The following is a 119193-nucleotide window of genomic DNA, read 5'->3' as shown; positions in this document are numbered from 1 at the left end:
ATCAAGCTTACTCCTTCCCTTTCTTTCAGTAACAAGAACCTCTGACTGTGATGAAGAGCCCTGTGATTTTCTTCTCACCTCTTCATTTAAAACACTGCTTTTCACCATGTCCATACTTATTACTTCATTTGGGGCTGAGTTTGATAACGAAGTTCTGAAAGTCTCCCACGAGTCCGGCAATGTACCAAGAAGCCATAACCCTTGTATCTCATCTTCAAACTTAATTTTCATTCCAGCAAGCTGATTAATGATACCATCGAATGTATTCAAGTGATCTGACATAGGTGTTCCATCTTGATACTTCAAAGCCATCATTTGCTTTATCAGAAACAATTTATTATTGCCAGTTTTCGGGGCATATAACGACTCAAGCTTGTTCCACATAGTCCGTGCATGTGTTTCTTCTCCAATATGATTTATAATATTTTCTTCTACTCAATGTCTAATAAAGCCACAAACTTTTCTATGACATATTTCTCATTCTAAATCAGTTTTATCTTCAGGCTTCTCAAGTGAAAAAACAGGAATATAAAAATCCTTCACATATAAAACATCTTCCATCTTTCTTTTCCAAATTTGATAATTTGAGCCATTCAAGGTCACCATTCTACTTGTACTAGTTTCCATTGTTCAACACAAGGCCTAATTAATTTTTAACCTCGCTCTGATACCACTTTGTTGGGATAAACACTTAAATTTATGGACCAATTATCCCCTCTTGTGTGAACCTAATAGGAAATAGCAAGTAAAAATAATAATCCAAACAATCACAGGACACAAGCAATTTTAACGTGGAAAAACCCCCTCAATGTGAGGAGTAAAAAACCACGGACCGAAGTCAAAATCTCCACTATAATCAATAATGGGTACACCAAGTTCTCCCTAGCAACAACTAGAGGTATATAATAATAATATCTCGAGAAAATAAATCTCGGCAAACAAAGGGAATAAACCGGGGAAGAAAATTAAAAAGATCTCACTTAGAAAGTGGCACCAAATACCCACTGTATCTTACTGTAGGCAGCTCCAAAAGAAATCTCTACTGTCCAGATTGAAGACCCTCGTGTTACGAACACGCTGTCAAAATTTCACCTCGATCGGACCACGGATCGACTTTCGATCGTGCAAAAAACATTACTGTACGGAATGAATTTCTTTTCCTTTTTCTTTTCTATTTTCTCTCCTCGATCTGCGTGCATAAACTTTCCCTCTCTCTCCTCAATTGTGGTTGACCGGTTAGGTTAGTAATATATATATATATATAAAACTCTAAAACATTAATGGCCCATATGGGCCTTAAAGTTGGGCTTTTCACACAATGTGAAAAATACCCAACATGAATGAGTGGAGGATGTTAGGATTGTGGAGCCTGGAAGAAGAAGAGAATGAAAATAGATGAAGGTTGTAGAAGCTTGCTGACCCGAGGGCAGAGTGTTGATACTTTCTCAATGCTATCACAGTAAGAAGGTAAAGGTGGAGGCGCGTGCATAAGTCTGGTGAAGCTTCATGGTCGTAGCATTGAGACACTATGGGGTAGCGTCTCAGTGCTGCAGCGTTTTTCCTTTATATACTTCTTATTTTCGTTTAGATTTTCGTGTGGCAAAATTAAAAAGGTGCAGCAGTAGTGTGTTGGCAGCAGTGAGGAGATTGAGACCCCGGGTTGTATTGCATCATCGGCAACCTGTTCTCAAGTTTATTGGCAAGGTTTTTCATTCTTGTATTTCTAGGCTTGTATTGTTGTAATGTATAGAAGCTAGGTGGCCTTTTGTTGAGGCATCTAGAGAAAGTTATGAGATATCGATATTGTATGCCCATTGTAAGTCCATAATCATAGTAGAACCCGTATATCACGGAAGACTTGACGTAATCCATGCTTGGGTGAACCAGCATAAATCTCTGTGTTAGTTGTCTGTTTTCTCATATTTTCTTTATTGCACGTTAATTAAACTGTGACTTGATCATAATTGTGGAAGGGGAAAGGGGATTCTAGTTAAACTCTATATGGGTTTAGGAATATTGGCATATTGGCATTGTTTTGCACGAGTATTTTTTCCAACAAAGGAGTGTCCCCTTTATAAGAAACGTGGGGACAAGGTTGTTGGAACCACCCCGATCGTCAGTTATGAGTTGTCGGGCCCAATTTTAACTATTGGGCCCCAGGTCAGCGGTAAACAATTTGGAAAATTCTCTTGTTGGTTTTTGGTCCTCATCTCGGTCCTAAGGGTAGGTGGGTCTTCTCCGTTGTGTTAATTAGTTGAATAGATCTAACCATACCGATCTGACTTAATTAATCCACGCGTCATGTTGTATTTTTCTTTTCAACAAAAATATTTTATCATATTTGTATCCATGTTTCTATAAAATTTGAGATGGAGTTTTAATTCCAAGGGGGTGTTTAGAGTTGGAATTATTTAAAGAGAGATAGTGATTGCATTGCACACGGGAGGTTTTGTCTTGGTGGGCGCAGAAAAGATTTTGTAAGTACGGTCAACCGGGAAGGGGCAGAGCCGGTGGACGCGGAAACCGTACGTGGGGGCGTACGAGACCAGATGACCGTCCCCTGCCGGTGCATTTATTAATGGTTTTTGACGAAACAAACAAAACTTTCACTTTCTTTCCCATCTGAAGAAAAAACTTTTGAAAAACGAAAACTTAGCTTGCTCCAGCTGTTTCACTCCTCACTCACTCCCATTCTTTTACTTTGACCAAACAACCCCTTTTTCTTTTTTCTTTTTTCTTTTTTTTTTTTTAACTTTGACCCATCTCATTTTAATCATCTTTTATTTACAAAAAACCAAAACAAAATGTGTGGTTCTTGTTATCTTAATTGTAATGCTACGTGTCGATGTTTTTGCGGTTCATGTGTCAATATTTGATTTAGTTTAAATATTATTTTAGTCGGTATACTTTAAAAAGTAATGAATTTGGTCCTAACACAGATTTTATACATTGCAGAAACCCTTTGGCTTTAATACAAATTTATGAATACATTTCAAAAAATTCAGTAAACAATGTATGTCATGATGCAAATAAATGAGATGAAAATAAAAATGAGTGGACCAAAATAGTCTGTTTTTAAAAGTACATGAATCAAAATGGATATTTTGAAACTACAGATATTAAAATGAACAAAACTTTAAAGCACAAACACCAAAATGAATCAAATCGAAAATATTGAGACCAAAATTGTATTTGAACCATTTAATTTTAACCCTTTGTAGTGGTTGCAACTATGTGGTATCAAAAGTCTTAATTTGATCTATTTAGTTTGGTTAAACTTCACCGACTGTTCTTTAGTTTTAACCCGAAATCCACTTGTTTTTCTCTCTTTTTTACTCAAGTATAATCTCTTATACAAGTAGTTAACACAATCCGCCAAATTAGAAAATACAAATATAGTTCAATGAATAAGGCATTAATAATTAACTTACTTTACATATTCAATATGTCAACGATAAAAACACTTCATAATTATCAATGAAATCTTAGCCGTTTAATTTGTAAAAAGACTCCATACTTAATTTAGTGAGTTGAAAACAATGCATAAAATAGAAACTACCTATTTCACATTCATCTCAATGTCCATCTCCAATCAAAAGATTGTAAGTTCGATCCCCACCCTCGTACTAAAAAACACATTTACCCAACATAAACTGAATTTTTTTCTTTTATCTGAGAAAAATAAATTGATTTGCTATTATAAAAAAATAAAAAAAAATATACACTGATATTTGATTTTCTTTTTTTGTACCTAGATCAATATTTGAATTCAGGATCTTTTATCATAGATAGACGTCTTAACCTCTTGAGATATATTCAGATTGGTTATTATAGTGATAAATCAAATGGAGAAGATTCGTCGACCTAAGACGAAGAGAAAGGTAATGACTACTAACCAACTCATTACAAAAATAAATATTATTTTATAAACTCTCACACAGACATTCTTTTAACTTTATTAGTAAGAGGAATAAACTTAATAAATAAAAGATCAAATGCAAACTTTTAATAAAATAATAAGGACAAAATTAAAATTTGACAGAACAGAGATTATATAATTAGATAATTATTGTAAACAAATGAAAGAATCAAAGAGACTAAAAGCAACCAAATTCATTCAAACCAAATGGATAAAAAGAATATAAATATATTTAATTTCCAAATCATAGAAATCAAGTCAAATAGATTCATTGTTCATAACTATTATCCAACTTGCATATTTTAAATTATTTAAACCCAAAAAATATTTTTAGAATGAAAATAAACACGTGGGAACGAAGAATAAGAGAAAAAAAAAAAGGAAAATTCTACGTACAGCTGGAAGTAAGCCTCTCTAAATTTTTTTTTTCTTTTTTCTTTATGTTTTTAAATAACGAAAAGAAAGGTTTTGGGAGGTTTAAGATTGGCGTTTTGCAATTATTGGTTGAGGGAGAAGCTGTCGCTCTGAATTCAATGGGGATATGAAAAGTGGAAAAAAAAATTGGCATTTTCATCGACAGTTTTAATAATATTTTCGTAAATTTAACCTTGGTTGGGAGAATTAATCCACGTTTTTTACAGTATTGAAAAAAAAGTTGAATAAATTATTGTTAATATAGACATAATATTAATATTAATATTTTTTAACTTATTAAAAATAATAAGGTGTGTATTTGTTAATTTATTAATTTGAGTATTTGGTATGAATTTTTTATTTTTATAATTTTTTTTAAATATTTATCCACATCTACATTTAAACTCTATCACGGTGACATATTTTTTTGTCATTTTCTAAAATTATATTTACAAATATGTTATGATGTTTTGAAAATAACAGGTAAATTTTCAACATATTGGAGAAGGATTCGAACTCATAACCTTTTAGTTGGAGGTATATGTCAATTACTATTCAGCAATGTTCGTTTTTAGCAATGAGTGTATAGTTGAGATTTCATATATATGTTTATTTATTTATGAAGTTTGTATAGATACACATTTTTTTTGTTTATTATTATTTTTTACTATTAATGATATTTTTTTATAAAATTAATTAAGTTAAAAATACTTTAACTACGTGGTAGCACACTAGTACAAAGAAATGATAGAAGAGGAGACTACATGGTTCCTTTTTCCAAATTAATTTCTTTTTGTTTACACCACCATTAATTAGTCCATACTTTTATTAATTTGGGAAAGTCGATAGATATTTTTGTCTCATTTTTGCTTTTTCTTTTAATTGGAGTATTAATATTTTTATTATTTTTTCTTTTTATAACTTTTAATATATTGAAGATTCAAATTCACAAACTCTTCGTTGGAAAACCAGTTAAACTATATCCATATTCGCCTTTTAGGATTAATTTATATCGAGGAGTTCAAGAATTAGGATAGTTTTTAGAAGAGTGAAAATGGTTTTAGTCCATTAAAATCACTCTAAACGTTTTTTTTTAATTCATAAAATCTTTGTTGCGCATCTGCTTAATAGCTAGAGGATAGAGTGCAAGTGCACACTACAAGTAATAAATAATATGGAAGTATTCCAAGTTCGTCTCCACATGGACTAGTTTTCTTTTGAAATTGATTTTTGTAAATCCCTTGAATCAGCAATCGGGTTTGGGATAAAAGTTTGGTGAATATGTTGGGAAACACAATTTAAAACACAAGGATTAAAAAGTCAATCCTCATACTACTATTTAGTTCTAAAAAGATGAATTACACCTATCAAATGTGCCCATAATTATATATGCTCGATTTATGCCAACTGGTTCAATTTCTATTTCATACCGCTTTTGGTTTGTTTAGAAGATTTATGCCAACTGGTTCAATTTCTATTTCATACCGCTTTTGGTTTGTTTAGAAGCTTAGGCTAGTATTTACATATGTCTATGCAACTCTAGAATCCTAAATAAATCAAATCTCAACTTACGTTTACAGGTAAGAGAGTCTATGTCTAGGATCTTGTTTTAGTTCTTATTTCTAATTAATTTCCCGTTTTACCTTGATGAAATTCATTTGACTCTAACCTTTTCAGAATTAAATTCAAACTAATGTGATTTAAACAAGTGGCCAACAAGAAAATCAACTGGAATAATTATATCAATCAAGATAAGCAAAAAGAGCGTAAAACGTCGTGCTCACTGATAGATGTAATTTAAAATAGATGAATTAAACCATTCATATGAGGGTTGAATAAATAATTTAGCTACTCATGTAAATGAAAGAAATGAAAACAAAAGAGAGTATAACAAAAGAATGCATTTTAATTAGAATTGGAAAGAAAGTACAAAATGGAACAAGTTGAATTCTAATAAAATAAACAAATAATGATTTCATAAAATAATTGAAAAACAAAACTTAAATAAAAACTACTCAACTAAAATTGATAACAAAGTAGAAGAGAAAACAAAAGCATGGAAAAATGAAATGTCTTGAAGTGATGCTTGGAAACTCCTTTTAGGCTATGAAGGTAACAAGAGGTTGAGAAATACATGGATGTTGGAACCAAATGAGGTTGTAGAGATTTTAGGAACTAATAATAAATCTGGCACCAATTATTTGGTCAAAAGTTGTTATTCCCGTTTTGACAATATAGGCATCGAATGTAACTGAAGCATTGTGAAGTTGGAACTTTCAAAGCAGTTTGGCTGGCTCATTCCTCTAGTAAACACAGAAATTCTGGTCCGATGTGTCTGACGCATTGTGATCATCAGTCTTCACTTTTCCTTACAAAAAAAACATATTTACACAAATTAGTTTTCATTTATCTATAACTGAATTCCAAAGTCACAAATCACAAAATATGCACATTTTCCCTAAATTATATGCATTGACCTATATTTTTCATCCCAAATAACCATCAACTAAGCATACAAACTTATTCTTTTTAGCCTTTAATCAAGACTTATCAATCCAGCGTTCTTTATTTAAAGGTCGTTGATCAAAATTGTGGGAGCAAATGTAACTTTCAAAATTTGATTTCATTATACTTAATATGAAGTTTAAATAAGTTGAGAAATTAATACTTCACTCTGAAAACTAAAATAATGGCCCGAAAACCAACCTATAGATCACTGAATTTTATTGGGGTTGCAAGGAGTACAAACAAAGTCCAATATTTGTTAGAGAAGGGAGTGATCTATGGTATATAGATGAGGGTCATTATCTCCATTGGTATGAGGTCTTTTGGGTTAAACCAAAAATAAAGTCATGAGAGTATGAAAACCTCAAGTCGGACAAAGACGATTTATCATAAACAAGTTTGGAGCTCACTGGAAACAATTCAACCATTGATGATTGGATAAAAGTGAATTTTTAAGGTCAAAATTTGTTGGAGGCGAATTATCACCTACCACAAGTCGACATTAGAGATCCTCAGCTATCATGATGACCAGAGGAACCAAATGAATCTTTTCATTTGGACAAGTCCAGGCAGCTCGACAATAGAAGCCGAGCTGAGCCATATCCCACTTTATGACCAACCTTTATCATGTACAAGTCGATCCTGAAGAGCAACTATAGGCGGAAAGCCAACAAACATGTTCTCCGATAAGGCGCCACAATTCTAGGTGGTCGGAGAGCCATTGAAGTGTTGTTAGAAGCTCCATCAGGAGCTCACATCTATAAATAGAGAACCTTGCCTCTCACGCAAGATACGCAAAACAATATTCTCTCTCCAATATTGATGGAATTGTTTAGTGACTTGAGGATTGGAGTGACTCTATTTTGCAGATCATACGGTAACTAAAGTCTGAACTTCGTGACCAATCTTAATAATTTTTGTGATCAAACAAAATTTGATACAATTTGTGAATTTTTTTAATATAACATATGGGAGTGAGGATTTGGTTGGAAATTTATGCCAATTACCGTTGAGTTGTGTTCGCTTTGGCAACTCACCACCTTCTAATTAGACTTAGGTTAGACATTTGTGAGTTAATGAGTTAATGGGTAAAAATGGATTTTTCTTTTATTCAAATTAATTAAAAAAATGTCTAATCAAACATTTATTATTCCAGCTAACGGAAAAGTAGCAGCAATGACTAAAACTAATTTGTACGACTCAAAAGTCAAAATTATATGTTTTAAAAATTCCAGCTGTTTGGGGAAGGAAATTGTCATGACATGTGGAGGATAATGATACGCCCAAAGGAAATATAACTTATTTGGCAGGTCCATCTCGAACCTTCCGTGGTGGAGCACTTGACCATTCCTTGCCATGATCATTATTTTCCTATTGGTTCGATCTAAACGACTCGATAGGTTTGACCTATAGTCCGACAAGAATAGCCGTCGGTCGTGAGGTCTGTTGGATCCCATAACTATAAATAGAGGGTCTCATTTTTATCCTAAGTATCGATTTTCTCTTTGAACTTACTATTAAGTCCAAACTGTTTACTAACTTGAGCGTTCGGAAATTTTGCCCTTTTGTACAAGTTTTTCCCTTATGCTTAGAATCAGGCAAGTTTTGAATTCGACCTTGACCAAGTTTGACCTCGATCATTTTCTTGCACACACACCAGCACTAAAAAGATTAAAATAAAAATAAATAAATAAAAAGGTAAAAACTCATAAGACTTACAAAAGCGTAATTTTTCTTTGACTGTTTGACCGTGTTTCTTCATGTTCGTCTTCATCTCATGAAACACCCTCTGAATTGAAATGCTTCTAAGAAAAATAGTTTTTTTTTTCTTTTGAATAAACTAAGAAAAATAGTTTAAAATTGGTATTAAATTTTCAGTTATATGGAATCTTTCCAATATTGACATGGCGGAGTTTACTGACCTGATATCATTAATATAGATATATTATTAATATTAATAAATTTTAACTTATTTAAAAAGGTGGAATGTTTATTTGTTATTTAAATATTTATTATAATTTTCTTTATAAATTTTTTTTAGAAATATTCATCTACATCGATATTTTATTGATATTAATTACTATTTGTTGAGACATTCATATATATAAATTAATCTATCCAACTCATCAACTTAAATCTTTGGATATTTTCATAGAATTGAGACATCGACACTTGTATCGATATCGACGTATAAAAGATGTAATTCTAAAATGTGCTAATGAATTGTTTTTGGAATTAAAAGGTTGGTTTTCATATACTTCCCAAAATATAATTTAAAATAAAAACCTTCAACAGACTAAAAACACTTTTCATATTCTTTATGATATTATAATCAATTTCGGAGGAAACACTATTCCTTCTTTTTTTTGGTTATTTAATTGAAAGAAAATTCATTAAAACAATAATTTCCAAGGGATTCCCATGGACATGGTAAATATGATAGTAAAAACAAATAAATTGTATTTTGATAGAATATTATTTCATTTTAATAAATTAAATTGTATTTTGGTCCAATATTATTTCATTTTAATCTTTATACTTGATGTTTTATACAAATTGATACTCCGACTTTTGTCCTTATATTTATTTAATTCGTCACAAAATTTTTGTGATAGTATCACTTTAAGTTGTATTTCTTATTATATTACATAAAAGTGTCACTAAATTGTGTTGTAAAAGTAGTGTATATATGATTTTTACAAATGTAATAATATAAATCTAGTGATGAGGATGAAATCAAATTTGAATTCGAAGTTTAGACACTAAAATAAAATTGATATGTTTAATTCTTATTTCTAGTCAGTGAAGTTTCATACTTATCCTTGAACTTTCAAACATGTTCCAATCCTTAAATTTTGTATAAAAAAAACTGTGTGGACACTCCTTAATTAGCCTGAGGACAATCTCTTTTTACGCATAAACTTGGAATTTTATCAATTTAAACTCCATGAGTAAGTTGAACAATTGATACCCTTAATTGTTTAGATTTTTTGTTTTTGTTTTTGTTTTTTTTTTTTTTTTTTTTGAATTTGTGACTGGCTAATGAATGCATTTATAGTTGATGCTTACTTATTTGGATTTGAGTATATCCGCTCAATTTTGTAGCTAGGTTCGAGTATTTTTCGTGATTTAGTTCATACATTTCTTTAATATGATTTTGAATGTTTTGTTGGTTGAATTTTGTGGGATTTATTAGTTGGTTTATGTGTCATTTTGAATATTACTTGTATTTATAAGAGTATTAATTGCATCTCTATTTGAGTACAAGGTTTAATTGATAAAATTAAAAGTTAGTTAAAGTTACTCACCCACAAGTTCAAAGGTAAAAGTTGAATCTTTTTCAAGTTTATTTTATCCTTCACGTTCACTTTTTCCATAAAAAATAGTCCCTCCCCATTGTTACATTGTTTAAATTGGCTGAATGAATTCACGTGACATAATACTTTGTGTGTGTTTATGCAAAGAAATGTACAAGATCAAACTTTAGTCAAGGTCGAACTCGATCCAATCTTCAAACTTCAAACATGAGGGGAAGACCTGCACAAGAGGACAAAATCTCCGACGCTCAGGTCAGTAACAGTTCGGACTCAATATGAAATTCGATACCTACCCTCTATTTATAGGCATGGGGTCCAATAGACCTCACGACCGATGACAGTTATCTTTGTCGGTTTGCAGATCGAATCTGTCGGGTCACTCAGGTTGAATCCGAGCAGGTCGAACCGTTTAATAAGTATGAAATTGTGCTAAAAATGGCCAAGTCTCTCACCTCGGTCGGTTTGAGGTGGAGCTTCCAATTTGTACAAGCCTACTTTCGACGAATCTCTGCCCTCCCTTCCACGTGGCGTAACAATTTCTTCCACCAAACAGTGTGAATTGGTAAAAATTTGGGGGAGAAAGCTTGAAATTTCTACTAGTTTCTTAAAAATATGGAGAAGGAATTGGAAACTTTTCTCATTTTAAATGACCTCTTTTATTCGTCTAAATATGTTGTAATGTAAATTTATTATGAACTAATTTTAATATTTACCAATAGTGATCAGTGAGAGACTAAATTAAAACATCTTAAAATATAAGACACACAATCCGTTCAAATTCCATGATGGCCACCTACCTAAAAACTAATTTCTTGTATATTTTCTTGACAACCAAATATAGGAGGGATATACAGTTGTCCCACAAAATTAGTCAAGATGCTTGTAAGTTGATTTAGACATTTATGAGTATCGAAAAATAATAATAGAAATTGAGAGACAGAATAACGACTAAATTATAATATATATATATATTCTCCAATTAAAAGTTGAAAACATATATTTAGTGTAGAATTTAAAGCAAGATGTATAGAATGATTGAAAAAGAAATTTGTGAATGTATGGAAAAGGGTTGCATATATCTGCAAAAGTACAATCCAGTTTTGAGTACTGAAAATTTTATCCTTTTTTTGTCTCTCTATCTTTAATGAGATACTTTGTACGTAGTCCTCTTTCATCCACATCCAATAATTGCCCTTTCTGACATCAACAACAGTGCTTTTCTTTTTAATTTTAAAAAAAAAAAAACAAAATAAAACAAAACAAATCAAACAAACAAACACTAACTTAACTAATAATATTTATTTAGGTTTCTTTTAATTTTGAGTTTAGTTTCTATTTGGTCCTGCTTCAAAATCCTAAGATTTAAATTTAGTTTCCATATTTATTATAAAGGTTCACGGTATAAAAGTTTTACCCTAAAATTTTAGTTAATACTCACTTTTGGGTCTATGACTAACATAATCGTTACTAAAATTTTGACCGATCCATTATTTAACATCAATTTATATACTTACGTGATAAGATTATATTTTTATAAATATTCAATAGCTGACGTGGCAGAAAAATAGTAAAATAAATATTTTTAATATTAAATAACTTCGTCTATGTGCGAGTAGGGTTACTAATGATTATTTTATTTAGGCCAGAGATCAAAAGTAAGCATTAGTGAAATTTTGAGGTAAAAACATTAACATTTTGAAACCGAATGATCAAATAGAAACTAAACTCAAAAAACTCATGGATAAATTTAGGAACCTAAATGAAAATTAAACTCAAAATTTAGAGACTAAATGAAAACGAATCTCAAAACTTAGAAGTAAATGTGTAATATTTCAAAATTTATAGACCAAATGAAAATTAAGCTTTGAGGGACCAAAAGGCTATTTTTTTATTTCGTTTAATTTTTCACCTTCTAAAAACATTTTAGAAATCTTGGTTAAATTTTAGAAAGAATAAATCTCTTAAAACTATCTTTGTATTACTAAAAAAATAAAAATAATCTTTGTGTAGCTTCTTGAATTTTGCTACGATTTCAAAAACGGTTATGAAATATCAGTCCAATTTCCATTTAAAGACTAATTTTATGGTTCATAAAACTTAATTATTATTTTTTTTAAGAGATTATAAAACTTAATTATTATTTATAAGAAAACAAAATATTTAAGTTAAAATATTATCTTGGTCTTTTTACTTTAAGCTTAGGTTCATTTAGATCCATGTACTTTCAAAATATTAATTTAAGACCCTATATTTTTAACTCTTGTTAGTTTTAGTCCTTGTACTTTTAAAAAAGCGACCATTTTGGTCCCATTTACAAAACTTTAACATAAATTTTACGCATAATGAAAATTCTTTAATATAAAGTCATTGTTACATTTAAAAAAATATATTGAGTACTATGATATTATGTTAAAATTGTGATTGAAAAAATAAGATTAAAAATAAAATCAAGAGACCAAAATGGTTACCTTTTCAAAGTATATGGACCAAAACGAATATTTTGTAAGTGTAGGGACTAAAATAAATCAAAATCGCAAGTATAGGAACCAAAATAAACATAAACTGGAAGTATGAGGGACAAAATAGTATTTTAACAAAAAAAATCAATAAGAAGACTCATAAATTAAAACATTACCAAACATGAATCTTGACTAATATTAGAGAAAATCTTAATTAAAATCCCTAAAGTTAAGTGAGTGAGTCCAACTTTAAACTTCCAATTTTATCGATTTAAATCTTGAACTTGAAATGAGTATTATTGCAATTTAAATCTTATACTTGAACTACTTGTAAAATTAAAATTAATACTTTAGTTGAGGGATCATTTATGGTAATATAATGTTTTCGTTTCTCGCTATATACATGATTCATGTTTCTTGTTTCTCGTTTTTCTAGAATTATAATTAAGCATTTGATAATTATTACTATTTCTCATTTCTAATTATTTTATCACTTTTACCTATAGAATACACAATACGGATGAAATACGGATGAAAGAGTAATTCATGTTTCTTGTTTCTCGTTTTTGTAGAAATATAATTAAGCATTTGATAACTATTACTATTTCTCATTTCTAATTATTTTATCACTTTTACCCATAGAATGCATAATACGGATGAAAGAGTAAATAAACAATGAGAAACGAGAACCAACGTTGACAATAATAAACCTTAATAAGTTTCAATTTTTTTTATAGCGGTTTATGATGAGATATGAGATCTCTATGGTTGGATAAGGTTATTTTCGTAAGTATTAGTTCTTGGACCTTTCTTTTTTTTAGTACAACATTTTAGGGATATATGGGAGATTGAACCTCCAGAAAAGGAATGTACGTCAATTACCGCTGAACTACACTCATGTTTGGCGTATTGGACGCTTTCTAATTGGTTGGATCTACACTTTTTTTCTCTCTCTAAGTTTGAGTGTCTTTTTCTAATTTATTTACTCGATTTTCTGGCTAGAGAAGTTTTGAGTTTTTTTTTTCCTTCTTTTTAAGGAAATAATGCTTTTATTAAGGTAAAATATAGGTGTCACGCGGATTACATTTTCTAAGTAATTGATAAGCCACGAAGAAAAGGTGAAGTTTGGGTATTTCTTGATATCAACTTTGTTTTGTAAGTTTGAATTTTTGTATGATTTATTGGTTGTTTCGTAGACAGTTTTTAAATTTAATTTTTTAAGAGATATTAATTGCAATGTTTATTAAATTTTAGAGTTTTAAGCGATGAAATTACAAATTTAAGGACAAATTTTTAGAGTTTAAATCAAGCATTTGGAGATTTACAATAAACTCTCCATGTTTCTCGAGTCAAGATTTTAGAGTGCACGCAGGTGCCAGTTATAGGAATTAGTGGCCATAATTAAGCTACATTGCATTGATTCCGAATTATTAAAAAGGTTCATAAAGATTATTTAAAATTGAATTTTAACCCAAATATTTCAAAGATTTGAATTTTATTTTCACCTCTATATTTTTAAAATATAAAATTTAGTCTCTGTAATTTTTAGAAAATGATTGTTGCCGTCCTTTGTTTGCAAAATCATATTACAATTTATTCAATAAACAAATCAATAATTTTCATTAAAAAAATCTTAAAATAAAATAAATTACTAAGAAAGAAAACACTTACATGGCATAATCCTTCGATCAATTATTCTCTTGATGAACTTAAATGGATAGAAATTTCAAGTTTTCTTTCTCTTGATAAACTTTTTTCCTTCTTTAAATTGTTGCCAATTTACTAAAGTATATTATACCGCATACGTGAACTAACGACTTTAAAATCAGTACGATTAGAAGACCTTAAACCTTTGCCAACCAAAACACTAAACATATATTTAACCTTTTAAAAGACATAAAACTAAACAGTAACGAAACATGAAATCTAACAGTGATAAGCAAAGCACCCCGCCACATGCTAAAAGTGGCCATGTCCACATGGTCAAACAACTCCTAGCCGCGTGGAGAGCACAATCTAGGTTCGAGGGGTCCTGAGCAAACACCTTAGCTTGGAACCATCGACTTGGTGAAGGAGTACAAAACCATGGAACCCATAAGTCACATCCTCAAATTCTCTATAAATAACATAATAATTGCCCTTTCGGAAACAAGTATAAGTGACATCATTTTTGTTAATTAGCTCAATACTGTTTTGATCACACACTAATTTAAGCATCAGAATATGTGTCGAGCACAGCACCCACCATAAGAATTTTCTATATGTAGGCCACCACTCCAACGAAGTTATCACCCTCCACCTCAAATCTGACACCAACCAAGTTTACACATGTGCCAAAATTACGCATCAACGAAATTTTGAAAAAAAAAACACAACAAAAAAAGGTTGAAAAGAGAAGGAAAACACGTGGCATGGTTTGACCCATGCAAGCAAAGGGAATAGAAATTACCAAATATAACAAACGTGTGTTTCCATTCCAAATGACAGCATCTTTCCACTTTGAAGCTACGTAGAAACCCCCCTTCTCTCCCTTTCCAAATTTTCTCTCTTTTTATTATCTCTTCACACCCTCCATCCTCTATATAAACCCACCCCCACACTCCCACTCTCCCAACACACACCCACTCTCCATCTCCATCTCCCTCTCGACCTCGATCTCGATCTCCATGGAAGCCACCACCTGCACAGCCGCCTTTAGAGGCGTCCGTAAGCGTAAATGGGGCAAATGGGTTTCCGAGATTCGCGAGCCGGGAAAAAAGACCAGAATCTGGCTCGGCAGCTATGACACCCCAGAGATGGCTGCTGCAGCCTACGACGTTGCTGCCCTCCACCTCCGCGGCCCCGACGCCCGCCTCAACTTCCCTGACCTCGTCGACGCCCTCCCGAGGCCCGCCAGCTCCAATCCCGAAGACATTCAGACCGCTGCCCAGCTCGCCGCATTGTACCTCAAGAGGACCCCCGACGCCGCAGGAGCATGCTCCGCCGTTAGCGTCGGGGCCGCGCCGATTCGGGTGGGGCTGTCGCCGAGCCAAATTCAGGCCATCAATGACTCGCCGTTGGATTCTCCGACCATGTGGATGCAGATGGCTGAGGCGCTTAGTTCGGAGGAAGACTCCATTTTTTTATATGATCATTTTGATGAACAGTGGGAAGACGTGCGCCATCAATCCATTTGGGATTCTTAACTCTTCATTATTTACGCCTTCTTTTTTCGGCTAAATTATTAACCAAATTTATATGATAATTAATACATTCGACTCTTAATTTTTTCTTGAGAATCAGCTCTCTCTAATATATAGTTAAACAACATTCCAAGTTGGAGATTCGAACTTCTTCTTACCTTCTTGGTCGAGAAATATGTCAATTCAACTAATGGACTTAGGCGCTTACCGATATATCTTTGCTAACGGGACAATAGAAATATTTTACTACTCAACCCTCATTTCTCTTACATGTGCACGGAGCTAACAGCTATCCAATTGTCATCTCTATTGATTTCACTCTAAAAATCTACTGAGTACACTCTAATTTAAGATAGGAAATGATCACAAAAATTTGCCAAGTGTTTGAATCAGTGTGTGACAAACGAAACACTGAAACCCCACTGAAGAAATTAAATGAATTACTGCATATTATATATAAAATTGGAGTGTATTTGGATTTTATGAGTGAATAGAGATAACAATTGGGTAGCTGTTAATCCATGTTGTTCTATGAAGTACGCCCTCATTATACATTCTCTCCTCCCGTCGAGAAAATAGGAATTAATAGAGAAATATTGTTCAATTTTTTTCTTTTTTAGGAGTAAGGCGAAAAATGGATAGAGATGTATATTAATACGAAAATTGCAACATGGGAAACTTTTTATTATTAGTATCTGTATTTCCATATTTGTAATGTAGAGTTATATTTGAAGAAAATATAATGGTGTATTTAATGAATATTATATGATAAAGTTTGAAGTTATGATAATTAATTACAGGTGGTTCATTGGTCCAAATATAGTAAGGTAAATTGTCTACTTAGAAACTAATTTTATATAACTTTTCGACATTAAATATCGTAGGATTAGACAGATGTCCCCTAAAATTAGGACGGTGCTCCTTGTAATTTGAAAATTTTGAGGAATATATTTGTGGGGGAATGGTTAGTGCAAGGGTAGGTGGAGGGAAACAGTTCAATTGGTGTAACTGTTTCAGCCGCCCAAACTTGAAGTTGAGGGTGGGCCAAATCAATGTGACTTTTGGGAGAACTTGATAATCCGAAGCTTCCTTCCAAGGTCTTTCCCAAATTAAATAAAATAAATAATAATTGAGAGAACAAGAAGCCAAAAAAATAGTTACCGCATGCTATTCTAATTATTTTTTTAATAAAATGAACAAAATTAAAAATTATTAAAAAAATACTTGACTTGACCTATCACCACGGTTGAAAATTGACAACTCATGAATTTTTATGAAAAAAACACATCTACCCCAATTAAGAAAAATTCTCAAAACTTTATACCACTTATCCAACTAGGGTTTTTTTTTTTTTTTTTTTGAGTACAACATGTTGGGGAGGGAATTCGAACTCACAATTTCTTGTTTGGAGGTATATGTCAATTACCGCTGAGCTATTCTCGCTTTGACACTTACCCAACTAGGGTTAGTATACTAGTCCTTAAAAAGTCGTTTTTAATTTTGATGAATAAAACTCAAAGTTATGAGCCTTTTTGTAACACTTGAAACACAAAACATGAGCTTTCTTTTGTAACATTTGAGCACGTCACTTCATTGTACCGTTTCATATGTGAAATTTTCGCTCTTCTAATATTTTGTCAAAAATCTAATTGTAGAACCATAAATTTTTTGTCAATCATAAACGGCCATGTCATTGTTGACAAAACTATATTTCATTAAATTTGGGACAATTATAAATTATCCCTAAATTAAAACCAAGACAAAAATGGCAATTCCAAATACCAGGTGTCTTTCATTGGCCCTTTTGATTGGATCTAATTGGTGGTGAATTGAGTTATTCAAAATTGGGTATGGAATTAATTTAGTTCACAAATTCATTAGACGGTATTTTGACCCAAAATCCAAATTACCATAAGACCGTTATGGTTGATTGATATTTAAATTTAAATAAATCTAAATCCACTTGAAGAATTGGGTTTTCAGAATTTCATAATTGAGAAAATTCACACATCATCGAATTGAAGACTTGTAATCAAAGTTCACCCCACGAAATATAATTTCTCTCAAAATCTCGTGTGTACGCTAATAATATCACCAAAAATCAATTGTGATTTAAAATTAAGAAAAAAAGAGCCATATATTTTATTTTATCTAAGAAAAAGAGACTGGTTTAGGAGGTCTCGCCATTTGAGGTCCCATTCCATGTGCTAGCATAAGCATGAGTATTCGAAGAGGTCAAACCTTTGACTTTCCATTTACCAATTCTATTGAAAAAGAAAACATTGCATGCAGATTCAAAATTGACTCAGGGATTATTTTATGATTCAAATTAAAGTCTTCCATCCCAAAACAAAAACCCACGTTTTACTTTTGTAAAATATATATGGCCGAACTGTCCGGGACGAGCTAAGTGAGAAAAGACTTGCAAGACGGAAATAGACACACTCCAACACTTTAGTAAGAACCCAATCTAAGGTGGAATCAGATTGAGTACTTGGATTCACAGGGGATGTTCCTATTTATAGGGTGTCACGTGGTGGATCACATATAACCGTTCTGATAAACTGTTTGAGAGTTGGTCACACAGTTACAAACAGTTGGGGTCCTTACCTCGGTAATGACCATCTCTACTGCTACCACTGACATTTTTTTAATAGCAATGAGCTAACATTGCTGATGTTTTGTACTACGATCTAGGTTTGATTTTAAAAACTAAAAGGAAATAGATAGATCTTTTTAGGTAGATAAGTTTTAACAAAATTGTAGGAATCAAATTGAAATCATCGAATCATAAAGAACAAACAAACACTTCTAAAATCAGAGGGACCAACTTGCAACTAAACTTTAAGAACTATATAAATTCCAATACCATAAAACTTCGAGAAATTGCTTGGGCAGCCAAAGAAAACAATGTGACAAATAATTTCATTTTATAATGTTAGATATATGAAAGAGAAATAAAAGAAAAACATAATTGTTTATTTAAGGAGATAGCCACCTTATTAACTAAATATTTAGTTGGATCTAAAACATTATTAATTAATTTATTAACATATATGTTATAAACTTTTTATAATATAATATAATTATAATACAAACGTTTTAATTTTAACAAAAAAAAATATATAATAAAATAATATATTTATAATAAATTTTATCTTTTTTTTTAAATGTAATTCTACATTTTTAAGTTTCTAAATAGTTTTCAAAAAACCAATATACTATATTCACTATCTAAAAATAAAAAATAGAATTCAATGGCATACCAAAACCAAAAAACCCTCATTCTTAGACTTCATAAGCTCAAATTTCTATAACTAATAGTCAAACATAGCTCAATGGTAAATTAGCACGCACTCCTTCCCTCGAGGTTGAAAGTTCAATCCCAAATTCTCAAATTGTTGTACTAAAAAGAAAAATCTATAACTAATATTTTTTCACATAATTCATACCTAAGCTACATAAATTCAGACGTTCTAACTTTGTGTTACACAAATCTAAACTTATTAAAATTGAGTCACTAGCCCACCTAAACAAAATTCAACGATTAAGATATCTATAACTTTCCCGAAAAGTCAAATGTTCAAATCTCCATCCCATGACCTAATGCTACATTCTTTAAAAAGAGGGGAAAAAAACCTCTTCTCTTTGATTAAAATTGAGTCAAATGTCTCCTCAGTGGAGTTGGGTTATCAAAAAAATAATAACAGTTGCACAATTTTCCTTGCTACTTTGCAAGAGTGTCTCAAAATACAATCAATAACCATATTGATCAAATTTCTGACACTTCTTTTGCAAATAGTGATCTTTTGACAATTGTAAACAATGTCCAAAAAAATTTCTAAAGAGAAAAAATAATGAATAACATTCTATTAAAAAAAACATGCTTGTAAGCCCCTTCTTAGTATACTAAACAATAAACATACTACTGAGCTCTTTATTTATTTTCTACTCCAATTTGGCATTCAAAATCAGCACAATGAAATCAAAACAGGCACCAGACTTCCATAAACACTTTAATTCCATAAGTAAAGATTCAAAAAAAGGAAGCTCATCATCCAGTTTGAATGCCACATTGAAAACTTACAATAGAGAATTTGCCCTTCAGATCGTTGGCCAAATCTTCCTTGCCTTGAAGCTGGAGCTTCTTGAAAACTCTCGTATACACTGGAAAGTTTGGTCTAAGACCTGCATCTATCAATTCAGACAGAATTTTTTGAGCATCAACTAAGTTTCCTCTCTTCTCATGAAGAGTTGCAAGCAAGCTATAGGTTGCATTTTGTGCCGTGGCATGTTTGGAGCTAGAATCAACGGCATACCGATATGCCTCCTCGTATCTCTGGGAATTGAAGTAGCTTTTCACAAAGGCAGCGTGCGTCGAAAGGCGAGGCTCGAGACCCCTTGACACCATCATGTCAAGAAAGCTGAGTGCTGATTCAATCTTACCAATTTCACACAAGTGGCAAATAATGACTTCGAATGTCAACGAATTCGGAGGACAATCTTGTTGGAGCATTGCTTCGAACATACTCTGCGCTTCATCAAATCTGTCATTCTTGCACAAACAACTGAGCAGATAGTTGAGAATTCCCACATCAGGGCTACAACCCACTTGCCTCATCTCATTGAGTGTACATCTAGCTCCTTCAAAATCGTTTCGGCGACATTGTTCCCGGACAATGATGTTGTAGAAAGACGCCCTTCTCTCGGTTATCTCGATTACAAACTTCGCCATTCCATAAGAACCAAAAGAACAGAACATCTCAATCAATGACATGACCCCAGAAATTCGACAGGATCCTCCTACTTCATTCAATAACTTGATCACTCTTTCTACAGAAATCTTAATCGAAGCTTCATTTGATAACTGAACATGTAAAAACACAAATGCTTTGTGGTTTAGATCAATTCCTTTCCGCCTGAATTCAGTCAAAACAGGAAGCATCCCCTCATAATCATCTAATCTACCAAAATTATCAATAAGTAGACTATAAACATCAGAGTTACCAGGAAATTTACACGACTGAACCCTAATCCAGTTGAAAAAACGAAAGGCAGAAACCTTATCGTTATTCAGCACCCGAAAAATCTGAGCAACTAAAACATTAGTTAAACTTAAATTCAACGAATTCAACTTGGATTCCAAATCCTCCTCATTTCTCCGAATGATTTTGATAATATCCCAAAATTGATTCTGCCTCGCATTCGGTTTAGACACATCTAAATTACCAGTCCCACATTGGGGCTTCTCCGTGGAAGTCGGCTGATTAAACGAAGAGGACAAGAATGAGCGGCAGGTTGTGTAGGAACGCCGTTGAAGCAATCCAAGATTCAAATCCAATCTTCCGCCATTACATCTCCCAAACAAACATAATGAAGGTGCAGAATGCGAAATTGCATTGCAGATTAATGAACAACCAGCAGCGTTGATTGGAGATTCAGCAGAATCGGATGCTGATATGGAATAAAATGGACTGAAATTGAACAAAATTATAGAGGATGGATCGGTGGGGGTGGCTAGGGTTCTAGGATGGGAAAAGGTCGAGCATGAGGGATATGGAGATTGAGAAGAAAATGAGTAAATACAGTAAGGGTTCGAGAAATTGCGGAGCTTACGGGGAAGGCCTGAGATCTCCATGGAAGCTAGAAGAATCTCAAGAATCACATTTGGCAGCTCCCTGTTCGAGAGGAATGATTCGTTCGTCGATAGGGTTGAGCCTCCGCCTTCTCTGCCGTTCGTCTCTCGCCGGTGGCCACCCTCTTCGCCGCCGCTTCGCCGGTCGCCGCCTCTGCTACGTTTTTGGAAGCGGGAAATGGCGGCACTCGCCCTTTCTCTTCTCTCTGTGGCAAATCTGAAACCTAACTTAAAATTGGGCTCAAATATTTTTTCCTAAATTATACAAAAGACTCTTCACTAGAGTAAGTTTTAATTATGTTTTTTTTTTCCTTTAAAGTTTGATTTCAACCATTAAATTTTAAAATTGTTTTAAAATAATTATTCAGTTAAAACGAGCGTAGATGAATGATAATTGACATATATCTTCAACCAAAAAGATTGTGAGATCTCGCACCACTAAAAACTAATAATATGATGAGGTGACCGAGTTTTCAATTACAACACTAAACTTTTTAGTAAGTTTTCATTATAATTCTAATATTTAGTTTGTTCTTTTAATTTTGAAACTTATCAAAATAATTCTTTTGTTAGCTTCTTTATTAAAATATATAAAACTTATGTATCGAAAAGTTGTGAAAAAATTAAAAGACTAGTTTTCATTCGAAAATGGCAACATTTGAATGGAAGAAAATTAGCGTTAATATATGAATGGAAAGATGAGGAGACAAACAAAGAAATGAAAGATAATGGAATTTAAGAAACACGGTCGCTCCTTTACATTCTTTTTTACCTTTGACGATAGAAACTACCTCCTTCATTAGTCAATCCCTTTTTTCTCTTTGTTATCTTCACTTCCACGAACTCATGCTTTCTATGAATTCTTATCATTCTATAATTTTTATTCCATGAATATATTTTTCTCGCAAAACTTTATGTGTTCATCTCACTTTGCTTCAACTTTACAAATGTGTAGCTTTTACTTTTATTAATCTATGACTTTTTTTTGCATGACTTCCTTCTCTAAACAATGCAATTTTGACTAAAAATATGACCTAATCTCTGCCCATTTTCTAATTGAAGTCATTTCGAATGTGACTAAGACTCGTTTGGCTACCATTTGCACCAACATGTAAGCTCTATTTCTACAACTCATTGTCAATCTTATTTTTGTCTCTGTTTTAATAGAAAAGTTAACGAAATGGTTTTTGAAATAATTTTAAGGGTTGGAAGTTGGGAAATTTGAGGGAATAGACATTCCGTAGAGCCTTTTAAGTTTTCTAATTGCCCTTTCAAAACACAAGTTTTCTAAGCATTTGATGATGTGAAATTATGTATTTACCCTTTTTCCACTTTTCTCTCTCTTATCTCCTTTTCCCCCTCTATTTCTCTCTCTCTTTACTGTATTTTTTTTCTTCTATCATTTTTCATTAACTCATTCTTTCTCTCTTCCGCTGTGGGTTTTTTTCCCTCATCCTCTCTAAAATTTTCTTGGGTTTCTCGTTCCCTTCTTCTTTACTCTAAAAAAACCCTAAATCTCTCGACCTTCTCTCTTTTTTTCTTTTCTTTTTAACGAGCAGCCTCCATGATTCCGGACGGGTGCATCAAAATCGACGAGGGAGGTCGTTTGCCGAAGAAGAAAGCTCAAGGAAGAAGAAAGTTCAGCCTAACCTTTGGGGATGTGGATGAGGAAGGAGATAAAAGAGAAAGAGAGAAAGTTGAGCGAGAGAGAGAGAAAAGTGAGGGAGTGAGAGAAAGTTGAGCGAGAGAGAGCGAGAAAAATGAGGGAGTGAGAGAAAATTGAGATAAAACGTTATCTAAATTGGAATCTCAATCTCCAATAATTTGGTATTCAAATTTAAAATTTAATCTAAATTTGTTTCCTTAAATTTCTTCTCAATCTTTTCTTAGAAAATTTAATTATTAAACGTAATTTTAAGATGTGATCTTAGTTTTGATTTTAAGTTTGCTTTGAGTTTTATTAATTTAGGAGATTAAAGGAGAGATTTTAAGGAGGAAGAAAAAAATATTAAACAAATTTGATTTAAATTTCAAATTTGAATATGAATACACTAAAATGAGATTGAGATTCTATTTTCTTTAATTCTAATTTTCAAATTTTTAATTAAAAAATCTTTAATCTCTTAAATTATTTGATAATAATTTTGAATTTGAATTTTACCCAACATTTTATTTATTTACATTTAATTTTGTTTATGATTTCATTTAAATTAACCAAATTTTATTAATAATTATTTAGATTAATAATTAATTCAATAATTTGTGAAATTTATTCCATAATTATTCGTTCTATAAATAGATTTTTAAGTAATTAAATTAAATTAGAAATTCAATTCTCTTTCTTCCCTCTCTCCCGTTCTTCTCTCTCTCCCTCATCTCTCGCTCTCCCTCGTTCTCGTTCTTCCCTCTCTCCCTCATCTCTCGCTCTCTCCCGTTCTTTCCTCTCCCCCTCCAGGCGTTTTCCGGTGATATTCTTCTTCGACGGTGGGTCTCACGTTTGTGCCAGCAACATCTCCTCCCTCGTCATCGTCTTTTATGAGATTTGCTAAATATTTTGAAAAATCTAAACTTCCCTTAAATCAAGAAAGTGGGAGGGAACAAGAAAGTGGCAGATTGTGTATAACTCTAGAAAAATAAGGGAGATGATGGAGAGAAAAAATGAGAAAGAAAGATAGGGAGAGAAGAAGTTGAAGAATGAGAAAGAGAAATAATAATGAAAGAGAAAAAATGGGAAAGAAAGATAGGGAGAGAAGAAGTTGAAGAACGAGAAAGAGAAATAATAATGATAGGGAGAGAAAATTGAAAAATGAGATAGAGAAATAGTGAAAGAAGGGTAAATATGTAATTTCATATTATTAAATGACTAGAAAACTTTTGTTTTCAGAAGGGCGCTTAAAAAACAAAAAAGGTCCTACAGAACGCCTATTGAGTCAAATTTCCCAAACCCAAATGTCATTTGATAAAGTATGTGATGTCAGCAGTGACTAAAAAACTTATGTTTTGAAGAGGGTGATTAGAAAACTGTAGAACGCTTATTTTGTCAATTTTCCCTATTTTCTTCACCCCATCATAACACAGTTTTAATTTATTTTTAACCAAAAAAAACTAACATAATGGTTGTTTTGAAATAATTTTAAAAGTAGAGGGTAAAAAACACTTTTGGTTTTAAAAAACACTTTTGGTTTTAAAAAACTAACCGTTCATGTTCCAAACCTTTAGAAAATGGTTTTAAAAAAGTCATTGGAGTTAAACTATAATGAAATGCTAACGTGTGAGAGTTTGAGAGATGAAGTGACATTTGTTTATGTAATAATTTTAAATGATGTGACGTTTGAGTTTGTTCATAAAAAAAATTGAGAAGATATTTCGTTGTATTTAAATTTCTATCAAGATGGTGACATTTCTATGTATCGATGAGTGACATAAATGCGAGAAGTAAATCAATATTTCTATAATATTACAAAAAAAAATCGTAAAAATATGAAAAATATTAGTCGTAATATTAATATTAGTTACTTTAAACTTATTTAAGTGTAAAATATTTAATTATTAATTATTAATTTTCATTTTTATAATCTTTCGAAAACATACCATTACTCCAACATTCCCATGGAAATCAAATGACCATCGAAGAGCAAGGGTGAGGCAGGACGCCGATTCCGACTCAAATCAACGGTCGGAAGGCGGATGAAACAGGCCAAACACGGCGGAATCGAGATTGAAGATGAAAATGAAAATGAAATTGAGGAGGCAAAGTTGAAAGAACGGAAATTTCACTTCGTTTGGAATTGGTGTTTCTTCAGCGAGGAGATCTTGGGCATCCACGAGAGAATAAGAATCCCTCTTCCACTCCACTACGAGCTTCAAACAAGATTCCATTTGCTGCTACTTCTACTCGTAAGTCTCTCTCTCATTCTCTGCTGTGTGATAGGAGGCATAATCTCCCAATCAGGCAGATGGGTTTTCTATTTAACAGTGTGTGTAGTTTTCGAATTGTTCGCCTGCTGTTACTTTGGGGTTTTAGGGAAATTGGTTGGATTCTCGGCGATGGACCAGAATTTTTCATGCTGGGTGGGTTCTACTTTTAAACCCTTCAGATTGGGCTGGAATTTCTTGTTGAAACAAGACTGGGAGAGTGGTTTCCATCCAACTGGTTGCTCGATTCCGCCGTTTTAAAAGGTTGGACTGTTAGTTTTTGAAGAAATCTAACCCTTATGAACCAAAAATGTGTTCTATTCTAAGATTGTTTTGAACGATGGAGGATAATTCAAACCTATTTCAAAGTTATAAATTTTGTATAATTTAACTATTTTTTTTTCAAAGAATTAAATGGACTGTGTTGAACCGACGGATTCGGCTCGGTTGAACCAAAATGGGGGAATTTCCCGTTGGCTGACCCTAACGAGAAGCCTGACCGATTCTCCCAGCAAAAATCTCTCTTTTTCTCCCATTTTTCTCCCAGCAAAAATCTCTCTTTTTCGGCCGCCAAATTCTCCTTGTGTCTCCCTTTTCCCGCTCTCTCCATCCATCAACCGCCACCGCCTCACTCTCACTCCAAACAAATTTCTCTCCTTTCCCTCTCAGGTTCCCGCAACTTCATTCCGCACCCAGAATCCGTCTGCAGATGAAGGCCAGAGCCGTGAGGACCTTTATCGAATTGCACAAGGTACTTTTGTTATAAACAATTCTTCATTTATGTTCATGGGTTCTAGTTGTTGCAGCATTTGAGCCTTGTTTGATTTGTTATCCAAAGAGTTTTCTGTTTTATAGAACAATAATGCAGTGGAACATGTTTTCTTAAAAAGGTTGTTTTTGTTCCAGTTTTTCTACTGTTAAGGTATTACAAAAGATTAAATTTACTCATAAACTATCAGCTTAAGTTTTTTTGCTGATCGGTAATTTAACATGGTACCAAAGCATCCAATTCAGTAATGTCATTTTCACTCTATTTAATATTTATTGGTACTTGTTGGATGCAAATTTTCAAGCCCACGAGTGAAGGAAAAATGTTAACTGTTGAGGTATATGTATAAGATTAAATTTAGCAAAGTCCATCAGCTTTAACATCTTCTGTGTGTGTTTTTATTTTATTTTAGAGCAAATGAACTTTTCCTCGAGGAGTGAGGGAGAGCTTCTAAGTGTACCCACCTTCTTTGGACATAGTGAGCAAGAAGAACCAAGCTCTGTATAGCCGCTGATCCCAAAGAGAATCAACATCTTGGAGTATATTGCTTGCTTCAACTTGTCCCGTCTTCTGAGGGTTCGAGATGCGGTTCTTTTGATTTTTTATCAGTTCTCCTTTATTTCTTTCACTTGCAGCCAAATGAGCTTGAGCTCAACGAGTACCCCTTCTGAGGGTTGTCTAATGCTTTAAATATACAGAAATCCCACCAGAACAGTTAGGTGAGATTCAAACTAGTTTATCAGCTCTTTTTAGTGCCTTTTTGGTTTGAGATTAGAAGTTTTGAAGCTATGAAGTATGAAGAAATGCAGACAGCTCGTTCGGTGTTTCGATCCTTTTTTTCTCTATTTACATGTCTGATCTTATAATATTTTATCAATTTCGTCTTCCTTACCTTTTTTAATTTTTAGTATTTCAGTCGTTAAGAATACTAGCTCATTTGTTCTCATCTAGGAATCTGGATTAACAAGCATACGCTATGTGCCAAATCATCTACATCCCGGATAAGCTGCCAATTCCACCTGGCCAACAACCCACTGGTGATCTAAATTTTTATTATGAAATCCTCTTGTTTCCTCTGAAAAATCCTTATACTGTCTCAGCAGTTGTCTTTCTTTGTAATTGTAGTTAATGTCTTTGCTGCTGTGGTCGAGCCCAAATTAATTAACAATCTTGTAAGGTTAGCTGTTACCATACTTATCCGGTTTCCTGATTTAATCTTTTCTACCTGAGGTTTTTTAATTGTTCTTCAATGAAATAAGATGAAGCGTTCTCAATGATGACAAATTTGAACTGGACTCATTATTTTTGCTTGAAATGCAAGTTTTGCAGTAGGGTTAACTGGGTTTATTTTAAGTTTTATTTTCTTAAAATATTTCTTTAAGGAAAGGTGTAAAATGGAAAATATGTTCCATTACATGAAATTTATGGAGAAAGCTATGTATAATTTTATAGTTGACACCTTATTTCTGAAAGACCTAAAATTGTCTTGGTAGGCGTTTAAATCAGATAGCGCCATTGGAAAACCTCCGCCATGTGAAGAGAGTTCAGAAGAAGCACCTTGAAGATGGTATGCATCTAGATTTATTGCAAAAAAATTTTGTACCCTATCTCACTGAATAATTGCGATGAAGTTATCTTTGTCAGTGTTGTGTTAAAATTTTTAGAAAATGTATTTGATCGATTTCTGTTCTCTTAATCTAGCGATAAATCAGAGACTGAAATTTCAGCTTTAAAGTGTATATGAGATAAAAAATGGTAACACAGAGAACCTAGAGAGCCAAGAAATGAGATGTTATAGCATACATTCATGCCCTAACAAGTATCAGTGAAACTAAATCTGTTTCTCACTCTCTCTTTTTCTTTTAAATAGTTGTCACAATAACTTTTTCTTTTCAATATTTTGTTTGTTTGTATAGTTACTGAGTTTCTATTAGCTTGCCACCAATTATTTTATTGTTATTGCAAGTTTGCAATGGCCACTTGCTTGGCTACTTGTATATTTATTAGCTATAGCTACAAGGTTCATGTTTAATTTATATGATTATATCAACTTTTTTTTCTTGAAGATTGAATTGAACCTTCCTTTTCACTAAACCTGGTCAAACCTAGACTCTGTTTAGGATTGCTTTTAAAAATTCTAAATGCTTTTAATAATTTCAACGAACTTAAGTATTTGATGCCTTTTTCTTATGTCTTTTTATCATCTTCTGAGGTTAGAGTATGGATGCCTTCTCTATTTCTCTCTTCTGTAATAATTTTCTTTTATGGTTTTTTTCCCTACCTTTATTTTCAAGTTTTAGTTTCATCACGCAATCATTTCTACATGGGTTTAAAGCTGACTTTATTATGTATTCTAATAAGGTTAGAGGAATAGGTCTTAGTCTCTGCCTCGAAACAGTTGTTGATCATTAGGTTTTTACAGGAAAGACTCAAATAGCATTGATCCTATGTCTTGCACGTGAAAACAACTGCAATTTGGATGACATGCCTTCAGATGTACAAGAGCTTGTGACTTCATACCAGTTGAGTGCCTTTATCACGAAGGTGCATTCTCCTATTGATTGAAATGTTCATTAATTAAATTCTATTTCATAATAATTAAAGTACATCAATCACACGAATTCAGAACATCCAAAAACTAGCATTCAGTGTCTTGATTTATAAATATTTCTTTGTGCGCCTATAACTCCTCTCAAGCTCTTGTGAAAGTTGAAGTGCCTGCTTGATTCAGTACCTTTTATGGTTTGTTGGTGGTTTGATCATTAGTTCAAATGAGCTTTGAAAGAAAATGCCAATCTTTTCTTTTTACCTTAGGATTCATCTTGTGTAAAATTGTGGAGAACTTTGATATTTTCTATTGTATTGCCCTTACACTTCTATATGGGCAAATAATTTCTTTTCTTAGGTTTTGCCTAGATTTGCCCATGTTCTAGAAATGGTTTTAATGGAGATGGGGTTGACTAGATGAGGTTCGAATGGTTAAGCAAGTGTTAGTCTCAGACTCGACTCTATAATTGGTCACGAAACTTCATAGGTTTGAAATGTGGGGAGCAATTAACTTGAGCAGATGTAAGGCTTCAGTACTTGTAATTTTTTATGATAATACAAATATCATTGACGGTGTGTTTTGGTGGTTTGCAATTGATATTTTGTACATTCCTTAATATGACTATAGGAAGCCATTACTTCACCTAAACACGCCAGGGATTAGATTGCTCATACTTTAAAAAATAGGCATTTAATTAATTGAAAGTATTAAATTCACCACCAATTCAAGTTTAGGGTTTAATTTGATTCATTTGAAAGTTTGATGACAAAATTGACTTGTTGAGCAAAGAATATGGGTAAAAAATGACTTTTTCCAGTATCATCATCATCATTTTAAACTTAAATTATTTTTAGTTTGCGTGATTTTGATTCATTGTTTTTATGTATGCGTGAGAATTGTTCAATGCTTCAGGATAAGATTTGGAATGAAATGGTGGTGGTGTCCACAGGATAAGATTTATTCTTGTATGTTATCCAGTTGACTGCTATTTGTTCTATTTGGTATTGAATTCATTCTTGAGGACTTTCCATCTTTTGGAATCTCCTATTTATTTGTCTTGATATTATCAGTAAACAGAGGTATATTTTACCTTTAGATTGTGTGATCCAGGTTTGTAAGGAAGCAGCATCAACAAAAGAAGAATGGGAAGAGCAGTGCAAGCTTTGGCCAACATCATATCATCCACCCACATAGTAAACTCTCTGATATTATTTCCATTTTTTTCAATTAAATGTTAGGTAGTTTTAATGCAGTTTCAACAATTCTGCTATATCGTTACTGTGGTTGATCTAGTCATTCTGACAACTTGTTGGTTTAGAATCTCTTTCTTCTAGAAAAGATATATAATTTTCTTTTATGTACCTTACAGGTAAGTTTCAATTCTTCCAGCTGGAACTTACTTTCTCTATTATCTCTTTCTCAATGTCAGCAACATCGATGGTATCACCGGATTTAACGAAGAGGAGACACAATCAGTTTTTGGCTTGATGCGACTAGCAATAGAATTAGCACAGTCATCTCATAAAACGGTTGGTTAATGTACTTTGGTTTTCCCTCTACTATAGCCAATCCTAGTTCAATCTGGATTTATCCTGTATTGGTTATTAAAATTAGCTTTGATTTTCTAGTTTAGCTTCTCTAATTTTGTTATCAACTACAAATTTTGATCTCTTTTGATTTCCCAGGTTCCTTCAGATGCTTTAGTTTAGCTATGGCCTCTAGAATTTAGAGGCAACATTTTGCATGAAAATTGTGATGTCATGTTTCCACTCTTTTCAACATTTAGACTAGCCTAGTACTGTAACTTTGCTTTACCCTGAGAGTATAAGGTAAGTTAGTGAATTTAGTGTTCTGGAATTCTGGAACTTCTGCTTTTAGTTTGTTTGACCTGCTTTAGATCATCTGTTGAGCGAAAATAGAGCAGTTGTTTCCTTTACCTAGTCTAATTTATCATCTGGAAGACTCTATATTTAAAGAAAAAAGTAGTCATCTCTCTTAAATATATGTAGGTTTAAAGTAAGGGATACCTATGCTATATGGCCGATGAATTCTTGGTGTTGTCTGTCTTTCTGGGAAGGTAATTATTGTTTATATTTTCTATTCAAATTCTGCAGGTGGTAAATGCTGCGGTAATAATAGATCCTTCAGATAAGCAAGTAATTGCAACTGCTTGTGATCATCATATTTTCTCGGAGAATGCCATGAGCAATGCCAGCGGGGAAACAGGCTTCAAAAAGCGGTTAGAATCTATTGGTTCTCATGCTGATTCCAATGGAGCCACTATCCATGAAACTTTGCCCTCGAGTGCCTCTCTGAAAGTACTGAAACAATCATGTTCTAACGTTTCGTGTTTGTATCCATGGCGATGGGTTGAGCAACAGTTGCAACATTCATCAAATTCTTGTTCTTGGCACCCTCTAAGGCATGCAGCTATTGCAGCTATTGAATCTTCTGCAGCCCGGGATAGGCGCCTATTCCCGACTTCTGGAACCGTTGGTGACAAATCTATTGAAATGGAGCCTATGGGGCCTCCTACCAACCTAGCGAAAAGACAGAAGACTGATCTTGATAATGTAAGCTATTCATATTAGTAATTGAAAACTTTTTTGAATTAATCATAAAGAATAAATTAGGATCTAACATTCTTACATGAGACAAAAATGAGAGAACATAGGAGTCAGTACCACGAGAAGTCAGAAGGAAAGAAGAGAAAACTAAGCATTTGGCTTGTTAAGCTCCAGTTTTTAGCAGCCTACCCTTTTTCAGGCAATGCAGCATATATAATTGAGTCTTTATCATTAATTTTTTAGTATATTATTGAATAGAAACTTGCCATAAGCACATCTTTAATTGATTTACTTGACAACTAGATATACTTGCATAAACAAGTCTTTGAAGTTGCATGAAGCTAGGTTAGGTGTACTGGGTTTCCAAATAGATTTAGGGTCTTGTTAAATAACTAATGAAATATTAATGGTAAGGGCTAAAATAGCTTTGTAAGTGAAGTTTGGGGATAAAATAGAATATTTGAAAAGAAAGGTTAAAGGCAAAACCATTAAAAGTTTCAGGACTTTGTTTCTGAAAGTTATTGGATCGAAAAGTGATCAAAATCTGTTTGGGAGGCAAGCAAATGGGTGAGGGAGGGGCGAGATAGATTCATGGCGTATGTTTCGAATTCAACTTGATTTGAACTTCATATATCATTCAGTGTTTAATAATGTTAGAAATGCAATATTGTCAATCTTATCTTGCTGATATTTGGGCTCGCATTCAATCATGAAGTATCTCGAGTATCTCATATAACGTATGAAAGTAACAATTGGTTTTCGATATCATATCAATTTTTGGTTTCAAGTTTCAAATCAAAATGTGTTTCTGTTTGATAAATTCAAGTATATATAAGTGAAGATTATGATGTTGTGGTGTACAGGCCAAAAGTGAGGAGGAGAAACGAGGTACTGATATTGAGGGCATAGATTCAAAATCAGGCAGACCTTACTTGTGCACTGGTTATGACATTTATCTTGTGTGGGAGCCATGTATTATGTAAGTTCTCAAAATGCCTACTTTCCCCTTCCCCCCACCATTGTCTTTGATCCTTGTTTAGTTATTTATTTTAACATCATCTTCCTCACATTTAGCTTCTATGTTTTTTTTATATGCTTAGATTTAATTCAAGGTTGTACATTCTTGGAGGCTAAATTATTATACAAAATGTTCATATGCAGTTGGTTTTATTTGCTTATAATATTTTAGCCAACTCATGGTGGTTTAGAAGAAATTTTTTCTACTGCAAAATCTTAATTGAAATGATTTTATCATAAGCTTCCATGTTGCTTCTCTTGTTCTAATGATCTTGCCTGGCTTTCTTCGTTAAAGGTGTGCCATGGCGCTCATTCACCAGCGAGTTAGGCGCGTGTTTTTTGCATTCCCGAATCCTAGTGATGGGGCATTGGGCAGTGTTCGCAGATTACAAGGTCAAAAGAGCTTGAACCATCACTATGCTGTTTTTAGAGTTTTGTTACCTGAAGATGCACTTTGATTGCTCAATCTTGTTCATTCAACGAGGGATGTTAATTTTTCCCGTGAAATTTCTCAAATTTAATCATAGATGGAATTGGAAAGATGAATATTTCAAACTTGTTTGTATTTTTAATGTTAGTCTAATCTATTTATTTTTCATGCTGTTGTTTAAGACTTGGCCATGATGGTCAATTTCACAGTTCAAATTGATTTGACACTGTATTGTTTTGTTTGTTAAATTCCTTGCTGTCTGTGCAAGTGAGTTGGGTTGGGGAAGTCAAATGCCATATCTGTAGTAGAGATTTTTTTCCTTAAATTATAAAAATTGAATGTTGATTGGGAAAAATTAAAGAATATAAATGGTTTTGCAAAATAGCAGTTTGACAGAAGTCATCTATATATCTTGCATACGTAGCGTATCCTAAATAGGTCAATTGGCAAAGGACTTGCACGAGAAAGGGGACTAACTCGACATCAATTCGAACGTGTCAAGGATGCGAGAGCATCTATAGGGTTCAACAGTGAGGGAGAGGGCGTGACTGGAGAGCGGCGGGAGACTGGAGGGAGGAGGGTGCCACTAAATAGTGAGAGCATTGATAGAGAAAATCTTTCCGATTTGTTCCTTTTCATGAGAGATTAAACAATTAAGGATGGCTAAACTAGTTAAAATATATATTATCAATTAAAAAAGCCAAAATTCAAATCTCCCTCCCACGAAGAAATATATTAATTGACACCATCATTTAATGAAGGAAAATATCTAATCATGCAACTAGTCAAAAAGAAAGGAAACACAAAAACCAAACAGAACTATTTTGTAAATTCAAGTTCAAAAACCAGTATGACTTACTTTTTGAGGTTATAGTATAGATGAAGTATAGTGCATCATATTGATTCTATGATATGTAAACTATTTTTGGGAGATAGAAAAGAAGCTTAAACTCCATTATTAGTATCCATGACTCAAATTTATAGCTATATCAACAGATATGTCGCGGAATATTAAGGGATTATGAATTCATACGAAGTGGTAAGATAAGTTAACCTGGAGAAGAATTCATGAAAAAATGCCTCGGTTGCATTTTCGACAGTAACTAATAGCTGTTATTTTACTTTGATATGATCTCATTTACAGTCCTTTGGGCATAACCAAATCATCTGACCTCGTAAAGAACTATCAATACCATCATTGTTCACACGAGTTGAGAAAAGCAATTCTGATCGCTTCAATCCATATCAGTTCTTACGAGTTGGATGGATGATGCTTTAAGAAATGTCTTTGCAGATTTTGGAATACTGAAGTGACCACCATGTTTGGAATACGTTTATTCATCATCTGGCTCAGTTTCTATGCTGCAGAGTGAAGAAAATCTCTTCAATTTTCGGTAAATCTTACTTGAAAAGAACCTTCTATAAAGAAATTATTCGGAGAAATCAAACCCGGAGGAGAAACTGCAAATGATCTTTTTCTATGCTGAAGTGTCCATCTAGAGGTTGCTACTGCTGTGGTTTGCGAAGCCCCGGTATCTGCAACATAAAGTTCACGTCATGAGGTTGACTCGTGAGATAGTAGAACATAAGAAAACTGTTATGTACAGGACGAAGCCTTCACTTTTCCCTCCATCTTATCCCCCACTAAATTGATGTATAGGATGGAAAAAATTATAATAACCAGGGACTAAAAAGATCTAATGTCTCACAATAAAATTGCTGCTGCATTAAACGTAAGACGAATTTGATACCAACCTCAACCCCATGTGGACCTATCCGGTTGCGAGAAACAAAATTTAGTATCAGATTCGAAAACTCATCGGGGTTATCTTCCTGCGCGGTTCAAACAATAATTATAAGGGAAATTGTAGTGGGTAGCAAAAATCTTTTATATATTTCAAAATATGTCACCTATTTTTAAAATTTTCACTTATATCAATAGCATATTAGATACTCATATTGGTAGTAATATTAGTAGTATATTAGATGTAAATCACATACATATTATACATATTATACATATTGCATAGACGCTCATATCACTAGTATATCAGAGGTATATCACATATATATCGTGAGGATATCATACACTCATATAAGATGTATATCACGTACACATATCAGCAGTTTACTATATTTCAGATGTATATTTGGGTAAAGTTAGTTATATTTTAAAATTGGACCTCCGTTTTTTTTAAATGCTATATTTGAAAAACTAAACGTGGTTGCTCTTTTGCTAATTTCACTAAATGATTTTGCTTATATTTGCAACTTCCCCTAATTATAACTCAAAACATACTAGCAAGATGGAAAAAGAAAATTGTCATGTTGTAGCAAAGACTAAAGAGGAACCTGGATAGCATGCCCAGTATGTCTGACGACCACCATCTGAAACTTCCCTTGCATTTGACCAATTGTGAGTGTTCTGTCATAAAACATGAAACAATTTCTGAGGATAGCTACTTCAAGTTTTCAAAATTTTCTTCTACAGAACACATCTCAAGTGAAAGTAATTAAAACAAAGAAGCACACGTAAAATTGACGTTCACATTGTTTTTAACAATAAACAAACTTTTCATTAAAAATATGAAAAAGAAGAATAATGTTCAAAGACACAAGCTTCCCAAAGAAAGCGTCTAAGCGAAAAGAAAAGAAAAGAAGTAAACACCACGAGGCAGAGAAACAAAGACATAGACCAACAACTACAAGCTATCAAACAGCACCAAAGAGACGAAAACCAAAGAAAGAACAATAACTGAAAAAATAGAGGTCTTTAAATCTTCCAGCTACATAATAATCAAGAACAAAGAAGAATGCCCACCAAGTAACCAAAACAACTGTCAAGCCGCAGCTTGAGAGACTGGAGAGAACAAAACTGAACCAAAACCCAAAGCAACGAGAAAGAATCACTTGATGACAAGGAAAAAACTTGACAAAAGTCTCCACCTTCAAGCCAACAGAACCAATAAACATCAATGGCCAGGACTTTCCAGAACCAAAAACAGCGAAGCACGAAAACCATTGCACCAAATAAACTGCTCTTCAAAACGTGCTTAAAAGACTCAAATCTTCCACTTCTAAGTATCACAGTAGTCTCTCCGAGAAAACCTTACAGCAAGGGTCATGAAAAAGTTATGCAAATTAAAAACTTTTCTGAAAACTAGATCTTGAGAACCAGGAAACCGAACTGCACCTCTACCAGAACATAAGAACTTCAAATAAGACCGAAAACCTTGATCTTCAGAGCACAAAACAGCCTCATTGTTAATCAAGCCAGCTTCTTTGCAAGACACTTTCTTCTCTAGGCTGCAAACGGAAACCTTCGAGGAGGGAGAATGACCATCCTTAAAGAGAGAATTGAATTCCTTCAGGAAGAATATTTCGAAAAATCTTCCTAGATATATTCCTGATTTTCTAAAAAAGATGGTGAATCTTGACTACTTATTTTGAGGTTTCAATCGTCCTCATCATCCGAATTGGTAGAAATCTCGTAACTTTTCTTTGCCACTTCATTGGTTGAGTTAATGATGCTGTGAAAAAGGGGTGTTTGAATTTGATTACCATCCGGAGGAACCGTAAAATGAGAGACTGGTGCCCTTCTCAACCCTTTCTCTTTCTTCATTAATAGCGTTTTCCAAAATTGGATTTAATGGGATGATGAATTTGAATAGGCTCCTTTGCCAAATTCAAAAACTTATCATGCGAAGGAAAAGTTGTAGAAATCTCATATCAAAGCCGCTTGCATCTTTATTCGAATTTGTTAGAGTATATATTAGTATATTTTATATTCTTGTATTAATATTAATTTGTCCTTTACCTTCTCCATAGGATTAGGTCAATCTTGTATATTTGTCTATATATATAGACTTTAATAATGAGAATACATCACATTGGATTCTCTCCAACCTTAGTCTCTACATGATATCAGAGCTCTAGGTTTCTTCCATTAGGGTTTTGTGCCCATCAGGGGTTTTGTGCCCATTAGGGTTTTGATACCCATAAGGGGTTTTGTGCCCATTAGGGTTTTGATGCCCATTAGGGTTTTGTGCCCATTAGGGTTTTGTGACTTAGGGTTTTGTGCCTTAGGGTTTTGTTCATTGCTATTCAACACAACTCACTGCCGACCGCCGTCGACCACCGCCTCCGCCGCCGATCACCGCCGCCGCCGCTGCCGTTTGTTGATTTGCCAGCTGTTTTGCGATTGCTGTTTGTAGGTTTCGTCTCGCCGTCAAACGCCGTCGCCGTGTGCTTTCGTCACCGCCAGTCGCCACCCGTCGCCTTCGCCCCTCTGGTTGTCGTGGGGTAGCACTTGGGATTTCTGGTTTCAGAAAACAACTAATCCGGTTTGGTTCCAACCGTTTGATTCATCTGTTTTGTTTGGTTCGAGTGGTTTGGTCTGGTTCTGTCGTTTTGTTCAAATAAGTTCGTTTGTTTGTTATGGCGGAGAAGAAAATCAATCGTAACTTCTGAGGTGATCCCAATGATATCAAAAATCACAGAACACAAATTGAATGGATCAAACTATTCTTCGTGGAAAATCAATGTTCGTCTTTTTTTGCAATATTGAATGGAGCACGAATAGATTATTTGTCTAACAAGTTGGGCATGATTAACATATATGCACCAACTTTAGGGGGAGTGTTAGAGTATATATTAGTATATTTTATATTCTTGTATTAATATTAATTTGTCCTTTATAGGATTAGGTTAATCTTGTATATTTGTCTATATATATAGACTTTAATAATGAGAATACATCACATTGGATTTTCTCCAACCTTAGTCTCTACAGAATCGAAAACACGAACTTGAAAAGGAACCCAAAGAAGGGGAAGTTATCTCGATCGAGGCAGGTAGAAACCCACAAAAAATTTATTCTACATGAATCCAAGCTTCTGAACAATCTAATAAATTAAGGGTTTTTGATGCGATGCTCTTCAAACCTCCAAGATGAGATCCAATAGCCTTGAAACGTTGCTTATTACATAATTCAAGAGGTAAGTCACAAACTCTCACCCATCCTCCATACCCTAGAATCACCTCCTCCAGTCCTTCTTACTGTGTTTGCTAAAACACCATTCCGTGCTTCTTAGGCCTCCTCCTTTCGATGGTAGAAAATCCTTAACTCATTCATGGGTCTTAAAATTTACCTCACAATGAGTGGTGGCAGGTATCAATTTCAATTTGAGGATACTAGCGCTTCATCTGTGAGGTTGCAAGATATTCCTTCCCTCTGTCTTGTTTAGGATGGCCTCTTGGAGATAACCCTAAGTCTTTTCCTTTTGAACTCCGGTGAATTGGTGATTCAAAAGATTGAAGTAGATTGATAAAGTTAAGAGTTGGGGCCATTGTCCTAAGAGGGTAGAGTTACTCACATTTAAGAAGTTTTATCTAACCTGCCCAAGTATCACCTTTACGCCTAATTTTTTTGATGGCAAGTTAAAGGCCTTATTTCTGCCTCCACGTTCCTTTGTTGTACATCCTTTCCCGTGGAGTGTGTAGCTTTGTTTCGAATCCAACATAAAAAAAGATATAAATTAAAAAATAATATTGATAATTCCTTAAAATTTAATTGGAACCTCCTCAAGCATAAAACTTGTTATTCTTCCAAACAAAATCAACTTCAGAAACAAAAAAAAAATATACAAGTATAATGTCATGCCATGATGGGTGAGTACTATAATAGAAAAACTTTAGGGTTATGGTGTGCTTAATAACCTGTCCAATCTGTCAGTCCCTGCTAGAAGCAGAAGCTTTGGAACTGGACATGAAAGAAATTTTTCTGAAAGGCCCTCATACCTGCAAAATTATTAACCAATTTACTAAATACAACATATAATACACAATCAAAAGAAGTAGAACAGGACATAAACACCAAGAGAAAAAGAGCAGAACAATAACATTGTGAAATAGAAGTATTATCATTAATCATTTAAATAGCTTTGAGTTCAGTAATTATTAATTTATGCATCCCCCGTGAGTGCTAACTCCATGCCTGAACAAAAGGGAGAAAACTCTCGGACTTTCATAGGAGAAATTCTAGTTCACTATTGTTTCAGATGATACTGATCATGGAATTAAAAAATGATTGCTGTACGCTGCCAACCTTAGATATTTATTCGCATGATGAAGACAAAGAACTATATTTCAATATCGAACTCTAATTGTCCTACATTGCCTCTCTTAGCCTTATATAGCCTTACAAAACAGTGAAATGGAAAAAAGAAAAAGGGAAACAGAATAACCAATTAAACTACATAACCCAGACAAATTATTCTCAGTCATCACAATCCCCTCGAAAATAAACTACTTGACATAAAGAACCATGGATGTTTTTACCCCATTCTAAGTTCTAACCATCCATAGATGTGTGTGTGTATCTTTTAATAGTAACCATCCATTATTTTACCAATGGAATTAACAGCGTATTTTTCATGCACACAGTGAAATAAGAATAATAGGGATGTGACGATCATTATGAAAATGATCCATGTGATAGTTACATATCATTTTGAAACACAAGCTCCAGTGAATTCTATACAAAACCACCTAGTCTACGTAAATGCAGCATGCATAGTAGAATTCATGTTGAACCCAAACCTTGCAGCTCTTTTTTCAATAACTGACAACCTTGCACACGATGTATGGGGAACACCCCCGTTTTCCTACCTAACTCAACACGTCACACCTCTTCTCACATGCTTTCATATTTCCTTTAAAGCTTTACTTGTTTATTTATTTATTTTAATTATAATTTTGGTGGCGAGGGACTCCTTTCCACTTCTCATGTTCACGGCTGCCAAAGGCAAAATTTTTTATAGTGTACTATAGGGGTATACCTAGTCACCTTTGTACCTTGAGTTGTATGCTTGCGGTTTATTTTTTTGCTTTGGAGCCTACAACAAAGCTTTCTGAAATGCTTTCAAATGCTTTTCCAAATATTTCTCCATCCACATTTTCTATAATTGTTTTTCTCAAAATGTGGCCAGAGGTTGCAAGATAGACCCATTGTGCTATTGGTTGTGGCACTTTCAGTTGGCTGACTTGGTTGTGAGCAGGAGCAAGTGCCGCACAATTGCATTGTGGGCTTTGCCGAAGTTACGATTGTGACAGTTGGTATAGATGAATAAGTTGCATGTCGACCGACTTGTAAAAATCGATGAATAACGATGTATTTGAGGGGAGTCCCTAACAGTATTAGATTCCTAAAAAAATCAGCGGGAAGAATTTGCCAGAAAAGTTGATGGAATTCACACGGCAAATGTTCGAACAAATGCATTGCCGGTGCAAGAGTTGATGTTGAGGTTTGAGACCCTAGAGAGTAAAGCTATTAGAATGAACAGCTTCGAGCATGGTGATAGCTACTAGCTAGACGAGCTCTATTGCTCGTATGGAGTGAGTCAAAGAGTTAGACAGCTCCCAAAAGGTAATCACTCATATTGTTAGCGAACTTTCCGATGACTTTCAAGTGCCATAGAAATTATGAGAGCGAAAATTGCTGAGATGAACACCAAGGTAAATCTCACCATGAGAGTGGTGGGAAATCAAGCCTCAGTAGGGGGTAACATCTAGTACAACAAGGTGAAGATTCCTGAGCCTAAACCCTTCTGTGAGGTCCGTGATGCCACGGCCCTCAAGAACTTCATCTTCGATGTAGAACAATGTTTTCAAGCTACAAGCACGACAATAGAAGAAGCCAAGATCACTTTGGCAACCATGCATATGTCTGAAGACGTCAAGCTGTGGTGGAGGTCCAGATACATGGACATCCAAGATTCACCATCAAAACGGCGGACGAATTGAAGAAAGGACTTAGATCACAATTCTTTCCAGAAAACATTGAAATCTTGGCAAGATGTAAATTGCATGAGTTGAAACACATTGGGAACATTAGGGATTACGTGAAACAATGCTCTAGACTAATGTTGGACATTCGGGACATGTTAGTCTTGTTAGAGAAAGATAAAGTTCTCTGTTTTGTCGAAGGCTTAAAAGTCGTGGGCTAAATCCAAGTTATATGAATATAGAATGCAAGACCTCAGTAATGCCTATTTAGGAGCCGAACACCTGTTTGATCTTAGCAATGATCAATCCCAAGACCAAAAAAAGAAACCAACGATGGGAAGGAACAAACCTGCTAGATCAGGCTTCCCTAAAAGTGGGAGAGGAGACAAGAATGGTTGAGGGGATCGTAAACCCTTCTATCCAAGAGGGAGGCGATATATTTCACAGCTATCGTGCGACTCGTGTGTGGGTTTTGCACCTTTTTAGGGTTTCTGTGGGTTGTCAAGTTTTTAACTAATTAATTTTTAAAAAAATAAAAATAACCTCACTTCAAAGAGGTGCTCGCCTCGCCTTAAGGCGAGGAAAGGCACACAAAGGCAAGCGCCTTATTGAAGGTGCTTGCCTCAACGCCATTCGTGGCGTGCCCAGGCCAAAACACCTTGCCCCTCGCTCGCCATAGGTGAGCGCCTTGAAATCACTGGGAGCCAAGTCACATGACGCAACAGGCAGGAGCAGTGCACGTTGCAACACTAGACGTAAGAGGGTGCTTAGACATGGTGCTCAATCAAGCCTCACAACATGCTAGCGAATGTACGAGTGTATGCTCACATGCAAGGGTGATGAATACAGCTAGCGGAGGCGGGAGCACGTAGGAGGGTGTGCATCCATGCAGAGGCAGTTGTGGTCGAGCATGAAGTGAGACACGTGCATGGGTACTAGTGGGTGGCTAGTGTCACGGTCGTACATTTTTCAACCGTGCGGCGCCATGATCTAAGCTCGACCATGGCCAGCCTTACGAGGAACTCTAGCTCCAATCCACTTTTCGCGCCCCTTTGTGGCTTCGTCGAACCTTAGGCGAGGTTCTTTCTTCCTCGACCGAGCTTCACTTGCAGCGGAATTCTCACTTGACTCGGCAATACACGTCGCCCGTACGTGCATTTAAACTCTAACGCGACTCTAGCCAGCTTGCCTCTACGCTAGGCCAAGCCCCACGGCTCTACCTTGCCTCTACTCTAGGCCAAGGTCTTCTAAATGCGACGTCGCAACTTGTTTTCAACCATCTTGGTTCTCGGTCACTCGACCGTCCCGCTCCTACGATGAGCCAGGACCTTACCGGGATGAGTTCTGACCCATAACGGGGCCAGAACGCGCTTAAAACGCCAACCGGGTACAACCGAGACATTCCTGCCGCTTAACTATGTCAGAACTAGCTTATCGGGCCCATCAGACGCCTCTAAGACCATTCCTGCCGAGAAACTAGTCAATAACGGGCTAAACGGCCTTACCGGGTACTGTCGGGATGATTCCTGCCGACTTCCGGACAAGGAATGACTAAACTTGGCAACCGGGATGAGTCTTGCCGCTTACCGGGCCAAGACTAGCTTCTTCTCACTTACCGGGTGCCCACCGGTACTTTAGGATGTCACCCCGAGCATCGGGATGTCATCGGGCTTCGCTGCTCACTTGGGCACGCATACCGAGAACCGACCCATGTGCTTGTCTTAATGATCGGGACCTTCCGGACATCCAGCCATCCGGACACTATTGTGGCACGACGACTCTTGCGCTCGTGCCGTGTCGTTTGAGCATACCGTACCGCATAGGGACCCCCGTGGTGCAACCTCCGACACATGGACCGAGGCGCAATGCCGGCACACCCGTGCCGCCCGACACTGTCCTCGAGTTTACTATCCTCGACGGAAGTCGCCCAAGACACTCGTCTTGTAGACGCTCGCCCTCGCCATGACACACGCATGTGCCATGGGGTGGCTCACTTAGGCCCTGACATGGCCCAGGGGTGGTGGAGAGCCAACACCATGCCTCCCCCTTAAGATACATTCTAAGGCAAACTTGGCTTGGCAGGCATGAACGTCGAAAGTGGCGAGGAGTCACTCGCCAACATAGAGCGCACGTTTGAACTCCGATTGACATGAAACTTGGCGTGCTTACATATCCCACTAATATGCATCTAACTCTAAAGCCGCTCGTCCAGACGGAACCCCGACTTCTAGGGTCGTGGCCCGGGGCCCCAACTGGCCCCCGTTGAGCTTGTCACCGACACCACTGACATTGTCTTCGCCTTGCATTCTGCATGTGCCTTCCCTAGGCATTCTTGAGCACATCCATATGGTGTGTTAGGTGATGCACCATCCTCCTTGGTCGCATCACGGCACTTCTCTCTCGGCCCTCGTCATGACCCGATGGGCGACACATGCTTGTCGCTGACACTTGCACACTACGTGGGCGTCACAACCTACTCTCTTCTAGTATGGTTGTGACAGCTAGCATCCCCAGACATGCAAACGACATGCTGGTGTGGCAGCCATGGCTAGTGCGGGTAGGTGGGTGTGCACATCCCTGATATACTATAATTTGTATTCCATCCAATAGAAGAAGAAAACAAGGAAAGCAGGGAAGGGGTGGCAACTGGCAACCTTCCATAATAACATGACTGATTATAATGCGGTTGCAAAATAAGTAATCAACAATATCATTTTACATACCAGCTTCTCCAATATTGTTCCGTTTGTTTCAGTTTTGCACGGTAAGTATAGCTGCACCATAAATTCAGATATTTCATGGAATCAGCTAATCATGAAGGTAAATATGAAAGAGCTTTTAGTATACTACTCGATGAATTATATAATTGACTAAAAGTGGCCTACCATTTCTTTGAATCATCGTACGTAAGTGTAGAGGGAATTGATACACGGGCAGATTCAACATTCCTCAAAGAACCTCCTTTTACACTCCATTCAATCTACAGATTCATGCATTTTTCAATTCGTTAATATGGCCAGTAAACTCTACTATAATAAGCTGACGAAGACATCATTTTAATATAATAATAGGGCATATCAAAACGTGAAATTCCACCTACAGTGTAAAGGCTGTGTCAGATTAGAAAGAATAATTACAATCTGTTGACGTTTATCTAATGTGAATTTTCCTACAGCTGCTATTAAAGAATTACTTACATAAAAAAAATTAATATAGAAATCCAGTGCAGATTCAGAGACAGAGATACAAAGAAAAAGATGGACATTATATTAATTTTTCCCTAGTGATTACTAGCATGCACCCATCGTTAACTGTTCACCAAGTAACAAAACAACAATTTCTAAAAGCAAAACGTCTAACTAGAGGCAGATGGTGATGTGCCAGTGCCACTATTAAAATTATGATTTATGCAATTAAAAACATTACAACTCTTTTGATTAGTAAATCTGATACTTTAGATTTTTACACATGGTTTATTCCATTTAGTTCATTATTTAAATTTATCATTCAAATAGAACAAATTAATTTCATTCATTCTCTAAACAGAGAAAACGTAAAATTCATTCCGTCAGATAAAACTTAGAAGAGAACGTTTAAAAAGCAAACTGTCCAAAGAACTAAAACAGTGCCAAGAAATAAGTGCCACCTTGGAGAAACAAGAAACATGTAAATATTGTTCCAGACCAAGGATAATAGTGTACCGCTTTCTCGATGCTAGGAAAATGTTGCATCCTGTTGGATAAGATTTTTTGCATATGAATCAATGAAGCCATGGCAGTTCCCTAAATCCAAAAAAGGTTGCAGAAAGGCTGAAAATTGCTTCAAAAATGAAATTCGTAACTTATTGTGATCCAGGAAAAATACCAACATTACAGAAAAACATACCTCCACAACGTCCACAACTACTAGACCGGCTAGGCTAGGTAATGCTTTCTTTGCAGCAACATGTACAGCAACTGAACCTCCCATACTTTTTAAATCATTCCAATGAGCGTATAAATTTGATTAAAATTGGGAGCAGAATTTTCACAATTATAAATGATTAATAGAACTAAAAGATGATCAACTTTTTTTGTTTCACAAAAGAAACAGTAGATGTGAGTACTGGAGGGATGCACCTTATGTCCTATCCACCTAAGTAGCACTCACATAAAACTTAGTAGGCAGTCAAAATAAGCAACTACCAAATTTCTTCAACAAATGAATTACATGAATTGATACCGTGTCCTTGAGTTCTATGGAGAATTCATACTGATACCTATCATACTTGATGAACAATATAGAGTCAAGTATTTTACAATGTACAAAGAGCCGTAAATAATCATCCCAAACTCTGCATTCTTCATGGCGCCATAAAGAAAGTACATGATCTAAGTGATTAAAAAAAAAAAAAAGTGGATCCATATGGGTGTCTATCTGAAGATTCATTTTTAGCTTGGAGGATTCAATATTATGCCATATACCCATTCTTCTTTTTTCTTTCCTATTTTTCATTCTCGACTATGTTGGCCCAAGAAATATAAAACTATGACAGATTTCCAAGAAATATAAAACTATGATGGATTTAACACCTTTCCTTAATCACTATCGATGGTAGGTTATGTAGGCACTATTTGGTCATGAGCAAGCTTCAAACTAGGTGCTTTTGGAAATATTATGTGTGTGAATATCCCATGAGTTTTTTGTATGTATGGAGAAGAGAACCAAGCTCATCTGTTTAATCATTGCCCCTTAAGCCAAAATTTGCAGAACTCTCTCTAAAGAATTCGATACTAAATGAGCTCTTCTAATGCATTAGCAGATTGTTCAGAACACATTTTACCTTTTCAAGGGAAACGTCTCCTGGATTCCAATGCTATAAAAGTCAACCTTTGGGAGATTTGATTAGGAAGCAACCAAAGGGTTTTAATGAAAGAAGTAGAGATTGGAAATAATACGGGTGGGTGGTAAAAGATTCCATGCTTCATCCGTGTCTCTCTCAGACTTATTTTGTAACTATAGTCCTTCGTCAACAATCCAAGATGAGGCAGTTTCTCGTAAGCTCTTAGCCTGTTGGGACTTTCTGTACACTTCTCATTCTATCCTAAGAAGTTTCCTGTTTCTTATTTTTTATTATTCTTTTCTTTTAAAGGACAAAACTAACTAGCTAACTAAAAGATACACTACCTGTGACCAACAAGCACAATTGCAGGAGGTGAATCTCCATACATGGTCTTTATAACTGCCAAAACATCATTGCACATAGTCTGCAAATTAAATACAACACTTCATAAATAGCTACCAAGTTCCCAGCACAGTAGAAAACTTAAGAACTACAGATAGCTGAACAATCATTGAATAAGCATATAAGTACCTCAATTGATAAGTCAAGATCATTCTCAGAAGATGATTTTCCATGGCCTCTGAAGTCCATTGCAACTACTCTAGCTTTTTCCTTTATTTTACCAGCTGATAGAGCAAAAGAAAGCCTAGTGAAATAATTTTTGACAATTAGCCAGGTAAGCGAGAATTATACTACAGATGAAATGCAAATTATTACCTAAATGTGTAAAGGAATGCTGAAAACAAAGAGCAAAAGAAATTAAAATATCGACATAATTAACCGGTACACATAAGACATGCATATCACTAAAAATATGGAAAAGAGATACATTGAAATTTGAAACACAGAAAACTAGATTTGGAAAAGACACATTTTAGGATACCCTCACTAAAAAGACATGACTGAAGCTAACAGATGTGAAACTAATGCACAAAAAATACGGAAAAAGAAAAGGACTTCATAACTAGATGGCCAACTGACTTTCGTTTTCTTTTCCTTTTTTTTCTTTTTTTCTTAGGGTGGGGGTGGATGGTGGGGGGAGGGGGGATGTGAACGGAAAGGAAGAGAGAGAGAGAAGGGCCAATTTGCCAAAACAGCTTGAAGTAAACTACCAATGCATCATCTGATATCTATAGGACCTAGATTTGTGGGCATGGGACTCTGGAGTCGAATAAAACAAAAATTCATATCATCATTCGATAATGATCATTTTTTCTTATAAGAAATGGAGAAATTTTGTATTAATCAAAAGGAGCTATAAAAAAGGGGGAGATGAGATATCCCACTAAGCCAAAGGGTTACAAACCCATCCCAATTGGTGTAAATATGTAAAAAAATCATAATTTCACAAAAATTTTTGCTGAAGTACAACAAGTTGAGGTATAAATTCTAGTAATATCCCAAGATCTTCAATGGTTGAATCCTTTCCTTCGAATACCCTTTGGTTCCTCTCTGGCCATATTCTCTAAACCATAGGGCCACTGCGTGTGCCCAAATTTCTCCTGCCTTCCCCTTAAAGGGAGATCCAACAAGAATTTCAGTGAGGGCATCTCTGCAGTCCTTTGGGCAACACCAACTAATACCAAAGAAGGAGAGCATATTTGACCAAACAGAGCTATCAAACGGGCAAGAGAGGAAGAGATGGGAGTGCTTTTCCAGGTTCTTCCTGCACATAACACACCACCAGGGTGACAAAGACATCTTTGGCATCTTCTTTTGCAACCTGTCACAAGTACTCAACTTCTCTTGACTGAGAATCCAAAGGAAGACCCTCACATTTTTAGGGACATTGGATTTCCAGAAAGGATTAGCTAGGCCAGAATTAATAACTTGATTCTGACCACTTATTTTGGGCACCAGAGAGGTAACTTTAAAAGCCCCTGCATTGTGGAGGTCCACACCTAATAATCCTCCTGATTGGAGGGCTTCTTAACGCTGATAATGTCATCTAGCAAATTCCATTCCACAATTTCTTGCTCTTTCAGGTTTCTCCTAAACTGAAGGTTCCATCCTTGGAACTCATCAGACCATCGTTGACTGATTTTGAAGCCTTTCGAATTTGCAATGTTATAAAGCCTTGGAAATCTCAAGCAAAAAGAAGTTTCCTCATGCCACTGGTCCTCCCAGAAATAAATTGTCCCCCTTTCCCATCATAAACTTGTACCATTACTCACTTTCAGAATAGCACTTCTCAATGTCTACCCCAGGGTCCTTAATAGGGGGATGGGCTTTTGAGAGAGGGGACCAATCCTCATTACAACGCTGGTATCTGCTGACAATTATTTTCCTCCACAATCCACTGGGCTCCTTCAAAAATTTCCATCCCCACTTTGCTAGAAGGCTGATGTTCCTTGCTTTGAGATTTCCAATGCCTAGACCACTACTGCTAATAGGCAAATAGACTAAACTCCAACGGACTAAATTTCTGCTCCCATTTTTTGAGTGACCTTTCCGGAGAAACTCCGTGATAATTTTCTCCAGATTGTTGATAATATAGGAACTACCTCAATTATGCTTGAGAACTCCCTTATTCAAGGTAAACCCCACAACAATAATAAGAATAACCCCAATACTAATTGATGAACCAGCCCCAAGATAGCTAAACAGATTTATGCTTGAAATATGATCAATGATCAAGAATAAAGGAGGACTTGTTTATTCCTATATTCAAGATTTCGAACTCTTCACAACCTGATTGATCAAACTAGATTGAAAGTTCTAAACATGCATTCTAAACACAAGAATACAAAGAAAGTTGAATGCTTGAGAGATATTAAACTTAGTTTCTAAAATTTCATTCATCAAATGTTTTCTTGTATGGCCAAGTATACATCCCTATTTATAGTAATTGAAAAGACACAACTCTTGGCCAAACTAGTCTAAATTCAACCAACAACCTTTCACATCCATACATGACCTTATTAAATGAAAATACATGAATTTAAATGGTACATAATTCATTAAATATAACAATGAATTTGGATTTTCAGATTCATTAAGCTTATTGGTTGAAAAAGTGTCTTATCTTGCTTGAATGGATGCAACTCTTCACCAAGTGTGAACATAGCACTGATATTCATATCACTTTCATTAGGCCTTTTTTTTTTTATAATAAACGTGAAAGATGTATTACTCACAAAAAAGGCAGAGTTACAACCTAAGGGCAGGGGCAGAGGGAGCCCCCTCACGAGGAAATTAACTCAAGAGAGATCTCCAATCTTGAAGAAATGAAGTAAGGGAGTAATTACAAAAGAATTTGCAATAAGTTTAGCACCACCTAGAAGCTGAGTTGTACAATGCTCCAAAAATAAATAAAGTCTAGGGAAGTATATCTTCAAACAATCTCTGATTTCTCTCTAGCCAGACGTTTCACATAGAAGCCCATGTGCGAAGTTCCAAAAAATTCTATACTTTGGCTTCAGATTTCCACCTACAAGGGTCTGAACCAACCAATCATCTGCTGCCTTTGGGATGCACATACTAATATTGAAGATATTGAAATGGAGGGACCAGCACTTGTAGGTGTAGGGACACTGTAAGAAAATGTGGTCTAAAGATTCTTCATTTTCGTTGCACAGAGGGCAAATCGAGGGAGAAAGGGCCCAATTTCTGCATTTCTCCCGTAATCTGTCCTGGGTGTTCGAACTCCTATGAGCCACCCGACCAGAGGAAGACTTTTATCTTCTTTGGATAATTAAACTTCCAGATGGCTTCGAGGGAGGCCACCTTTAGAGAACATCATGCGTTTCCATTTGTCTAGCTTACTTGCAATTTTTTCTTCCACTGAAACCCAAAAACTCTGTTTTCTAGGATCTCCTCCCACAGGCATCCCAAGATGGCCTAAAGGCCACTCTCCCACAGCGCAGCCCCACAAATGAGCCATAGCATCAACCTTGCTTTCTACGTTTAAATCCATTAAAGAGGTCTTACTCAAGTTAACTTTCAGCCCATAAATCATTTCAAAGAGAATAATAGTTTTGCACAAATTACTGCATCATCACTAGCGAAAAAGAGAGTATCATCAGCGAACTGAAGGTGGTTAATGTGAATAGAGTTTCTTCCCACCTCAAAGCCTTCGACGAGACCACTCTCATAGCCTTTGACCAAATTCGAGCTAAGGACATCTGCACCAAGCACAAAGAAAAAAGGAGCAAGGGGATCTCCTTGTTTGAGCCCCCTAGAAGCTCTAATACGCCTCAATTAATAAAAATGGAGAAAGCAGTGTTGGTGATGCAACCTCTCATCAATGATATCCATCTTCGCTCAGGCCCTTATTGTGCAGCACATCCAGTAAAAACTCCCAATCTATCATATTATAAGCTTTGCCGAAGTCAAGCTTCACAACCCAACCCCTTTTATTCTTCTTCTTCTTCTTTTATTTCATCAACTATCTTATTGGTAATTAGGATGGAGTTCATAATCTGCCTTCCTGAAACGAAAGCTAACTGATTCGAAGCTATTGTGAGAAGGACTCTTTTGAGCCTCGAAATGTTGGTTTTATGTATATTTAGTAACTATTTATTTATTGCTTTTTATTTTATATTAGTTGTAATTCATAGATTATTACCCTAGTTTCCTTATTTAGTCATGTGTCTCACCTCTACTTAAGGTGATCTAGGGTTTTGACTTTTACCTTGTAATGAGAGAAAAGTTCCATTTTCTCTCAAAATTGACTGAAACGAAAATTGACTGAAACGAGGACCTTCACCATGACTTTATAAATGCAAGTAACTAGGCTTATGGGTCTGGAGTCAGCCACCATTGTAACTATCACTTCTTTTTTGGGATGAGGCAAATATGTGTTCCTTTAACACACGAGTTAAGGATGCCTTTCTCAAAAAAATCACTGAACACCTTAATAATGTCCTCTTTGATCATGTTCCAAGATTTTTCAGAAGCTCCCCTGAGAATCCATCCGGCTGCTTTATTGGCACCTAACCCATCTCCAGCTGCTTTAATTTCTTCCCCAGAAAAGGATTTTTCAAGTTCCATACTTTGATCTGCACACATGAAGTGGACCCTACAATTCTTTGCGTGCAGCTTCAGACAGGAGTCTATAAATTCCTCAGTAATCTCGTCCTCTTTTGTGAGGCTAACCCCATCTGAAGTCTGAATCTCCACTATAAGGCTTCTCTTCCTTCTGGAGTTTGCAATATTATAGAAAAAGGAAGAATTTTCATCACCCTCATGAAGCCATTTGCATTTAAATTAAATGGTTGAAAGCACTCACAGAAGGTCTTAAGTCTTAAGCTAAAACTATCAACATTGTTTAATGGCTAAAATAAAATTAAATTGTAGATCTAACAATCTATAAAGTGAGGATGCGTTTTTCTTAGAATGGTATCATTACTACATTTGGAAGATCTAGAAAATAAGCTATGGATCATATCTCCATTCTGTAATGTTCAGTTGCTAGATAACCAAGCTACTTCTAAAAGTAGCAGACAGATTATGTCAAGCCTGTCACGCTTGCAATCTACTTTACTAGCATTTGCTATTAAATATGGGAGTCCATGTACTTTAAAGCCCCAGAAAATTTAAAATGAAGAGAAAATATAGGAGTAAGATAGAGATAATCACACACCCAGAATAGCCTCCTCCATGTAGACAAAATACAACTGGTCCTTCTTTTCCCGCCATATATACATGGAAGACCTAAAAGGATCATGCCTATTAGGTAAGAAAGAACGATTCCCTGAAACTTCAACTTCTGTGTTGAGATGTACACTTGTATGCAAGTGTTTGTGTGTGTTTGTGTTTGTCTGAGTGTGTACACTCTTGGGTGCGTGAGAGAGGGATGAAAATTAATACTAACGTCGTTTGAGTCTGGAATGGAAATATCATCCTCTTCGTCGAAATAATCAAGCCAATCTAAGGGCATGTACTTCTGTGAAGAGTTCCTATAAGACAAGACATGGAATCAAAGACCAAATCCAATCGCCCAACAAAGTAATTGTATATTTATACCCAAAAAAAATATTCAGCTCAACACGAACTTCATGCATTCACATTAAAAGCAGAAAAAGATAATTGCATGAAATCTAAGAATAGAATGAATCTTGTTCTACACAGTAAAGGATGAGCTCTGTTCTCGTAAATTTTGGTATACATTAAGCACTAATATCTTGAATTAAAAGAATCCGGGAAACATGATATAGGACGTAAAGAAATCTACGGACACACTAACTGATACAATTATCATTTCAGCTTCTTCCTAGCAAGTTCATTCCAAAAAGATTCTATGCCAAAAAAAAAAAAAAAAAAAAAAAACTTGCTGCTGTATTAGTTTGTTATTTGTTTCCAATATATTATAACCACAAACTGCTTTCTATAAATGTGTCGAAGGATACTCCATGCGTTCACCTCGATGTGAATACGACAATCACGTTTCCAACCAGGAACTAATACCAATTAATACCAAAATCTCATAGAAGGAACAGCAATAAAGAAAGTGAAGGCATTTCCATATGTTCACAGATCACTCTCTCTCTCTCTGTAATCGATTAAGTTCTAAAAACTTCAGCAGAAATGAAACATTAGACATTGAATGCATGGTGTGGAGACTCACATGGTCGGAGGACGATCGGGTTTTGAGGCGAAGACCGATTTCTGATTCTCTTGTCCATCCTCCGAGAGCGAACCGAGGGGAGAAGACGATGATTCCATAGCTTGCTTCCAGATCAATCGATTGCTCACTCTGGAAGCTCAATTCGATCACTTTATTTCAACGAAAATCGTACAATGTGTTCCAGATTGCTCTGGGTAGAAATTTTACGAAGAATCTCTGTAGAAGAAGTGATGGGGAAGCACGGTTCGGATTGGTTCGATTTTAGCAAAGACCGAATGCTGAACCGTAACCGCGGTTTAATCGAATGAAATATTTGTTTCTCAGACCGAACCGATCGGTTCAGTTCGGTGGGATTCTATTAAACCGATCTTTCAATAAATAATAGGTTTAAATTATATTTTGGTACCAAGATTTGGGAAAATATCATTTTGGTCCTTTCATTTATTAGTTTTCTTTAGTACAACATGTGAGGATGGGGGAATCAATTTTTCGACCCCTATGTACTACCCCAAATTAACTATAGAAATTTAATTGAAAACTTTCGAGCCAAGTGAATATATATATTTTTTCAAAACAATAAGAACAAAATTAAAGAAACATATGTTTCAATTCGTTGCCAAAACAAAATTCCTTTTATCAAAGTTTTGCGATCTCTAACTCCTTTTATCAAAGTTTTGCGATCTCTAACTTTCTTTTTGTCTAAAAGGTCTAACAAATGTCGAAGTTTCAATTTTAAAAAAATGTCAATGTGGATTGATATTTTTAAAAAGATTATCAAAAAAATATTTAAATTAACAAATAATAATTTTACCATTTTAAACTTTAAAAATTCTTATAAATATTATTATGTCTACATCAGGGACAACATTTTGTTTTTCTGATATGTAAAATGTTGGCTCACACCTTATACTAGCAATGGGTACCCATAAAAAAGGGAAATGTTGACACATACGAAAAATATTTATTCTCTAACTTGTAATCACTTTAAAAATCTCATCAAAACTAAATATAGATTTTTAATAAATTATTATATACTAAATTCAGACTAAATGGTAACCAATTTAAAAATACATAAATTATAATCATTACTCAAACAGGAGTACCGACCAACCAAAAGTATTTTAACCTTTTAGTTTTATAAACTCTTTTTTAACAAATTGCTTTATGGATCCGTCGTGCTATCTTTTTTTTTTTATCAAATTTCCCTAATTAAACACGTTAATTTTTTAGTTTGATGAACAATATTTCCCCAGAAGATTATCGGAATCGCTTATAACATACATAAAAAGAGCAATATTAAATAATAAAAGGTCGAATTTGAACATGAACATCATCAATAGTATCATGATCCCAAAATAATCTTTTTAAACCGGATTACATTTTGCATCGACAACTTCTCCCAATGCATCTACAAAGTGATTAATTGATCAAACTTCAAATACTCGTGAGAAACCCAGAATTTTTACTTTTCAAAACATCCATCAAGATCTTAATATCTATTGGTTTGTACATCAAACCACATTTTTCTACCTTCAATCTCTTGGAACTCTCGGTGAATTTCAACAACTCGTGAGCATTGAAACTAGAAAAAACTTACAATGGTTAGACTGCTGAATATAATTTAAATCAAATCATCTCAATTAATTCATGATGCAAAGGAAGATTGAGTAAAAAATGAGTCTTTCAAATAGTGCATATCATTGCATTAAAACTATGGCAACTAAAACAAAAGAGAAGCTTGGGCCAGAATTATAAACTAGTCTCCTCATCACCAAAAAACAAACCAGTCCTCTAAATGAAAAATAGTTAAAGCAAAACTTCTAGAAGATGTGACATTCTCATAAATAGTGATAGATAAGATTTATCTTGATGAGGAATCGAGGTTAATCTCAGTTACCTGAGATTTTTGGCTAATCTTAATCATCGCATATGATTAAGTTTAGTCAATAACTCAATCTTCATCTTCCTCATCTCCATCTCCACCAGCAGCCTTCTTGGCAGCCACCTTCTGGTTCTTTCTCTTCACTCTTCCGGGGCGTCCACCTCCGAACGGACTTGTGAGAGAGAAGTCAATGTGCTTTTGAGAATCAACCCTCACCATGAAAGAAGGGATGTTAACCACCTGCCTCCCAACCCTAAGACGACAAATGTGACAGATGAAAACATTAACAACCGATGCTTCAAAGGCTCCAAAGCCAACATAAATATCAATTGAGCAAGAGTATATTTTAGACTGCTTTTAACTAATAAGCACTTGAGTTAAAAAGTGTTTAATCACAAATCACTCAAGGTTTGGTTAAGCACTCCACCAGTGCTTACTTACAAAGCATTGCAACTGCTTTTAACATTCTTCCAAAGCATTTTTATGTAATTCTCAAAAATGATAACTTTGAGTAAGTGTTTTATATATTATAATGCACTTTTAACCATGTCATGAAGCACACCCAAACATAGCTTTTAGAGGACAGAAATAAATGCAGAACAATACTGTGCTCCTTATTTTGCAAAAGCAGCCAGCAAAACAACTTTCAATTCTCAGAAAAAATATAGTTGACAGTTGATCATCAACCACAAAGCAAAAACAAAGAATTAAAACAGTCAAATGGAAAAAAGAATGTTATTATTGGTATGAATTAATAGAATGCAAAAGTACATAAACTCTGTATAATTCTTCTGAGAAAAAGATAATGAAGCCACTCTACCTTATATGCCTCTGCCTGATGAGAACTCTAGCATGGTGGATAGACTTTGCCATACCAGACTTGAACACAAGAGTTTGGAGACGACGCTCAAGGAAATTCTCCACAGTAAGAGCCAAGACATAATCAAGCTTGTTCTGGCTCTCGTCCAAAAGACCGTACCTGTTCATCCTCCTCAGCAGCGCCTCTCCCTCAAAAATCCTACGTGGGTTCTTTTCGTCGAGTGTTAAAAGCATACGTGCATTGTTACGAATTCGGCTCAGTGCGTATTGAACCCTCCATAGCTCCCTCTTACAACGAAGCCCATATTCACCAACCAATTTAAGCTCAGCATCCAAACGCTCCTTCTCATAAGGGCGTCGGGGTTTCTTGAAAGTCTTCCCATCTATAGAAATTAGAACCCACAATTCAATCACCATGGCTCTCAGTAAAACCACAAGAATCAGGCAAATCATAAAGCATTATATTCAAAAAAATGAAGTTTAAGAGGTTATAATCTCCATTCCATATGGTAACCAAAAACTAGAAAGAAAGAAACAAGCATGATAACTCCTCTGTATCCAATCTCACTGATTTTACAACATGCTCAACAATCGAACAAGTGAAACATTCGTTGGCATCCAACTGAAAAAGGGTTCCAAAACTCATTAATCAGAGTCAAAATCTGGGACTCTATCAATTTTAGTATGATCCTAATGTAATTAAAAACCGCCGGTTCTCCCAAGTTGCAGATCAAAGAATGACGAACAAGAAACGAAAAAAAGTGGCGATGAGAATAAGGATTCATAGCGGATCTTTGAAGAGATTGTTGAGCGTATACTTACAGTTCCTGTAGAAGGAGACGTGGACCATGATCTCTTCTCTGTCACGGCTTCAGAGGAGAGCGGCTAGGGTTTTGCGAGATGAGAATTGGAGAAGAGAGTAGGAGAAGAGCAACTTAGGGTTTTCACCATCTTTTTTTAAAGCGTATTTGAGCAGACTGGGCCGGTGGGCCGCATAAGAGAATATGGAATGGGCTGCCAGAGGATAATGATTTGGGCCCATGCTAATATACCTAACAACGGCATTTAGACCACAACTGATAATGATAATGATTTTAGTAAAAGACTTTAATTACACGTGATTGTAAAAAAAAGAGATTTAATTACACGCGATTCTATAAAACTGATTTTCATATAATTATTTTAACGTTTCGTTGCACATTTTACCATTTTATTTTTATATAATTAAAAGTGATTTTAAATAAATAATGGTGTGTTTGAAAGTCATTTTGATATGGCTAAAATCATTTTTACCGTTATCAAAATCACTCTTTTTCATTAATCATGTTTGACAAATTAAAAAATTTATTTTGGTCAAGTTTAAAATCAATTTTATCACTCATTCTACCATCTTTCCTTGTCAAGTAGACCCGAGGTGTGTAGAAGTTTGTCAATAATCAGAGTGTCGACTTTCCTCCCACCTTTGAAACGATCTTTGTAGTAGTACATCAAAGATCGGCTCTAAACACACCCTAAGGTTGGATTTCAAAAGTAATTTAATCACCAAACTACTAAAAAGGCTGTTATTTTGAAAAAATTATTGAACACTATTTATTAAGCAATTATTATAGAACAATATTATATATAGTTATATAACTAAATGTATTTAATTATTACTATAATTAATACCATACAAATTAATTTACTATTGCATAAATTTTACTAAAATAAATATCAATTTTTAAAATTTATTAATTTTTTTTATATCTGTGAGTATCCGGACCAGCTTACGCGCACCTCAACTAATCTCACGGGACAACGTCTAATCCTACAACATTTGGTGTCAAGAAACACATAATAATTACTAATTCTTAAGGTGGCTATTATAGGGTTTGAACCTATTTTCTCTTAATTAAACTGGTCAATTTTATAATTTACTTTAATTTTAAAAAATTTATTTGTATATGCTCCCTTTCCCTCACTATTTTGGTGGGGCTATGGAAAGAGTCAATTTTATGAAAGATATCATAAAATTGATGAATATTTTTAGAAAAATTATAAAAAAAATCATAAAAGAATGGAGAACGCTAGAATTATTATGGAGATAGTGATTTTGCATAAACTATAAATTCTAAAACCCTAAAAATCTAAATCCTCCAATGGACCCATAATAAATCCAGCCCAAATTCCTCATTAATAATCAGACATTATATTTGGACACTGGAATTTACCTTTATGTCCTTAAAAATGAGATGTATTATTGTTGATGTTGATGAAAAGTTAAATTAATTAAACAAAAATAATATCAAAATAAATTTCAAATCTTCGTTGGTATTTGTGATTGATTTTTAAATCGTTACTTTCCCATTTTTTATTTAACAAGACGATGGAATCGAACACAGTTCAACGATAATTGACATATATGTCTAACCAAGAGATCGTGAGTTCGATCTCCCACCCCACATGTTGTGATAAAAAAAAGGTGATGTCACACGAGTCTGTATCTTAATATTGTATTTGCAATGTACGTCGTTCTAGATCTGGTCCAAGATGAACTATGTAGGGGATTTATTGAAAGTTGAAACCATTGAGTTCAGAATATGGTAAAGTGGCTCCTAGGTGGGAACTACGCCTTTGATGAGTGTCGCGATGGGTCTATTTGCGATATTCTTATCTATTATTTTTGAGATTTATGATTCTTTCATTTTACTAGACCAAATTTCAATTAATCAGATTCAATTCACAAGAACCCCTAAATAACTTTTCGATAAAAAGTAAAGTATTTAGGTTTCCGCTTTTTAGCCCACTCTTTTTTGGTAGTTCGATCATGTAATTTCTTTTTTTTTTTTTTGGTATTTACAAAATATGAGTCGGAGAAGAGGAAGACTTTAGACATAAAGGTTATCCTTAACTAGTTTAGACATCTAGTACCTTAATCCTTGGTTGCAATTGGTTTTTGTCAAATTAAGGCTTTTTATCAATAAACAGAAGCGACTTAGAACTTTGAGATCTCTTAGACGTAAGTAGGTTAAGAAGCATAATCATTCAAAAACAGGAAGGTGTGTCAAGCGTCTAGTGCTATTCCTCATACTAAGTCGAAGTAGAAGGTCTGGATCTTTCATACTCGAGTAATTCAAAATCAAAACCAACAACATTTCACTTAATTACACTTCACTCATCACCATCATTTTTAAAAGATACATTTTGTTGAAGATACATTTTGTTCCTAAGAAACAATCTTGGAATACTCTTACAAATTACTAGCTATTTGTGACGAGTGTGCACTTACACTCTAATCTTTTGCTATTAAGCAGAGCCGCAAACACAAATTCTTCTACCCAAATTTTATCTAAACACCAAATAAATTATTAGAATTGTTGATGTCGATTTCTGAGTGAGTGTCACATAGGTACCATGAGGTATCACGTATGCCATCGTCTCCTAGTTCTAGGTTACCTGCACACAAAAATCTCATACCAGTAGAGTGCTCTGTCTAATGCAATATGATACTTAAGTTATAAGTCAAGGTGGGAGCAAACATGTATGGAGCAAGTAGAGTAACAAAGTAGCAATCTCAGGGTGAGAGTCTTACTTGGGAGTGTGTGTCGAATTCTTACAAGGAGTTGTGTATGAAAATTCAGCTTACCTAGATTAGGGTTTTCCCTCTCATTTATAGGGAGGGAAGAAAGATAGAGGGAGGGAGGGGTAACCAATCTAATTGGGAGTGTGAGGGCTATTTTCGACATTCTGCGCCATTCCTCTCTACCATCCCAGAGTGGTGCGACAACATTTAGGGTACGCCTCTAACATCATGCCAGTTTGTCAGCACCTCTAAATCGTATTGGGGGCATCCATAGAGTACGCTTGACCCTTCTTTTCGGTGCGCTTTGCCCACCTACTTCTAGTCCGCGGAGTTCGATGTGTTCCCACAGGGGTTTCTACATGGTGGTATGTTGTTGCCCCTCAAAAATAATAAAATGAAGTCTAACTCTAAAAACGGCTTAAATAACACCAATTAATGAAACAAAGGATAAACTCAATTGATTCAAATTTTAGAGCAATGACTATTGTTATCGCCTCCTACTCTTACTTCAATAATAATTGAAATCCCGTTACTTGTAGTCAAATTACCATATTACTTGTAATGATTTGTACACTTGCAAAAATCGACCACCAAAATCACGTTGGATTTGGTCTTTTGTTGAAATGTGTGAGTATTGACAAGTTATACATGGTTATTGTGCATTTATCTCTCTGGATTTCATTAAAACTAATGAGGTTTGGAGATTTTGTACATTGATCAAACTTAATTTTGTGTAAAGGTTGATTTTATTGAAACTAACTAGTGAGTTTTTGGGGATTTTGTGCTGGATCAAACTCAATTTCGTGCAAAGCTTGATTTCATTGAAACTAGTGAGTTGGGGATATTTTGGCAAAGAATTAATGGGTTTTTGGAGATTTCTACTTGCTTTTTCTTAAAATATAAGGTGAATTAAGGTGAAATTGAACATATGATTGTACTAGTGAATAGGAAAAGTGGATTGAGATTCCACATGACGGATGGAGGTTGAGGATAGAACATATTCGGTGCCCCCAGCTTGGCGAATCGCATCCCCGCACAACGCAGCGAAAGGCCTCCCTTTCCTGTTCACTCGACCTTTCTCTGAGGTTGAGCCCAACTGAACGAACCTGATGATCCACATATAGTTAAAATTATTAGGTGAATTAAAGGTGAAATTGAAGACATGATAAAATTTGCAACCATTATTTAAGTCCATGGTCCAGTTAGATGAAATTGAGAATGAAAGGTGGAAAGTTATAATTTTACCAAGTTAGTGGTAAAAAAAATTCCTTTTTTTTTTTTTGCTTTATAACCTAATTTCAAATTTAAGCTAAAAAAAGAGAGAATGGTCTTCAAAAACCTTTTTAGAGTTGAAAAATTAGATATAAATTGTTAATGGATAAATTTATTTCAACTAAATATATTTTATAGTCTCTATTATTGTCTCGGTATTTTTAAAATTTAGTTTCTAATAATTTAATATTTTTCAATTATACTATTTTTTTAGGACAATACTAAAATTAATTAATAATAAACTCATATGACATGATACTTAGTAAAATGATCTAATCACATCTTAATATATAATCACATCTTAATATATTAAGTTAATGAACTCAATTTCAAAATCTTGAAATTATATATTGACTGTAGTACGAGTTAAGCTAGTAATTAATTAAATCGGGAGCATGAAAGTGTAACGATCGCGGAAATGAGAGTATAGTAAAAAGATGACACCGCCCACACGAGATTTTCAAAGAAATTTGATTCATAGAGTTGAACTTGATTTTGTATATTTTGTATAATCGGTACAATCTTAGATGTTTACTCCTTGATTCTTTCTCTTAGACATAAGCTCAACTTAAAGGTTGAAATGCTTGTTCTCGAATCAAGGAGATTGGAGCCTTTGCAGCTACTAACTTGTTTAAGGTCATCAGCTTATGGCTTGTTGATTTCTTTCGATCAAACTTTTGGTTTGTTGATCTCTTTGAATCGATCTTTTGGCTTGTTGATTTCATTGGTCTGACCTTACGACTTGTTGATCCATTTGGATCAATCTTTCTATTTGTCGATCTCTTTAGATCAAGTTTCCAGTTCGTAGATCTCTTTTGAACGATCTTTTGGACTTGTCGACCTCTATGGGATCAACAAGCTTTCAGATCTTCAAAGTTTCAAGTCTTCAAAATCTTTAGTCTTTAGAGTCTTCAATCTCCTAAATACTCTCCTGGTCTTCAAAGTCTTTAGTCTTCGAATTCTTCAATCTTCAAAGTCTTTTAGTCTTGAAGTGTTTGGTCTTCAGAGCCGTTGATTTTTAAGGTCTTCAAAGCGTTCGATCTTCATAGTCTTATATTTTCTAGGAGTCTTCTCTCGATTGTCTAACTTGGATCCCCTTAAAATTAAGGATGACTTCTCTATTTATAATTTTATAGAGTTATCCAACCTTTGGACTTAGGCTCACCATAGGTCCAATTTTCCTCAACGAGCTTGAAAGGGTATGTGTTTCGAATGACTTTGAGCCCAACCCTTGGACGGTCCCATTTGAGTCATGTGTTCAATCCTCTTCGATGGATTCAGACCTATTCAAATTTGGTTTCAATGGGTTATTAATCCACCATGCTCTTAGGCTAATTCGGGTTTGGGGCGGAATTACCATTTAATGAGTTTTGAGCTTATTTGATCCATGCATAGCTATTATATGACTCAATTTGATTAGGGTAGTTTGTGTGGTCAAACAGTCATTAGGAGGACACATGAAAATTCACTAGAGGCCAAAATTTATCACTAACAAACACAATAATATTTTTAACATAGTTCAATTTTTCGATCTAGTCCATAAGGTCATGTCTAAAGAATATAATTAACAATCAAAAGTTAATACAATTTACGATCAATATTCAATATTTACTTAGGCATAAAAATGCTAATCTTGCCACAATAATTGATCGAATCCATCTTTCCAAACACAAGGTCTCCTTGGACAATAAACCATTACTTGAACTCCCTTCAATTAGTAGATGTGTCGTCTTTGAAGATTTGACACGATTCTTACCAATAAAAATAACACAACTATAATCACATTTGCACAATAACAAAAAAATATATAATAATAATAATAATAATAATAATAAAATTGCTCGAACAATTTTGTACAAGTGAATAATCCAATTGCTTTGGCTGCCAAACCGAGCTGAGCTCAAGTGGTTAAGGCACTTATCTCTGACCAAAAGGTCACGAGTTCAAACCCCACCCCATGTTGTATTAAAAAAAAATCCAATTACTTTGGTTTAGGGAAAAAAATGGCAAGCAAATTACTTTTGGTTGACTAATGTTAAAATGATGTGGCACTTAAATTATTCACTATGCAAAATATATTTTCCAACCATTGAATCTCCTTTATTTATTTATTATTATTATTTGCAAATTAACTTCTCCTTTCACTTGCTTCTTCCTCCTCTTCTCCGATGAGTGCATCCAGTTAGTTAGTTATTCAGAAATAGAACCTCCTCCAATTGGTGAATCGTGTCAGTGCTCATTTAGAAGAAGGAAATGTATTATTAAATTAATATATTTTATCTAGTCAACAATTTAAATGTCAGGTCATTTTAGCATTAGTAAACTAAAAGTAGTTCAGGAACCATTTAAAATAATTTCTCAAATTTTAGGGATAAAAAATATCCATTTTAAAACTTCCAGACAACATAGACGCCAACTTTGCGATAAATGCAAAAGAGAAGAGCAAAGATTCCCGACCCAAAGCATGTTATTGACTCAACCACAAATCTGTTGAATGAAGGTAGCTTGCTTACTCTCAGCCGCTAGTTAGAAGGAAATCCGTTGACTTCGTTTATGCCCTTATGCAGTAAAGAAAGCAAGTGAGGCGGGCTAAGCTTCCATTCGAAGTAAGGTAAGAGGATTCGATCTTGCAAAAAATTCAAACTTGAGAAACTAAAGGTGTTTTTTGAAATTTTGATAATCAAATATACACCTACTCCAAACTAGACCATTTTTCCAAAAAAAAAAAAAACAATCTTAATTTAAAATCCAAATTAACAAATACAAAACTGATTTTATAAGTACAAGAAAGTGGAAATTTGAACTTACGATAATTTGGTAAAAAACAAGTGTGAGAAGTTTGAGCTATGATCAATTTGAAACTTTAGTATTTTTGCAAAAAAGTTTAATGAAGAAGATTCCTTTCACTTACTGAGTTGGCAAAAACGTAGAGGACAGATTTGTCCGATTAAGAGAATAAAAAATAATAAAAATTGAAATTTTTGCCTACTTACAAATTTAGAGGATAAATTTTCCTCTCTTAGATGCCTTAATTTTTCCTCTAAATTTTTACAGATTTACTACATATCATGCCATATAAATTTCTCATCAAACAAAATTTTATTTACGTAGTAAAACTAATCTAAACATAACAACTGGTTCAGGTACTTATCTCTAGTCCGTATAGATTATAATTAAAAAAAAAAAACTCACATTAAAGACTAAACCTATATTTAGCTCTTTATTTTTAAAAAACAGAAAATTAATAGCATAACTGTTTAATTCTTTTTCGCTTTAATATTAGAGTTCAAACTAATATAAGGGTGTCATTTCAACTTTTAACTAAAAAAAAAAAGGTTAAAAATGCAATTTTTTAAAAATATTTGTAAGGATCTATTTTTAAATTGTATAGTTGTACTCTAAAAGTCAGACACCAAATAAAATTATTTTGTCCAATATCTCACAATTTCATAAAATTTGTTATGATTTCTCTTTTTCTCACATAACATATCTCTTTATTATATAAATGTTTTAATTGTTATCTCTCTCTCTCTCTCTAACTTTATTTTAATTTTACTATATATCTCTCTCACTTTTTCTTTTTTAATTTTTCTCAAATATGTAATCATATTAAATACTTATCTCACCCTCTGTCCAAATAAAATAATCCATTTGGCCCTACTCGCAAAATAATAATAATAATAATAATAATAAATAAATAAATAAAAACTCTTCCAATCTAATTTTCGTGAGACCTCTCAACCGCTAGAGTTCGAATCTGACTATGGTCGATTTTTTTTTTGTGATGTGCCTGTGTTTGAACTTGAAAAATTTTTATTTATTTTATTTTTTATTTAATTTTAAATTGTGCCACCACTTACTTTTTTTAAAACTACCAAATAAAATTTTCAATCCTTTGTTGTCTTTTTAGTCTAATTACTGCCGTCAATTTTTAATTGTCTAAGGTATATTTTTATTAACTCGTAGGTTATGTATATTATGAGTTTGACTATTTTAGATTATTTTACACATAATAATTAGTAAAAACTTGGACTATAACTTAAAATTCTCAGGTTTTAACTACATTAATACATATAATTATTATCATACTTATTTTATGTTTTAGTTTTTTATTTTATTTTTAATAATGTTATTGTAGATTTAATTTATAATCCAAATGGAGATATTATTAAAGAAAATTGATGGATTATATGTCTATTAAATAAAAGATTTAATAGATATTCTATATAATTACTTTAGAAAATTTATCGACAAATTCTAATATATTATAGGTATAATATTCGAAATTAAATTTGTAGAGTACATTGACAAAAAAAAAAAAAAAAACTCTTTATGTCTCAGAATCTTACTTATTTGTGAATTAGTATGAAGTCGCCCTCGACATAATTTTTAATCCGTCACAGGATGGAGAAAAGAGTGGACAACCTAACTGGAAAAAAAAAATAAAAGAAGTTGGTTGAGTATAAAGAAGAAAAAATATATATAAAAAGAAGAAAAAAGTGGTTTTATTTTTTACAAAAATATGGATATAAAGTATTAAAAAGGATTGGTTGTGATTTATTTGTGTGTTAAAGTGTTATTTAAAGTAAATTTCAATCCATTTTTATTATACTTTTCTTAGGAAAAAAGAAACTTTATATTATTATTTAATCCATTTGGATAATTGATTCTATGATTGCATGATTGGATTGCACCTTATCCCACTAACCCACTCCACTCCCATGAAAAGAGAGAGAAGGCAAACGTTGCGATTTTTATTTATTATTTATTTATTTATTTTTATTATTTATTATTATTTTTTTTTTGGTGAACAGACAAATAAGGGAAGGATTAAATCTGGTTTTATTCTCAAAACATTCAAGTTTTATTCTATTTTGATCGGGATCGTTTGATAAAAATTTCACTTTTTATTTTTTGTTTTTGAAAATTAAAGTTAAAAATATTACTTTTATCGGTGTGTTTCTCTTGTTTGTTATTTTTTTTAAAAATATTTTTAAAATCTAAACTAAATTCTTACTTATTTTTATTTTTGAAATTAAGGTACAAATGAGGTTTTAAGAAATATGGAAAACATACCAAAGAAATTTAGATGAAACAAACACAATTAAAAAAAAGAGAGAAAACTAAAAACAAAAATGGATATCAAACCGATATGAACGATTCTATTAAAATTTTCAAAATGTCTATTTTAGTCCTTATATTTTTCTAAAATAACCATTTTTTATCTTTTATTTTTATTTTACCTTTAACAAATGGATGAAATAGTTTTGAATGTATATATGAGTGTGTTGATCTACTTAGACATGTATTACAGCCAAATAAATTGAGTAAGATGATTACCGGACGAATGGAGATTTGGTATATGAAAAAAAAATTGAAATGATTTAAATTATTTTCATAATATAAAGATTAAAATAGACATTTTGAAAGTTTGTGACCAAAATATAATAAATTTAAAAATTTAGGGATAAAAACTAGTTCAAGGACCCAACATCAAACCTAAAAATAAGTGATAAAAATTGGAAAAGACAACTAAATTGTGGGCATGTATTATTCTCTCATCGAAAAAAAAGATAACAAGCATATAACCATTTAAAATAGGTAATTTTAAAAGAAAATAGGAAAATATCTATTAATTTTTTTAGTTACAAAATTATCCTCCTTGTAATGATTTTAAAATGAATATATAATTTTGGAGAATCCTACCTAGTATAATTCAAATAATTCTAAAAAAACTTAAAGAATGTATAATGAACACCAACCAACAAAATGTAATTAGAAACACAAATACTAAGACCCATAATAATGTTGTTTCACGGAAATAATAAGACCCAAAACAAATAGATGAACACGACGAATAGAGGAACAAATAACAAATACGGCGAACATATGAACAAATACGGCGAACAGATGAATAAATACGATAAACAAATACGACAAATAGATCAACAAATACGGTGAACAGAGAAACAAATACAATGAACATAGAAAAAATACGGCAAACGGTAAATAAAAAATGTGAACAAATAAGGTGAACCTATAATGTAAGAAATAAGGTGTATTTTTTTTAACAATTAATACAAAAAATATAAAGCACTCTACCTACGCAATGTAGAAATTCAACATATAGGTCTCTCTCCTTCGTCATCGTTGCCCCATTTGCAACCAGCTCTATCACCCACCCGCATTGCCCCACCGTTGTTCCCTTGCTTGATTGTGTCAATGTTTAGCATTGCCTAACAATATCTTCTTTCTCCCCTATTGGATTTTTGCTGTCTCCCTTTCTCCTCTCGTTTCTGTCTGATCGTCTCCCTCCCTGATCTTCTTCGGTGTGATGTCTCCTTGTATATTAAACAAGAGTGGTTTTACGAAAGATAATGGAAGTTAAGATATTTTATTTTAAAAATAATAACCAAATAAAAATCGTAGAAATGTCAAAATCAAACCAAAACTACCAATGGACATTTTTCATTATCAAATATGATTTGGCCCTTTTTAAAATCGAATGATAAATAGGACACGTAAATTCTCAAAACTTCACACACACACATTCTCATTTTCGCTTTCACTCACTTTCATCTCATGATTTTCACCTTCACTATGACTTTACTGGCTCCTTCGTCTTCTTCACATCTGTCTCTCACTTTCTCTTCATTCTCACCACTGTTTTTTTCCCTCTAGTCTCTATTTTGCAAGTCTCTGTCAAATGTGACCATAAATTAAAAAATATATATATATTCGATTTAAACCAAAACTGATTGATTGAACCAACCAATCAATCAACTTAGAGCAGTGGAAAAAAATGGCCGATTTCAATGTTTATTTCTACGCAAGATGCCTGCCGAACAATGAACATCCCTACTAATCATAGTAGCTTACATGAATATAGTTCACCAGTAAATGACATCTACTCATTTTTAAGTTTGTAAGTTCAAATTTTTCTTCCACAAATCTCTATTAAGTAACCAATATATAAATTAAATTTACCCAACTCATCAGCTTAAACTTTTGGGTTAAGTGGTGGTTTACTCGCTCAAATGAGCATCCGATCCAAAAATGTAATATGGCTAAGATTGATAAGGAATAACCTTGAGGTTTTGGGTTCAAGCTACATGGGACGAATAAACTCATATTTATTATATTTTAAGTTTTTTTTTACTATACTATTTTTGGTTGATAATAAACTCATATAGTATCGAATGATAACAAATACCTAAAAAAGAATTAGATCAAAATCAAGATAATAAATGAGTTTACAACAACCTAACCTTAACGAAGAATTAGGTCAAAAATCAAACACTAACCTTATGAAGAATTAGGTCAAAAAATCAAGCCAACTTAGTGTATTTGGCATAAAATCTGAGCTTAAATTTGAAGAAGAATTAAGTCGAAATTATACCAATTTGATAGAGAGTTGGCATAAACTAATGGTGGAAATTTAAGAATTTAGGTTGAAATTAGGCTTAAATCAGGCATAACTTAAAATGAGTTCGATATACTTATAATAATTTAACTTTTCTTTTCTAATAATTGGGAGTTGGAGTTTTGCTCACCTACACTTAGAGGTACTTGCGCCCACCCTAAAATATGGACCCGAGAAACATCAAGAGTTTTTTATATTCAACTCATTGGAAGGTTCTAACTTGAGACGTCTAAGCAAGTGACCAAGAGATCCCAAACTTTTGCCAACGGAGCCAAATATATAATCTATATTATATGTAAAAGGGGATATAGGGAGAAACTTTTTTTCCCTATTTTGTCCTAATTTATAAACTTTCGTAGTTTTTTCGAAGGTAATTTTGTCTTTCAAATATAAAATTTTCTTTTCATTCTCTCGTTCTCTTTCTCCCACGCCACTTCCTCCGATTTCTCTCTCTTTTTGCTGCAAGGAACTGTCCCCGAAATATATTTATATATATTATTTTTTTTAGAATGATTTATAAAAAAAATTCGACTACTACTAGTACAATAAGAAATTGGATTTGGACTTTTTGTTAAAAATTTAAAAAACATATATAATAATTAATCTTATTTATATTATTATATACAAAAATATAAAATATTAAATGGGATGCGGACGCGATGGGGCGAGGACACCCCCATCCCCGCCATGTCCTTGCCAGGAAACCCAAATAGGATCCCTAATTTGATCCCGTCCCTAGTAAAACTGGGGATTCCCCGACCCGACCGGGTCAGGTACCTACGAAGATCGGGTCCCTAGCTTTTTTTCCATCCGTGGTTCCAAACCAACTTGATTTATCTTTCTATTTTTTTCAATTTCAGTTTTCACCCACAAAAATTAAAATTAAGAAACATTGGACATTTAAATTTTTTTTTTTAGAATAGCAGATATATTTAAGAAACTCATACCGCCATTAAGGCTACATGATTTTGCAAATCAGCTTCCACACACTAATTGAGAAAAAAAGGGAAATTGGAAAGCCACAAAAACGAATGGCCCATCCTGGTACTCTCCTTAGCTAGAGCATGAGCAGTTTGGTTTGATTCCCTAAAAACATGGAGAAAAGAAATCGAAGCAAAAGAGTTCGCCAGGGAATGAATATCAGCTATACGATTTGCCACCTCACCCCTAGAGACCGAAATTTCACAAATTGAGTCGATCACATTCTTCGAATCAGACTCCACCAACACTCGAGAAAGCCCTAGCCTTTCTGCAAGCCTCAAACCTTCACAAATTGCAGCAATTTCAGCGAGTTGAGGATTCGTCCCCAGATCGATCGTCTCTGATAACAACTCCTAATCCAGATCGACGCGAATCACAATCATCATCGGTGTTTATTTTCACTACCCCACAGGGGGGAGGTTTCCAAGCGTTCTTCCGAGGTACCATCCCCTTCTGATCTCTCACCCCTCCCTACTCCATCAATTTTAGTTCCTCAACATAGTCCATAATCCAAGCAACCTTTACTGAACAATCCGGTAAATGATTTTTATGTAATACTTGATTTCTATCATTCCAGATTGCCCAGCAATAATACTTGCAAGAATAAGCTCAGATTTGGAGAACTCACCTACCCAAGCCATCCAACGATCAATAAAATCAATGGTAGACCGACCGTCCCTCAACATATTCGGCAACAAACAGTCCCAAATTTGACGGGCTCTTTTGCAACTCACCAACGCATGATCCACAGACTCTTCCTTCTTCAAACAAACCAGACATAAAGGTAAAACTTCCATCCCTCTCCTTTGTAAATTCATCATAATCGGAATGGCATTATGACAAGCCTTCCATAAAAACACTTTAATTTTAGAAGGAATAGGGATCTTCCACAGACTTCCACCAATCTTTACTGTTATTATCACTTGTAGATTGAAACAATATTTTTTGGTTTATAGCCAACTTGTACCCGCTCCTTACTGAATAGTTCCCATTCTTTGAATAATGCCACACCCATCTGTCTGCAATTCCAGACTAACTAAGTGGAATAGTTGAGATAACCTCAATGTCATTTTCACACAAATATTGCCTCAATTTTGGAATGTCCCACTGGTAATTAGGAGTTATAAATTCTGCCACTTGAGGCTTCCAATCCTGATTAGGAGAAGAAGAAATTAGCTTGAAAGTCGTTTCTCCCGGAATCCAAGGATCATTAAAAAAATTCACAGTTGTTCCAGCTCCCACTACTTTCCCCAAACCTTTCCTTAAAATCTCTCGACCCCAAACCATGCCTTGCCAAAAATAGGACGGATGAGTCCCCAATTCTGCCTCCAGCAAGGTGCTTTCATTCGCATAAATGCCAATAACCACTTTAGCCGTCAAGAGATTAGGAAATTGAACATATATCCAAAGTTGTTTGGCTAGGAGAGCCTTATTAAACAACTCGAGGTCCCGAAAATTTAACCCACCCATTTCCTTTGGCCAGCACATTTTCTCCCAACTCACCCAACGAATCGGTCTCTTTGCCTCCGAAGTACCCCACCAAAACCTTGTCATTACTTTTGAAAGCTCCAAGCAAAATGAAGAAGGGAGCTTGAAGCAACTCATCTGGTAGGTAGGAATCGCTTGAGCAACACTCTTAATAAGAACCTCCTTTCCTCCCACGGATAAAAAACTTGATTTCCAACCTTGGACAACCTTCCATAATCTTTCTTTAATCTTCCCAAAATCCCGGCTCTTATTTCTAGGAAGGCTCGACGGGAGACCCAAATAATCACCCAATGAGGGTACTAATTTCATTCCCATGATCAACTTTGCATAGGTTTTGAAATCACATCGAACATTTGGTGTAAACCACATAACCGACTTATCAAAATTAATCTTTTGACCCGACGCCTTCTCATAGTTCAACAAAATCATCTTTATTGCAAATAGCTCAGGAATCGAAGCCTTACAGAAAATAAGGCTATCAACTGCGAAAAAAAGATGTGAGATAGTAGGGCAATGAGGAGAAACTAAAATACCTGAGATCTGATTCATCTCATAGGCTCGTTGAATAGTTGCTGATAAAGCTTCCACACATATGATAAAAAGGTAAGGCGACAAAGGGTCTCCTTGCCGAAGTCCCCTTTCCAGAACAATATGACCCTTAGCCTCTCCATTGATTAGCACCGAAAAGGAATGAGTAGTGATACAATCCATAATAAAATCCACCCACTGTCTATGGAAGTCCATCTTTAACGTCATCTTTTCAAGAAACTCATTCCACCCTATCATATGCCTTACTCATATCAAGCTTTAGAGCCGCCAAACCTACCATTCCAGAGCATCTCTTTTTCATGGCATGAATGCACTCATGCCCGATGATAATGTTATCAGAAATCACTCGCCCAGGAATGAAAGAATATTGGGTCTCTGAGATTAAAGCGAGTAGCGCATACTTGAAACGGTTAGCTAACACCTTCGTTATAATTTTATACAATACATTGCAAAGGCTAATAGGCCGATATTCTGACACCAATCGAGGATTTTTAGTTTTTGGGATAAGGGCAATGAGAGTAGAATTCCACTCCCTAGCTGACCGCTTCCCATTTAGGATCTCTAGGCAACTTTCTATCGTCTTTCTCCCAACCGTGCCCCAATAGCGTTGGTAAAACAAGGCTGTAAACCCATCAGGTCCCGATGCTTGCATCTGCTTTAAAGCCCTCACAATTTCAGCACTCCAAAAGGAGCCAAAAGCTTCCTATTCATCTCTTCTGTTACTGAGAAAGGAACATTCTGTAAAATTCGAGCCATATCATCATCAGTGGGTCTTGAAAAAGAGAAAATATCCTCATAATAAGATATGAACCTCTTCTCCACAAGATCCATGTCCTCTATCCACAAATTGTTCTCCAACTCCAAACCTCGGATTCAATTTTTCTGTCTTCTCATTGAGGCCCGTTTATGAAACCATTTGGTATTTTTGTCCCCCCACCGCAGCCAATTTTCTCAAGATCTTTGTCTTCAGTAAATTTCCTCTGTTTCAAGCAAAGAATCGAGTTCTTTTTCCCATTTGTGGATAAGCTCAAAATCCCAAGGGGGAGAGCCAGAGTAAACCTATGCAATAGCAGACCGAATACTCAAGATCTGATTTTTGAAATTTTTGTTGAAATCCCTTCTCCAACGGCCCAGAGCAGTTTCACACTTTCGAAGGCAAGCTTCTAAACGTTGATTATTCTGATCATCACCCCAATCCCCCACCTCATTAATAATGGTTCCACATGTGTTATCTCTTATCCACACTTCCTCACATTTGAACACCCTCCTCCGCTGAATAGGCCTGTCACATGTTTCAAATAAAGAAAGCAAGATGGGCCTATGATCTGACTTTGCCCAATCTTGATGAGTCACTCTTAATTCTGTCCAAATGCTTTGAAAAGCCTCATTGCCCAGAAAGCGATCAAGCCTCTCATAAATTTGGTCCCTCTCCTTTCTCCGGTTGCACCAAGTAAAAGTATTGCCACTAAAGCCCAAGTCTTGGAGATAACAATCATCAACAGCTTCTCTGAATCTATCCATTTCAGCTTGAATTTTAGTACTGCCATCTTCTTTTTCTTCCAGAGATAGAATTTCGTTTAAGTCACCCTCCATACACCAAGCTGAATCATCACAATTACACAAACGTCTTAGTAATTCCCAAGAACAATGAAGATCGTGAACCTTTGGATTGCCATACATCCCAGAAAAGCAAAACGATGTTGAATTCCAAATAACACTGGAATCAATATGGAACTTTGAAAAGGAGCGAATCGTTAAATTCACCTCCTCCTTCCATAATAAACCAAGACCACTACTTTTTCAACAACCTTCAACAACAAAACACCCAAAATAATGCAAGCGAGCCTTCAATTTATTGAAAGCCTCCGAACTACATTTTGACTCTGAAAAGAAAATAACATGGGGATTAAAGTGACTTAACATGTCACATACATTTCTGAATGTCTTCGGGTTCCCCAACCCTCGGACATTCCAACATATAATCTTCATGGCTCCCGGTGGGGCTGCATTGCAGCCTCCACCGATAATTCTGTTTCTTCATACGACCCCTCTTCATTGAGCTTCATTTTTTTTAGTTAACATGCATGTCCTGGCCCTCCCCTACTCTTTTTTCCGCCCTACTCAGAAAAGGGTCAGCCCTAAAAACAGACTGGGCCCGAGCCTTCCTCTTCCATTGCTGAACCGACTTTGGGCTGAACACCTCAATTTGTAATGAGCCCGTACCATCTACCTCAAAATTAGAAAAATCATTTGGAACAAAGGCCAGAGATTTTCCATTATTACCTTTATGGAAAAGATCCTGATTTCCATCTCTCCCCCCATTTAAAAATCCCTTAGGATCAGGCAAGACATCAATTTCTCCAAGTAAATGACCCTTGAAAACTGCACCCTCCTTTCCAAAATTGTCAACGGGAATACCAATGTGCTCATTAATCTTTTCAGGAATATGCTATTCCGATCACCATTCCGTCAAGACTCGCCATTGGAATTTCATCCCGCTCAGCCTCTCTACCACCTGAATTTTGGCTTTGCCCCTTCAGCTCTTCATCGTGACCCTTCCCAGGGATTGACCTATCACTCGAAAATGAAGGGGTAGAGCTCTTTCGACGAAAATTGATCTTCGCTTTCATTGTACTTTGGAAACAAAGCCAGGCACCATAAGGTGCCACATACCCTTTCGTTCGCTCCATGCTTGTCAAACCATCCGTGCACTCCTTCACTAGATGCCCGATCAATCCATAGTGATAGCAGTAATCTGGAAGACTTTCGTAAGTCATTGGTATCCAGCATCCTCCCATTGGCCCCTCGATATTGATTTTTAATCCCCTCCGAATAGGTTGAGTGATATCATATCTAACCTTCACCCGAAGACTCTCTCCCCAACACAAACCATCTGCATCACTATCGACCTCGTCGCACACGCCTACAACATTCCCCAACCTCTGCACCATAGCCTTGGTCATACATTCCAAAGGAAGATCATAGAAGTGGGTCCAAAACGACACAAAATTGAAAATCAATTCAGACAATTTTACCATCTTTGGAGGCTTTTGAAGTATCAACAATGCTTTATCAAAAGACCATGGCCCCAACTTAAGGATCCTATCACATTCTTTTTCTGATTCAAAACGAAACAGAGAAGTATTTTGTTGCGCCTCAGCTTAATAGCTAGAGGTTAAGTGCAAGTGCACACTTTCACAAGTAATAATCTGGAAATATTCCAAGTTCGTCTCCACAGGGACTAGTTTTCTTTTAAAAGTGATTTTGTAAACTATTGGAATGAGCAATCAGAATTGTGATAAAAATTGGTGAGATTGGTTGAACACGAAAATCACACGAAAATAATAGAATTTAAAAGGCCAACCCCTACTACTGTTTAGTTCTAAACTGATGAATTACACCTACCAAATGTGCCCGTAATTACACCCAATTTATGCAAACTGGTTCAACTCCTATTCCATATCTCTTTTGGTTTGTTTAGAAGTTTAGGCTAGTGTTTACATATGTCTATGCAACTCTAGAATCCTAAATAAATTAAATGTCAACTTACGTTTAACGGGAAAGAGAGCTTATGTCTAGGATCTTGTTTTAGTTCTTATTTCTAAGTAACTTCTCGTTTTACCTTGATGAGATCTGTTTGACTCTAACCTTCTCAGAATTAAATTCAAACTAGTGTGATTTAAACAAGTGGCCAACAAGGAAAATCAACTAGATAAATTGTATCAATCAAGATAAGCAAAGAGAGCGTAATATGTCGTGCTCACTGATAGATGTAATTTATAGTGATAAGAACTAAATCATTCGTAGGAGGGTTGAAGAAATAATTTAGCTACTCATGGAAGTAAAATAAACAACAAAACAAGAGAATGTAACAAAGTGATGCATTTTCATTGAAATGGAAAGGAAAGTACAAACTTAGAACAAATAGAAAAATAAACAAAAATAATTTTAAAAACAATCAAGGAAGAACAAAACTTAAAAACTGGAATTAAAACTTAGAAGCTAAAGTTGATAAAAATTAGAAAGAAAAAGCAAAGCATGGAAAATGAGATGTCTTGAAGTGATGTTTGGGAGCTCTTTTGTAGGCCATGGAGGTAACAAGATGTTGAGAAATGCATGGGAGGTTGGAACCAAATGAGGTTGTAGAGATTTTAGGAACTAATAACAAATCTTGGACCAATTACTTGGTCAAAAGTTGTTATTCCAGTTTTGACAATCTAGGCATCGAATGTGGCTGAAGCATTGTGAAGCTGGAACTTTCAAAGTAACTTGGCTGGCTCATTCCTCTAGTCAGCTAATGTGCAATGTGCCTGACACATTTTGATCATCAATCTTCACTTTTTCTTACAAAATAAGCATATTTACACAAATTAGCCTTCATTTACCGATAATTGAATTCCAAAGTCCCTAATCACAAATTACGCACATTTTTCCTAAAATATATGCTTGAACATACATTTTTCATCATAATTAACTCCCAACTAAACATGTAAACTATTCTTTTTAGCCTTTAATCAAGTCTTATCACACCACAAACTTAATATTTTGCTTGTCCTCAAGCAAAAACAACAATTATGAAATCAATAATAAGCATGCAAAATTCAAGAATAAACCAAACATCAAGCAGAGTCGAGTAATTTGCTCATATGGTGTCTCAGGAGGAACGTCAAAGCTTTAATCCCTACTACTTTTCTAAAGCACAATCATCATTAAGCCACCTTTGTTTAAAAGATAAAAGCTTTTCAAAATCTTCTATTGTCTAACTCAGAAAACTTTTTCAAATCAGTGAGGGATTCTCTAGGCTGACAACCAATCCGAGCTTGTTGATTAATGAGTTGCACAAAGTCAAGCTAAATCAAAGTTGCTACTATAAAATTACGAGTATCCTTAGGTGAGACTCTTTTCGAAACAGAGTGGGAACTGAGTTAAGGTAAGCTTCCTTATTTTTATTCTCTCTCTTTTTTTTTTGCCTCAAAGTTTCTTCTTTCACGCTTTTGTCTTTCTACACTTATTTTCATTTTGCTTTTCTTTGCAAAATTTTCTATCACTTTTTCCTTTTTTTCCTTTTGTCACTTTTTCTTGTTTCAAGAGCACAAATTTTTTCTTGTTTTTCCACACTTTTTCTTACCTCTCTTATATTTTGGTTCACTGCAATCTATTAGGCTTGCTTACGCGACTCCCCCATACTTGAGGTAAGCGACTCCCCCAAACTTGAAGGAGACAGTGTCCTCACTGGTTTTAAGTGTGAAAAAATTTTGGTGGTGCGTAAAAATTTTTTTACCATTAAAGGACAAGAATCCTCTTAAAAGACCTAAAAAGTTTAAAGGTTAAAACTAAAGAAGCAGAAATGAGTTTATCTTAAAACAACGTGGCAAATGAGTCATAGCTTGATCTAAATAGTAGAAAACAAAGCTCATGCATATTCCTAAATATCATCATTGACATGAGAAAAAAAAACAAGAACCTACTCAAAGATGGTAAATCCAAGACTTGTCATGCGTAAAATTGATAAGACAAATTGTGCATTCACTTGAAGATTCACAAAAAATAAAGTGGGGCAGCAGTAGTCTTGATATGCATGAGAATAAAACTCTAGGCCAACACAAAAACACAATCCACAACTGTTTGCAGCATGCTTCCGGATAAACAAAATCAAAACTACAACCTATAATCATGCCTAACTAATAAACTACCTAGCAACAAAAAATAATAATAATAATCAAAACTAAAAAAACAAGAGAAAAAAAGTAAGGGGATCAGAAACTCCCTGATTCTCTGTCATCTTCAAATGGTTCGGGATTGGGCGAAATCAAACCCACCCATGGACATGTAATGAGCGACTATCGACTGTGGTGTGCGGCGGTGGACAGTGAGTGCGGTGGTGCTGATGAGTGCAGCCCCTCGGGATTATGACAGACCACCATGGACTTTCTTCATTGGATGATTGGGAACATCGGCGACCCACGGGATAAGATGACGATGAAGAATCGGAGCTCCGGGGTGAGATGGTAAGGTTCCCATGGTGAAAAGATGGAAGAAAGAATGAAGGGGGGTGGGGTTTGCCTTCAAAGAAGAACAAAAAAGAAAAAAAATGTGAATTTTGTTTTGTTTTTTAATTTTTTTATTATTATTAAATTCTTTATTTAAACAAAACAAACCTTAGGTAAAAAACCTTGGCCCAATTTATTTGTTTTAAAAAAATGAAAAGCCCAAAAAAATAAAACTCTCTTCTTTTTTTTTTCCGAAAACTATTGTGTTTTTTTTCCTCTTTTTTTTAACAAAATAATGCATGAATAATAAAAAGAAATATATTTGGTTAAAATAACTTGGGCCTTAATTGTGGTTTTGTTTAACAAAAATTGTTTTAGGAAATACAAGCTCAATTAAGAAAATAAAAACAAAACCCAAATTTTCTTTATTTACAAAGTGTTTAGAAATTGTAAGCCCAATTAACTTCATGAGAGACAAAATCTTTTTTTTATTATTATTAAGAAGTTGCTAATAATTTTTGTTTTCAAAATGACAGAATTATTTTAAAAAAAAATTTTAGAAAACATTTTATTTTAGAAAAGAAAAAATACTTCCTCCTTTAAGTTAATTAACCATATCAAGGTTCTTACTCTACAGGAAAATCAAACAAAAATCAATGAGTTATTTTTTTTAATTAAAATAAACTTCAAAACTAAAAATAATAATTCACAAAAGAGTGTCCCTCCAATCAAGCTCATTCGACCTCTCTTCTTTAACTGCCATGTCGCAGTTTCTCTTATTCAAAGCACAATATGCTTGAATGTCCAGCTCGAGAGGGAGGTAACTTACTTGTATGCATTTGTTTTTTAAAATGGGAATTTTGGTTATTGCTTCTGCATAAAATTCATCATCGGAACCTACCTCATCTTCTCCTATTTTTCCTCCATTTTATCCTTGAAATGTGTGGTCAGCTCTCCCTTCTTTATATCTCAATTTGTATCTAAAGAATGTCGAGGGAAAGGAAAAAGTGGTCCAAGATTGAGAGGTGATGGGTTTAGGTCCTTTGCAACCTTATGCTTAATTACCTCTACTGGTTGCTCTTGTTCAACTTCCTTATAATTTCCTACCTCGTTCATCACATTAGGGGATGGTGGGTCATCATTGTCCACTAGAAGTTCTACTTCGTCATGTTCGAGCTTGCTCCATACACTCATTGCCTCACTTTGTTGTTCCCCTTCTTGCTTTGGGATCTCCGCGTCATTAAGACAAGCTGTTGGTGGACTATTCCTCAGCTCAGCAACCAATTGATCTATTCGGATATGCAGGTTGCGTACTGCTGCATCATTTCGCGCCATAAAATCTATCATGTTGTTGCGTACTGTTGCCTCATTTCTCGCCATAAGATCTATCATCGTCTCTTCAAGGCAAGACATTACCCACGATTGTATTTGCTTTAGATCCCTTGGTTGATCGTACTCCTGCTGAGGTTGTATTGGAAATTCTTGTGGGAATGCATGTTCATATGGATAGCTACTTTCAAGTTGTTGCTCTCCCCACAAGAAATTCGAATGATCCCTCCAATCTTGGTGGTAGGAATTTGAATAAGGAGTGAACTCTTGTTGAATCCTTGGTGGATCTGGATAATAAAGAGATGTAGGATTAGATTCACAATATTCAACTGAATGGCAATTATCACCACAATATGAACAAAAATATTGATTAACAGGAGCTATGAACGAGTCATTGGTAGAAAAAATTGAGGATCTATTTCAATCACTCCTGCTAGCTATTAGCTCAATACAAGTAACCTCTCATACTTTTCATTTTCTTCTCTTTTTCAATTTTTTTTTTAAATATATGTTCACGCTTTAACCTCTTGCAACTTTTTTTCCTTGATCTTGGGATCGTATGGTAGCAAGTGCGGATTTGTGCTCATGCATTAATGCTCACTTTTGAGGTTAGATAGGGGGATATTTTCAGAACAGAAACGGTGGAGTGATCGCACACAAAAACAAATTACAAAGCATAAATTAAAATGAAAACAAAGTCCCCGGCAACGGCGCCAAAAACTTGTTGCGCCTCAGCTTAATAGCTAGAGGTTAAGTGCAACTGCACACTGTCACAAGTAATAATCTGGAAATATTCCAAGTTCGTCTCCACAGGGACTAGTTTTCTTTTAAAAGTGATTTTGTAAACTGTTGGAATGAGCAATCAGAATTGTGATAAAAATTGGTGAGATTGGTTGAACACGAAAATCACACGAAAATAATAGAATTTAAAAGGCCAACCCCCTACTACTGTTTAGTTCTAAACTAATGAATTACACCTACCAAATGTGCCCGTAATTACACCCAATTTATGACTCCTATTCCATACCGCTTTTGGTTTGTTTAGAAGTTTAGGCTACTGTTTACATAGTGTTTACATATGTCTATGCAACTCTAGAATCCTAAATAAATTAAATGTCAACTTACGTTTAACGGGTAAGAGAGCCTGTGTCTAGGATCTTGTTTTAGTTCTTATTTCTAAGTAACTTCTCGTTTTACCTTGATGAGATCCGTTTGACTCTAACCTTCTCAGAATTAAATTCAAACTAGTGTGATTTAAACAAGTGGCCAACAAGAAAAATCAACTAGATAAATTGTATCAATCAAGATAAGCAAAGAGAACGTAATACGTCGTGCTCACTGATAGATGTAATTTATTGTAATAAGAACTAAAACATTCGTAGGAGGGTTGAAGAAAAAATTTAGCTACTCATAAAAGTAAAATAAACAACAAAACAAGAGAATGTAACAAAGTGATGCATTTTCATTAAAATAGAAAGGAAAGTACAAACTTAGAACAAATAGAAAAATAAACAAAAATAATTTTAAAAACAATAAAGGAAAAACAAAACTTAAAAACTGGAATTAAAACTTAGAAGCTAAAGTTGATAAGAATTAGAAAGAAAAAGCAAAGCATGGAAAATGAGAGGTCTTGAAGTGATGCTTGGGAGCTCTTTTGTAGGCCATGGAGGTAACAAGATGTTGAGAAATGCATGGGAGGTTGAACCAAATGAGGTTGTAGAGATTTTAGGAACTAATAACAAATCTTGGACCAATTACTTGGTCAAAAGTTGTTATTCCAGTTTTGACAATCTAGGCATCGAATGTGGCTGAAGCATTGTGAAGCTGGAACTTTCAAAGTAACTTGGCTGGCTCATTCCTCTAGTAGGCTAGTCTGCAATGTGCCTGACGCATTTTGATCATCAATCTTCACTTTTCCTTACAAAATAAGCATATTTACTCAAATTAGCCTTCATTTACTTATAACTGAATTCCAAAATCCCTAATCACAAATTACGCACATTTTCCCTAAATTATATGCTTGAACATACATTTTTCATCATAATTAACTCCCAACTAAGCAGGTAAACCTACTCTTTTTAGTCTTTAATAAAGTGTTATCGTATTTCTACCAATCCCTTCAACAGCGAAATGATTCCTTGCTTTCCAAAGAGGCTGAAATACTCTCCTCAGAACTTCCCCGGAAATAACTCGCTGAAGTAGTAATTTCCCAGCTAGACATGCTTCCAGTTGCCTTTCCGCTCACTTCGTCGCTCCCAGATCAATATCCACTGTTACCTCCTCTTCTACAGATGTTAGCTTGAACTTTTTCCAGTCTTCCAAGAGATCCGTTGTCCCCATTCCTATCCAGACACAAGACAACGACAGAAATTCCAACAGCGCTCAAAACCCCAAGGTTTTGGAAACCACAGTCAAGAACTGACATATGCTCTCATACTCCTCGTAGAGAGAAGAAAAAAATTTGAAGACTACTTTTAGATCTATTGAAAGTACAATACAGAAGGTTGTTCATTGGACATTTAAATTATTATTTATTACTCGCAAATTTTAACTAAATTATCGTGAATTAATTTATTATTATAATTACCATTAACTAATTTTCTTATTTAATTAATATATTTTATTAAAAGAAAATTAACATATTTTAAAAGAGAGAATATGTTAAGCTGGAGAGTAACGATGATGTAGCAAATTTCTAAAGTTGGATAAGATTGTGACACTCAAAACAAACATAGCTCTAATTGGCATAAGTTCGTATATTCGAATCTTCACCCCACATGTTGTACTTAAAAGGAAAAAAAAATCTAATTCATACTTGATCTCCACTTTTAAAACAATCAACCAAATCACGTAAGAAGTTAAATGATAATTTTTTTAGTATGGAGTACCTACTCTCTATATTTACACTAATGTTTTTATTTTTATAATTTATAATTATATATTTAATGTTGAAGGGTCTTATTATTTTTAAATGATTCTAATGTGGCGAAGGATCAACATCGAATGGGGTAGTATATCTGAACTCACCTATATAGTACTGAAATTTTACTAAAGTTAATCTAACTATACTCTTAATGAGTTGACATTCTAGGGTCAATCTAAGCATAACTCAATTGGTTAAAATCATATATCCTCGACCTAAAGGTCATGCTCAAATCCCCACCCGATCCACGTATTTTCTTGAACTAAAACAAAGTTGGCACCCTAGCCAAATTAAGCTCTATGTCTCCCTTTTGCTCCCTTCCACTTTCTCTGAACTTACATCTTTCTCTCTCTCCCCACCTATTTAAATATCTCTCTCATCTTCTACAACAACCTAACTAGGACTCCACCTAAGACTTTGAAGTGGACGAACACTCGACCTAACGAGCGAACATGGCGAGCGACCAAATGAATTATTCACAGATTTCCTTGCCTGTTGGTAGGTCAAAGCTATCCAAGTGATCGATCTCCTCTAGAAACGAAAAAATACTGAAATCGGATTTTCTTTTGGTACTATATATACTTAGACTTGACTTTACCACCATAACAAAAATCAAAATGAATTAAAAGGAAAAAAAAAGAGAACTCTTGTGATTCGAAATGGCTACAACGTGAAGGAAGGCAAAGAAGTCCATTCGATTTTTATTTTGCCTTCGCTCTCTCATGCACCCGCCTTAGGTGGGCCCGATCCCGTTATTGAAAAAATTTCAGTTTGAAAAAATTTGACTTTTGTAATAATATATTTTATATTACAATATTTAAGTTTGACTTTCATTTGAATTATGCTATTTTTGTAAAAGTTAAAAAAAAATTGCCATGTTTGAAATTGTTATTTTAGTAATTGCCTTTATTTTTTAGTTACTCAATATTGAACTTTGATACAATCTCCTTTCCCACACTAGGCCACTGTCGTAAATAGAATCACATGCCATATATTCCATAGGATAGCATCTTGTAATAAGAGACAATTAATTGAAGAGAATTAACACAACTATAAGAGCTGAATTAAAACTTTTAAAATTATAAAAACAATTAAAATTTGCAACCTTAAAGGAGTGAGAGGGATGAACAAGGTTGGCTAAAATTTTTTCGAAAATATAATTTTTAATTCAAAGATATAACCTTTTAACCAATAATTACATTTTTTTCATAAAAATGCTTAAGTATTAAAGATTTTACAAAAGGCTGACAACAAAATTATTTCTCAAACTAATGATATGAGATTATGTATCTTAATAAAATTTCATATATTTATGTCGCAACGTCATCGCGACGCGGAGCGGTCGACGTCATTCCCTGAAGGATCTCTTTCGAGATAAGGGTTTGGAGTCGCCACCAATCATCTACGAGGTGTGATTTGTTACCTATTTTAAAAACTTGGTCTGCGAGATTTTAGGTTCGAGAGTCGACTGAGCTTAGAAGAGGTGTTCCTACGACACCCGTTCGAAAACGGTACCACATAAAAAAAATCATGACACATATAAAAACTCGAACTTTTAATATGGTTGTTAAAATCTAAGCTTTTGCCACTGTGCCAAGACCTTAGGATACATTTTAATTGTTTTTTTAAATACAAACGTTTTATTTTTAAACTTTGTTTTAAAAAAGAAAACAAAACTATAAATGAAGGGAAAAAAATATTAAGAAAAATATTTATTTTATTTTGAGTTTGAAATTCGTTTAAAACTTTTTATTTAAAAAATCTTAAACTTATTTATAGCATCATTTATTTTAAAACAAGCTCTTGCTTAATTTATAATTTGGGGATTATTTATTTTTATTTAACACTTTCATTCACTTTTGAAATAAAAAATCTACTTTTAATATTTTCCTAAAAAATATATATCTTTTATTTTTAAAACTCAACACTCGTTGATTTAGGAAAAAAAGAAAATTATTTTAAAATCAAAATAAAATCTTTTATATTTTAATAGAAGACTCATAAAAAGACCTGTATAAAAAAAACTGAAACAAAACCTTCTTTAAAAAGAAAAACAAAATTACAAAAGAAAGAAAAAAAAACTTATTTTAAAGGTTAAACAAAAAAAAGTAAATTTCTTTTACCTTTAAGAAAACAAAGTTTTCCTTTTCTTATTTAGGAGCTTCTTCTTCTTTTTCCATAACCCACATTCACGGTGGTCGTAATGGGGGACTTTGTCAGAGTGCCGCTAATCGTGGAGGTGTAGATTTGGGTGGGTTTGTCGTTGGAGCTGCTGTCGCCGCCGATTTGCCGTGCCGGTCGTCGGAGTCTGTTGTGCCGGTGTGTTCGGGAGTCGTTGTGGCCGTCGGAGGTGTGGGGTTAAGAGAGAGGATTGGGAGTGGAAATGGGGAACAAGATGAAACGTGGAGAGAGAAAGAAAAAGGAAGAAATAAGAAGGTAAAAAAAAAAAAACAATAATGAGGGTTTGAAGAGAGAGAAAGGAAGGAAGAAACAAAAAGGTCAATAATGGAGGTTTGAAGACAGAGAACTGAAGAAAGGAGGAAATAAAAATAGAAGAAATGGGTGTTTAACGAAGGGAAACGTGGTTTTCTCTTCTCCTTTTCTCTCATCCCCTTCTGTCTGGCCTTACCTCTTAAATACCCAAAAAAGTAACGGTATCAAAAATGATTGGAAGAAGAACATGGAGCAAAAGCCACGTAACACGGTTTTGACAAGAAACCAAAACAAACTTAAAATCAAATATTAATAAATAGAAAATTTTTTTATCTAAATTACAACAAATCTATTAAAAAAACATTATTTAAAACTAAATCTTTATTTATTATTATTATGTTTAATCAAATTCTTTTAAAACAAAAACTTGTTTTTAAAAATTAATTTAATTAAAATTTTACCTTAAAACTAATAATAAGATAAAATATGTTATTTTTAATGAAAACAAATAAAATAAAATTTTATAATATAAAATATTAATGTTAATGTTAATGTTAATAATAAAAAAATAAAATTTGAGCCGGACCAAATGCGGTGTCTACAATTTATATAATTACAATAGAACACGAAGAAAATGAGTAAATAATGCTAAAAGTCACTCAAAATTTTGTAGAGTCGAGAGAAACAATCCATAACTTTTCCAGACTTTTATTTAGCTTATTTTTCATGGATTTCAATTGGTATTAAATAATAGAATGAAATTAAGAAAATATTCCAGTACTACGACCACGGGAGAGTATGAATACTCCTTCTATTGGGAGAAGTTGACCAGAAGCGTGCCACGTGGAGGAGAGGACATGTATTCGTGATCTCGCCCCAATGAATCGAGAGAGAACGACTTGGAAAAGATGGCCAGAAGAGAGGACTATGGTTTGGAAGCCCTCTGACCCCATGCCGCCCCAAGTTTAACGACCTACAATTCGATTCACCTGTCCTCAACTACCTACGGTTTGGTACACCTACTCCCCAACTGCTAGTCAAATGTCTACAGGATTCACAGACTAACAAATAGGAGACTGCACCCCAACAGATGATATCATATTATAGCTCGGCCTCCTAATCTAAGTCGAACCAAAGAATAACTTGAGCATCAGAGTGTCTGATCCTCTTGTACAGGTATTCTTGTGCCCAACGATACGTGACACCCCTCGACCCTGTAGGTCTTGCCAATGACCGACCTGACCAAGTTGGACCTTAACTCATTTTACTTGCACAAATACCTTCCATTCATTACTTGTTATATTAACATCATATCAAAAATTGTGTATGGTCCACGAACACTTATCTTTTATTATTATTATTATTAGGAAAAAACTTCCCTCCTCAAAATTCAAGAGAAAGTTCCTCCAATCTTTCATATTGACAAATGTTTTTTTAATTTTGTATAATTCTTACGTGGTCCACTTGTCTATATCTTACTAGACCAAACAGGAATTCAGAGGAACTTCCCCTAAATCTTGGGAAGTTTTATCCTACTCCTTTCTTCTCCTTATTATTATTATAATAATAATAGTTCTGGTCCACCGACATTAAAACATTATTCATAAATGCAAAATCCTAGTGGGACAAGTAGTGCTCCAAATTTTCTTGAAATTTAGGGAACACATGGCACAATCTAGTGGGTTCAAAAACATTTTATTTTAAACTTTATTTAACGGAGGAAACATGACAAGTCTAACCAACGAGAGGTTGACACGTTATAACTGGAAGAGGAAAGATTATTGTAGCAATAAGAGAGAGAATAAGGTTTAGGTAATTTGGGAAAACGGCTAATTAGAGGAGGAAAAGAAATTAGGTTTTTTCACAAATTGATAAATTTGATTTTTTTAAAAAAATAATATAATAAAGTTATGAGGCCACGTGTCACGCTCATATCCATCATCCCTACGTTGGTTAAACATCGTCCGTCCAATTAATTGAGCTCCCTATAGTATTCGCTCTTTTTTCTTTCTTTCTTTCTTTTTTTGAAAATTGTTTTTAGATCCTTTGAAAAATTTTGAAAACATTTTTATGTTTTGACTCTGTTTCAAATTTAAATTTGAAACTTTAAAATAGGAAATTATATTAAAAAAATCAAAACTTTAATAAATATATTATTTCCGTTTGATAAACTTATTTTATTTTATTAAAATTAAAATATAACATAATTAAATTAATAATTATATAAAATTTATAACATATATATTAATTAATAATATTTTAGATTGAACTAAATATTTAATTAATAACTACTCTAAGTTTACAAATATACCCATCTAGAATAATTTCTTAAATTGAGATTCAATTTCCAAATATTCCTCCAAACACATATTCGAAAATACTGAGATATTTTCGGATCACCAACCAAACGCATCCTAATTACATCTGCTCTTTATAATTTCTCCCAATTAACAAAACTGTGTGAGATTAAATTTTTTAAGACATAAAAGTTAACACTTAAAATACAAAATTGATTAGTACCAAATTTATTTTTTATCATCAAAATATTAATTAATTAGAGAGTAAAGGCTAAACAACCTAACAAAACTATAGAAATGAGATATAAACTTTCAAATTTAAGAACCAAATTTTTAATCCAAACTTTCTAACTAATTTTCACATTTATTTTTGTAAAAATAATGAACAATAGTAACTCTACTATTATGGATTAATTTATTTTTTTTTTAATTCAGCTTTTGGTATGACTTTTTTAATGTGCAAAATGACAATTGAGTGGTTGCAACCACATTTTTTCTTGCTGGTTAGTTACGTCTAATCCTTAAGCTTATTTCAAAAGCTATATCTTCAAAATTATTTTTAATTTGGATACGTTCGAATTAATTATGACAAAAAGTAATTGTTTTTTTAATTATGATAAAAATATTTTTAAATTGTTAAAACGTGTTTCTACTCTCTTTTTTTAGTAAAAAGTGTTTCTTTAAGTACAAGCTTAGCCAAAAAAAAAAAAGTGCAAGCTTAGCTACCATTTTAAAATGTTGTTTTTTAAAGTTGGTGTGGAGGCAAGATCATCGACTACCACGTGTCGCCATGAGGAGACTATGTCAATCTGATCGATCACGTAGACAAAGGGATGGACGCACACAAAGGGAAGTATCTCCAGTCTCCAACCGACCTATGTCACCATGATCTACGGAAGGACATAAATGCGGTTAAAAGTTATCTGTAATCCCTTGACGTCCCTCAATCTACAATGTGCATTACAGGAAAATGTGCCAACGCTCTCCCGACTTGCCTATAAGACGAAACGTAAGCACACAGGTAAGTTAATCCTGACAAAAATACCTTGATACTTATTTCGATACTGATTTGAGCATCGGAGTGCTCAATCTTTTTTTTTTAGAAAATGAATTCATTAAAACAAAACTCAATATGCCATTACGGCTACAAAAATTTTCAGATCAGCTTCAACCTGCTGTTTGAGAAAAAGGGGAAAATTAGAAAGCCATAAGAACGCTCGTCCCATCTTTACACTTTCCCTCGCTAGGGCATGAGCAGCAGAGTTTGATTCTTTGTAGACATGGTGAAACGACACCAACTCAAAGGAGTTTGACAACGCCCGAATATCAGATATTCAATTTGCAGTCTCATTTCGAGCAAATGTGTCTTCGCAAATCAGATTGATGGTATTTAGCGAATCAGATTCCACAATCACCCGAAGAATCCCTAACACAAAGCAAGTCTTAGCCCTTCACGAATCGCAGCAATTTCCACCATCTGAGGACTTTTCCATGGGACGACATCAACCAAAGTAGCCAAAACAGTCGATTTATCATCTCTAAGCGGTACACAAGTCCCGTCAGTATTTATCTTTACCACCCTCGTAGGAGGAGGAGCCCAGACATTCTGACGGGGTACCATCCTCCTCTAATTTCGTAAAACATCCTTCTCTATCAATTTTAATTCTTCTGCGTAATCCATAATCCAATTAACCTTGACAGAGACCCTCTAAAATTCGACTATTGTGGACCATCAAATTTCTACCATTCCAGATAGCCCAGCATGCAATACTTGTTAGGGTGAGTTCGGATTTGGAAATGGTGCACATCCAATTAGTCCAGCGATCGAGGAAGCTGTCGTTAAAGCAGCCCCAAACCACCTTGTTCTGAAATAAACATTCTCAAATTCGGCAGGCTCTTGAGCATCTTACAAGACAAATAGGACAATAAGGTAAGACCTCCAATCCTTTCTTCTATAAATTTGATATTATAGGAATCACATTGTGACACACTTTCCATAGGAACACTTTTAATTTTTGAATGCATACTTTCCACCAATCTTTGTTACTGCTGTTGCTAGAGGAATGGTGTGTACTCAGTTGGAAGCAGGTACAAGCGAAGTACTCAATCTTTATCTTGCGAGTCCCTCTATTGATTAAAAGATTCGCGTGATGAAGATATTTCATGCCAAACAAAAGTTAAAAGAATTTAAAAGTCTCAAAGGAAGTAATTATAAAAAAATTTTCTTAAAAACTTCATTATTTTCTTCTTAATTTTTTTTTCCGCTCACATGTGTATGATATAGGAAATAAATTATAACATAATTTTATCATAATAACAAAAATTAATAAATATGTAATAAAACTAGTAACATTAGTTGACGAAAAAACAAATTGAATTTTAAAGTATTTTAATTTCTCTTTTTTTTTTCTTTGGAGAAAAGTAGTTTCTCCTAATTACTATTGCAGATATCTATAAAAAAAAAAAGAAATATTGGAAGAAAAAAACTATTGATAGTCTAAATGATCCTATCATAGATAAATTTTATTTAGACAATATTTCCCTTATCTTTAAATAAAATTTTAAACGAAAATTATTATATTAATTTTAGACTAAACATATGTTTTATGTTTTAGTCCATATTATATTTATTGCTTTCTCAATTTAGTATATTTTAAAACTTTGTAAACCTTTTTTAATTATACATTTTTTCTTAATTGATGAAGGTTAAGATCAAGGAGCGGCAGCAAATAAGGACAATTACAAAAATGTGACATATTTTGAAATACATAAGATTTTTGCTAGCGGATTCCCTAAAATTAATGGATAATAAACTACATCACCTCAATTTTAATAGTTTATATAATAAAGAATAAAAATATATATTTTTAATAAAAATATCTTTCAATATTAAACTTTATTAAATTTCTCTCGGCCATATTGCGTTGGACTTAAAAAAAGTATTAATTTTTTTAAAGATTTTTTTAGAAGGGAGAATTTGGACCTTATCACTTTTTTTAGTTCAACAAAGTAGTAGAGGATGGATTAAACCCCTAGTAGATGATTTATCGATCTTAAAAATATTATTGATTAACAAAAATATTTTAGAATAACATACATGAAATCAATTTTATAATATCAAATTTTAGTAAAAAGATAAAAATATTTTTCTTAAAAAAAGGAACATTTGCGAAAATCACTCGTAAATTATAGGGATGGTTACCACCACACCCTCGAACTTACAAAAATTGTTATAGTTAAATCTTTAAATAAATTTTACTTTCAAATCAATACTGAGCAACCTCTCAATTAACGAAATAAGAATTGGTATAAACAAGTTTTGGTTTATGAGTAACAATTTTATTATTCAAGTCAAACCTAGCATAATTAGGTGGTTAAATAAGAATATCGTAAGTTCAAATCTCCATCCACGTATTGTATAAAAAATCAATTTTTTTATTATTATAATAATATTTATAGTTTATAAATAAGGGGTGATTGGTGAAATTGAAACTTGAAGGGCGGTTTTTGAAATTTGCATAAAAATGGAGGATCTAAATAGAAGTGATTTCAAAAAGCAAACAAAAAGATCCAGAATCCCCACCCCGCCGTGCTTCTCTCTCTGAAAAAATCTCTCTCACTGCGTAATCAGTTCAGTTTCAGGAGAGAAGAAATGGAAAATGGCTACGAAGAAGAAGAAAGAGAGGTGTTCTTCAATTCCTGTTTTACTTTTTTCTTGGAGAAATTTTGATTTGACGAACATTCTCTCTTCTTAGTTCACTGATGATTTCTCTCCATTGAATTTCTTACAGGTTGATCCGGCCAAGCCGCCATCATTGACCTGGAACCGTAAGCTCGATTTCACCGGAAAATGTCCCGCGCAGTTCGCTCTCACGCTCCACGACATTTGGCATCTGGTGATGGAAATAAACTGCGAAGAATTTTGTGATTGGACGCCATGGAATTAGTTAGTTCCTTCTTCTTTCGATCCTCTGATTCTGATCGCGTTTCTTTTCGATTTTCTAGGGCTCGTTGGGCTTCCGATTGTGGCGTAACGGCAAGGAAGAAGCCGCCAAAGGAAGAGTAATAACGAGGCTGATTTTTCCGATCAATTCTGTTTTCTGTTTTTCCTTTTTCGCTCATTTCTTGTCTTTTCCGTTTCGTTTCCCATCAGATTCCGATTTTTGATTTCTTTGCGACTCAACCAATCACGTGTCACCACGGCGTTCCGTTAGGTGGAATAGGGTAGGTGTTCTGATTTCCGCCTCCTCCTCCGCGCAAGCCGCCGCGGCTGCCGTCTGATCTTTCCTCATTCTGACATTTGAAAGCATTCAACATCGATTTTAGTGCAGGAAGCATTGGGCGGAGTTACAGAGGAGAGTTTCAACGTTTTCAAATGTTCTATGGACCGAGTGAAGATCAACCAGTTTTAGCAAATCAATTCTCTGTCGGTCAACTAACTGAACTCTGCTCTATAAACTTGTTTCTTCTTCTTCTTTTTTTCCTTGTTTTCATTGAATTATTGGATTGAAATCAACATTGTTCTGTTTTAGGTATTTGTTTCACGCCCAAATGGCAAAAGATTCTCGACGGTACTATGCTCTGCCAAAGCCAAACCACAAGAATCCAAGTAAGTTACTGTCCATACAGTAAAATAGCTTTTAATTAGTTTTTCTAGCTTAATTAATATCGACTTTGGATCATTATTTGTTTCTTCATCCATATCCATAATTCACACATCTAACATTTTAAATCAAATTAAAGACTAAATCTAGCTTGAATGCTCAAGGTTTCGAGTTAATTAGTACCGATTTTGCATAGAATAAATCTTGCAGTATTATTTCTTCTCTTATTTTACATTTCGAGGCTTTTACCAGAGATGGAAAGCACGACGGCATAGAATCATGGGATTGGAATTTGAGTGGTGAAAATTGTACATACCATGCTTTGTTTCCCAGGGCTTGGACAATCTATGATGGTACAATACAACTTATTAATCAGTAAAATCCTGTTTACATCATTTGAATCATCTCCCCTGTTTCTTCTTTTTCTTCTCCATGTTCTTGTGATTTTGTTTTGTACCAGGCCAACCGGACCCGGATCTTAGAATTGTTTGCCGTCAAATTTCGCCATTTCTTCCTAACAATTACAAGGAGAGCAGTTTCCCAGTCTCAGTGTTTACATACAATGTATGGCCATTGACATGAAAACTGAAACCCATCTGACCAAATTTGATGTTTAAACTTTTATGAAAAATTGCTGTGGTTGTTGGTTTATTATGGCAGCTATCCAATGAAGGTGAAACTTCTGCAGAAGTCACTTTGCTGTTTACTTGGGCTGTAAGTGTTTCCAAATCCTTTTTCTACAATGGGTTCATTTTGATTCAGCAGTAAAGCACTTTCTTGCCTGACTTTTGGGCTCTGTTTCTTACCTTTCAGAACTCAGTGGGTGGAAACTCTGGACTCTCTGGCCATCACTACAACTCAAAGATTGGGTAAGGACAGGGAAGTTGCTTTTCATGGCTAAAGAAAAAAACCCTTTTTTCTTTCCTTCGGTATACATGTGCCTCATGATAAAAAAAAAAAAAAAAAAAAAAAAGTCATTTCTATTAAAATATCGAAGGAAAAAGGAAAATTAAAATATTATGATAAAATTTGAATATTTTCAAACTAGAGTGATCAAATTGAAACCAACTACTTGCCTAAGTGTCTAGTTTCAATTGAAAAGTTACCCTTTTAATGGGAAGTTTTTTTTATATCACTTTGAAAGGTTAAAAGGGCAAAATTGTAACTAGCTAGACGCAATAGTAAAGTAAGGATATTTGGCATACTTCTAACTTTTTTTTAGGTATCAATTAAACCTATGAGTGCATTTACGTCGCGTTGAACCAAATGTGAATAATTTGACCTAATTTGATGCTTGCAAATATGACTAGTTTTCAATAATTTAGTCTTCAAGGGATATTCAGGTTAACAAAGATTTGAAGTCTCTTGATCATATAGATTTAGAGGTCTTAGCTTCAAACATTATGGTGAAATTAATATAAAAAAAAATCTTGATGTCTCTCGAGTCTGGATTTTGAAGCGGGCATGGGTGCTTTTGGATAAGGAGAGCAAAACTCCAACTCCTAGTTATAAATAATAATAATAATTTTCATAGAATTTATAGCTTCTAATTTTCAACGTTGGACTTGTGAGCAGGGTAGAGGATGGAGCTCGCGGAGTTCTTTTACACCACAAGTTAGTACTTTTTCTTTTTTTCATTTTAAGAATCAACTTCTGTCATTCAATTTCTTCCAAAATTGTTAATCTTATTTTCAAAAAATAAGTTTACTCGTTCGCAATTTATTTATTTTGTTATATATTATTAAAACTGTATCCTAGTTTTAAAAAATTAGAATATATATAAGTTTCAGAAATTAATTTTTTGCTTTTTGAAATTTAGATAAGAATTGGAAAGTACTTTTTAGAAAACGTGAGAAGCAAAACAAAAGAATTGTGAAGACACTTATCAAATTTTGGGGAAAAAAAGGATCATGACCCCTGCAGATTCAATTAAATCGTTTTTATTATCTTTTTTCAGTAAAAACGAAATATTATAATATGTCTACAGAACTGCAAATGGACGTCCGACAGTTAGGTACGCTATTGCGGCAGAGGCTACGGATGATATTGACGTCTCCGTCTGTCCTTGCTTTGTAATATCTGGTGACTCCGAGGGCATTTCAGCAAAGGATATGTGGCAACAAATTAAAAATGTTAGTTCTTTACCCCTTTGTTCATATTTCTCTATCTCATCTCTCTCTATTTTTTTTTCCCTTTTTCCCCCTGTTTATAAAAAGTATAATCTTTCACGAGTCTCTCCTTAAAAGGAAAAGAAAATTTCTCATAAGTCGAAGTCTATCCGTTCTTCAAGCCACTTACGAAAACCTTTTTTTAAAAAAAAAAAAAATTGTTTGCTGGGATATTTTCTTGTGTTTTCACTCAATTATTCTAATTCTTTTTTTTAAGAGTAATGTATATTTAAGTCCTCAACATAAACATAACTCAGCAATAATTAGTATTTATTCATTTACTTTGGTTTATTTTAGTTCTTTTATTTTTAAAATGTTCGTTTTGGTCCCTGTATTTTTAATTTTGGTTCATTTTAGTCTCTGTACTTTCAATACTTTTAAAAAGTGATCATTTTGGTCTCTTATTTTTATTCTTATATCTCATTTTTTTCTATCACAATTTCAACATGACACTAAAATCAATATATGTCTTAAAATGTAAACATTACTTTATACTAAAAGTTTTTCATTAGGTATAAAATTTGTGTTAAAATTTTGCAAAGAAGGACTAAAATGATTAATTTTTAAAAGTACAAATACCAAAATGAACATTTTCAAAGTACATGGATTAAAATGAATCAAAGCTTAAAGTACTTGGACTAAAATGAACATTTTCAAAGTACAGAGATTAAAATGAACCAAAACTAAAAGTATAGGGACCAAAATAGTATTTTAATTTTAAATTCTCTTTAATTCGTGCTCTTTTACATTTTAGAACTAGAATATTATATATATATATACCATCATGGTTGGGCACATAGGTCAATAAGGACCAATGTAAGTTTAGACATGGTAGTCATTTACTTAGGGCCCGTTTGATAACCATTTTAGTTTTTGGTTTTTAAAAAACAAAAAACTAAAACATATTTGGTAACCATTTTTAGTTTTTTGTTTTTAAAAAGTTAGAAAATTGAAAATACATATTAGAGAAAGAAAATTTTATGTAGACTAGAGATGACAATGGTGTGGGTGCGAGTGAAGATGCTCTTCCTCATTTTTGAGCTCGTGAAAATTTTTAGTCTCTGTCTCCACCGCGTTCTTGGGTCCGAGAGATGTTCTCGAAAAAAATTATCGGTTTTATAATTGTTTTTAATTATTTTTAGAATTTAACTATAAAAAAAGTGTAATAAATATATATTAATTATTTAAAAATGAAATCGGGGACGGGATTAAGACATGCATTTTCTATTTTTGAGATCCGACCCTATGGAAGTTTTTGTCTTCCCCTAATGTAGAGACATGAAAATAGAGATGTAAATAAACTTTTGGAAGATTAATTTTAGAGAAATAAATAAATATATTAGAAAAAATATAGTGAAAGAAAATTTAAAGACAAAAAGAGAAAAATTTTGGAGAAAAAATAAAGATATAAAGAAAGAGAAAAATTATAGTGGAAACAAATTTAGAGATAAAAACCAGATTCAAAGTATAATTTTCATAGAAAATAAATAAATACAAAGATAAATAAAAGTTAAGAAAATTAAATGGGAAAATAAAATATAATTTTTAGAGGAAAAAATATATTACGAAGTAAAAGAAAAGTTATAAAATATAAAAATTTAGAGAGTAAAAAGTTAGGAAAAATATTAAATTTTTAGAGAGAGAAATGAAACTGATATGTTAGAAAAAAACAAAAATACATAAAAATTTGGAGGGAGACAAATAACAATAAATATTCAAAATATGAAAATTTTATAGAGAGAAAAATAAAGTATGCAGAGAGAAATTTAGAAATAAAAAAAATTAGAGTGAAAAATAATTTTTTAGAGATAAATATGAGAAAGAAAAAAAAAGTTGAGTATTAGAAGAAAAATAAGATTTTAAAAACAAAAACAAGTTTTTGAAAACTATTTTTTTTTGTTTTTGACATAAAATTTCAAAATGGTTTTTGAAAAATAAAAAACATAAAATTGAATTGGTTATCAAACAACCCTGTTTTTGAAAAATTAAAAGCGAAATAGTTTTCAAATGAACCCTTAGTATTTGATATTTTACTTTTCTTTGGATATAAAAAAAATTATATATTTATATTGGAATATTAGAATTTTGTGCTGCTTTTGGTATTTGCAGCATGGGTCTTTTGACAACCTTGGCAGCGTTGGAGGATCTGATTCTGAGGTTTCAAAACGAGGATCTTGCATTGGAGCAGCCATTGCAGCCACCTTGACCGTCCCTTCTGCATCTGCCCGTACGGTCACTTTCTCATTGGCGTGGGACTGCCCTGAAGTGAAATTCAGTGGAAAGACGTACCACAGGTCAGCTGCTTTACTTTATCCTTTTATATCCTCTTGAATGATTAGTCTTACCAAAACAGAGGAAACAAAATTCTCAAGCAATCGATGAAATCAACCGAACCAACAAAAATTGAAGTTAATTAGGTCGACATAATAGATATTGATTGTATGTCCCCATCAGCCAATCAGTCCGAATATTTCATGTGGTTCGATAAATAGTAAAATAGATATATACGCATGATTAAACTACTGTTGAAATTTTTGAATAAAATTAATTTTGATAAAATAAAGGAACACAACTTTTCGTGATAGAACCCTAAACCTGTCTTTTGCAAAGACTTTAGGACATGTCATTTATCAAAAGACATATAACCTTATACCAAAAGATGTGATTATTTGAATGACCACAAATAGTCTATAAATTGTGGTTTCTTTCCGTCCTATTTTGGGAGACAATTGTTCATGAAACCTCAGTATCGTAGAGGGAACAAAACAAAATTATCTTAAAGAAACAACGCTACGTTGGGTTCGAATTGTTTACACTAGCTCTAAAATAGTATGTACATTTATCGTAGGCAATATACCAGATTCTATGGAAGTCTTGGAGATGCGGCTGCAATTATGGCACGGAATGCCATTTCGGGTAAATCTTTCTTTCCTTCAATAATTGTTTATATAAACACTTAAATTCTATTTCCATCTTTTCAATTTATGTCTATTTTTAACGGCTATTTTAATTTTTACTATTAATTTTGTATAGACCATTTATTATAATTTTGACGTGACATGTCCACTTAATTTATTTGATTAATGAATATTTAATGTGGACAAGTTTTTAAAACTACATGTTGTGCGTGTAAAGTTTGAAATTTGGATTAAGGAAAAAACACTATTACTAATTGATTACTCGTTTTTAAAATCACTTTTGTCATTGTCAAAATCACTTCCATTTACATTTATCATGTTTGGCAAATTAAAAAGTCGATTTTAAGAAAGCATAAAATCACTTAAAATTGATTTTTAAGTATCACTTAGGTATAGTAATTTTGGCAAATCAATTATTCTTAATTATTTTTTTCAAAATCACTCGTTCTACCATCATTTCCAAACCCACCCTAAAATAAACAAATGTTTAGGGAGTAAAATAAAATTTAAATGATTATGTTCTACAATTTTAGAACTAAATTTAATGAATTTATGAACATATTATAAAGGGATGGATGTATGATATATTATTGGTGTATTAAATTTGGAAATAGAACATGGAAAGTGGGAATCCAAGATTGAGGAATGGCAAAGGCCAATTGTTGAAGACAAAAGTTTTCCTGAATGGTGAGTGAGATTTTTTGAAAGCAAATTACAACTCACTCTCACTCTCACTTTCATAAACATTCAAATTAAAACTTTTTAATTTAATTTGGTAAATTTTGTAGGTACCCTGTTGCCCTCTTCAATGAGCTATACTTCCTAAATGCTGGAGGAACAATTTGGACAGGTTATCTCTCATTCTCTCCTCTCTTCATAGGAAGACTTGAAAAAATAATAATAATAAAATTTAAGGGCGTTTGATAACGACCATCAATTTGATTTGTACAGTTTTCACATCTTTTATAAATAGATTTGAATTTTTAGTCAATTTTCAAAAACAAAAGCAAAGTTTCGAAAACTGTTATAAAAACTACCTAGCAAAACAAGAAGGAACACATAACTGAAAGTCGCCAAAGCGAGTACAGCTCAGCGGTAATTGGCATATACCTAGGTTGTTGGCATATACCTAGGTTGTGAGTACGAATCCCCTTCCCAACATGTTGTACTCAAAATAATAATAATAATAATAATAATAATAATGTCTCTAAGTTCAATTTTTTAAAACAGAAAAAAAAAGGTTATCCAATACAACTTTAATTCTTATTCACTTTTAAATGGCTAATTATACAAAAATTACTTTTTATGGTGTACAATTATTTTAATTTTTTGTTTCTAATCTTTTAAGTTGTTTTAGAAAACCAATTCTATTAAAATAAATGACTAAGGGAAAGTAAAAGATTGAGGTAAAATCGAAACTTTAAAAATGTTAGGACAAAAATTGAAATCAAGCATATTTCTGTACTATTTAGTTGGGTTCTATTTTGCTCCCAACTTATATAATTTGTTTCAGTTTTATTTCCTAATATTTTAATTGTAAACTTACCTCTGAATTTTAAATAATATTGTTTATTTAGTATATAATAAATTTTATAAAATTTCAAATACGGCTTTGAAAGTTCTATATATTTATTTATAATTTGAACTTTTATTCTGCATTCTAAATAGTTTTTTCTTGTAATATTGTTTTTTTTTTTACACATAACGCACTAATAAAGGTTGATTTGACACAAGAAATAGGCCAATCGAACCAAATAAGACTATGGGGCCAAACAATTTAAGGTATATTATCAACAGGTAATTTTTAATCAACACAAGAAAATGCGAACCGCACACAGCTATTCAAATTTATTGGACCTCTTTATCCTCAATTAAATTAATTAACTTATTGCTTGCTTTCTTGTGTTGAATCATCTCTCATTTATCACATAGCTAACATAAATATAGTTAAGTGGTTAAAATATCCATATTTCTTTTAAGAGATTCTAAATTTAAATCTTCATCCCTGTGGCATGATAATATTTTTTAAAAAATTCTCGTGTTAACATTTAAGGTACTTCTTACTAACGAAGATGTTTGTTAGAATCGAAGTTGATATTTAAAAAAGTAATTTAAACTTTGTTAAGAAATCTTTGAGAGTTGGATCTAAGAACCTTGCTAACAAAAAAAAACCCATAAAACTCAATCCCAAAAATTCAAAAACAATTATGGAATCAACCCAAGAAAAAATTTAAGAACGGATTATTTTGATGATCAATATCAAGAGTAGAGAAGACTCATTTCTAAACTCTTCGAATCATTCCACGAGAGGTATAATCGACATCACTCGAATGATCCTAACATGCAAATTTTAAAGATAGAGGAAATTGCACAAGAAATGGGAGATGAAGCTCTCAACTAAATTAATGAGAAGACTCACTTTTCATTCAACTTCAAATTGTGTCTATATAAAGGAACCTCGAGGCTATATATAGTCATCCTAGTATATCATATGAAAAGTATTAAGCAAATAGAAAGCTTTATAATAAAAAGACTTAACTTAACAAAAATAAAAATATTTGCCAATGAAAACACATAACCTCATTAAATTGGAAAGAAAAGCAAATGAAAAGGCTAAAAAAATGGAGAGCCAACAAAATAAATTAAAATCTTGTCCATAAGAAAAGATGTGAGTGTTTGATTTGAATTTTGAATTGAATGAGTTGATTTTGACTCGTTAGACTAACTTTGACCTTGACCAAGTTGATTTTGATTTGACCTAAAAACATTTAGAAATGCATAACTTAAACCAAATTGTAGCAAATTGTTTCAACATCTTGCATATCTTCCTTAATTCTCATGTTGAGCTTATCAATGCTTGAACACGAAGTAGTAAGACTTGTTCAAGTTTCCTTGCTCTTGGTCTTGTAATCGACCCATGAGACATGATCAAAGGAGCTCTTTGGATCATATCAAACTTTTTTAGATTTAGAAATTAAATAGATACCATTATACAAAATTTGTAATTTTAATTTAATTTAATTTAAAGGTTAAATTACATCTTCGTCCTTATGGATTTATGGTTTGGGCTGTTTTTTTTAATGTAGTTCCTACGATTTAAAAAGTTTCAATTTTATCTCTATGGTTGGGTTTGATTTATATTTGGTCTCTAGATTTGTAACAATTTCAATTAGGTTAATAGTTTAGTCAAATCTCACTTATTGTCTGAATCCATATTTAATTACAGGACATGTTTTCTATTTAAATATTAATGCGATTGTTATTTCTAACTTAGGTGATTATGTAACATACCGATACTAGGGCTTCATTCTGAGCGAAAAAGATAGAGAAAATGAGTAAATTTTTTGGTGGGTAAAAAACAATTGATGGATAATTATAAGATTTTCCCAACAAAACAATTGAAACTTTTCAGAGCACTCACATGTTGTCGTTAAGGATATTCATTTTTCCATGGAGATGGAGCCTGCGGGACAGCCGCGAGTGGAGATGGGGAAAGTTTTTTTCCATTCTTCGTACTGCCTCACTTTATATACATAGATACTTAAAAAAAATCTTATTATTCTTTCTATATATATACATATATTTAAAAAATCGTATTCTTCTCTATTAAATTTTATGAGTGAAAATTAAGCGATTGATAAAAATTTCTTAGAAAAGAAATATTTAATTGATAAATGATTTAAAAATAAAATAATAAATGGGAAAACAATCTCTGTGGGAAACTTGATCCCATGAATGTCTCACGGGGAATCCCCACCTCGATCTTCGCAAAATTTTGTGAAAAATGGAAAATGAAATAGGGGATGGGGATTGGGACAGGGAAGCCTTCCCCGTCTCCGCCCCACCCATGAACATCCTAGTTGTCGTTATAAAAATAACAATAATAATAAAATTGAAAACCATACAAATTAAATTGAAAGTAAATCCAAAACTCCAATCATAAATTTTGTAATTTAACCTAATAAGTAGGTTTAGTTATATATTTTTTTTTTTAATTCTGAAATCAAATCTGCGAATCTCAGACGGATTATCTCCGCTCCAAAATCTATCGACCATTGCCAACGGCGATCAGAAGTACTTCCTCGAAAAGTCGAGATCGGAGCCCAATGGAGCACCGAACGGCGACCACCGAAACGACGTCGCCGTCGATATTCTCGAGCGAATGTCTCAAATCTTCGAGCAAATCCGCGGCGGCGACGGACCCTCCAGCGCCGCATTCGGAACCCGACTGCTTCATCCCGGCGACGAAAACGTCGGCCAGTTACTGTGTGTCGAAGGAAGCCAATACCTTATGTGGAACACTTACGATGTTCATTTCTACTCATCTTTTGCTCTTCTGACGCTTTTCCCCAAACTGGAACTCAGTATTCAGAGAGATTTCGCTGCCGCTGTGTTGATGCACGATCCGAGGAAAGCGAAGATTATGTGTGACGGGAATTGGGTTCCTCGGAAAGTTCTCGGCGCTGTTCCTCATGATATTGGGTTCAACGATCCTTGGTTTGAACTTAATGCTTACAATCTTCTGAACACCACCAGATGGAAAGATCTGAGTTCGAAATTCGTTCTTCAGGTTTACAGAGATGTGGTTACTACTGGGGACAAAAATTTTGCGAAGTCTGTTTGGCCTTCAGTGTATGTGGCCATGGCTTTTATGGAGCAGTTCGATAGGGATGGAGATGGGATGATTGAGAATGATGGGTCTCCTGATCAGACTTATGATTTGTGGACTGTGAAGGGTGTGAGTGCGTACTGCGGGGGGCTGTGGGTGGCTGCTCTTCAGGCGGCTTCCGCGTTGGCTTCTGAAGTTGATGATGAAGCGATTGCTGATTACTTTTGGGTTAAGTACCTGAAGGCGAGAGATGTTTATGATACGTTATGGAATGGCTCCTACTTCAACTATGACAACAGTGGGGGGCCTTGGAGTTCATCTATTCAAGCTGACCAACTGGCTGGGCAATGGTGAGTGAAGAAGGTTATTAGGCTACCCTTTACTTTCTTGCATTTACATTTCTGAATCTCAAGTAGCGAGGTTGATTTTGCTTGATTAGGAACAGGAGTCAAATATGCATAACCTATCGGCTTAAGTTTTTTGTCGAGGGCTGTTTAATATGGTATTAGAAGAGGCGAATCCTGTGGTGACACTTCCTCCTTGTGAAGAAAAAGACTTGCCAACACACTAGGCAGTAGGTTAACTTTCTGGTGTGGGTGTTATTCTTAATGGCTCAAAAATTTTAGTGGTATTGGTATCCACTTATTAAATATAGTAGAAATAGATCAATGATAATACACCATATCATAAAGAAAGTGAGTAAGGGCTCCTATATAGGTTTGTTCCTCTCAATTCATATTGATATTTACTTGGTTTCAGCCTTGCTCGCCCAAGAGATGGCTGGGTGCTAGTGGAGGAGCTGTCCTTTAGTTTGCCTTTTGTGATAAGGGAGTGTTTTCTTTGGCTTATTGGGGTTTGTGAATAGAGGAAATAATAGAATTCTTAGAGGGGTGGAGAGATGTTAGGAGCATTAAATTTCATGTTTCTTTTTGTGCCTCAATGGTTAAGGACTCTAGGTTGGCTTATTTTGCTTGGGCTGTCTTTTTGTGTGCCCCTTGTGTATTATTTTATTTTTATCTCGATGAAAGTCTGGTACCTTTTAAAATATATATATGTACATTGATAGTTACTTGTCGAGCCTTGTGCTAATATCTAAACCCACGGCCACAAGTTAGAGGAAGTGATGAGAATATGAATAGTCTTGTGCTTTTGGGTTGGGTGCAGTTTAACAGTCTCTATTGGCTTTTTTGTTTTCCCCAAATTTTGACTCTGAATTTGCATATCACACTCACAAATCACAGGTATGCTAGAGCATGTGGGCTCTCTCCTATTGCCGATGAAGAGAAGATAAGGAGTGCGCTTGAGAAGATTTACAATTTCAATGTGTTGAAGGTGAAGGGAGGAACGCGTGGGGCAGTGAATGGAATGTTTCCAGATGGAAGGGTTGATACATCCTCAATGCAGCCGAAGGAGATATGGACTGGAGTTACATACTCTGTTGCTGCCTCTATGATTCAAGAAGGAATGGTTGAAACAGGGTTCCAGACTGCAATGGGCATCCATCAAACGGCTTGGGCCCAAGATGGCCTCGGGTACATCACTTTGTTCCCTTTTTTTTCTCCTATAATTATAAACATTATAACTTATCTTATAGTTAAATTAAGGTAAGCGTAGGTAGTAACATGCAGTGAAATGGTCTAAGCCGTATATTCCAAAGTCGACCTTTGACGTTGATTAATGAAAGTCAATCGGTTACATGTCAACCCTAGATTTAAAATAAGTTTAGTTAAATTATATATTTAGTCTTTGAACTTTAATAATTATAAAAAATTTTAATTATGTTCTTGAATGTTGAATTATAATTTATTTGGTTCCTATATTGCATTAATATCATTTTAGATAGTGGCATTGTATGCCTATTGGGACATTTTGCTGATTTGGCATGCCGTGACTGATGTACAGTTCAAGTTGAAGGAACTTGATAGTATAGACAAATAGTGTCATGTAATAACATACTCTCTCTTATAATCAACGTATCAAATCACTTTAATAAACTACGTCAATTTATTTTATCAAGTTGTCGACTTTATTTTGCGGTTTGTCTTCTACATATATTGCCATCATTTTAGTCAATAGTATGGTTGGTATAAACAACTAAACATAAAGAATCAGTATTCTAAGTTTAGGGTCATCATAAAATCTTTTTGAAGTTGGAGATTGGTAGACATTATCCTCAAAATTTAGAAACTAAATTTGTAACTTAACAAATAAGTTCTCAAACTACCATATCAATCCAAAATGTTTCCAAAACTATCTCATTGCTCTCCTAAACCCTTAGATTATTTGCAAGTAATTCTTGGCTTGTGGTTTCCAGGTATTCATTTCAAACCCCAGAAGCGTGGGACGTTGATGACAAGTACAGATCTATTGGGTACATGAGGCCATTGGCCATTTGGGCAATGCAGTGGGCATTATCTAAGCCTACCCTTTTGAAGCAGCACCACAAAATTCCAACCAAAGCGCTTTCTGAAATTGAATTTGCCACACAACATACTGCTTTCTTGAAAGTTGCTTCTCTCTTGAAGTTGCCTCCAGAGGAAGCAGCACACAACAAGAGTCTTGTGGAGTTTGCTTATGATTTGATTTGCAAGAGGTCAGTCTAATCAAATCTCTCTGCTTATGATTTGGAATGGCTGATTGTCTTATGTGTTCTGTATCTTCTTTAAATTAAATTGCACAAAGCATAGTTTTTTTCTCTTTTTCTGCTGAGTAAGAGAAAGCATTGTCTTGTTGTAAGAATAAGTTTGTATGTTCAATGTCGGCTAAATTTATCTTGTATCTAATGCTTCTTCTGTCCTTTTTCAGTTCTGTTTATCAAGATTTGTAATTAGGTCCTAATGATGATTTGGTATGAAGATAAATTTGATGAGTTGAACTGTTATATATTTTAATGTTGTGAATTATAAGTAGTATTCATTTGTGAAATCAAAAAACATTCCTCTAACTCATAATAACTTGTCCTATTTGTAATTGGCTGTGTTTGGGAGTAACGGTAGAATTAATGTTTTTCAAAAAAGGGATTTAAGTATAACTGATTTTTCAAAATCACCATCTAAGTGATATCTTAAAAATCGATTTAAAGTGATTTTAAGTTTTCTTGAAATCAATTTTTAATTTGTCAAATATGATTCATGGGAAGGGAAGCGAATTTGATAATGTTTTAGAAAATAGACTTAGGTAAAAAATGTTACTAGGTGGACGATTTATTACTTTTATAGTAAATGAACTTGATAAAAATAGTATTAAGATTAAAGTTGATTGCTTTACTCAAAAATTTGTATAAAATTATATTTTTTTCCCACAATTGAACTTAGTTTTTATTTTGTTGTTTAAACATTTTTAGTCCCTCAAATTTAAAAAATAATTTTAAATAATTTGAACTGAGTTGATCTACTAATGACAAAATTATATGGAATGGCAAAATTTTAATGATATGACTCCTTTTATAAATTTTATAATAGTTTTGAATTATGTGGTTTTTTTTCCACCTCGCCTGTTTTCCTTCTTTCTTCTTCGTGTATGGTATTAAATTTGACATGTCGACATTTCTTTATGTTCATGGTTTCGACGTTAACGTGGTGGGGATGAAACAATAGTTCTATAGTGTCCCAGAGAAAATATCTTTATTTAAAAAGAGGTAAATATTTATTTGTTATTTTAATTAATTAATTATTATTATTATTATTTTTTTTTATATAAACTTTCTAAAAATATTCATTGGTATCTGACATCGCATTTCTATTAACGTTTAAATCTTAGTCTCAACAATTGCTTCCTCCATTCTCTACCATTCCATGATTCTATCTTTCAATGCAGCTCTAAAGTGATTTGGAACTTCAATGCAGCTCTAAAGTGATTCGTTCCAAATCTAGAACTTTCACATAGTTTCCGAACTTCATCCTCAAATGTTGAAACTTCGATAAGTGTAATTTACCAAAGATTTATCCTCAAAATGTTTACACGAGTAGTAAAAGATGTCCAAATAACATATAGCCGTATACATTAAAGAAAAAGAAACTCCATTTGACAAGTTAGGGTTTGTTATTCAAATAACACTTGTTAGGAAGTAACCTTAGTGAGACGGAGATTAGAATTTAGAGCTCAAAATTGATATGTCCCGATTCATCAACTAACTTTTAAGGTAAAAACATGAATAACAGTGGATAAAATGATAAGCATTCTTCTCTAATTTACCAATATTAATGAACAAAGCTAACTGCCGAGATCGATATGACAATGCAAATACAACAAACACTGCATTCTTCAACAACTTCAATTCCACCCCTCCTACACTGATTGGCTTACACAACCCAACAACCCTATCCCTAATCAAAATTTTCAACGACTTGCCCCATATACTTGACTCGAATCATACTGTGGATACCCGGGCTGCGGCTGTGGCTGCGGCGACACACTCTTCCCATACCCAACAGCAGCACTCGAAGGCACGGTTCCATACCCGCCAGACTGAGGAATTGACTGGTCATAGGTTGGCTGAGTTGCAGTCTGTTGAGTGTAACCAGGCTGCCCACTAGTTGGGGCAGTATAAGCTGCTGCAGCAGTTGCCGGAGCACCGCTATAAGCAGCAGGATCTTGAGGTGCTTGGTACGCAGCATATCCAGCAGTGTTTGCAGCAGCCTGCTCAGGATAACCCTGTTGGGCGGTTGGATACTGCCCATATGCAGCAGCAGGAGCTACTTGTTGGGCATATGCAGATTGTTGCTGTACACCAGGTTGACCATAACCTGCCTGGCCGCCCTGCTGCGGGTAACTAGCAGCAGCAGATGCAGCGGGTGCCTGATTATAACCATCTGCGCTCGGTACAGTACCATATGGAGGATATTGCTGGGCAGAGCCACCAGTTGGGTATTGATATGTCTGCTGAGGTTGCATATTTTGGACATATGAAGCTGGGGCAGAGCCTCCTTGATAAGGCTCTCCAGGCTGACCAACCCTAGGAGCACCATAAGACTGGGGAGGAGGTCCTTGAGCTGGAACACCATATGATGGAGGCTTATTATCATACTGCTGTTGTCCAGGGTAAACCTGTTGAGCACCAGCCTGAGGGTAAAGTTGCTGAGTGCTTCCATGCCCGCCATATGGATTCTGCGCTGGAGGATGATGATCATATTTCTGTTCATATCCATGACCGTAACTCTGATGAGGAGCTGACTGAGAATAAGGTGCAGCATGCCCATAACCTTGACTTTGTTGCTGATTATAGTTGTAACTGGACTGAGTTTGGGGTGGACCATGAGCTGGTGCGGGAGAAGGGCCAGGAGCGTGCCCAGGCATATTGCTGGGGTAATGAGAAGGTGGAGCATCGGAATAATGACTCCTTCCACCATAGTAATCATAACCACCAGAACTTGGCGGTGGCACTTGCATGCTGGGGGGTGGCCTCTGCTCCCAACCAGAGTTGTAGCTGCTTCTAGGACCCATTTGCTGAGGATAGTTTCCATATCCAGGATGCTGCTGATACTGTGTATTATGAGATGGATACGGCCCTCTGTGTGGGTAATCATATGCCGCAGGATGTGAAGGATGAGGACCACGTTGACCCCATTGTGTTGGGCCACCTGGTCCACGAGGCCGGTAAGCCTGTTGGTTAAAACCAGTGGAGTGTGGTGAAGGCCTCACAGTCTACTCCAAGGAAAGAAAATAAAAGAGATGAGTAAGCAAACAGAAGAAAAAAAATATTTTCAAGATTCAATTATATGCAAGTATAACAAATTGATTTAGAAAATGAATGATGAAAAAAACTAAAATGAACAGCTTGAACTTGATGATCCAAAACCCTTGTTCAAGAACATTGGTGGGGACCCTGGCAACATCATATTAGTTAGATAAAATAAGCAAGATGAAACTAAAACATTGCAAACACAGTAAATTACCATTTATATGTACAAAAGGAAAGGAAAAGAAGACTTTAGCTTTATACAGATGATCAATATTGGAATATTGGAGATCAAACCAAGAAAATACCAGATATATCATTTGCATGCAAAGGAACATGTAACCAACAGCATCCTAAAGTCGAAGCAAATCTTTTTGATCTTTTATCAAGTAAATAAAGCAGCCAAAAGCACTCATAAATATCGGAACAGAAAGCACCCAGGTTTGCATGGCTTCAAGTTGAACAAAGGGATCACTCATAAGAAGGTGAAGTAGACAAATTACAACCAACAGGACATGCCCACCAAGTTTGAGCAACGTTACACAAACTTGAAAATTAACAAAGGAAGGGAGGAGAATTGCACAGAATAAGTCTAGAGATGGACAAGTTCATGCGTCCAAGAAAGCTTAACATTTGGACTCAGGCATCTCACACATATGATGTGTTCTGTTCATCAAATAGATAATTCTTATAAACAGATGCTAGATGTGTCAGCATATAAACTTGTAACTAAATCTTAACTCTCTCAGCCTGAAGTAGTACCAACATAGGCTGAGCATTTCACTGTCAGATGAGATCAGAGAGATCAGGTAAAAAGGATCATATCAACAGAAAATTACATTGATATAGTGATGGTTAGTTGTTTAGCGATTCTGTTGCTACAGTGCAGTTACGTGGCATGCACCAAATCTCGATTTCTATGTCTCAGCAATGGCATCAGCGTTGAATACTATTGGTCCCATACAAATGTAAGCATCATGACTTCAACCAGGCATTACTTTCTTCCAACACAATCTCAAGCATAGAACATGGGTCCACTAATGAGCACTAAGGTTAATGCAATACATTCTTACTCAATTATTCTTAGTTTGAAATCTTGAAGCAATCTTACCAACTATTAACATCCTGCAATCGCGAGATTTAATGCCTGATACCTCTCTTCGGTGGATGGGAGTGAATAGTAGTTGTCTATTGCTACACCAAGAAAGCAATGTCGACCCCATGGAAAAGGCAATATTGAAATCTGCAGTTTTAAAGGCAACCAATTCGAGTTTGACACCTTTATGATAGATAAATTATGGCAACCGGCATCTTGGATTTCAGTATATGATCTTTTCCTAGAACATTCATGTGATCTTTGCATAGACCATTCATTGATTTCACAAGCTATTAGGATCACCATTCAAGTGATTTCCCAATCCCATTAAAGAAAATCATACCATACAAAATACTGAAGTGATTTTGTTAAACCCATTCAAATTTATATAACTCAACCAGCATGATTGAAAAGAATCTAGTACCAATCCATAAAAAGACATCAAGCGGATAAAAATATGTTACACTTCCACAGGTAGAATTCATATCAAATAGCATATACATGCTAATATTTTGCTTCTCTGATACTGAACAGAATTAACCTGTAGAATAATCTTAAGCCATTACTTCAAGACTTTGATATCTAGTCTCAGACAAGACCGATAAGCCGGATTAAGCATCAACAATAGCAAAACCAGTATACACAATAATAAAAATACTGAAAGGAATAAATCAGTAATCAGCATATAGCTTAACATTTATCAGTCAATGGAAGCATCCATAAAACAGAATTTATGCATACACAAAGATGGGGCCATTTATCTAAGAACGTGATAATGGTCACTAACCTTATGTATAAGACAGAAACAACATGCTAATAATCCAAAAAGAGAAAAAGGAAAGTACAACCCATAGCGCATTGGGAACAAAAATATACTAAAGCATTTATAATACCAAAAATCAAAGTCATAACTTTAAGGATTTGCAGATATAAGGGTCCAAGATATTGGAAGAGAAGATAACTTATCCAAAACAAGAGCATACCTGATTCATAACTTCCTTAATCATTTCTGTAGCAATATCTATCTGCTTCTTATCACCAGTCACCCTAATAGTCCTTTCTTTAGATTCATCTCCTTCAGGAAGATTTTGGGGTATCAACTAAATGATAGACAAATTTAAGTAAGAAACAGTTATTAAACCATAAATTTTTGACATGTACCATAAAAATAGACCTGCAATATATCAACTACCTGTATACGCGCACCAGACCTGGTCTGCAGACTTTTAATGGTCTCCCCACCTCTTCCTATAATCAAACCAACCTAGAGATAGAAATTTTTAGGTAAGTTATTGAGAGAACGAGTCGATAAGCTATCCACATATATCTGGATTTCAACCTTCTCATTTGGAACTTGCATTTGAATCTGTTCAGCAGTTGCTATAGAATGCGAAGAAGTAAGGCCTCTGGCTATAAGCGATGGAGAACCGCCAGCATCAGCCTACAAGAAAATATAATTTAATCAAGAAAAATTTCATATCAGCAAAATAAACATTAAACAGATGCTAAAAAAACAACTAAATGAAAAATAATACTAGGTTGGTGAAGAGACATTAAGCTAACAGGGAATTAACACAAGTATCATGGCAGAAAAATAAACAAATAAAACAAATAAATACCTCTGCAATTACAGCATTAATCAACTCCTCAGCCTTTTTTATATTTTCGGAAGTTCCAATAATTTCTACAGGTCTAGTTAGATTAGAAGGATCAGCATCAGCATCCCTCATAATTTGAATCTTTGCCCCAGAATTGTATTGCAAGTATCGAATGGTATCGCCAGCCTTGCCAATGAGAACTCCTACCTGCAGAACGTAGGCCAATCATTTCTCATATGCAATACTCTGCCAAATTTGTGGATGGGTCACAAGTAAACTTCTAAACTACCAGGTAACGTTTTTTCTTAGAACTCATCTGTCAATATGTATTCATTCATTCTAATTAACCCAATAATTAAACTTGGAAGAAATAAGAAGTTAAGATGACAGGTATTGTCTAGCAATTATACTTGCAGCATAGCCATCAAGAAGAAAATAAACAAATGGAAATAACTCGAGGCAAACCAGGAAAATATTACAACATCTTAACAAACTCAACATGGAACGTCAGCGTGGAGCTCGCCTTAAAACACTTCAAAAATCAAAATTAAATATCTCGCAAATACACACCTTACTGTTAGGAACTTCCATTTTGTATGTTGTTGTTTCGGCCCCAGATAAAGGTTTATCTTGCTCAGCATTAGAAACATCCTCCTCCAGTGGCAGTGTAGCTTCCACTGGTTGACTTTCCTCCTTGGAGAGTTCTTGAATTTTGTCCTCCACAGAGATTTCAGCAGCAGAATCCTGAGCATCACCTGCTTCATGAGGGTCTGCAATGGGTTCTTCAGTTTTCTCTGTTTCAGGAACTTCTTCCAATGATTCAGGTTGTTTAGTGTCCTCCTCAGATGATTGTTTATCGTCCTCCTTAGCAGGTTCCTCAGTAGCAGGTTCATCTGGCTTATTTTCGTGGTGCCCATTCTCACTAGCTAAAGAAAAAAAATAAACACCAAGTACATCAAGAATAAATAATTATTGATTACGCTCATGAAACATTGATCCTAAAATACTTGTTATTTCATCTCATCAAAGAACGTCTAAAAGTTACAACCATAATCCAATGTCCAAATTCCCAATTGTATGCCTAGGATGCATAATCAATAAGAGATCATTTTAAAAAATAAATAAATAAATCTTCTCAGATTTGGAGATCACATTTGGTTATGTTAGTAATACAAAGGGCAAAATACACTTGGTCCCTAAGATTAAGCTTTGATTAGCAGAAAGTTACGGGATTTCTGCAAACAAAATCCATGTTCTTTAATCTTTAAATCTACCCTCATTAATCTTTTTGTAGAGTTACATCTTTTCGCACAGGAGTAGTTCAGAATATATGCATCTATAAAGCATGAAACTCTAGTTGGCAAAATTTTACCATGTCCAACACTTATCACACTTTATCAGACACTAGCTGAATACAATGAACAAGAGTCGAACACTTGTTGGGCACATGTCAGAAAGTTCTCAACGAACCCACGATTCAACAGGATAATTATTTCATGTACCTAATCTTCTCCTCCTTCCAATGAAGAGAATAGCCGGCGGCCCGGATAGTTTATAGGGAAAATCATAAAATTACATACTCTCTAAAGTTACTTGGCTACAATCGGGTATTGGTCACAGAAAAAAAAAGTACGCAAGAAAAAATCAGCCAGCATTTTCCGCTGGCAGCTACCAAAAACTTAAAAAAAAAACATACAATATCTTCCAAGAAAACAAACGCCTAAATCACAGAAAAGACAAGAAATACCATTCTCATCGGGCTTGCCATCGAGGCGAGGCCGCTTGGCCTCGGATTCATCAGAAACAGCAACGTCAGCGTTGTCATCAGCAGAAGCAGAAGCAGCAGAGTCCTCATGGTTCTCCTCGGGAGCTTCAGTGGGTTCATTGTCCAAATCTGCAAGTTTGCGTTTGTGATCCAGCGGCTCGGGGCTGGCGGCTCCGGTGGCTACGACGACTTCCTCCGCCATGGAAGAAACCAAGGAATGGGTATTGGAAGGAGTAGAGGAAAAGCCCTTGACGAGAGGGCAGATCGAAGCTTGGGGTGAGCTAGGGTTTGGTTCTGATGAGAAGAGAGGATATGAATAAATGACGAAGATGTGGCCGTTGAGGGCTTTGGATCTAATTTATATATACGCCAAATCCCAATCCCAAAGAGATTCTATTTCCCCACATATAGATGTTTTAGGGCTAAGTTCCTAAATGGGCTCTGGCCGGCCCAATGGGCCTGTTTGAGCCTGTATATATACAACTACACTAAAAAAGAAAGAAGGAAACCGTTGTTTGGTCGGTCATTTGAATTATTTTGAGATAATATTTTCGGAGGTCTGTTTTAGAAAGTTATTTACACAAATGTCTAATGTTTCCCAATTTTACCGTTTTAGAATTCTCCACATAGGATTTTTTTTAAATACCAATTTTACCCTTATTTATTATATATACTTTTATTATACTTTTTTATTATTTTGAAATTTAAAATATTTAATTCCATAATTGTAATCATATTCCTTTAATTATTGTGGACCCCATATAAATTTTCAACACTAATCCCTTAATTCACTCCTTCAAAAAAGATTTTTTCCTATAATTTATCATTATTATTAATTAAAAAATATCCAATTTTGATCCAACAATATTTTTCCATATGATTTTTTCCGTGTGAAGTTCCCACGCAATTGACCACTTCAGTTTGAAATTATTTGATTAAATTACATTGGAGCCAACCACACTATCAACTTTAGGGTTTCCTTTCACAAATCCATGATGGTCTCATAGGTAAATAAAATAGCTGGAATTATGTATAAGATATATACCACATATACAATATATTCTAATATTTACAATATATGCTGCTTCAGTCAATATATTTTCATATACGATATATTCTCATATATTCTCATATATACAATATACGGTTATAACATATATTCTACTTGTACTTTTGAAATCTACTATTATTCACGATGTAATTAACATTATGTATATACGTCTTTTAAGTAAGATCTAATTTACATATCACGTATTATTATAGAATATTAACAATTAAGTATTCATTTGTATATTTTTATGATATAACGTATATACTGTGAAGACTTTTGAATTCAAATATTATAATGGATACGGTTAATATAATTTATATACCTATTAATATTGTTTTATAACATACAAACTATGTATTATTCAAACTTATAAGAATAATTTGATATCAATGTCAATGATTTGTATTTCTATAAATATTATGGAAGTAAAGGTACACATTATAAGATATATCCCCATATATCCTCATATATACTGATGACAAAGCGATGAAATCAAACTCACTATAAGGTATATCCATAGTTCACAACTACATTTTGCACTACTAAAATCTAGGTGCGTACAAAAATAGAGCGTTAAACTATACAAAATCATGAATCGAAAAAAAAAACCATTGAATATATATGTGTATGGAAGGGGTTTAAGAGTAAAAAAAAAACAATGAGTTTTCAACCTTGTTCAAATCTGAAATAAAAAAAAACTTGGAGGATATATTGGAATGAAAAATATGTCATGGTGAGACAAAACTACTTTCCAATCGGCGAGATGAAGGAGACGATGAACGGAGACGAAGGAGCGCAGACGGCGAATGGAGACGAAGGAGCGCAGACGAAAATCGAACGAGAGAGAAAGAATAGAGGATTGCTCCGATGATGAAGAATAATGGAGACGACGACCGGAGACGAAGAACGTTGATGAAGCCGGAGATGGAGGAACATAGACGGCCGGAGACGAAGAAGAAAAGTCGGAGAGAAGGAGCGCAGACGGTCGGAGATGAATGAACGCAGATGGCTGGAGACGGAGCTTAGACGGCCGGAACGGATGAGCGCAGACGGCCCGAATGGAGGAGCGCAGACGGCCGGAATGGAGCAGTCTTCGAACAATAGAGGAAGAAGAAAAATCGGAGAAGGAGGGGTTTTCAAATTTTTTCAATTATGGAAGATTTTGGAATTTGGTTAGTATTTTGGGATTTGGTATTTTTTACTTTTGGAAAGTAGGCAAAATTTAAGGGATTTAAATTGTAACTTCCCAATTTACCAATTTTAGATTTTAAAAATTAATTAATATTGAAGCATAGATACGAAAGGATATACTAGTAAATTGGGTGATGGGTACCATCTTAAATTGGGTTGTTTCATAACAAAAGTGTAAATTTTATACATTCAATCCTTTTATGTAATTATGATCTCTAAATAGCCTATCAATGTACTAATCCCAATTATTTTTTTTGTTTTCAGATCGACTGAAATATGTCTTTTTAAAACTATTTTTGGATTCTGCGATCCAAACTTGGTAGAAATTATAATTTGTTTCGTGTTATTCAAGAAATCTGAGACCTATTGTAGGAGCGAAGTCGCTTTACCGAGTTTACGAGGGGAAGGAGCGAAGCAGCTTGAGCGATTTCCTAGATTGAATAGCCTTTCGTCATCCTATCAAACGAAAGAGGCTCAGGTGCCTTGAGTGCTGCAGATGGTGCTCATGATGCTGGCAATTCCTGTGTAGCCGGTGGAGGGGTTGAAGCTGTAAACTCTGATGTTGCCGTTTCGACTTACTGATTTGGTGGTCGACAATTGTTCGGACTTGGTAAAGGTTGTTGCAAGATTAGATACCTTGGTAGTCCATGCTATAAACGATGTGTTCGCCCTTGGTCTACGTGGATCAGGGGCTCAGCTAGCACGTGAAACACTCTGCCTGTAGATTCGTTCCCATGGTTTGATCCTTCCTAGTAAAACGCGGCGTGTTCAAATTCTGATCGCTTTTATGCGAGAAAGGGAAAAAAACACAATAAATTATACAACATTTAAAATAATAATTATAAAAATGTTAATAAATTAGTTGATATTGTTTTAGATTAAACTAAATATTTAGTTGATAACTATTACTCGTTTACACAAATCGACTACCAAATACATATCTAAAAACTCTAGAAACAAACAGAGTTTTATTTTCAGATTTAACCAAGCGCACCCTAACATTTTCATCGTGTATTTTTATTGGATAAGCAATTTAGGACCCGTTTCATAATGTTTTTATTTATTGTTTCTGTTTCCACTCTTTTGATAAATTAAAATAAAATTGAATGCCTCCAACACCCATTGATTCAAGAACCATAAAACAATATTTGTATTTATATTTTAAATAAATTGGGAACAGGAACAAAAATAATAGAAATATTTTTTTGTTGTTTTCAAAATTTATATACATTTTTTAAGAATGTTTATAAAAAATGAGAAACGAGAAATAAAAATAGTTGCCAAATGTTTATATTTTTTTAATAAAATTAAAAATGAGAAATAAGAAAGAGTAACATTTTCCTTAGTCTCTCGACTTTAAGATAAATACTTGGCTCAAGGATCATTGTCATCCTCATCATTAAATATTTGACAACTCAATATTATTTATAAAAAAAATTATGTTTTCCATTTATCTCTTTTAATTTTCAAACATTTAATGATGAGGAGGACAATGTCCTTCTCATTGTTGAGGAGCCAAAGTATTTCCCCAACTTCGATATGTAACAAATGGATGATGTTTAAGTAACTAAAAGTTTTTTTTGGGTACGAAATTTGGGGAAATTGACCCATATAAACTAAAAAGTTTTAGGTTTTGCTCGAATGACTCCAAATCAGAAATTTCACGGACTTTTATTTTAATAATAGAAATTAAAAAAAAAGAACAAAAATAAGATGTGTTTGAAACTATTTGCAAATGTAGGTTATAATGTACATTGCACACAATTTCACTAAATTCGTGCCCATGCACACGATTTTGGTGGTCCTTAATTTTGTCCCCACCTTTCCTTTCCAACCCCATTTCTTCAAACTTTATTTTCAAAACTCATCTCCTCCCTCGATCTAGCATTGCTGTCGTCGGCGCTTGCTTGCCCTCCGATCCCTCCTTCTACCTACTGTCGACAGTTGCTTGCCTCCTCATACTCACGATATTACGACTTTATTGTCTGAATATTGTCATAGGGGAGAGATATATGATTAACTGCAAGTCCTCTTATATGTTTTCATTTTATCGAGTTTTATCAACCAAATCGGGTCTTACGACAATTTGGGCTAAGACAAATTGTTCCATCATATTGTGATACAGACTCACAATTACATAAGTTAGACTTGCGAAGAAAACGTGATCATGATTGGCGACACCAGCATGCAACATATATAACAATGTGACGTCAACGTCGTGAACAATGTGTAAATGGTGATGTAACAAATAGCCCGACTTCCTTAATTGAGTATTTTGGTATAATTCCATCACGAGAAAGTACATTACACATGAAGGTATTTTTTACGATCAAACGGTGAGTATTACATTTATTAAATTGATTAATTATGATATTAATTTAAATTTATATGCTTATCTTTTTTTTGCTTTTTTGTAGAATTTTTTGTCACTGAAGTGCAGAACATTGCAATAGAACATAATATATGTAATTGAGTTTATGAGAACTTTATTCAGAGCCCAAACATTCAGGAGGGCACTGGTAAACCAGTTCCTTCTAATTTTGAGGAGAGGTGCGCTCGTTGTAGGCACCAACCACCCATTGATGATAATATTCAAGATCTATAACCTCCAATAGTTGAAGACAGGTTCCGAATACTCCAGTACAGTCAGATTTTATTATGATTCCTACACCTGCAGTTCATATAAACATCGCATCAAGTTCAATTCATCCACAACTATCACATATTCAGGTAACACAGCAAGATATCAATAATATAACTCATCATCCATCATCACATATTGATAGGCCTCAACCTTGTCGTGGAGGTCGCCAGATAAGACAGCAACCATGTAGTACATTAGTTTTTTATCCATATTCTGTAATATTTCAATTTGTTTATTTTTAAATCAACTTGTATAATGAATTCTTATTAATAAATTTGAATTTAGTTTATTATTGAATTAAATTTAAGTTTAATTCAGAATTCAGCCTACCACAAAAAAACCAAGACAAAAATTCTAAATTTTAAACAAAAACCATTATAGCAAATTGTTATGGTTTAAAGAATAACATTAAAAAATAATTTTCTTGAACTCTTGTACAATATACACAAATTTAAGGAACTCGTGGTACGTTGTACTAAATCGTGTACATTGTACGCGAGTTCACTGAAATCGCGTACAACGTACACGTCAGCGTAACACGTGTAAACCGTGTACATTGTTCACGAGTTTTGACTTTGACCGCTACTACTCTAGTTTTGTCAATAGTTTTGAAATTTACCCTATTTCAGATTTATATTATTTTATTTACATTTTTGTTAATTTTAGTGTGTAATCTACCTTAAATTTATTATTTTTAAAAATTACATTATTTGAAAAATTAGCCCAAATTTTATTTTTATAACCCAATTTATTATTTTGAATAAAATATAGTCTAGTGTATTACAATTTTACCCACCATTCTAAAAATTACGTGGGAATATATTTTCCCATTTTTTTTCCTTTCTTCTTCACTCCTTTCTTTCTCCCTTCTCTTTCTTCATCAAGTTTTTCATCGAGTTCCCCTTCTTTCTTTTTACTTCAATGTGTGTAATTTGAACAACCGATTTTCTCAAGCTCGTCTAAAATCTAAATTAACAAGTGAAAAGTTTCATATCTCACATTTTTAAGTCATTTTCCTCCCGAACTTTTGGTTTTTTGACGATAACAGGGATAGTTTTAAGGTGATTTTATGTTGGGATTAAAATGTGTTCGTGTTTTTGGCTTTTTTTTTAATGAATATTGTGGATCTATTTAATTTGTATGAAAGAAAAAATGAAGTGTAGGTTTTGAATTTGGGAAGTAGAAATTATGGGGTTTTCTATGAATCCCAATCGAGTTTCATTGAATCCCCGTCGAGTTGTTTAAATAAATTTGTTGGAAAAAATTAGTTGCCAAGACTCAAAGAAGTTTCCTCGAGACTTGAATACAGGATTCAATGTAATTTAGGGGATTTCAAAATAGGGTTCAATTTAAACAATAAATATATGAGATTTCAAATTTGGGTTCAATAATTTAGTAGTTTACATGTAATGGATTTGGGTTTTAGAGTTTACATTTGTGGGCATTGAAGACTGTGAAATTGTTTCTTGGCGAATCCCGAGCGGGGCTCCAAATTATTTCATAGTTGAAAACTAGAGCAAAACTCGATGAACTTTGTCAAGTATTAAACTGTCTGGAAAAAATCTCAAGCCCAAACTCCCTCGAAACAATTCTGCAATCTCCGAATTTCACTAAAACACGAGGGAGTTGGCTCTAGTTTTCAGCATACTGGAAAAAATCTCGACCCGGAACTAGTTTTCAGCATACTAAAATCTGATCGAGATTCTAAAATTTACAAAACTCAACTAGGTTTCATAAGCAACTCCCTTGAGTTTCTTAACCGTTCATATGCAACTCACTTCATAAAATTTTCCCGACAAGGATTTACAAAAACACTTATAAAGATTCTGAAAATTTACAAAACTCGTTGGATAATTTCCTAAGCGACTCCCTCGAGTTTCATATGTAACTCACCCAAGATTTAACCAAAACTGAAGTAAAAAGTTAAAAATTATGCTATCGACCTAGTTTTGAGTGTCTTTCAACTCCAAAAATACAACTCATACTCAAAACATATAACAAACTAACCTCCTTCAAAATAATGAAGATAACAAAATGAAATGTAATCAACCTTCAAATGTTGATTCGCGGAGTTCACCGTTCAAAGAATCTACACGTTGAAAAAATGGATTTCTTTAAAGGGTTATAAAAATGAAGAAGGTGCGGAGATATTCGTGCTCTAAGAAGATTTTGTTCTCTACCATATTAAACAGAAGTACAAAGTATATGGAATGAAATTAATGTTGGTACAAAAAATTGGTGATAATTTAGTGGGTTTGGTCAAAAGCTTTTAAAAACTCGGTCGAGTTGGTTGCGATCTAGGTCGAGTTTTCTCAGTACTTCTACCTCCAAAAGTTTGAACATTTCCATATAAATTAGGAAAAATTTCATCTTTTTGAAGTCTTTGACGTGTCAAAAAAACTTCTCTTAGATCAAAAAGGTGAAATTTCTGATTTTGGATAATTTAAACAGTATCTAAAACTTTTTAGATTATATACGTCAATTTCCCATGAAATTTGTTAACTTCCTTACTCTTACTTTTAATAAAGGCTTGTTTGGGAGTCATTACCATTTTGAAATTACATGTTTGACAATAATTCAAAATCCACAATCACTTTAAGTGATCCATAGTCAATCACTCGAGAGGTGATTCTCAAGTGAATTTTGATTTAAAAACTAATTTAAATTGTCATTGTTTTAAACTTAGGATAACTTGGGTGACTTGAGGCCTAAATTAATCTCACTATGTTTATGTCAACCTAAACATAGTTCTATCTATTTCGAGATAATACGGGGACTTAGGCAAAACTTTGATAGGGAGGCCTTAATATAGAAAATATCATCTAAAATTTATTTTTCTTACTTTTTAGATGCAAAATTATGTATTAAATTTTGATAATCTAAGTTCTTTAATATATCCTTTTCAATTGACAATATGGCCAATCCATTTAATCTTTCTTGTGACATAGTTGACCTTAAATAGATTAATTTTAATTTTGAAAAACTTCTTTTTGCAGAAGCAACGGTTACTGGTATTGTTAATAATATTCTATAAGCAATATATGCATTTGGAAAAGCATTTACCTTTGTTTATATAATTTAATATTTTAATAGGACAATCCATTTCATTTTTCAAGACTTCTCTTAATATTTTTAATTCAAAAAATAAATCTAAACCGTTAATATCAGAAAATGTATCGTGTTTTGATGTATTTTCAAGATTAATACAATATCTTTTCAAATTATAATCATCTAATGACTTTAAAAAATTCATATCAAATAAGAAATTAAAGATATTTTCATATACTTAAAATTGTTCAAATCTATTTTTAAGGGAAGAAATTGTTTGATCTATAATATAGTAAAAGTAATCAATTCTAAAAGAATCTTCACGTGATTGTGTTTTTTCAATATCAGTATTCTCATCAAATTGTTTTTTTCTTCGAATCGTGCTTTTTTCACGAAATATAGGTTGTATTTCCATATCATTTGCAATTTCCTTAGCTGAAATCATAGCAGTTGTGAATCCATTTTCTCTCTATTTTTCTAAAAATGACATTAAACCTTTCAAGTGATCTAAAACAACGTTAATATGCATATGTTTATGTTGTAAGACTTTGCTCACATAATTTACAGCAAATAAGATATCATATCATATAGTCATGCCTAACAAGAATTCAAAATTTTCAAATTCATAAGTAGCTAAACAATTAGCTTCACTTTTTACTTTAGGATCTTCACTAGTTTCTCTAATTTCAATAAAGCATCCCTTATTTGAGGGACTTGAAATCTTATTGCTTTTAACACTTTCAATTCGACTTTCCCATCGTGTTTGTGACAATGGTTTGATAGTCAAAGTGGTTATGTGATCTAGCAAGAGTTTCCATCGTTTTGTAGATGAAGAAAATAAAGAATAGATACGTTGTAGAACTCCAAAAAATGTCATAGCTCTATGACATTAGCTAGCCACTCAGAAAGTACTAGATTGAGATTATGACAACCACAAGGTTTATAAAATGCCCTAGGATTTATTTCTAATAATCTTTTTTGTAAACCTTGTTGTTTTCCTTTCATATTAGATCCATTGTCATATCATTGTCCTCTTATATTAGATATATCAAGTTTAAGATACTTAATTGTATTTATAAGCACATCAAATAAACTTTTTCAGTAGTATCTTCAACTTTTGAAAATTCTAAAAAATATTCTTGTATAGCTATTGGACTTGTAGCAATATTAACACACCTCAATACCAGAGACATTTGTTCTTGATGACTTACATCAGGTGTGCAATCTAATATAACTGAAAAATATTTTGATTCTTTAATTTTTTTCAATAATTGTATTTTTTATTTCAAGTCCTAATAGTTGTATGAGTTCATTTTGTATATTATGTCCAATATAATGATAATGAATTTCGTTATTTTGAATACGACGAACATGTTCTTGCATTATTGGATCAAATTATGTAATCATTTCAATTAAGCTTAAAAAATTTCCATTATTTTCTTGATAAAATTTTTTCATTTCTTCCTCGAAACGCTAAATTATTTTTAGCAAGATTTTTAGCAACAACAATAATATGTGTTAGTTACTTTATTCCAATGATCTTTTTCTTTATTAATTAATATTTGAATATCTTTGTCAATTGTTTTATTTTTTAACAATCTAATTTTTAGATCACTCCAAGCATTCATATTAAATATGTGTTTATTACTAGATTCATGACTTTTAAGCAGAGAACTAAGATTTTTCCAATCTTTAACTCCTTCATTCCCTAATTGAACTGTATTCGATTTAGTACCAAATAACTTACAACATAACCAATAAACTTTATCAAAATTCTTTGAGTAAACTAGCCACTTTCTATCATGTTTTTCGCCATTAGATAATTTTTTAGTATAATGAATATAAGAAAAATGTCTAAAATTTTCATCTTTCGAAAAAATTAAATTACTTTCTCTAATGGGACCTTTTTCTACCAGTAAATCAATTAACTTAGAATCAATGTTGTCTCATCTTCCTGGATCATATATATTATATTCATAATGCATCATACCTATCTCATTATCAATACTAATATCATCAGTGTT

General features: G+C 34.0%; 7 protein-coding genes and 3 long non-coding RNA genes across 15 annotated transcripts; 5 read left to right on the top strand and 5 right to left on the bottom strand.

Annotated features, from left to right (window-relative positions):
- Window positions 1–15215: 15215 nt before the first annotated feature.
- On the top strand, window positions 15216–16161 carry LOC111012124 (ethylene-responsive transcription factor ERF022). Its single transcript, XM_022286171.2, has one exon. The coding sequence runs from the start codon at window positions 15281–15283 to the stop codon at window positions 15797–15799; it is 519 nt and encodes a 172-aa protein (XP_022141863.1). The 5' UTR covers window positions 15216–15280; the 3' UTR covers window positions 15800–16161.
- A 3533-nt stretch (window positions 16162–19694) lies between these two features.
- LOC111012070 (uncharacterized) lies at window positions 19695–21682 on the bottom strand. The gene has a single exon (XM_022286093.2). It carries the CDS (start codon window positions 21432–21434, stop codon window positions 19851–19853), a length of 1584 nt encoding a protein of 527 aa, XP_022141785.1. The 5' UTR covers window positions 21435–21682; the 3' UTR covers window positions 19695–19850.
- Window positions 21683–25847: 4165 nt separating this feature from the next.
- Window positions 25848–32925, top strand: EMB2820 (Cytidine/deoxycytidylate deaminase family protein). Its single transcript, XM_022286151.2, has 11 exons — window positions 25848–26097; window positions 26528–26834; window positions 27067–27152; window positions 27241–27292; window positions 27609–27682; window positions 28538–28659; window positions 29774–29856; window positions 30093–30192; window positions 30778–31236; window positions 32094–32209; window positions 32543–32925. Exons 3-11 carry the CDS (start codon window positions 27092–27094, stop codon window positions 32703–32705), a joined length of 1230 nt encoding a protein of 409 aa, XP_022141843.1. The 5' UTR covers window positions 25848–26097; window positions 26528–26834; window positions 27067–27091; the 3' UTR covers window positions 32706–32925.
- Window positions 32926–33742: 817 nt separating this feature from the next.
- On the bottom strand, window positions 33743–52059 carry LOC111012093 (esterase/lipase/thioesterase family protein). Of its 3 annotated transcripts, none has more exons than XM_022286126.2 (14): window positions 51853–52058; window positions 51100–51184; window positions 50869–50939; window positions 45816–45930; window positions 45629–45708; window positions 44348–44432; window positions 44164–44244; window positions 43348–43442; window positions 43186–43236; window positions 38396–38476; window positions 35030–35102; window positions 34433–34510; window positions 34127–34213; window positions 33743–34039 (listed from the first exon to the last, which is right to left on the bottom strand). In XM_022286126.2, exons 1-13 carry the CDS (start codon window positions 51948–51950, stop codon window positions 34184–34186), a joined length of 1023 nt encoding a protein of 340 aa, XP_022141818.1. In that variant the 5' UTR covers window positions 51951–52058; the 3' UTR covers window positions 33743–34039; window positions 34127–34183. The 3 variants fall into 3 exon arrangements, with proteins under 3 accessions (XP_022141818.1, XP_022141819.1, XP_087975483.1); XM_022286127.2 differs by having other exon boundaries at window positions 45816–45910; window positions 51853–52011; XM_088119357.1 differs by lacking the exons at window positions 50869–50939; window positions 51100–51184 and having other exon boundaries at window positions 51853–52059.
- A 1456-nt stretch (window positions 52060–53515) lies between these two features.
- LOC111012141 (small ribosomal subunit protein uS4y) lies at window positions 53516–55534 on the bottom strand. The gene is made up of 3 exons (XM_022286195.2): window positions 55376–55534; window positions 54555–54936; window positions 53516–53987 (listed from the first exon to the last, which is right to left on the bottom strand). The coding sequence occupies exons 1-3, from the start codon at window positions 55401–55403 to the stop codon at window positions 53804–53806; spliced, it is 594 nt and encodes a 197-aa protein (XP_022141887.1). The 5' UTR covers window positions 55404–55534; the 3' UTR covers window positions 53516–53803.
- A 12215-nt stretch (window positions 55535–67749) lies between these two features.
- On the top strand, window positions 67750–79972 carry LOC111012038 (uncharacterized). Of its 2 annotated transcripts, XR_002601485.2 has the most exons (4): window positions 67750–68231; window positions 68369–68575; window positions 74615–74758; window positions 79274–79972. It is a non-coding gene; the product is annotated as an uncharacterized LOC111012038 (long non-coding RNA). The 2 variants fall into 2 exon arrangements; XR_002601486.2 differs by lacking the exon at window positions 74615–74758 and having other exon boundaries at window positions 67775–68231.
- On the bottom strand, window positions 78592–82755 carry LOC111012037 (uncharacterized). 2 transcript variants are annotated; one of them, XR_002601484.2, is made up of 3 exons: window positions 82194–82684; window positions 79221–79489; window positions 78592–79064 (listed from the first exon to the last, which is right to left on the bottom strand). It is a non-coding gene; the product is annotated as an uncharacterized LOC111012037 (long non-coding RNA). The 2 variants fall into 2 exon arrangements; XR_015788920.1 differs by lacking the exon at window positions 78592–79064 and having other exon boundaries at window positions 79074–79489; window positions 82194–82755.
- Window positions 82756–85567: 2812 nt separating this feature from the next.
- Window positions 85568–86871, top strand: LOC111012119 (uncharacterized). The gene is made up of 3 exons (XR_002601494.2): window positions 85568–85821; window positions 85961–86414; window positions 86502–86871. It is a non-coding gene; the product is annotated as an uncharacterized LOC111012119 (long non-coding RNA).
- A 1436-nt stretch (window positions 86872–88307) lies between these two features.
- LOC111012118 (Beta-glucosidase, GBA2 type family protein) lies at window positions 88308–101968 on the top strand. 2 transcript variants are annotated; one of them, XM_022286161.2, is made up of 19 exons: window positions 88308–88485; window positions 88592–88696; window positions 88806–88862; window positions 88954–89024; window positions 89127–89226; window positions 89333–89409; window positions 89657–89757; window positions 89865–89968; window positions 90065–90118; window positions 90218–90273; window positions 90980–91018; window positions 91392–91536; window positions 93682–93866; window positions 94421–94488; window positions 95105–95177; window positions 95279–95340; window positions 98513–99449; window positions 100341–100631; window positions 101414–101968. In XM_022286161.2, the coding sequence occupies exons 1-19, from the start codon at window positions 88453–88455 to the stop codon at window positions 101700–101702; spliced, it is 2847 nt and encodes a 948-aa protein (XP_022141853.1). In that variant the 5' UTR covers window positions 88308–88452; the 3' UTR covers window positions 101703–101968. The 2 variants fall into 2 exon arrangements, with proteins under 2 accessions (XP_022141853.1, XP_022141854.1); XM_022286162.2 differs by lacking the exons at window positions 88308–88485; window positions 88592–88696 and having other exon boundaries at window positions 89132–89226.
- Window positions 101969–103263: 1295 nt separating this feature from the next.
- LOC111012045 (KH domain-containing protein) lies at window positions 103264–109578 on the bottom strand. Its single transcript, XM_088119723.1, has 7 exons — window positions 109218–109578; window positions 108041–108396; window positions 107492–107677; window positions 107212–107313; window positions 107065–107136; window positions 106856–106972; window positions 103264–104742 (listed from the first exon to the last, which is right to left on the bottom strand). The coding sequence occupies exons 1-7, from the start codon at window positions 109435–109437 to the stop codon at window positions 103438–103440; spliced, it is 2358 nt and encodes a 785-aa protein (XP_087975849.1). The 5' UTR covers window positions 109438–109578; the 3' UTR covers window positions 103264–103437.
- Between the last annotated feature and the right edge of the window lie 9615 nt (window positions 109579–119193).

The sequence above is a fragment of the Momordica charantia genome (assembly GCF_013281855.1).
Source record: "Momordica charantia cultivar OHB3-1 chromosome 11 unlocalized genomic scaffold, Mcharantia_2.0 BLBB01000011.1, whole genome shotgun sequence".
NCBI lineage: Eukaryota > Viridiplantae > Streptophyta > Magnoliopsida > Cucurbitales > Cucurbitaceae > Momordica > Momordica charantia.
The sequence above is the reverse complement of the archived record's forward strand: the minus strand, read 5'-3'. Positions and strand labels throughout refer to the sequence as shown.

What these genes read in the sequence shown, in the direction of transcription:
- LOC111012124 (XM_022286171.2), top strand. Translation starts at nt 15,281, where the DNA reads ATGGAAGCCACCACCTGCACAGCCGCCTTTAGAGGCGTCCGTAAGCGT.
- LOC111012070 (XM_022286093.2), bottom strand. Translation starts at nt 21,434, where the DNA reads ATGGAGATCTCAGGCCTTCCCCGTAAGCTCCGCAATTTCTCGAACCCT.
- EMB2820 (XM_022286151.2), top strand. Translation starts at nt 27,092, where the DNA reads ATGTGCCAAATCATCTACATCCCGGATAAGCTGCCAATTCCACCTGGC. An exon ending in TGAGTGCCTTTATCACGAAG is followed by an intron (nt 28,660 to 29,773) that starts GTGCATTCTCCT and finishes TGTGTGATCCAG; the next exon opens with GTTTGTAAGGAAGCAGCATC. An exon ending in CACAGTCATCTCATAAAACG is followed by an intron (nt 30,193 to 30,777) that starts GTTGGTTAATGT and finishes CAAATTCTGCAG; the next exon opens with GTGGTAAATGCTGCGGTAAT.
- LOC111012093 (XM_022286126.2), bottom strand. Translation starts at nt 51,950, where the DNA reads ATGGAATCATCGTCTTCTCCCCTCGGTTCGCTCTCGGAGGATGGACAA. An exon ending in TAGTTGTGGACGTTGTGGAG is followed by an intron (nt 44,245 to 44,347) that starts GTATGTTTTTCT and finishes TTTTGGATTTAG; the next exon opens with GGAACTGCCATGGCTTCATT. An exon ending in GAACAATATTGGAGAAGCTG is followed by an intron (nt 38,477 to 43,185) that starts GTATGTAAAATG and finishes ATAATTTTGCAG; the next exon opens with GTATGAGGGCCTTTCAGAAA.
- LOC111012141 (XM_022286195.2), bottom strand. Translation starts at nt 55,403, where the DNA reads ATGGTCCACGTCTCCTTCTACAGGAACT. An exon ending in CGTCTCCTTCTACAGGAACT is followed by an intron (nt 54,937 to 55,375) that starts GTAAGTATACGC and finishes TAATTTCTATAG; the next exon opens with ATGGGAAGACTTTCAAGAAA. An exon ending in ATCAGGCAGAGGCATATAAG is followed by an intron (nt 53,988 to 54,554) that starts GTAGAGTGGCTT and finishes TTGTCGTCTTAG; the next exon opens with GGTTGGGAGGCAGGTGGTTA.
- LOC111012118 (XM_022286161.2), top strand. Translation starts at nt 88,453, where the DNA reads ATGGAAAATGGCTACGAAGAAGAAGAAAGAGAG. An exon ending in TTTTAGCAAATCAATTCTCT is followed by an intron (nt 89,227 to 89,332) that starts GTCGGTCAACTA and finishes GTTCTGTTTTAG; the next exon opens with GTATTTGTTTCACGCCCAAA. An exon ending in CACTACAACTCAAAGATTGG is followed by an intron (nt 90,274 to 90,979) that starts GTAAGGACAGGG and finishes ACTTGTGAGCAG; the next exon opens with GGTAGAGGATGGAGCTCGCG.
- LOC111012045 (XM_088119723.1), bottom strand. Translation starts at nt 109,437, where the DNA reads ATGGCGGAGGAAGTCGTCGTAGCCACCGGAGCCGCCAGCCCCGAGCCG. An exon ending in TGGCAAGCCCGATGAGAATG is followed by an intron (nt 108,397 to 109,217) that starts GTATTTCTTGTC and finishes TTTTTTCTTTAG; the next exon opens with CTAGTGAGAATGGGCACCAC. An exon ending in GGTCTGGTGCGCGTATACAG is followed by an intron (nt 106,973 to 107,064) that starts GTAGTTGATATA and finishes TCTATCATTTAG; the next exon opens with TTGATACCCCAAAATCTTCC.